Source organism: Tiliqua scincoides, chromosome 1, assembly GCF_035046505.1.
Source record: "Tiliqua scincoides isolate rTilSci1 chromosome 1, rTilSci1.hap2, whole genome shotgun sequence".
Taxonomy (NCBI): Eukaryota; Metazoa; Chordata; class Lepidosauria; order Squamata; family Scincidae; genus Tiliqua; species Tiliqua scincoides.
Genome location: NC_089821.1, coordinates 132,070,208 through 132,214,386, shown reverse-complemented (window position 1 = coordinate 132,214,386; position 144,179 = coordinate 132,070,208). Strand labels below are relative to the sequence as shown.

General features: G+C 43.6%; 1 protein-coding gene across 1 annotated transcript; it reads left to right on the top strand.

Annotated features, from left to right (window-relative positions):
- The first annotated feature begins 42,175 nt into the window (after positions 1-42,175).
- On the top strand, positions 42,176-138,693 carry IQCA1 (IQ motif containing with AAA domain 1). Its single transcript, XM_066622147.1, has 19 exons — positions 42,176-42,198; positions 43,221-43,548; positions 45,637-45,756; positions 47,773-47,958; positions 49,638-49,709; positions 62,551-62,756; positions 79,674-79,758; positions 85,789-85,941; positions 88,823-88,898; positions 95,826-95,932; positions 101,491-101,583; positions 115,395-115,465; positions 117,148-117,230; positions 119,958-120,065; positions 122,178-122,377; positions 129,657-129,743; positions 133,137-133,314; positions 136,052-136,290; positions 138,529-138,693. The coding sequence occupies exons 1-19, from the start codon at positions 42,176-42,178 to the stop codon at positions 138,691-138,693; spliced, it is 2,580 nt and encodes an 859-aa protein (XP_066478244.1).
- Positions 138,694-144,179: the final 5,486 nt, after the last annotated feature.

Here is a 144,179-nt window from a genome sequence, read left to right as displayed (position 1 = left end):
TGGGATCTTGATTGTCACAAAGGTTGAGAAGATCTAAATGCTAAGGAGCTGACTGGCCACAACACAGTTGAGGTGAAATATGAAGATTTGTGGCAATTTAACTGTAGATCAGCATGCATTTTTCCAATTCACTCCAATTCATATTGCAACACAATTTGGGACAGTACAATTATGCTTTCTTTAGCTAGCTTGGTAATATACATGTTTTGTTTTCTAAGTTCAAACCTGCTACTTGTATGGCTTTAATCCTATACACACTTACTAGGAGTAAATCCCATTGAATTCAATGGAACTTACTTCTGAGTAGATATACATAGGATTGCACTATAAATCCCATACATCAGAGCCAAGAACTCACCAATATAACAACTATCATCAAGTACCTTTGCCCAGTGTCCAAGTCTGTGTTGTGGTGTATTTTGACCTCCTCATCTACATTTTTCCTTGTACTAGCCCTTCCTTCCATTTCTTTTAAAGTTTAGGCAATCCATTTCAAACACTAGAATGTAAAAAACTGTTCTGTTTAAAGTGTCTATGAATCTTGTAAGCAGATTCTTGAATCTTGAATCATCAAGCAGTAAAATATAGACTGTCCAAATTAAGAAACAGGTGAAACTTAGCAGATGATTGGTAAAACGTCTCACTACATAATTTTTGTAATGAACCACTTATTCACACCCAATATTTCATGTATCTGCTTATCTTACAGAGATAAAAAATGAAACTGCCACCACATGTATCTCCATCAAAGCTACTGCCAGATGGCAATTCAATGTTTATTTTTTCTTTTCAGTATATATGCTCCAAAACAGGAATTCAGACTGAGCTGAAAATTCAAATAACAGAATTCCACAGCAGAAAATCAATTCAGTAAACTTTATGAACTTGTCTTCACATCATAGTAGTAGCTCAGCCAAAGGCAAAAGGGTGTGTGTGTGTGTGTGTGTAGAAATGTGGCTTATAAATATTATTCTAAATGAAACTCTACTGCAGCCTGTTAACACTTTTTTTTTAAGTACCATTCACTGTGTATATGCTATAGCCTGGGAATTAAATTCACTATCAATATCCATTTTATTTTATTTTATCTATTTACTTTATTTATATCCCGCCTTTCTCTTCGAGGGACCCAAGGCAGCTCACAACAATAATTAAAACACACATTAAAAACAGGTAAAACTAGGTAAAAACATATTAACAACAGACATCTTAAAAAACAGTAAGCAGATAAAAAGTTTAAAAGAGCAGTCAGCAGCAATTTATAAAAAGGACCCATGGCCTATAACCAGGCGTTAAAAGGTGTTTTAAAATGTTGTTTAAAAGGCCAGGAACGCAGAAGGCTTGTCTAAAAAGAAAGTCTTCAGGCCTCGCCTGAAGTTGAAACAGGAAAGTTTCAAGAGAGGGAGCAGTTTGTAAATCAAGGGGGAGGGAATTCCATAGCATTGGTGCCACTACTGAGAAGGCCCTATTTCTCGACGCCGCCCCACATACCTCCCTGGGGGGCAGCACTTGTAAAAAGGCCATCTCTGATAACCTGAGAGGACGAGCCAGATTGTATGGGAGTAGGTGATCTCTAAGACTATTTTGACTATTTTGATCAGCAGATATATATATATACACACACTAACAGCTCAATCCCAATCTGCGCTGGAATAGGCAGGCTGGTCAGCCTGAGCTGTATCCAGTGCAGGGCTGGAGCTGGCTGCAGCACAGCCCAGGACACCACCTAAAGAGGAGGCACAGATCCAAGCAGCCCGGCGCTTGGGAGGGGGTTAGAATCTGGAGTTGTTGCAGATGTGCCTTACAGCACATTTGTGACATTCTCGGGACAGCTTAAGGGGACCTACGCCAGCTCAGCACAATCTCTGGATTGTGCTCTAAGATTGTACTGTAGATATTCACCTATAAGGTAAGAAATTTCTTCCAATAAATCAAGCTTAGATCATCTCCTCACCTTATGTGCGAGCTCACGCCCACGATATCTTCCTGTGTGCTGCAAATGGGAATGGGGGGACAGCGAGGGCAGGGGGCTGAAGGTCAGAGGAATCACGGAGGGGATCAGTGTGGCCGGCAAAGAGAATCTAGGCCTTACCAGCCTCCTGGGTGCACATTCCTTTGCCCACCGCATGGCCAGCCAGATGCCCTTCCTCCCACCCTCTCCCTCCTGAAGACCCTCCTGCCTGTACTGCAATGCAAGCTCACTTGAAACCCGCTGTGCCTGGGGAGCAAGTTCTAAGGAGGACAACTCCTTGGTGTGCACAGAGGAGGGAATATACTCAGCGAGGGCTCTATACGGCATCTCCGGCTTCCCCGTGCATACCTGTATCCAGGGCCAGCGGTGGGGGGAGTGGTGGCTTGGCTCCCCATCTGCCCAGCTGCTGGGCACCCACTGGAAAGGAGATGGCAGCAAAACAGCGTGCTGGGAAATCTGCTTGGAAAATCCTCACACTTTAATGCACCCAGCTTTGGAGAGGATTGGAGTGTAAACACAACAGAGAATTTCCCCCTCACCATGCATTAACTATAAGTGGGGGGTGGGGGGGAGAGGGAGCAAGCAAGCAAGCAAGCAAGCAAGAGAGCTGGGTCAGCTTCCTTCATTCTCTCCTTTACTAGTTCTCACCTCTCTCCCCAGCAGTATCACACCCCCTCCTTACTTTCTCTCTCTCTGTGCATCACTTCCCTCCTCTTTTCCTCTCCTCACTTGCTTTTCCCTCCTCACTTTCCCCCTCTTATTTTGCTACCCAAAGGATGCTCTGGTTGGCACCAGTACTCAAAATAGGTGTACACACACCTTCCCTAAGGGCTGTGGCACATCCCCATCACATTTTCAATGCAAGTCTGGCAAGCAAGTCTAATCCTCCTGAGCCAGCTTGAGTCATTCCTTGTTGCTTTTTTCTGCACTGTGAATTGAATTGCGCGCTCCTAGTTATGTGCTGTATGTTATATGTGGAGTTTCTGGCTTAACACACCAGATACCTTAAAGAAAGATTTGATTAATGATTCTTCTGGTATGTTGCTTACAGTGCACTCAGGGTGACCAGATCCAATGGAGGACAGAGTGCCTATACTGTCTCTAACTTTTGTAGAGAAGAGGGAATTTTGGCAAGTGCAGCATTTCAAACTGTTCCATGTTGAGCTGCACCTGCCAAATTCCCTCTTCTCTCAATGGTTAAAGGTATAGGCACTCAGTCCTCCATTGGATCTGGTCACCCTGAATGCACTGACTCTGCTCATGTTTACAAAAAGGTTGTGAAGACCAGATTAAAAATGTTAAAGAATAAAAACGTATCTTATGATCTTTTACTATGTTTTTAATAAATTAGAGACTGTACAATTCTTAAGTAACAATTACTGGTAGATTATTTTTCAGGATCTGACCTCAGGTAAAATCAGAGAAAACTATAGTCAGACACCCCCTTAAATTTAAACCCACCTCCCCCTACTTATCTGAGGGTCATAGAGAATTCCATGATTTGGGGCTTAAAACCTGCCCTCAACTTCTCTGTGAGATCGACCTAAGGACTAGTGTCTGCAGTGAATGCCAGAACCACTTGCAATGGAGTAAACCAAGGTCTGTTTGATTTCATATGACTTATCTTCATCAAAGAGTACATCATCCTTTATCGATCATTTGGCCAAACCAGAAGTTCACAAACCTGGTCACAAACTTGGTCACAAACAAGCAGTCTAAGAAAGTAAAGGGAGGGACCTTTGCTTAGCACCATCCATGAAAGCAGTATAATTAGTAGACTGTGTCACTGATGATGCCCAGAAGATCAAAGTGGATAAGATTCCAAAGCACCTGTGATGATGATTATTAATAAATAAATATAAATTCATATATATATATATATATATATATATATATATATATATATATATATATATATATATATTTAGAATATATATTAATAATATAATTATTATTATATCAAATAATATATATTATATCAAATATATATTTATATCATATATTATATATATCATATTATCATATATTATATATATCATACTTGTTGGCATCCTTCAGTCTCGGAAGACTATGGTGTCACACTCTGAATGGTGGTTCTGGAACAGAGTGTCCTCTCCAGTGTGCGAAGCCTGGGTAAAGTAGGTATGGAGGATAGGCTGTGACCCATGCAACAAATCCCCCCTCTCCACGTCACTGAAATGGTCTCAGTCAAAAGGCAAATGCTAAAGAAACTCCATGGCAGATGCATGGCAACTCACAGGCAGCCAAGACCCTGGTGTAGCTAAACAAACATGACTTGAAAACTAATAAATGCTTGTTTTGTAGGGAGCCATCTTTGTCTCAAAGATAGTACTGATTTTTTATTGGCATCAGCATGTGTTTGACTTTCAATGACAGTCTTCCACTGATGAGTGCTGTTAAGGGTCAGCGAAACATCTGGAGCAAATGACTAGTCAGGTTCATTATACATGTGGGGCCTCTGCTGTGTCAAAAACTGCACCAGGGGGAATTGGGGCAGCAACCAGGATGTAGGCTGTTAACTGTACTTGAAAGTATTGTGCAGTCCGTTTACACAGAGGAGAAAGTACCACTTACCATGTTTATGCTGCATCTTGGGAATGAGATGTAATCTCAATAATGTATTCTGATTTACTGCAAGTTCAAGACAGGTCAATGTGCCATGAACAATAACCTCAGGATGGAGATTAATGCTCCACTGGAGTTAGAATTTACTTTATGCCATCTGCAATGTAACTTCTGCCAGTACTGCATAAACTAATATAAGCAGACTACAGTGTGCTGATGACAGAAAAACTTATAAGAGTTGTATTGTCAAAAGGCCACTAGGCTCTGCTAAATTAAAAAAAAAAAATTAATTGTGACTTTTGTGATGCAGCAATCATATTCTTCTCTAATAGCATTGCTGTAATATGCTCAGTGAAGGAAAGTCCCCTTCCTGTGCTAGACAGGGTCGTTTCAATCTCTACAACAGTGTTTTTCAACCTTTTTCATCTCAGGCACATTGACAAGGTTCTAACATTGTCAAGGCACACCATCAGTTTTTTGACAATTGACAAGGCATACCATGCTGTTGGTGGGGGGCTTACATCCCCCAATGGCTCTACTAATAAATGACCCATCTCCCCCAAACTCCCATGGCACACTTGCAGAGCATTCACAGCACACCAGTGGTTGAAAATGGCTGCTCTAGAACACCAACCCCCTTATATAGTAATAAAATACTTATGTTTGTGGCTGACAGCCAAACCCACCCTTGTAACATTGTATAACGCAGCTGGGGAAGGCCTCAAATGAATGGGAAAGAAACAAAGGTGTGCATTTCCCCTCCCCTTCTCCTGAACCCACTGCTCTGTCCCCTGAAAGCCTGAACATCACTACAAGTCTCCTATTCCCAGAGACGTCCCTAGAGGCAGTGGTTTTCAGGGGGTGGTGACATCATGATGTCGTGTGACATTGTGATGTCACTTTTAGATTCTCCTGGAGGAGGAGGTTTGCGATCTGGCTGCTGTCCCCATTACTTCTCCTTTAGAGGCTCTAATTGAGGAGGAGCTGACAGCGGAGGTGGCCTCTATATATCTGTATCCATAGCTGCTGCTGCTGCTTCTCATGCAGACAGACACCACATTAGCTGGGCCTCATGTGGCACGCACTTCCACCCTGCTACCTGGGGTGGACTCCCCTCCCCCACCTGCTGTGCCAGCATTGTCTCCTGCAGCTGTAGAGGGCAACCCTTTTACTGGTTTCTAATGCTGCTTTATCGCTTTTTAGTGCTAGCGCTGCCAAGAAAGAGTAAGGGGGGATGAGTTAGCCATTCTTAAAAAAAAAAAATCCAGATCACATCCTGTGGGTACTAATATTGGTTATGATGCACGCCTAGTCATTTACAAATGTTTTTGCAATGCCATTAAAAATACAAGTAGTAGTAAATTGTGAACTTTTTTAAGTGGTTCTACATTCCCATGATGCTCTTAGAAATTTTACAAGAACATTTCAGAGCTACTTTTAAAAAGCTCCAGGCCCTTAAAGAAAAACACTTTTATTTTCTTTGGCCCTAAAATGGGAACAAATGTAAATGTAATTCAGAGTTTTTAAACGTAATAATAGGTGTCTTGAGAACTGAGGCCTGTGAAATACACCTTTATCAACTTGAATGCATTCTTAACTCTGGTTGTACATAAATAGTTACAATTAGAAATGCATACACAGAGTAGCACACAAGCTTTAGTTATACAATGCTATCCTGCTTTCAACCACCAGCACCACTTATTGCCACTTTGAAACGAAACAAAACAAAAAAAGACTGCACAGCTAATAATTTTTGCAGTTTTCAGGGATTGTGAGGTACTGAAAAAAAACTAAATAGTGTTTCAAAGTTTCATGTACTCAAAAGCCATCTTTATTTCTTGATGCATAAGGGGGAATATGTCATAACATGTAATGGGATATTGTTGGGCTTCCAAGTATGTAAAAGATTAGCTAGGTTTGGATGTGCTCATGGGAGAACTGCGTAATCCAGGAATTCCTAAACTGAGGTGGACACAATGAGCAATGCTGCTGAAAATTTGGTTACATGTAGAATTTAAGACCCATTATGTATGCCTAGTGGCATCTTCTCTGTGTTGCTCTGAAGGCTTCAAATGGCTCTGATGGCAAGGGGGAGGGGTAGCTTACAGGGCACGTTGAAGTGCTTTGCAAAACTTAGCATTTTTCTCCCCCTTTGGGAACCCCACTGTGTACGCCTTCTCATTTTCTTTTCTTTTCCATTTTATCACACAGTACAGTACCTGGACTTGCATCACTACTAGCTAGAATGGATAACATAATATACCACATAACACTGGATAACATTCTCCAAAATCCAGTCTTTGCAACATTGATATCAAAGGGAGCTTTATAAGCTCCCAGATGTCAAACATAATGCCTTGTGAAAAATCTCTACCAGTTTTAGAAACATCCATGACTAAAGAATATCATAACAAAATACAGATGTGTAATACCTCACCTACTACCCCCCTAGCCTTCTGCTGATCAAACTAAATACAGGCGTATGTCTCTTAACAACGGGCCACATATGCAATGGTGGTCAAAGCACAACAAAGAGGCTCTTAATGTGGCACTCAGATCTCCCACAGCTTTCAGCAGAGTATCTATTAAACAACAGAGGCTCATAATGCAGAGAAGAGGCAGTCTATCTCCAGTAGCCTGTACCAGTTAGTGTCTGGTAGGGAGTGTTCGTGTACCCAACAAAGGCACTAGATTGGGCTGAATGTTCGCTTAACAACCCAATCACATAGCAATTGGGATCAGTGAATGTATCCCCATCATTAAGTGGCGCACACCTGTAATATCCTAATTTTTTAAGTCATAGAAAGATTGTACTTTATAAAGATAGAACACTAAACATTCACTTTGCCTTAACTACAGACCCTGCTACATGGCTCTGTAATAATACAGATATTGCCATTGTTTTATTTTTCTCAGTCCATTTTCTAGCTATGCTGAAGTACTTGGATTTACTTTAAAGTATGTTGACTTGATAATTAGTGTAACTACTAAGTGAGTATGTTTTGAATTAAATTTTAATCCAAAACCATTAGGATCATAGCCAAGTTCCTACGGCAGTCAAGGTAAGAACTAGTTAAATTTTAGAATTGTAATTTGTCTGTAACATGGAAACAATTGTCTAAGTACTGATTGCACTTTTCTTACATTCACAATGCAGGTTGATGGACAAAGACAAGATGCTTCACAAAGTTTGGATACTGTTTGTACAAAATACATGCTTTTCAGGAATGCACACAAGGCAGCTGTGTGAGTAAGTATAGGATGAGGATAACTCAATTACAGCAATTACACAAAACTATGCATGGTTTCAACTGTAGGTCAGGCAGAAAGAGGTGGAGCTCCAGAAGAATGCATTCTAAGGAGGGTCTGAATGCTTGGCTCTTTCATGCCCAAATTGAATGAAGGTGTCACCCTTTAAGACTTTAGACACAAGAATGCAACACTTGGTTCCAGCTGCTGCAATCACAGTAGAACATACATTAAGGCCTGAGCAAGACCTACTCTCAGAAGCCAGATGCTTTTGTTTAAATATTGGGGTCATCTTTTCCTTCACTAGTGTTTAAATCACATTGACTGGAAGATTAGCAGGAATATATACAAAACTGCTTTGCTATGTTCAGAGAATGTTGTTCACTCATTCCCCCTCCCCAGTAGCAGCCTCTTTGTCCAATCCCCAGTGTTTTTCCATAAGGGAAAAAAATATAGGCATCCCCCTGTATCTGCAGTTTCACTTACCCATGGTTCACAAAGTTCCCCCCATCATGCAAAAGACTTATCTTTGCAGCCTTCCTGTTACTGTCTCCTCCATCTCTGTGCTGCCTGCAAATGCAAACAGGAAGAACTACCGTAGACACTCGCCTATAAGTCGATCTCACAGATAAGAAGAGGGCAGGTTTTGGGCCCAAAATCATGGAATTTGCTATGACCCTCGGATAAGTCAGGGGTGTCTTAGGGAGGTGTCTGACTATAATTTTGTCTGATTTTACCCGAGGCCAGATCCTGAAAAATGTCCAGTAATTGTTATCTAAGAACTGTACCATCTAATTTATTAAAAATAAAGTAAAAGATCATAAAATACATTTGTATTCAGTAGCTTTTTAAATTCTGATTTCCACAACCTTTTTGTAAACACTGTCAGAGTATTAAGTGCACTGTAAACAACATACTGTGGTTCCCAACCTGGGGTTCATGTACCCCCAGGGGCACTCAACAGGACCTTTAGGGGTACTTGAAAGAGAATAAATAATGGCAGTGCTCCAGAATGCCTTGCAGGGCCAGCAGGGCAGGAAGGGAGGTAGCTAGTTAACTATGAAAGCCCCACCAATAGCTAATTTTTGGTGATCAATTCATGTTTGAACCAGTGATTGAAGACCAGCACAGGAAAAAAAAACTAAAACATAAAAAAGTGATCTATCACTCAGAATTTCTCAGGACATATCTGGTGCAAAACAGTGCAAAGGCAGAGCCTTCTGCTCTTAAGCCAGAAGCTCTACATATAACATACAACTTAGAACACAACTGGGAGTGTGCAATTCAATTCACAGCAGAGACAAGCAAATGGCTGTGACGAAGTCCAGCTGCACATAGCTGAAACCCTATTTACTCAGAAGCAAACCCATTGCTTTCCCTGGGTGTTATTCCTAAGTAATGGTACTCTGAATTGTAGTTTGTGAGACATTTGATGGGAGTGTTTCCACTTTCAGGGAAGGTGCATCCTGCAGCTGCAACAAGCCCACCCTCACCTGGTCTGAGGGCTGTTTCCTCCTCTTGATTTACAGCAGGATCAAGGCTGTCAGGGTGGTTTCACTCTTAAAGAAGTGGGGTGATTCTGCCCTTTTCCTCTCACCCCCACCCCCCACTGCTGGCTTAGCTTCACTGCCATCTTTTCCTGGGAGTAAGCCCCATTGACAATAATGGAACTTTCTTCTGAGTAGGCATGCACTAGCTTGGGCTCAAAGGCTGCCATCCTATGCGCACTTTCCTGGGAGTAAGCCCCATTGACAATGGAATTTACTTCTGAGTAGGCATGCACAACTACCGCGGCATCTCTCTCCTTAGCGCTGTAGGAAAGCTGTTTGCCCGAGTTGCACTAAAGAGGCTCCAGGTACTTGCAGAGAGTGTCTATCCAGAATCGCAGTGTGGATTCCGAGCCAACAGGTCCACCACTGATATGGTATTCTCCCTTAGACAACTGCAGGAGAAATGCAGGGAACAACGACAGCCACTCTTTATAGCCTTCATAGATCTCACAAAGGCTTTCGACCTGGTCAGCAGAGATGGCCTCTTCAAGATTCTCCCCAAGATCGGATGTCCACCAAGGCTCCTCAGCATCATCAGATCTTTCCACAAGGACATGAAGGGCACTGTTGTCTTTGATGGCTCCACATCAGACCCTTTTGACATCCGAAGCGGAGTGAAGCAGGGCTGTGTTCTTGTGCCAACCTTTTTTGGGATTTTCTTTGCTGTCCTGCTGAAGCAGGCCTTTGGAACTGCAACAGAAGGCATCTATCTCTGGACCAGATCAGACGGAAAGCTCTTCAACCTCTCCAGACTGAGAGCAAAATCCAAAGTCCAGCTGAAATGTCTGCGTGACTTCCTCTTTGCCGACGATGCAGCTGTCACTACCCACTCTGCCAAAGATCTCCAGCAGCTCATGGATCATTTTAGCAAGGCCTGCCAAGATTTTGGACTGACAATCAGCCTGAAGAAAACACAGGTCATGGTTCAGGATGTGGACTCAACTCCCTGCATTACAATCTCTGCGCATGAACTGGAGGTTGTCCATGACTTTGTGTACCTTGGCTCAACGATCTCCGACACTCTTTCTCTCGATACCGAGCTAAACAAGCGCATCGGTAAAGCAACTACCACGTTTTCCAGACTCACAAAGAGAGACTGGTCCAACAAGAAGCTGACGGAACATACCAAGATCCAGGTCTACAGAGCTTGCGTCCTGAGTACACTTCTGTACTGCAGTGAGTCATGGACTCTTCGCTCACAACAGGAGAGGAAACTGAGCGCTTTCCACTTGCGCTGCCTCCGACGCATCCTCGGCATGACCTGGCAGGACAAAGTTCCAAATAACACAGTCCTGGAACGTGCTGGAATCCCTAGCATGTATTCACTGCTGAAACAGAGACGCCTGCGTTGGCTCGGTCATGTTGTGAGAATGGATGATGGCCGGATCCCAAAGGATCTCCTCTATGGAGAACTCGTGCAAGGAAAGCGCCCTACAGGTAGACCACAGCTGCGATACAAGGACATCTGCAAGAGGGATCTGAAGGCCTTAGGGATGGACCTCAACAAGTGGGAAACCCTGGCCTCTGAGCGGCCCGCTTGGAGGCAGGCTGTGCAGCATGGCCTTTCCCAGTTTGAAGAGACACTTTGCCGACAGTCTGAGGCTAAGAGGCAAAGAAGGAAGGCCCATAGCCAGGGAGACAGACGAGGGACAGACTGCACTTGCTCCCGGTGTGGAAGGGATTGTCACTCCCGGATTGGCCTTTTCAGCCACACTAGACGCTGTGCCAGAACCACCTTTCAGAGCGCGATACCATAGTCTTTCGAGACTGAAGGTTGCCAATACAAAAGGCATGCACAGGCTTGGGCTCAAAGGCTGCCATCCTACACGCACTTTCCTGGGAGTAAGTCCCATTGACGACACGCATGGGATGTGCTCCAGGCTCCTGCTCCCCTTTCCTGTCCTTTTGAAGACTAGCAGGGGCGGAGGAGGAGGAATGCCTGATTGCCTGGGGATACTGCAGAAGCAAGCATGCTCTCCTAAAAGCTTACTACATAAGCAGCTGTTGCAAGTGCTTCCTAGCTCCTGCCAGCATGCAGCTAAGATCTCTGGCTAAAATACCTGTTGCTGCAGAATAATTCTACTTTAAATTCTACTCTCTGCTTTTCCTGTGTTTTGCATCTTTGCAAGGTCTCCAGGACTCTTCCAGTGAAAAGGACACACACAGGGAGATTGCTTCTCTCTCTCTCACAGATGCTCCCCCCCACATACACAAATGCAGGGACTTTTCCCCTCCAGTCCAACTTCATTGGTGAGGATAGGGGGAAATGAGGTTAGCAAGGAGGTTTGCAAAAAGTTTTGCAAAGGAGACACTGAAGTGTGACTATATACAGTAAGGGGAGAGGTGGAAAGGAAAGCAAGAGGAGGGAATAGACTGGGAGCCCAATCCTAGGCATGCCTAAGAAGCAAGTCCCTTAATAGTCAGTGGGGCTTACTCCCATAAAAGTGAGGCTAGGATTGTAAACTGTTTTAAGTGCTCTCTCTCACACACACTCACTCACACACACAAACTTTTCCTTTTATAAAAGTTAACTCTTCCTCTCCCCCCCCAGTACAACTTCATCAGTGGTGAATGATTATGGGGAGAGGGGCTAGCAAGCCTCAGCTTCTCAACAGAGTTTGGATTCAATAAGGGGGAGGGGGCAAAAACAAGAAGGAAAGAGGAGATGGACTTAACCCTTTCAATGGCTTGAGAAACAAAGGTACAGCCTTCTGCAGGCTGCCTCTCTCTCTCTCTCTTTAAAAAGATCACTCTCCCCCCTTCCCCACCCTGTCCAGCTTCATCTGTGGGGAGATGGGAAGGGGGTTAGCAAGTTGGGCTTTCCAATGGAGTGCTTGAAGTTTAAATACAGTAGGAAGGGGGGAAGGGGGAACAAGAAGGAAAGAGGAGATGGACTCAGCTGTTTCAAATGACTGCTTCTCCCTCGCTCAGATGCCCCCTCCCACAGCTCATAGCCTTGGGTGCTGCTCCAGAGATGCCTCCGTGGGTGCTGGTGCTGAGTGAGGGGGGCTGCTGATGGCTGCGGTGGCAATTGCCCTGCCCTTGGAGCTTCTGCAGCTGGGCAACAGCCTGAAGGAGCACATGGAGCACACCTGCACCACACCTGCAGGCAGCTGCAAATGCTCAGCAGCAGCCCCAGCCTGCACAGCCTCCTCTCAGCAGAAGATAACTTGCTCCCTTGCTCTCTCCCTCCCTCCCACAATAGTGATTGGCTGGCTCACTCACCTCCCCCCACCCCCGCTGCTTGCTGGAGATAAGGTGGGGCAATGATTCAGGCTGCTTTTCTGGGAAGAAATTTTTCGCCTACGGTAAGTGGAAGTGGGTTGGAGGGCTCAAGACAACAGGACTCTAAGTCTTCATATGGGCAAAGGTGGTCTTTAAGTTGCTTAGACAGTGGCTCTCAAACTTTTAGCACTGGGACCCACTTTTTAGAATGAGAATCTGTCAGGAATCACCAGAAGTGATGTCATGACCAGAAGTGACATCATCAAGTAGGAAAATTTTTATCAATCCTAGACTGCAATTCTACAAGGGTCGCCCAGAAAGTAATGCACCACATTTTTTTTCTCAGCCTACAGTAATGGTACGAATGCGAAACTTTAGATATACATTATTTGAATTTTCAGGAGTGCGCACACAAATTTTTGGTTTCTTCAGACACATAGCGTAGCTGCAGCAGTGTTTCAAAATGGCGTCTGTAAGTGATGTACGTTACAAGCAGCGTGTCGTCATTGAATTTCTCACTGCGGAGAAAGAAACTGTTGGGAACATTCACAAACGTTTGTGTACAGTTTATGGGGAATCTGCAGTCGACAGAAGTACGGTTAGTCGCTGGGCACAGAGGTTGAGGCCATTAGAAGGCGGTTTGGCAGAGCTCCAAGATTTGCAGCGTTCGGGGCGGCCATCCACGGCTGTCACACCTGACAAGACGCAGCTTGCTGATGTGCTCATTCGCGAGGACCAACGCATAACGTCTAGGCAGTTGGCGCTGAAGCTGTCAATCAGCAAAGGAAGTGTGGATGCAATCATCTGTGCTCTTGATTACTCAAAAGTGTGTGCACGATGGGTTCCGCGCTGTCTTACGGTGGACCACAAATCTCTCAGAAAAAACATTTCTTCTGAGTTGCTGAAACGTTTTAAAGATGAGGGGGAAGCGTTCTTGTCCAGGATTGTTGCAGGTGACGAAACCTGGGTTCACCATTTTGAGCCCGAAACAAAACGATAGTCGATGGAATGGCGTCATCCTCAATCTCCACAGAAGAAAAAATTCAAAGCAACTGCTTCCGCCAGTAAGGTCATGATCACTGTGTTTTGGGACTGTGAGGGCGTCATACTCATTGATGTGATGCCAAGAGGCAGCACCATTAATTCTGAAGCTTATGTGAAGACATTAACCAAACTCAAGAAGCGCTTCCAGCGACTTTGGCGCCATAACAACCCAGATGAATGTTTGATTCAACATGATAACACTCGGCCTCACACAAGTTTGAGGACTTCGGAACACATCACTAAACAGGGTTGGACTGTGTCACCCCATCCACCCTACAGGCCTGACCTAGCCCCCTCAGACTTCCACTTGTTTGGGCCATTAAAGGATGCCATTCGCGGAAGACATTGTGAGGATGACGAAGAGGTGATTTGCACAGTGCAGAAATGGCTTCGTGTCCAGAACAAGGAGTGGTACCGACAGGACATACATGCCCTTGTGTCTTGCTGGAGGAAGGCCATAGAACTGGACAGAGATTATGTGGAAAAATAGGGAATGTAGAAGAAACATCATTCTTTCTTGTGTGTAAGTTTCATTGTGTTCAATAAATAATTGTTGAAGAAAAAAAATGTGGTGCATTACTTTCTGGGCGACCCTTATATCCAAACTTACCCAGAAGTAAGTCCCCCATTGACTATCATTGTTAAAAGCATATACTTAAATGTTACAGATTTGTAACATTGCCCCAAATGCTGTCAAATACCATCATAGCATCAAGTCTAATATATTTTTAAAAAATATTGAAATGAATGGGGACCCACCTGAAATTGGCTCATGGCCCACCTAGTGGGCCCCGACCCACAATCTGAGAAACACTGGCTTAGACAATGCTGATTCTAGAGGCCTGGATGGTTCCCAAACATTTTAGTACCAGGACCCACTTTAAAAGAGACAGAGGAGACTGTGACAGGAAGGCTGCAATCAGACCAAGATAAGTCATTTGCTCAATGGGAGGATTTGTGATCAGCTTCTTGTAGGGTTTACTTTCCAGTATCCACAGTAACAGCAGAAACCTATCCCCCACAGATACGGGGGGGGGGGGGGAGATGCCTGTATTGTATTTACCAAATTTTTAACCATGAGGAAATAAGAATGGGCAATATTAATTACAGTGATAGCAGAAGATCACTGACTGATAACATTATCCCAGCAATGGGGACTCATGTGGCATCAGGGTTTGGTCAGATCAGGACCATGCCATCAGAGAGCCCACCTTGCTTGGCTGCAACCTTGACAGGACAAGAAAGGGAAGGAATGGGGGTGGGGAGGCAGAAGGAAGAGGTGGATCTGGCAGCGATGGCAGATCCTATCTCTTCTTTTTCAAGTCTCCCCACCCCTTTCTTCTCCTCCCACTTGCACCAACTATAGAGCTGCCATAGGTCCAGGAGACCCACTGCAGAGTGGGAGGCATATGGAGGCATAAATGATTTACTTTTCACCTTCAAAGCCTCCCCCATCACCCACTGGATGCAGCTTGCATCTTTTTGGCACTGCTGCACCAATGTGGGGAAATTGACAGGGCTGAATGTCTTTTAAAGTAGATTTAGCAGTAGATACGGTGCAGCCTGAGTGAACTCAAGCTTTACCTCCTCTCTCTCACAAACACACACCCTCCCACAAATAAGAAAATAAACTGACCTAAAAGGAAAGGGAGGAACCAGGAGGTAGCAAATTTATGAATGCCAGATGCAAGGAAGTGGCAACAAGATACAGGTATCATGTTGTGTGTGTTTCCTGAGGCATCTGATGGACCACTGTGAGATACAGGATGCTGGACTACATGGGACTTTGGTCTGATCCACCAAGGCTCTTCTTATGTTATGGGCATGTGTCATGAGTGTACATGTTCATTACCATGTGTGGCTGTTCAAGCTATTAACATATCATCCAAACCAACCCATTTAGTTATTTCAGTGATTTTCAACCATTTTCTTCTCACGGCACACTGACAAGGTCCTAAACTTGTCAAGGCATACCAACAGTATTTTTGACAATTGACAAGGCACACCATGCCTTGGTGGGGGCTCATATTTCCTGGTGGCTCTACTAATAAATGACCTTCCCCCAAACCTTCACACCTGTGGCACACTGTGGAGCATTCACAGCACACCAATATGGTGTGGCATACTGGTTAAAAATTGCTGGGTTATTTCCACAAGTACAGTACATATCACATTTTCCCCAAAACACCCACATTGCATTTGAAATTCTGACAGAAGTCAGAAACTGCTATGGCAAGAATCCTGAAAATAGGTGGCATGCCCTCATTTGAGTAAACACTAGTATGCGACTTGCTGATATACTGCAATTATTTTTGACACACAAGATATTTATGATGCTGTGTTTGTAAAATAAATAGTAATGTTGGAAGTTGCTGCATGAGGAAATAAGCTCAGCACCCATGTTGGTCTAAAATATGTGCTGATTGATGGAAGACAGAGGTCTGCTTCTGACATTACATCTGTGGCATAGGAGTGCTGAAAAACTAAAACAAGCTGTTGCTATGAGAAACTGCTTCTCACTTCATATGGCCAATTTCAGCCATGCCAGCATAACTGTGGAGGGGTGTTGGCAGAAATACAGATTCACAGCTTCTCATGTGGTGTGGCATCCACAGAATTCCTTTTTCAAGCGCTTACACAATATACAGTGGTTCTCAAACTGTGGTTCTCAAATTGCTCCAATTGGTCCAATTTCTGGTGAGTTGCGAGAAGCTGGTGGCAGCCATCTTGGAAGATGGCAAAAGACCTAGGTGGCACCGTTTTGGAAGTGGGCAAAGCCTGGGCGTTGCCATTTTAAGCTTCCTGGCATTGAGACGTAACTAAGAGTGGCTTGCATATGTGCAAAGAAAGCAGTGTGCCGCTTTGCCCCAGAAAGCATGCTGCTGCCTTCCAGCTGGACCTCCCTCTGCACTTGCAGGCTTCCCTCAGGGGGGGCCAGTCGCGGAGTGCGGGCTTGGATTACAGGCAAAGAAGGACGGGGAGCGATGTGGACAAGCCAGCCAGGCTTCTCCTTACCAACCTTTGTCAGCTTGGCTGCCTTGATGGGATGGGCTGCTTTGGGGTTGCAAGACAGAGCAGCTCCCTCCCCCCTGCAGCTGGACTGGGCTGGAGAGTGTAGGCGGAGACCTGAACACAGGGCTTGGGTGAGTAGAGGCAGACCCCCGCGATCTCCCCTCTTGTGAGCCTTCCTTGAAAGCAGCATCGCCACCGCCACCACCCCACTGCCGTTCTCGTCCTCTGCATCACAACCTCTCTCACTCTCTGAAATCACCTGGAAGCTATGATCCTTTCCTGCCCTGGCTAGCATGTCCTCTCTTTATATCTTTGCTGGGGTGAGGGGGGATCTGCCAAGAGAGCAGCCAGGAGGGGGGGAGGAGGGAGGGCAAACCTGGCATGTGGGGGGGGGAAGCACCCAGGGACAGTGTTGCTCCCCCAGCTGCTTCTCTGATGTGCACCCTTCCCCTCTTCTTACTTCTCTCTTAGGCTTCTCTCTCTCTTGTCTGTCTCTCTTACCTGGGAGTAAGCCCCATTGCCAATAATGGGAGTCAATTCTTAGATGTGCTTAGGATTGGGGGAGATAAGCGTCCCTGCTTATCTTTCTTCTGAATGGGATACTACTGTTTTTATTTCCTTTATTTACAAAAGCTCAAGCTACTTCTTGTATTGAGGTGCATGAGTAGGGTGCACTTGTTTCTGGCTAGTGCTGAGCACAGTATTAATAGCCACATCAATGTTTGTTAGTTTCAAGTGCAATACAAGAAGTAGCTTGAGAAGTAGCTTGAATAAAAACAGTAGTAAATAAATACACAAATATTTTGTTCCAGATGTTTTATTTTTTGCTTGATAGCAGTGGTAGCGAGGGCAGGGAGAATTGGAAGAAGCTTCTGTGCTGGAATACTGTCTCTTGTCATTTACAGTTTGAGTTTTTAAACAAGAACTTCCTGCTTGATGACATCACTTCTGGCTCTGACATCACAATGATGTCACTTCCTGTTTGATGATGTCATTTCTGGCTATGACATCACTTCCAGGTTGCTGACATCACTTTTGGTGGGTTCCAGACAGATTGTCATTCTCAGAAGTGGGTCCTGGGCTAAAAAGGGTGAGAACCACTGCAATATTATATTCCCTGAAAATGATGGGTATTTCTGTGCTGCTGTCTGCTGCCCACAGTGAATATGACATCAATTATTTTCATTTGCACGCTGAAGAAAATAGATTGTAAAATATAATGTAAATTTCAAATGAACATCACACCCAAAATAAAGGTCTTACTGAATTCTAGCAGAAATTGAGTTATTCAAAATTATGGTGAATCTAATACATTTTGAAAGATAGTGCCCCTGGTTAGTTGAAGGAGCACTGTTAACTGAATAGCAATTTTGGAAAAATTTTTTCCCCTAAATTGACCTCTCATGCTGATATCCCATTATAGCAAGCACAGAAGAATCATTCAGAGCCAGATAATCTTCAGAGCAGACTTTGGAGCATGAGCTGCAGCTACCTGATGATGATGATGTTCGTCCTTCGTTTTCGAAGAAGACCTTGACATCTAACGGGTTGTGGACTGTCCATGGTGTGTCCGCAGGTGACTAATAAGGCCGATACGAGCATGGAATGTTCTGCCACACATCAGGCAGACATGTGTAGGCACCACTGTTGCAGCATTTGCAGCTCTGGCAAATGCTCTGGAGTGCTCTGGAGTGCTCACTTCTCTTGTGCTATGGTTGTCCTTCTGGCTTCAGATGTCCGACAGCCTTGGTGGATCGGCGTGCGCCATGTCGATCAGTCTTGTGCCAGGATTTCCCAGGTGGTGGTGTCAATATCCAGGGACGAGAGATGCTTTCAGTGTGTCTTTATATCGCTTCTTTTGTCCCCCATGCAATCACTTTCCTTGAGACAGCTCACCATAGAAGAGCTGTTTAGGGATGCGGTGGTCTGGCATCCTTACAACATGACCTGCCCAGCGTGTCTGGGTTTTCATTAGCAGGGTGTGAACTGACAGCAGTCCTGCTCTGGAGAGGACTTCTGTATCTGGCACCCTGTCCTGCCACCGGATCCTCAGAAGTCTGCGGAGGCACGTCATGTGGAAGTGGTTCAGTTGACTAGCATGCCTCCTGTATACAGTCCAAGTCTCACTGGCATACAGCAGACTTTACACAACTGCTCGGTAGACTTTAAGCTTTGTAGCAAGGCTTATTCCATGGCAATTCCACACGTTGGTCTGCAGTCTACCAAATGCAGAACTTGCCTTGGTAATTCTGCAGTTGACCTCGATGTCAATTGTCACTGAGTGCTGGGTGGAGCGGGTGCTGCCAAGGTATGAAAATTGGTCCACTGCTTGCACCTTTGGTCCCTTCACTATGATGGTGGGCTCTTCGTGTTGGGCCTTCAGAGCTGGCTGGTGCATCACTTCGGTTTTCTTTGTGTTGATGTGTTGTGTTGAACCGAAGTTGTCACATGCTGCTTTGAATTTGTCCATGCTGGCTTGCATCTCCTGTTCTGATCCAGCATTCAGGGTACAGTCGTCAGCAAAAAGAAGGTCTCGTAGCACAGTCTCCTTTATCTTGGTGACAGCCTGGAGTCTACGCAGGTTAAACAGTTTCCCATCAGTCCTGTACCTCAGGCTGACTCCCAAGGAACTGTTCTGAAAGGCGTCTGACAGCATGGCTGAAAACATTATACTGAACAGGGTCAGTGCCAGCATGCTCCCTTGCTTGATGCCAGTTGTGATGGGAAAGGCTTCTGAAGCTTCTCCGTCATTCAAAACACGAGCCATCATGCTGTCGTGGAACCGACGCACCATCAGGATGAATTTGTCAGGGCACCCAAACTTCGACATGATGCACCACAGACCTTCGCGACTGACAGTGTCAAAAGCCTTGGTGAGATCCACGAAGGTGGTGTACAGTTCACGATTCTGCTCTTGACACTTCTCTTGGAGATGTTGGGCTACGAAGATCATGTCCACAGTGCCATGCCCTTTATGGAAGCCGCATTGTGTCTTGGGTAGTAGACCCTGTTCTATGTGCCAATAGTGAGTGGTGTCACCTTGCGTTTGGAAGTTTTGTTGTTCGACTGCATGCTGACCAGGGTTCTGTGAAGCGAACAGTGTTTAGGGCCTTTTCTAGCCCCTTCCTCTGCTACGGAGGTGAGCAGTGAGGTCCTAAAGAGGGTTGCTCAGTCACTCAGGTAGACGCCAAATCCAGCTGTTGCTTCGGTCAGCAAGAAGATGACCATTAGACCTGAGCTGCTTGTGTAGGTCCGCGGCAACAGCTCCCAGTGTATCCACACATACTGCTTTATCACTCGCCCATCGCCACTGTTACATGAAAATCCCCTTTTGCCTTTTTAGTTGTGATTTTATATCTGGTTATGTTATTATGGACTAAAATATCATGCAGGCCAAAAACCTCTCACACAGGCCAAATTTCCAAAAAACTCCGGTCAAGCCACAAGCTCATGGTTACAACATCCAACTCTCCAGGAACAAGTCTGGAAGAGTAAATCATTGTCTAAGTGTCTCCTATTGTTTTAAGAACTGTATACAAAAGTGTCTCCTAATCCAATCACTGTTTATGCAAACACATTTAAACTTCTCACACAGGCCAAATTCAGGTAAAGTCACAAGCTCATGGTGACAACATTCTCCTCCCTAGGGTCAAGGAGTCTGGCATAGCTAATCATTGTTTAAATGTCTCTGTTCTTTGTATTGTTTAACTCAATCACTGCTTAAGTACCATATGCAGATTTGAATGGCCTTCCTGGTTTACTGCATGTTGTAAGTTCCCCCCCAGGAAGCCAGCCATTGCTGATAACCAACTTCCTGATCATTCTTTGTTTTACATACTCCAAGTACCCCACTGTGTGTAGTAAGCAAGTACATCCAGGTAAGCTCCAGGTCAGTTCCAGGTCAGCAAAAACCCTTTTAAGAGAGAGGGCTGGCACATGCTCGCTCTCTCTGGCTCTCCCTCCAAGGCAGAGGGTCCTGCACACAGGACTCTCCCCCCCATCCAGCTGCTCCACAAGACAGGTAACTATATCGCATCTGGAACTCTTTCCCTTCTCTCCCCCCCTCTTTTCCTCCCCTTCTCTCTCCATCTTTAGTTAGCAACTGAGATTGGCAGACCAGGGACCCCTAAAATCCTTCCCTACAACCTATCCTTTTCTAATTTCCTTGGATGCACCAAATACTTTTCACATGCAACCACCACATAGCTAGGTACACTAGATGCAAGTACTAGGAACCAAGAAACATATACTTACCATTTTTCCATGTGCATTGTTTACCTGTGTGTTTTGTAATAAAAATATAATCTTTGATTAAAAGTTATCTTTCTCTCAGTCTCCTCCTTAAACTAAAAGGGAATTTCTCTGCATTATGCTGTCTTGTTATCCAGCCTATGGTCCTGAAGTTTCCAATAAGGGCAGTGTAATTATTCCCCTATACAAAACAGCCCTTTTTGGTAATACCACAGGACTTTAAAGTTTATAAAAGTTGGGGGGGGGTGTCAAGACTTGTGCGTGAATTGAATTACAGTAAGGGAGGTGTGCGCTTAGTCAGCCTCACTCTCTCTTCCCAGATTTCATCTTACTCCAAGGCAGGACAAAAGTCGAGACGGTTGGAGATGGGCTGGGCGCAGTGGTTGACCAGGGCGTCTTCGTATCTCACCGTGCTCTTAGCGTACCACGTCGCTTGCAGAAACTGCCCTCACGACTGTTGGTTGCAGCTACCTAGCTACATACACATGTGCACTCTATAAGGAGGTCTGGCTCAGTTGGTAGAGCTGCTGCCTTGTATGCCTGAAGATCTGAGGCTGCCGGTTCGAAACAACCGGAAGTACCCAAGAACTGACGACACGCTGATATACTGATGAGCTGACCCTAGGTGGCAGAGAGGAGTTGGCGTCAAGTGGAGCATGGGAGGCAAAGGGCCAGAGAGAGGCCAGACCCGGAAGGAATCCAGCTGGAATGAGGAGTTCTATGAAAGACTAGAACTATTCAGTTGTAAAAATCCCTTCGGGGGTTTAGAACAGCCTGCCTATGTAAACCGCCTTGGATTAAAGTCTGAGGAGAAATTTGATGACCAAAGAAAGGCAGTGTATAAATACCTGTATATTTATATAAATATAAATATAAATAAAAATATTCAAAAAGATCCACCGAAAATTAACAGTTTCTTTTAAAGACAGACATATGTCAGGATGCAGGAGATTTTACAGGAATCTATTGTATTCTCTTATGCCCTTATTTGTAATTTACCATATTTTCCATAATATGTTCACGTAAGTTTCTTCCCCTGTAGTATGATAGCTTATTCAGTTGCGTTACTTGAGACAATTTGTTCTGCCAGCATATTTCTGTGGTTTATATGTTCCTCTGCCTTTAGCATACTATGCTACAATTTTGCACATGGGCACAATTGACCACTGAACTCTAATAGCGGCTAGAAGACATGCCCTCCTCATTTGTTCAAGCCCTATGACACCAAAGTAACAGCTCATCAATGATTGTGTTTGCCAGTTTCAATCTTTAGCAAAACGTTGGGCTGTTTTCTTAAGAAGAAAGCGAAGAACTGACACACTTAGCTTTTAAGCAGATTCAAAACTATTCCACCCAAACCTGTGAATTTTACTTTCTCAAAAGGGAGGATTTCAAACAATCAATGCTACTTTTTTGCTTCCATTTTTTCCCCTCAGTTATAGAACATGCTGGTGGAATGGACCATATGGAGCCTTTGAGTCTAGTTCTTGCCCTAAAGCAGGAAACCCTATACTTATAGTGCCATGAAGACTTGTCTCTCCAGCAATTTTCTCAAAAGCCATTAAACAGAAGTAATTCCACACTGTCCCTAAACAGTGTTGAGCAACAAGGCACTGCTGTTATAACTTTAATATTGTCCCCATTGTGTAAGCACAATATCACTCTCTAACATTGAAAACTACTGCTTTGGTCAACTTCTCCGTTAACAGCAAGAAACAAAGACTTCTTCCTGAACTTTATGCTAACTTTCTCAACATTTGAAAATGGTGATCCTTTCTTTACCTGCTTTCTCCCAGGTAAGCATCATAGCTCTTTTGCTCTTTTCATATATTGAACTCTGTTATTCTTCTTAGTCATTCATTTCATACTTGTTCTCCACTTGTATCTGACTGCCCCCATTCATATAATCATAGAGAAGCAAGGGGCTTACAAGATAATCACGTTCAACCCCTAATGATATCTCCACAACTGCAACATCCCCTATCCAGCCTCTGCTTAAATCTGCAGCAACTGAGAGTTTACCACCTTGTGAGGCAGACTGTTACACTACTGAATAATTTGTACCAATAAGAAAGTCTTCCTAGCCTTCTTTGAACCTTACATTGAATTCTGTTTCCCACACATTCCTTTGCATGCCTTACGTTGACACTGTCTATTAGTAAATCACGCTTTTCAGTCTCCTGCAGTCCCAGCTCCTAGGAACCAAGTGCATACTGGAAGTGCACACCATCATAATCAGATACATGTAATCAACTTCAACATAAGACATCTTAGATCAAATCCTCCTAATGACTGTCAGCCCAATCCTATCCACACTTTCCTGGGAGCAAGCCCCATTGACTCTAATGGGACTTACTTCTGAGTAGACATGCATAGGATTGGGCTGTGTGTCATGTGTCTGTGTATCTAGAAGCCCTGAATAAGTGTTCCCAAAATAGTGAAGTCACTGTTCATAAGACAGTTTCTAGGTTTGTAGGCAGTGTGCCATCACTCCCAACTGAGTAATCCCTTGTCAGAACATTAGCCTTTTAACACTGAAACGTTACAAGAGCAAAAGGCGCTCCCTTTCATACTACTTTGTATTAATCACTCCCACTACTATAGTACAATCCTGGAATGAGTCAGGCAGCCAATCACCATAACCCAAATGTTTCCACTGAAGTCCCAGGACCTTGTTTTGCATCATTTATATAAATAATTGCATGCCCCAACAAGCATGTAGTCACATGGTTAGAAAGGAGCCTGTTTTAAATTCCCGTCTTCCAATAGAAGCTACTAAGACAGGAATCTATTGCACCAGGCTTTCTTGCACCTCTAGGGGAAGGTTAACCGCTTTGGAATTTGGCATCAAGGATGCTGTGAGGTTAAATACACAACAAGTAGAATTTCAGCACACTTCAGAAACTAACCCTTTTCTTTCGTTGCTTTCCATATTGAATTACTGCTGCTTGTTGAGACATGTGTATTGTATTTGTGAGTTAGGGTGTGTTACTATGTAGTTGGAAGGCAACTGAAATGCCTCCAGTTCAGGGCTTTAGTATTAAATTAGAAATCAAAGAGAGCCTCTCCAAATAAAATATAATATGGCCTGAGAGTATTCTGTTATGTGTGGTCTGTGATGGCCCTACTATTTCCCTATACAGGTCAAAGATTGGAAAATTCAACACAAACAAGGAAGAATTAGATATGGCAAGACACAACTTGAGGGCTGTTGATTCCTGAAAAAGCAGGGGGTATGGGCAATTTAAAGTGCAGCATGAGTGTGTAGGTAGAGTGAGCTGAATTCTGACAGCCAGGATGGTGTAGTGGTTTAGGGAACACCAAGGTTCAAATTCCCTTTCAGCCATGAAACTGCCTGGGTGACCTTGGCCCAGTCACTTCCACTCAGCCTCGCCTACCTCACAAGGTTGTTACGAAAAAAAATGAGGAGGATCTAAACCAGCCTGAGCTCTGTGGAGGAAGGGTGGTATAAACATGTGAAAAAATAAATAATGCTCCCCTGCCCATGCTTTTACATTCAAAATGTGCATGACTTTTTTGGGGACAATGACCATTTTTCTCCTAGTGGGCCCAGTCTTGGAACAGCACTGTGAGTAAAATGGCCACATCATAGATTAAATCATTCTCCTTTCTTGCAGGGTAAAGACAGGATCCTTTAAACGTCTGTTGATGTTGTATTCTTTATAAACACATGCATTTGAATTGGCTCTCTATTGTCATATTATTTCCACATTTAACTTCCCGAATGCCTGGCTTGAGAGTTTCCTTTTGGCGCTCTTGAAAGATTTAAGAACAGCAGTGCTTTAACTGAAAACAGAACATTTTTTCATTAGTCTTATATGGCACAGGAAGGCAGTAACACTTCAACACACAGCAGCAGGTCAAAAAAGCATGGAGCCAACCAGGGCAGCAATAGTTAGCAGGAAATGCTCTGGTGTGGTGGTTAAATGTGTGAACACATTATTGATTTATGTGCAATCCACTGTACTGTATACAGGGTGAACCAAAAGTAGATGGACAGTAGGTGGAATAGGGTTTGTGTTAGGGTTATACAGATGTGTTAGGGTTATAATGATGGTGTTCATTATAACTTTGTGTTAAATTAAATTAAATTAAATTGTATTAGTAAATATAACTGTATATGTAATCTCAAAATATAACTGTATATGTAATCTTAAAATAAATGTTATCATTTACTGTCCACCTACTTTTGGTTCACACTGTATATTAAGCATGAAAAAAAAATCTAGTCCCTCCCGAGTAGAGATTCTTAGGGCTCAATCCTAACCCACTTTCCAGCACTGACATAAGGACAATGCAGCTCCAAGGGAAGGAAACAAACATTCCCTTACTTTGAGGAGGCCTCCATGAGCACTACCCAACGGCAGGATGCTGCACATGCCCCATTGGCACAGCTATGCCAGTGCTGGAAAGTGGGTGAGGATCTGGGCCTTCAAAGTCTCTCATTGTGAGGGCCAGATTTCCAAGGACTCTGAACAAGTGATTCATTTCTAAAACAAGAGGCTCATACTTGCCTGGCATTCCTTTTAACCCAGAATCACTTGCCCCCAATTCCAGCTTAGTGAGGGAAGCAAACTCTGCATGTGTACAAAGATAATCTCTTCTTTGTTATTGCTCCACAGTACCAGAGCAATACTGCACTGGCCTCTGTTGTGAGCCCAGATTCAAAGTAACTCATTGCCAAACATTTCCCATCCAATTTAACTGCAGAGTGCCATTGGTGGCCATTCTGCATATGCTGACATGAGAGGTGGCAGCGCCACAGTTCCATCAACAGACTGCATATACATGACAATTCTTAACACAGTGTCAAATCTGGGAGGAAACTGACCTGCTACAGTAGCTTTTTGGTTTGTGGATCAGCTTACCATGAAGGAGTGTGTAGGAGCTCAGGGACACAGCTGCAGGACTATAGCTGCTGCAGAAGTAAGGTTTGGTACACACAGGCCAGTTTCCATTCTAGTGTGAGCCTAAATATGATGATGGTAATTTTCTGCAATGATTTTCTATATTTAAAAGGTTTTGAGTGACTTTGGAGTGTGTTTGATTTTCGATATTACTGTATTTGGTTGCCAATGCTGTGTGGGTGCGTAGACTTGGGCTCGAGGCGGCCCTGTCTGGTGGAAATAGTGCACAATGCATCCTATCCCCTACATTGAAGAGATCCCTGCCCTTTTCCCCCCCCATGGTCATATGCCTCCAAAAGTGGTAGCATATGTACAAGACTTTGTGGGGGCCCCAGGGCTTAATGGGAGCCAAGTAAAAATACTTTTACTTACCTCCTGTTTGCCCTTGGGTCACCCCCCTCCCCACCACTGGATGCTTGCGCCTTTTTGGCTTGACTGCACTGGCACAGATAGCAAGGGACAGGATTGGGCCCTAAAATGCTAAAATTAAGACCAATCTTAATAAACCATCACAAACTAATACAATTCTGAATTTGAATGGCAAGAAACAATTATGAATGCTTTGGAAGACTGCAGTCTTTGAACCAGTTACTCTAGTAATTCAATATAATCTCACTGATTTGAGGTCATCTGTTAACAAAAACAAAAACCAACACTATCTACCTTGCAAATGCACTGTTATTACAGAGCTGGAAAATGTACAGTTCTGTTTAATCTCTCTAATACTACAGTGCAAGCCTTTGCATGTCTCCTTGGAAGTAAGTCTCTTTGAGTTTAAAGGGATTTACTTCTAGGTAGGTGTGTATAGGACTGTAAATATACAGCACTGGGGCCACCAGAACTCTTATCGGGGGAAGAGCACGCCCCCCCCCCGAGGAAAGCCTCAGGCCCTGCAATGGGGCTTCTCAAGTCTGCACCAGCTCAAGTCTGCAAAGCCCAACAAGGAGGATAGGATAGGAGCCCTGCTCCACTGGTCCAATCCCTCTCTGGGTCATTCATTCCTCCCGCCCCACCCTCCCCCACCCAGAACACCTCGTCTTTGCCCCAAAACTCCTTACTGCTGCCCAGACCTCTTCCCTTGCTCTGGTGTTGGGCTGGCACAGTGCTCCCTACTTGGAAGGTGCCATAAACATGCACGTTTATTACACCCAGCACCAGTGCTCCAAGCCCTTAGGACTGCGCTCTTAGTGAGTTACAGTAAAACCCACATTCCAACTTTTAGACTGCAATCTTATGCATGCTTTCCTGGAAGTAAGCCCATTGAATGTAATGAAACTTACTTCTGGGTAATCATGCATAGGATTGTGCTGTTAATTTCATTTATAGAAAGAGCTGATTAAAAAAAATCAATATTGTTATTATTTTTCTCACAGTCAGTCACCATGGACACAAACAATTGTTCTGTATAATTATTATAAGGGAGGAAATCTCTTTCTTCCCTCCATAAAATATAATGAAACTGGACAGGTGCTAGTTCTCAATGGTTTTACCAAGTTATGTACAAGGGTTGGTCTGCAGGACAGATTTCTTAGCCAGCATCTTGTCAATGACTTGTGGAAATTGTGTCCATTTTAAAGGACAGCAGGTGTTAGAACAATGAATGGTCACCTCCTTTGCATCTGTGCTACAAAGGCTGTCTCACTGTTTACAAGAAACAGGATCATAAAAAAACATCCTGCTACGAGAACACACACAGTTGCTATTCCTTTTTTCTCACACTGAAAGGTTTATTTATAGTCTGTAAATAAGAGAAAATCTGTTTCAAGCCGGAAACCATATTCACTTCCATGTGGAAGTGATGCAGAAGCAACCTAAAGGGAAGCCCTTCTCATGTCAGATTAGTTTTCTATTGTCCAACTTAATTCAACTTAATTGTTATTAAGTTGACAGTTCGTGGGAATACTTAAGAGTAGCATCCAGCCCACATAAGGCCCTTTCAGAGCCAGTCCTGAGTATGTTTACTCAGAAGTACATTCCACTATGTTCAATGGGGCTTACTTGGTGGAAATAAGGGTCTATGGGAGTAGAAAAAGCTAAGTATGTCAGCAATAATGACATGGTTAATGGAACATTTAGCTTGACCCTTAAACATAAAAGCAAAGACCAGATTTAAGGTGCACGCATACAAGCACGTATGCATGCGTACAGTGTTCCAGATCTCACAAGAACTGACTAGATCTGTACCCCATATAGATACAGGAACCTAAGCTTGCATATACAATCTCAACCATGATCGACTACAATGTTACAGTAATGTGCTTGGAGCCTAAGATCCCAATCTGGAAGTTAGCAGGACCACCAGCATGCATGTTGCAAACATGCCATAGAGTACGTTTGCAAGAGTTAGCGCTGGCCGAGCACTGGAGCTGGCCCAGCGTGAGCATGGACTAGGAGAGGGTTGGTCAGAGGCCAGCGATCCACCACTGGATGTTAGGCCAGACCACCGGGCAGTGGAGAGGTGAGTTGGGGCGTGGGGGAGGTGGAGAGAAGGCATGACACGGGAGTGAGTGAGGAGGAAGGTGGTGAGCTCAGCTGGATCCAGAACCCTGCATTGAACCTGTCGGAACTCTGCTACCCTGCACCTGCTTGATAGCAGGCGCAGAGTCGAGTAGACCCATTGTGGGGCAAATTCCTTATGCGTGGGAAGGAGGTGAAAGTTCCCTTCCCCCAAGGAGCTGATAGAGGCTACCTGGTGTGCTCAGGATGCCATTTTGGCACCATGGCAGAGCTGCGCACCGGGCAGCTCAGGATTGGGCAGTAAGTTGGGGCTCCTTGAACCTGCAGATATGGTTATAGTGTCCTTATGCCCCTCCCCATGCTTTAGTATACAGTACTGCTAAGATGCCACTGCTGACTCACACTTATACACCTCAATGGAGACCAATCTTTTGCCAGTCAGGACATGTCACCTTTATTATCACTTTGTCACATGTAATTACTCATGATGAAAACTAATGAGTTCTAACTTGTGTTTTGAGAAACAGCAGTGAGTTATATGGGCAACCTTTTGAGTAAACAGCGATGGATTTGACATGTAACTTGTGATTAAGGCATTCTATGGCTGCTTTGACACTCTAGATCATGGGTCTCCAAAACCTGGCCTGGGGGCCAGATGCAGCCCACGGCAAGCCTCTATCCGGCCCGCAGCCAGCGTCTTGTCCCCTGAAAGCCTCTGGCCCACTTGTCCGAACATGACTGGAACTGTGCTCTGTTTGCATCTGGTGGGTGTTCGAAGGGCCAGAGTGTTTGAATGAATGTAAGTTCTTCATTAGGTACCCACATTCTAACATTTGGTATGTCTATTTTGCATATTATTTCTGAGTCCGAACTTTCCATTACATGTGGTATTAATAATCAAGTGAACATTGCACAAATTTCATTTCCAAACCCCCCATTCAATTTTTTCCCCAAAAGCAATAAAAAGTGTCATGTCTAATACTTTTAGAAAAGTTGCACTTCTAAGCCTAAGGGCAGTTTCACACAGGAGGCTTCAGTCAAAATTTCCTTTAATCATTTTCTGAGGGCCAAACTAGACATGGCATTGATACATGGATCTTTCCCCTAACTAGCCTTGGAACACTGAGTTTAAGTGAAGGAATGTGGAGACTGCTGCTTAACCCTTTCCCTTCTATCCACTTTTTTACTCAAAATCATCCCCACCCGAGCTTTCCCACTTTACTTTATCTTTACTGAAGAAAAGATAAACATCTGGGAGTGGTGCTGAAATTAAAAAAGAGAAATGGGCAATGCAGCCCCTCATTACTGCTTTTCCCTTTAGGCTTGCAGCTTCCTTTTTGCTTAAAAAAGGGGGTGGGGGGGAGAAAGTTACATACAGTTTTTACGTATGCAGAACCTAGTTTTGCTCCAATGTGAAACTCAAACCTTAATTGACTAGAACCCATGTTATCTGGATTTTATCCTGCTTCTAATATTGACACCTCAAAGATGATCCCTCTGTGAAAATGATCTGAGTGAAAGAAAGCTTGATGCTGCACACTATTTAAGTGACATAGAAAAGTAAAGCGGGGCACTACCTACACCAGATCAATCTGACTGACTCCATTCTCATCTATTTTGGGTATAGGAGAAGCAGACATAACAGGAGATCCTTGCAACTGCAGTTATATTTAAGTATAATTCCATTCCAGAACCTCCTATAAAACTCACACACACACACACACCTGAAAACTGAGAATGGCGATGACTTCAGGAATCAGCATCAATCTCCAGGTAATTGCAAAAGCAATTCCGGAGATTTTAACAAGGCCTCCCTGGCTTAATGACATTATGTGGGGGAAAATAAAATATCCAAGATTTTAGACTCTCTGTCAGATTTGGCAACCCTAAGGTGAGGACTTCCAGAACCACCATATTATTCAAATTCATACAGGAGCAGAAAGCCCTTTCCATACCCAGGTTCCAGACTGTTTGGGAACTTATGTCTTTGAAAAAAGAAAAAAAAAAGACTTATACCCAGAAACAACCAAGTAAGTAGTAATGATCTTAAAAAGCTGGTGAGATGTGATGACTCCTACCCACCTCAGTAAACAGCCTTCTGCATATACTGAATCAGCTGAAGTTTCTCAGGCAGCCCCACATGCAACACATTGTAGTAAACTGTGGTACAGCTTGCACTCAAGCCAAAGTTTGTAAAAGATACCTTGAGCATCCAGTCTTCCAGTCTGGATCTAGTAACACCCATGAACTGCAAAGTTTTTCATTTGGCAGAATGCAACCCCAGCAAAAAAGACTGAAACAAGTCTGTGGTCAATTGCACCACCTACTTGTTCGCAACCTTCAGTCTTGAAAGACTATGGTATCGCACTCTGAATGGTGGTTCTGGAACAGCGTCTAGTGTGGCTGAAAAGGCCAATTCGGGAGTGACAATCCCTTCCACACCGGGAGCAAGTGCAGTCTGTCCCTGGTCTGTCTCCCTGGCTATGGGCCTTCCTTCTTTGCCTCTTAGCCTCAGACTATTGGCCAAGTGTCTCTTCAAGCTGGGAAAGGCCATGCTGCACAGCCTGCCTCCAAGCGGGCTGCTCAGAGGCCAGGGTTTCCCACCTGTTGAGGTCCACTCCTAAGGCCTTCAGATCCCTCTTGCAGATGTCCTTGTATCGCAGCTGTGGTCTACCTGTAGGGCCCTTTCCTTGCACGAGTTCTCCATAGAGGAGATCCTTTGGGATCCGGCCATCATCCATTCTCACAACATGACCGAGCCAACGCAGGCGTCTCTGTTTCAGCAGTGCATACATGCTAGGGATTCCAGCTCGTTCCAGGATTGTGTTGTTTGGAACTTTGTCCTGCCAGGTGATGCCGAGGATGCGTTGGAGGCAGCGCATGTGGAAAGCGTTCAGTTTCCTCTCCTGTTGTGAGCGAAGAGTCCATGACTCGCTGCAGTACAGAAGTGTACTCAGGACGCAAGCTCTGTAGACCTGGATCTTGGTATGTTCCGTCAGCTTCTTGTTGGACCAGACTCTCTTTGTGAGTCTGGAAAACGTGGTAGCTGCTTTACCGATGCGCTTGTTTAGCTCGGTATCGAGAGAAAGAGTGTCGGAGATCATTGAGCCAAGGTACACAAAGTCATGGACAACCTCCAGTTCATGCGCAGAGATTGTAATGCAGGGAGGTGAGTCCACATCCTGAACCATGACCTGTGTTTTCTTCAGGCTGATTGTCAGTCCAAAATCTTGGCAGGCCTTGCTAAAATGATCCATGAGCTGCTGGAGATCTTTGGCAGAGTGGGTAATGACAGCTGCATCGTCGGCAAAGAGGAAGTCACGCAGACATTTCAGCTGGACTTTGGATTTTGCTCTCAGTCTGGAGAGGTTGAAGAGCTTTCCGTCTGATCTGGTCCGGAGATAGATGCCTTCTGTTGCAGTTCCAAAGGCCTGCTTCAGCACGACAGTGAAGAAAATCCCAAACAAGGTTGGCGCAAGAACACAGCCCTGCTTCACTCCGCTTCGGATGTCAAAGGGGTCTGATGTGGAGCCATCGAAGACAACAGTGCCCTTCATGTCCTTGTGGAAAGATCTGATGATGCTGAGGAGCCTTGGTGGACATCCGATCTTGGGGAGACAGAAGCCAGGTGTCATTGTCCTAACGTTCCAGGTGCCCAGCTTTAGGGCAGGAGTTTTCTGATTTCTGTTGCATGGTGCAGAGTTGTCGATCCGCTTGTCGGTTTTCACCCTAAACCCCACGCACCCCATGAGGTTAGTGGACCATGGTGAGCCAAAACCTTACTGGCTGGGGACTGCCCAATGAGATGCAATTATCTCTCCCACCGTCAGAAGCAGCCCCTGGCGTCATGCTCTACACCAATCGAGCAAAGACTTATAACCGGTAAACTGCTGATTCCCGTGTTGTGCCGACACCGTATGGCGAAGTTGGAGTGTCCTCTCCAGTGCACGAAGCCTGGGTAAAGAAGGTATGGAGGATAGGCTGTTACCCATGCAGCAAATCCCCCCTCTCCACGTCACTGGAATGGTCCAATGGAAAGGCAGAAGCCAATATGGTTGGTTCCAGCGGCATCGCAGGAGTTGCCAGAGTGTGACTGTGTACAGCCGCGAACTGCCTCAGGGACTCCGGCTCCTGATTTTGCCTCGAGGTTGTCTCCTGAAGCCTTTTTCACAACTGGATATAGCCACAAGGCAGTGGAGGTTTGACATCAGAGTTTCCTTCTCTTAGATGAGCTGCCTTCCTAGGCTGAGGAGTCCCATCTACCGGGTGCACCTCCCACACAGTGGTTATATCACTATCAGTGCTTTTGCAGCTCTGTACAACATATATTTCATTTAAAAAGTGATGGAAAGCAGAAGTGCTCAAATTTTTTTAATTTAAATGTTTATTTAAATTTAAATATTTAAATACCATTCTGTATCTAACTACAGAAATTGGTCTTCAATGGGCTCAGTGGCAACTATATGTTCAGTGCCCAGTGGCAACTATATGTCATGGTGCCTCAGATTTTCAAGCAGTTGTAGGAGGTACATTTTTAAATCATTGACAATAAATGGTCCTTTGTTTCCATTCTGAATATTGCCATATGCATCCATATTCAGCAGGAGAATACGGCGGAAAAACATTTTCAGTCACATTTTAACCTATTTTTCGCAACCAGGCAATTATATATCCATGCATGTTAAAAAGCATTCAAGCCTGACAGATTGCAAGTTGCAGAAAATATTTCACATTGCACATGTTCCAACTATCACTGTTTAGTTTCTAATTTCCTGATATTTACTTTTTACTTTACTACAGTAACGACCTCTAACCTCCTGATTAAACTTTGACACTGCTCTGATGTTGATTTATTGTGAATATATACACTGACCTTTGCAAAATGTTAAGCCAAATAGTTTTCTAAACCTTCTATTAATAAGTTACTTGGATAATAGTCAGAGGCTTGGGTTCAGTATTTCTTTTTTGTATCAGCATCTGGTGTATGTTGGTTGCAATTTGTGTTGACTGCAAGATTTATAACAGTATCTGTTTTTGGAATGGCATCCTATATGTTGATAGGAAATATCAGATATTGTTGATAGTTGATAGATATATATCCTATATAGTTGATAGGGAAAAAATTCTCATAGAGATATTTCCTAATACAGCATAAAATGCAATGCCTAGTTAGACCTGGGTTTGTTTGGTTCTTCCTTCAAACCAATCATCATTCCATTGATCCAACTTCACCAAAAACATACTTTAGGGGTTTAAAAAATCTTTTTAGCCGAACTTAGTGGTGTGTGGCATAGAATTTAATATCTCAATGACTTTTAAAAAGTACTCACCTTATGATTCATGACATTTTATGTCTGCCCCCATGGGAATACTTTTCCCACATTTAAAGGCAGAGTGGAATTCTTCAAATTAAATTTGAACTTTAGGTCTTTTAACTTTCCTCCAGCTCTTGTACTCCATGCACTGTTAACTGGCCTGATGAACACGCTGCTACTGCATTAAAGTCAAACAAACCAAACTACTGACAAACCTGCCTTGAAGTGCATCAGTGCAACTATAGGTCATTGTAGCCAGCAGCCACTCCCCCTTCTCATGGACATTGGTAACCTGCTGATTCATTACAAGACAAAATGAACTTGTCAGAACAGCTTATTAGGCAAGGTTATTGCCTTGGGGTAATGACTATAGAGAACCTGAAATCAAACTAGTGCTCATGCTGGAGAACAGACACACGCACCAATTGTGTAAATCCAGAGGGTTATCCGTGTTAGAGCCCAATCCTATCCAAGTTTCCAGCACCAGTGCAGCCACAATGCAGCCCTAAGGTAAAGGAACAAACATTTCCTTATCTTGAAGAAATCTCTGTGTCTGCCTCCCCACCACAGGATACAGTGCACTGTACAGTGTATTGGCATAACTGCACTGGCACTGGAAAATTGGATAGGATTGGGCCCTTAATCTGTCACTTCCAAAAACAACAGTCTCTTATGACCCCTTAAAGACTAGCAGATTCAGAGCCCAATCCTATCCTCAAAATATGCCAGCATATTTTGTGGCACACCAGTGCAACAACAGCTCAACCAGAAGTCCACCTGCTGTTGGATACACCACAGATATCAGCACAGAATGAGGATGAAATTGAAATATGACGTGGGAAGAGAAGGAGTCAACATATATCATATCCTAACATCCCTTCAGATGATGGACACATCAGAAAAATGCTACACCAGGGGTGCTCAATAGGTGGATCGTGATCTACCGGTAGATCGCGAGGCAAAATGAGTAGATCGCGGAGTGCCGACCCCCCCTTCAGGTGCCTCTGGGAGGAAACGCCAGGAGTAAGGCCCATTGTACTCAATGGGGCTTACTCCCAGGTAAGTGTGGCTAGGATTGCAGCCTCACAGCCTAATCCTAGGCATGTCTACTCAGGATTAAGTCCTTTTATACTCAGTGGGGCTCAAGGTACACCAACATACATTGTACACATAAATGTTATATGTTATGATGGCGCGAACATTGTAAAAAAAACTCTGGTAGATCTCCGGGCCTTGCTGGGTTTCAAAGTAGCTCTCGAGCCAAAAAAGTGTGAGCACCCCTGTGCTACACCAACAAGTAAACTGGGCACAGGTAGGAGTAGCTCCAATGGGGAACAACAGGGAATGAAAACACAGAATATTGCACCTCCTGTAACCCCCGTGCCCACTTTCCTACCACAGAGCATAGGATACAGACTACAATCACAGCATACCAACTCCAATGCAGAAGCCCTTTCCTGGGAGGCTACAGCTCAGGTGATAGTGCATAACTAACCAAGTTGCTGCCCGGCGAAAAGAAGATTCCGTAGCTCCCCCCTGCAATGACATCAAATTTAATCAATCAATCAATCAATCAATCAATCAATCAATCAATCAATCAATCAATTAATTAATTAATTAAAAGACCCAATTTAAATTAATTAATTAATCAATTAATCAATGAATGAATTTAAATTGGGTCTTTTTATTTGTTAAAGTGAGTGAGAAATGTTAGCTAATATTTTGAAACAGCAAGCACTTGTTGAAAGTACTAGTTGGCAAGTCCAGTCTAGTCAATGGGGTTTACTCCCAGGAAAGTGGGGATGGGATTGCAGCCTTGGAGGGGAGCCCAAGCCTCTGCCTGTCTACTTGCAAGCAAGCCATTATAGTCAGCGGGGCTACTCCCAGGAAAGTGGGATAGGATTGCAGCCTGATGCTCTGCCATTTAAGCCAAATAGGGCTTCAGGGGGCAGCGTGTTGAGAACATAAGAACAGCCCCACTGGATCAGGCCATAGGCCCATCTAGTCCAGCTTCCTGTATCTCACAGCGGCCCACCAAATGCCCCAAGGAGCACACCAGATAACAAGAGACCTGCATCCTGGTGCCCTCCCTTGCATCTGGCATTCTGACATAACCCATTTCTAAAATCAGGAGGTTGCGCATACACATCATGGCTTGTACCCTGTAATGGATTTTTCCTCCAGATGTCCAATCCCCTTTTAAAGGTGTCCAGGCCAGTCGCCATCACCACCTCCTGTGGCAAAGAGTTCCACAGACCAACCACACGCTGAGTAAAGAAATATTTTCTTTTGTCTGTTCTAACTCTCCCAACACTCAAATTTTAGTGGATGTCCCCTGGTTCTGGTGTTATGTGAGAGTGTAAAGAGCATCTCCCTATCCATCCCCTGCATAATTTTGTATGTCTCAATCATGTCCCCCCTCAGGCGTCTCTTTTCTAGGCTGAAGAGGCCCAAACGCCATAGCCTTTCCTCATATGGAAGGTGCCCCAGCCCCGTAATCATCTTAGTTGCTCTCTTTTGCACCTTTACCATTTCCACTATGTCTTTTTTGAGATGCAGCGACCAGAACTGGACACAATACTCCAGGTGTGGCCTTACCATCGATTTGTACAACGGTATTATAATATTAGCCGTTTTGTTCTCAATACCTTTTCTAATGATCCGAAGCATAGAATGGGCCTTCTTCACTGCCGCCGCACATTGGGTTGACACTTTCATCGACCTGTCCACCACCACCCCAAGATCTCTCTCCTGATCTGTCACAGACAGCTCAGAACCCATCAGCCTATATCGAAAGTTTTGATTTTTTGCCCCAATGTGCATGACTTTACACTTACTGACATTGAAGCGCATCTGCCATCTTGTTGCCCATTCTGCCAGTCTGGAGAGATCCTTCTGGAGCTCCTCACAATCACTTCTGGACTTCACCACTTGGAAAAGTTTGGTGTCGTCCGCAAACTTTGCAACCTCACTGCTCAACCCTGTCTCTAGGTCATTTATGAAGAGGTTGAAAAGCACCATTCCCAGGACAGATCCTTGGGGCACACCGCTTTTCACTTCTCTCCATTGTGAAAATTGCCCATTGACACCCACTCTCTGTTTCCTGGCCTTCAACCAGTTCTCAATCCATGAGAGGACCTGTCCTCTAATTCCCTGACTGTGGAGTTTTTCAGCAGGACAGGTGGAGGAAATCATGGAGGGAATGGCAGATGCATGAAAGGAAGAAAGGTGCAGGAGTGCTTGGATGAAGGAGCGGACTTGGAGGAGGTATGTGCAAGCCGACACCATCTCAACTGCGGGAAGGGGAGAGGAGAGAGCCAGCCAGCTCCTCCATGCAGTCACTAGACTATCCCCCCCCAACATAATCCTTTCAATCTTGGCTGCAGGGAGGGGCAATATACAGTTTAGCCCCTCTGGCGTGACTGCTGCTCCTCCTCCCTCCTGAGTGCCTGGCAGGGCTGCTATCAGCAGCCCTTTTGTTGTGCACAGTTGTTGCTTGCAAGTTGTTGCCCCAGCCACGTTACTACCCCCTGCAACCCCCTTAGCTACTGAGGGTATGTGGTTGGTGGTTATAACTCCCTGACCTCTCAAAGGCAAACTTTGATTATGGGAACCATGGGGAAAGTGCACTTGGTGCACAAAGGAGCATCTTAATCCAGAGCACATGTGTGGCTGAAGTCATTGTCAAGTTCCTGTTACCCCCTCTATGTTTCTTTTTGTTCCCTTAAGGCAGCTGGCCCACAGACAAAGAATCAATGCAGCCCCCAAAGGAAGCTGACCTGCCTGCAGTGGCTGGTGTGGACCCAGCTGTTGCTTGGCAAGATTCCTCATCTACTCTTTCTTATCTGCCCTCTGTGGCTTTGTAGACCCCATGGTAGGCAGTAACCAAGTGATATAGCCAAACCTCACTGACACCTGTTATTTGGCTGCTTGCTGGATTACATGTAATGGCACAACAGCTCTGTTGGTTGGAGATGGTTGGCAACCCCATTAGTGAGTTTCTCTTTCATATCCTGTTCTATCACTGACACCACTTAAAGCTTTGGCTGGATCACACTTGTTGCATCTTTGTTAGCACTTGAGGATCCCTTCTTCCCACCCTAGTTGTTTCTTACTTCAGGTGGACTCAGGGTGGGACTCTGCAGGATCTCTGCAGTCTCTCTCAGAGTTACCAACCATCTCCTCCCAACAGGATTGTTCTCAGGGCCTGCAGCAGTTGTGGAGTGTCTGCATTGGCAAGGGGTTGATGATCTTGTGGGTCCCTTTTAACTCAATGGCCCTTGTTGGTTCCTCTGTGAAGTGTTGTGTACATTGATAGCACTGTATGGCTATTGTATTAATAACACAGGCCAACACACATTTTGCTTCTTTAAACGTGACACCAATTCCTGGGTATATTTGGGGTGCTGATTCCAAAAATAGCACCCGTTTTGCCCTATCATGTCTAGTTTTGGAGACACGGCATAGCCTCTTTAGTGAATGATTCAAGCAGCTTCCTCATGAGGAATTCTATGCCATGGCTTCCTCATGAGGAAGCTGCTTGAACTAATAAGGCTATAGTACATCTCCAAAACTAGACATGATAGGGCAAAACGGGTGCTATTTTTGGAATCAGCACCCCAAATTCATATCAAACAACCATAAAGTTTGGGAAAAACTTTTCTGATCCTCGATTTTGTAGGCCTGTGTAATGTATGAAATGTGTGCCTGGCAGTATTATTATTAATAAGAATATTTATAAACTGCTTTTCAAGTAGTTCTCAAAGCAGTTTATATAGTGAAATAAATCAAATGGTTCCCTGTCCCCAAAGGGCTCACAATCTTTAAAAGAAAAAAATACAGAAGAGACACCAGCAGCAGCCACTGGGGTGAAGAGGGAGTGTAGCAGCTCTGCAAGCCTGATCATAGTTATTTTTCCAAGGAAATCAGCCCCATGGAATTCAGTGGGGCACTTTTATTCCCAAACTAGTGTTCAGGAGACTTGCAGCCTTAATCCCAGGCATGTCTACTCAGAAGTCCCATTAGAGTCAATGGCACCTACTCCCATGAAAGCGTGGACAGGATCGGGCTGCCAGAAGCCTCTGTATTGCAGTGTGCCAGCTAGCCTCCATTCAGAGCCCTTTGGCTGCAGCGGCAGCGCCTGATGAAGGCAACAGCCGGCGCGCTTCCATAGCAACGGCCCGGGGATGGGAGGGAGGGAGCCGCAGACTGGCAGCGCGTCCAGTTGCTAAGGAGCGTTGCGGGGGGGGGGGGAAGCAGCGCAAACGGCAGCCGCAGAAGGAGCGACGGGGCGGTCTGCAAGCTGATGGTGCACTGGAGGAGGGTGCAGCCGATGGAGCAGCGCGGGAGGTTGCGTGAAGGGTCTCTGATCTCTGGGTGCTGATCTCATACGAGGGCATTGCAGCAGAACTGGGGAGGGCTCGAGCACCGTGTGGTTGGACAGCTTGGCTTGGCTTTGCGAAGTTCACCCTTCCCTTAGCACCCCCCCCCCCCACCGCCCTTCAGGAGGCAGCACCTTGGAATGGAAGGCTGAACTAAAGACAAGGCAGGAGAAAGACACACACACAAAGTGAGCTTTAAAAAAATGTCCCACAAGTAAGTAAAAAGCCAAATACACCAGATGGGGTTGCTTGGGAGGGTTAATCAAGTGCAGAGATCCAGAGGAGGACAGGGTGCCTGTACCTTTAACCAATGTATGGAAGAAGGAATTGGGACAGGGGCAGCTTTTCAACCCTTCCGTGTTGAGCTGCCCGAGCCCCAGTTCCTTCTTTACAACAAGTCAAAGGTACAGGCACCCTGTCCTCCATTGGATCTGGTTACTCTGATCAGGTGGAAAACCAAATTGGGGGGGGGGGAGCAGCCTGGTTTTTCATTTGGTTATGATAGAGCTAGTCAGGATTGTATCTCAGAATGCCTCTCAGTTTGCTCAGGTGTTGTTCAGGTGTATCAGGTATATTTCTGATAGAGAAAGTTGCTCCTCAATACAGAGGTGCTACCACTGATGGACTGACTGCTCCTCATATAATTATATTATCATATAATCATATAAAAATTCATACATGCAGGAGGCCAGACATCAGGGAGGCAAGCTGTTCTGTGGTCTCTTCTGTGATGTGCTAGTTTTCTATGCTTTTGGACTCTGCCCTCCAAAAGAGGGCAGGTTAGGCAAGGAGGGCACAGAGGAGAGATAAAGAGGTAGTAGCAACTGCAGAAACCTCTACCTGCTCCAGGGAATGGTTATGTAGTGAGCCATTTAGGGCGCAGTCCCAACCCCTTATGTTTCCCCTAACTTTCCAGCACTGGCATAGCATGCTGCATCCTGTAGTTGGGTGTCACTCACGGAGGCCTCCTCAAAGTCAGGGAATGTTTGTTCCCTTACCTCAGAGCTGCATTGCCCTTATGTCAGTGCTGGAAAGGTTAGGATTACCTTGGTTAGCTGGTTAGCTTGGTTAGGATTGCGCCCTTAGTCACACACAGTAGCAAGTAGAGTAAGTAGTATCCGCAAATAAATGGAATGGAAAAGCTCTGGTCTAGGAATTTCAAATTCCAGAGAGGAGACCTATGGACATGTAATTACCACTGCTATCATGTTTTGGAAGCTTCTTCCAAATACTGTGTAGTCATTTCTGATGCAGATATTATTTGTATTAAATCAATCCTTAGCATTTCTAATGGTAAGCATTAATAGTAAAAATGCAGTACAACTTGATGTATGTGATACTAGAAAGCTACTTGGGCTTTATGGTATATATCTAATATATACCATATATATATAATATATATATACCTAATATATACCATAAAGCCCAAGTAGCTTTCTAGTATCACATACACCAGGTTGTACTGCATTTTTACTATTAATGCTTACCATTAGAAAGCATCCCCCAAATCATGATTTGTCAAATGTCAAATTACAAATGGCTGTATATCATGATATTAAGGCTGCAGTCCTAACACACTTTCCTGACAGTAAGTTCCTTTGAATATAGTGGAATTAACTTCTGAGTAAAAATGTTTAGGTTGCACTGTTAAATATCAATTTGTGTCTATTTTGAAATTTTCACACATTGCTCTTCACAGCACAATTCTGCTGTAAGGGAACGCAGCACAGCTGCGACCTAGAGCATTGCAAAGTGCAGGTAATGCCAGTGGGAAGGCCTGCACAGGCCTGCCAGTACTGAATCTGAGTCCCTGGCAGCTGGTGGAGTAAAGTGCCAAGTGGTGCAGGGGTCTGGTATAGGGCAGCAGGAGGATGTTCTGGAGGGGGTGTAACAGGGAGGGTGGAATGGGGGTGGAACAGACCCAGACAGGGTCAGGATCATCGAAGGAGGCGTCCAGTGTATCCTAAAACTCTTCCCAGGTCTGCCAGCGTTACACTGGGCTTCCTGAATTTGCACCAGTGATATTGCTGGTGCAGATCTGAAACCTGGTATAAGGGGACAAATGTTCACTTACCCTGAGTAGATCTCTAGTCTCCTAACCTGTGCTGCAAACACTGCAGGCTATGTGGCCCAGCTGTGTTAGCACAGGTTTGGATGGGCCTGCCTCATGCATTGTTACATACCATTGATAGTGTTTACCTATTGACTTGAATCTATGTGAGGGAAAAATATTTTTTCGGTATTAAAAATACATATTTTGGGAACAGGGATGTAGATGTAATTGCTGTAAAACAAAGTTTTAGTGCTACTTTGAGAACTTGAATTTATTATGCATAACTTAGGGCGCAATTCTAACAGGGACTTGGGCTGGCAAGAGTGTTGCAAAAGTGCCGTAAAGCACCCTAGGAAAGCCCAAGCACTGCCAGGTGTCCCAGGACTACCAGACTACCCTAACTTTCTACATACTGTTAAAGACACTTCCTGAAGGTTTCTATGCTAGTATGACCAGTCACAACAGTTCCCTAGAACTACAGAAATTCCAGCCACAATACCAACATGAGTAAAAGAGCCAGATGGCTAGTTATAGTAGAAATTTGCCAAGCCTGGGAGTGGGGTGGGGGTTGGAGATTGCCATTGTACCTTCTGGAGCTTACTATACACACCAAGATTATGGGTGCTATATTTCAAATTGTGAAACACTATACACTACTGTACTCTGTTTCTTTTTGTTACTATATGGGATGCGGAAACATATGCAAATCAAACAAGCTTATTGGGGTAAGATCTGGAAGACTTATGTTTCAAGTGGAAATACATTGAGGCAGGAAGCCTTGATAAACATAGTGGAACTTGTTTCTGAGTACATATTCAATTTGCACACTTACCTGTGGCTCTTATGTACTTTCTGACTTCCAGACCTCCAGAATGGAACCGGGATGTAACTTGGTGATTTAATCTATTGTGCTTTTAAAATATTTATATCCCACCTTTCTGACCCATTTAAGGGACCATGAAAATAAGGGACCAAATAAATATTATTGAGAGAGATGAATGTGTGTATGAATTCAATTTAACATTTCAGATGGCATTTACTCAGTGAAAGATGGACTGTTATACTGGAGTCCATAAATTTTATAAATGGTGGTAGGAGACGGTTGATGGATATTTTGAGAAAGTTGTCAGATGTAAAAGCATTCTCTGGAAGATGGAGATTGTGTGGATTAAAGAGTAAAAATGTAAAGTTAGACACTACAGAATGGGTGTAATTCTTTAAGCTAAATGTTTATGCTAAAAGACCAGAATAAGCTTAGTTTTAAAACTATCTGTGGATACCTGAAGATATCTGGGTAGAATTTACCAGATTATAGAATATGAAGGAAAGCCATTTGACCACTCATTGAATTACAATGCCTACAGTCATTTGAAAAGGAATGCGAAGGGGGAAAATCGGTCATTCACATACATTTACATAGGTTGCCCCTTTGGAATAGTACAAAACTGACATGCACAGACATGTCGGAAAAAGCCTTAGACCCCTTTAGGGCCAACTGCTAAGCAATTGCAGGGAAGTGATCATTGTACTAACGCATTATTGACTCATAGGAAGCCTGAACCGCAGGCCAATGAATTCAGTGGGAACTATCAAGTCTAATGAAATAGCAATCAAGATCTGGAAACTAAGTGTTAATGTCCTCTCAGCATGTCTTTAGCATCTTTCATTTTAAATGCTTGCATCCAAGGAGGAAAAAGAAGACATGTCTGGGCATGTAGAGTTCATTGTTTATAAAGAATAAATAGATGTTGAATAATGTAGAAGCTTCATTAGCTAATTTTTTTTGTCCCCAGTGGATAACATTTTCTAAATAATGTTATTGGATTATGTTTTGCAAACTGATATTTCAGTTTTATTTGGAAACTTTCGCCATGAATATTGGTTTTCAACTTTATAACATTTGCCATGTCCAACTCTCTTTATAATGTGCTATTTTTTTCTAATGATTTAGGAGTAAAGATGGGAGAAATGAGAAACTAAGCATCCAACTGTAGTTTAACATGCACCCTTCAAATAATAGTTTTTTTTTGTGGGGGGTGATCTTGATTTTGAAAATAATTTTAAAGTATTATTATAGAGCTTAATATCTTTGAGAAATGTAGCATTTAAGAACCATGGGCACACAACTAAATGATTATTGTATTTTATTTAGTACTCCTTTAAAAACTAAAATGTTTTTCTTTTTTGCTCCAAATAGTACTTACAATAAAATATGGGCAGAAGCCCAACGATCTCTCAATGGTCTGTTGGAGAAAGAGATTGAAGAGAAGTCTCAAAAGCCACTGAAAGATCGCCTGGTAGTATTTCAAATGCTGGCTACTTTCTACATCAAATATGTGCAGATATTTCGCAATTTGGAGGCTGCCTATGACCAGATTGTTCATCCACAAAAGCGTTTAATTATCCGGCAAATGCTGGATGGAGTGATGGGCCGCATCTTGGAGTTGAAGAATGAAATGGTGGAGCTGGAGTTCTCAGAGTTTCATTATTTTGATGACATTTTACAGGATCTTAAGCTAGCACCTGTACGTATTCTTAATACTATAGTGTCTGAAAAGCTGTTTATTTTTTTCAACAGCTATGAGTTAACTACTGCTGTTCTCAGTAGACCTATCCAATGTTTCATCCCTGTGACAGCCATAAGTATCATAATGGGCAGCCCAATCCTATGGTGCTGTGGCACCACAAGGTCCAACAGTGCCAAAATGGCCACCACTATGGCCACCAAAATGGCCACCAAGCATTCGGCGGAGTCTTCTCAGGGGAAAGGGAACATTTTTTCTCTTACCCAGGTTGAGCTCCGCTGGTGCCAATGGGTCTTCTTGGAGCTGTACTTGCTATTTAGTGGGTGCAGAACTGAGGAGGCCCAAGGATTCCCGCTCCCCCTTCCGGGCCCAACCTGCCCTCCAGCCTGCTGTCCCCCATCCAATTCCCCCCCTGCCCTCCCCCCATCTGGAAAAACCTCCCTGCTGCCCAGCAGGGATAACACCCAGTGCTTTTGGCTTGTATCCTTCCTTGCTTGTGTCCTGAGGCCTAGTGCCAACTGACACTGGCCTCTCTGCTGGGACAGCAGGCTTACTGCCCGCACTGGAGTGCCTAGCAGCACTTTTGCAATGCCCAGCACAAGTGGAGGGGCTGGAATACTGGCTGTAAGTCTGTAAGCCTGATAGGATCAGACTCCCACACCACTGTAGTACTTATTAGCACTTTTGGCCTATAACTGAATTGATTTTAACTTTCAGTTCAAATATGAATTGTATGAAGGGCTTCCAAAGTATGAACTGTATGAAGGGCTTTCATCATTAAAGATGTCATGCTCTGGAGAAAAATCCTTATTTAATAATGTTCTGTGTTGGTTTCTTTTAGGTATCAGTTGTAAAGATTTGATTTGGCAAACATGGGTTATTGCAAGATGTTAGCTTTGTTAAAGTCCTGCAATCTGGCATCTTAAAGAATGCTGTGGGTCCAGATAGTCTTCCTGTTTGAGGATAGAGCTGCTTGGGTTTGCTTTGAAATGGTTCAGCAGAACAACAAAATTCATTTTTCATGTCATTTTTGCAGAATTATAGGACCCAATCAGACATGATAGTTTGATTTATTTAGGATACTTTGGACTTTGTTAGAATGGTGAATGAATACTAGATTTAAGAGAGAAGAATGTGTTGCTCCTCACTGTTACTGAAGATCACCCAATTAAACATGCATGTCTTGGTGAAGGAAGATCGGTGAACAGAAGAAAGACCATTTAGGGTTTTAATGCCTCATCATAAAATAAGGAGCTGACATAAAATAGGAGACATTATTACTTTTAACATAAAGATATATTCCAAGGAGCAAGGATATATTCAAAGGCTAATTCTCATATTCTTTGATGATTCCCTTACTGGCTGTGGATGTCTTCTGCTGAGGTCATGTGAGTGCTGACAACACTCTTAAAACTCTTGAGGTAACATTCAGCTTATAGCAGGAAGTAAACACAGGTTAACTGTGACTGCCACATGTGGAGAAGATTGTGAGAATGGCCCCTGAGTAGAGATTTGTCACTTTCTCTTGTAATCAAGGCATACACAGAAAAAATGAACTTGGAGATGTCTGTGAAGAGCTGTTACTTCCCAACAGTAAGCCTCACACGTAGACACATGGATGTAACTTCTCTTTTTATATAGCACAACCTGTTGCCTACATTAGATAGTGCCCATATATTTTATGTTTCAAACAGAAAAGTTATGTTGTAAAATGTAAATTCAAAAGGGAGCATGTTCCCAATCATCATGCAGAGGCAGCTTTACAGAAAGTGACCCCCAAGAACCTCCAGATGGCTCCCTGAATTTCTATGGGTTAAGAAAAGCAAGCGATACATACAGAGGAAGTTCAGGGTGGTGGTGGGGAATATGCTTATTCACATCAGTGTTATTTCTTCTCTGAAAATCTGTTACTGGAGTTCAACTTTGATCAGTTGTAAAGTATTAGCTCAGAAACTGGCAGGAACATCAGCCATTCAACACTCCCAGAAATGTGTCTTGAGTATTTTTGACAGTCTGTAGAGAAGAGGGTTTACATGAATGAGAAGAATTTAAATGAATTGGCTTACAAAAGTATTTATCTTTCAACAGGAAAACATTGACATCCCTATCCCAGGATATTTTATTAAGGAGAGATTGAAGGTGTTGAAAGAGAGAGAGAGAATCCTTGCTCAAATATTGTTTGACGCTGGAATGTATGATGATGAACCTGTGAGTTTATATCTAATATCTATATTTACATCTGGTAATCAATCCAGGGATAGTCCTAAATACTGTGTACCCAATCAAGGACTAGAATTCCTATGTGCCTCTTGTGACACCATGTCTACTTCTAAATTTTGCACAACATCCTTATGGATGGTGCCAAACACTCCTGGCTCTTCCTTTGCAGTCTGTTATAGAATTCTAGAAGAGGAATGCAGCAAGCAGCCATCTAAAATGCTGGAGAAGGGAGATGGCCAGAACACTAACAGGAAGCAGAAAGATTTCTCCTTCCTGCTAGCATCCTCTTAGTCTCCCTCCTCCAGCATTCGTGTTGTCTGGATATTGGCTGGATATCGTGTTCCTCTTCTAGCATTCTGCAAAGGAAGAGACAAGGGATTTTGGCGCCAAAGGAAAGGGGTCCCTGTTATCTGTGGTTTTGGTGGGAGAGGGCTGGGAACATATCCCCAGCAGATACAGGGAAACACCTGTACTTGGTTATTTTGTTGGAGCTTGAAGTTTCCTTCTTGAGAGTATGGACCTTGATGACTTGTAATGTTTGCCTTCAATCTGAAATGAACTAATGTTCATTTAGGCCTGGATGTCCAAGCCAAAAGACAATTAAGCTAGTCAAGCCTTTCCTGGATTGTTGTATCTAGTTTTGGCCACCATGTTTTAAGGAGGGCATTGATTAACTGGAGCAGGTTCTGAAGAGGGCAACAAAGTTGGTGAACACTCTGGAAACCCAGTCTTATGAGGAATGATTAAAGAGTTTGGGATGCTTAGCTGGGGGAGGGGAAGACTAAAGGGAGATGTGATAGCCACCTTCAGGTATCTGGAGGGCTGTCATGCTGGAGAAGGGGAAAGTTTGTTCTCTGTGGCTCCTGAGCACAGGACTAAAACCAGTGGGTTGAAATCACAGAGATGTAAGATTTAGGTTAAATAAGAGTAAGAATTTCCTAACTGTATGAGCTGTCAGGCTCTGAAACAGTTTGCCTTGCACAGTTGTGGGCTCTCCGTCATTGGAGGTTTTCAAGCAGAGGCTGGGTGGCCACCTGTCAGGGAAGCTGCAGCAGTTACCTGTGCTGAGCAAAAGGTTGGACTAGATTATCTCAAAGGTACACTCCAGCACTATGATTCTATGAGAACTTTTCCTTCCCTGCATTCCCACTTATCTGTTTGGCAGTGACAGAGTGCCTTGGTGGAGGCCTCCCTTTTTGCTGCTTTAAAATGTACTATAATAGTATTGTAGTTCCCAGTATTCTAATGTAGTTTCCAGGATATCTGTCATTCATATAAAATCTCAGGAGCCCTAGTAAAGTAACATTTCCTAGGGTTTCTAGTGCTATGATGCTGCTATAGCTGCATGCTAGCAGAGAAAGTGGTAAGGAGTCATTCACTGAACTCTTCCTGTGATGCTGTTGTCACTTTAGTCACTAAAGGAATTGGCAGGGGAAGGCATGGTGGCTTGTAAGAAATGTTGCTGGGGGAAGTGTTTAACCCTCTTAAGTAATGTACGAGTCTAGTATTATTGTATGAAATTATATACAGTACTACATGTTATTTTCTTAGCAACTGGTAGATTTGAATTGCAGCTGAATGCTGAAAAGTGTCAGTTCGCATACTGATATTTGAACTGGCCATGATTAAGGCTTAGGTGCTGCCTCCAAATTCAAAGGCAGTATGCCTCTGCCCAGGAGCAATACTAGCTGCCAGGAGCAATGACTGGAGAGGGCTGTTAGGTTCATGCCCAGCTTGTAGGTTTCCCACAGTTATCTGTTGGCCACTGTAGAATGTAGGATATGTGGACTTGTGGTCTGATCCAGCACGGCTTTTCTTATGTTCCCTCAAACAGATATGAAAAGGCAGTCAGTGGACATTTGGAATACCTCCGGGAAGTCATCAGTATTTAAGGGAAATGCCTCAGTTGGCTCATAGACCTTATGTTATGATGACATCCTGGGATATGGTAACAGCATTGAACTAAATATGTTTTCTGTTCTACCCTTCAATTTTATGTTGCAGAAAGTATTTATAAAGCCCATGCCCTTGGAAGAAGCTGTTCGTGTCATTCAGATAGCTGAGCGGGCTCGACAAGGTCGGCTCAGGGCTACATTCATGAAGCAAATCTACCTTGAAGAAAAGAGGGAGAAGCTAGTTCAGGGTACACAAGGCCCAGATCTGGAAGCTGCTGCAGTGCACATTCAAAAGGTAAAACACCCGTTTCCATCAAAATATGTTGCTATGAATACTCAGGAAATTTAGGAGAGTTCTCCATCAGTCATTTACTGAAGGCCTTGCCTAAGTTTTCTAGCAGTAATGGAGGCTCCAGAGAATGCAGTAGGATTCAATGCAGTCAGGGAGCCTTGTTGTTTTTAGTTCTTCTTGACTCTCTGTGGATTTAAATGGGAGAAATTGAAAACTGGAGTTCCCAGGCTTCTCAGTGGCAATGATACTGCTACAGTATCTTAACTGCTACAGCTCTTATGAGCTCTTCCCACTTCTGCCCCTTACAAGAATACTTCTGAGAAAGCAGAGGTCTGGCAGGCACCAGTAACCCAAGCCTAGAGCTGAGTCAGGCCTACTACAAGTCAGACCTTAATTTTATAAGAGATGTAGACTCAGTTCCATTTTGTAGAGCAAGCAAACTCAAGAGTTTGCCTCTCATATCGGCCAATTATAAAACTCAGTGCTAATACTAATTTAAATGAGTTGTTTGTTACTCTGATTAATGGTAATACTGGAGCTATTCTAAATAAGGATGCAATTGTCTTAACTGTAATGTAGGAAAGAACTTAGAATTGCCAAAGAGAACTTGATCACCAATCTTAGGCTGTAGACCTGTACATAGCCTATCTGGGAATAAGTTCCATTAAACTCAGTGGGGCTTACTTCTGAGTAGACATGTCTAGAACTGGATGGTAAATAAATATACTATGTATCTGTAATATATGTGAACATATGTCATAGAATATATGAAAAATCAGGGTAGATGTTTTGAGCCATTAGGGATCACATTTTTACATCTTCTCTGTGGCTTATGAAATTGCCAGGAATATTGTAAATGAAAAATGAGTTGTATCTCTCTTTTTTTTAGTAATAAATTTAGTTGTGACAATACTGGAGGAGGTATTAATGCAGTAGGTTTATCAAGAGGTATTTGGTGTTGAAGTACAGAGGTGCTTATGCACGATGGTGAACATCTTCTATGCTATGAAACTCATCAAGCCCCTAAAGCTCTTGCTTCTCAAGAGATTTCCTAGTTCTCACTTAAAAAATTCTAACCTTCATAATTGCACATATGTAATAAGAATAATGGCCAGCAGTGTCCTCAGTGTCAATCAAGGAGCCATCTTCTCATGCTGAATTGGATTAGATTGCCAATACCATCCTTCCATGCAAATGTGTATGCATGTGAAAATATTTTTGGATTAAAAACTAAGAATCTTCAGACAATCTAGTTCCAACACTTATGAATATTTCTTTTGTATTTCTAACTTTGAGAAAACAGAAATGAGCTTCATTGAATCAAAACTCTATATAGCAACCATGTACATGCTTTACAAGCCATGCTTTACAAGATTATACTAAATAAGGAAAGATAGAAACAGAAGAATTAAAATGTGAGTGGAATAAAAGATAGTGGTGTACGAACTTGAACTGCTTTCACAGAATGAACACTCTTAAATTATTCTATACTGCAAAATGAGCAGAAAAGATTGAGGTTAGTGCCAGGAAAACCCAGATGGTAACCTGTTGATGTTCACTTGTTAGATTTGTACAGTCTCTTTTCCCCCCCCCCCTTCCTTTAGTTGTTTTTTCCCCTTGCTGCTGTAAAGGAAGTTGTAAAAAGGACAATTAATCTCATTAGGCTTGTATTTAAAATTCAGGTTTGGCGTGGTCATGCCCAGTGGAAGAAAGTGTTGAAACAAAGAGAAGAAGAAATGACATTTCTAGGGATGGTGAGTTTTCTCATACCTCTCCCCACAATAATGAAACCCCTTTTGTCTTTTTGTATAAAATGAAAGGTTTTCAAAATGCTAGTCCTGAAAATAAAAACTACAAGTAATCCCGACATTGAAATAGACACGTTAAAACTGGGAGCACTTAAGCTGTACACCTGATCCAGATGAGGAAAATAAACCAGAGGTATGAATAGTGGATATGTGGAATGGTGGGTGTTAAAGATGATGAACTGCTGCTTTCACTGTGTGGCAACTTTGGTGGGGAAACAAAGTGTTCTTAGCAGGGCTGTGGAGACGGTACAAAAATCACTGATTCCAACCCCACCCAAAATTGCTTCCAACTCCATTTCCACATCCCTGGTTCCAAGAACTGCAAACCCCTCCCTTTGGTCATTAGTTATTCAGAAGGTGGCTGTGAATATCTGGTTTCCACCACCTTTGGCTTTAAATATTTTAAATGAATATATGCAATAAACATACTTGTTCAAGAGAATGCTTGAACATTCTTTGAAATGTATGAAAACTATGAAGGGGCATTGCTCCTTACAACATGGTACGAGCATGTGTGTAAGTATTGTATGTTTGAGAGGAGAGAGACCAGGAAACAATCTAGCCTCTCTGTAAAGACCATACTTTACACATAGGATTCCCTCCCAGAGCATGGTATGTTGTAAGAAGAGGGGAGAGCCCCATAAATAGCCCAGTACATTGCCTGTGTACACACTTGTCGAGGGGAAGAGTGGAGACAGCGTGTAGAAATTTGTGCATAGTTGTTGTACCTATAGAGAAAACAAATGGTATCTGTGTGTATATATGTGTGTAACAAATGTGTGTGTAACAAATGGTATATATATAATGGATATATACTATGCCAGAGTTTCTCAAACTGTGCGTTGGAACCTGATTTCTGGTGGGTCCCTGTAATATCCATGGCTGGCGAGGGTCCTGCCCTCGGGGTTCAGTGGTTGTGGGGGGGGGCTTACCTGGGCTGCTGGTGTATGTATGGGTCTGGTGGATAGGACAAGGACTTGAGAGGGTTGCCTTGCAGAGTCAGTTTAATCTGGTCAGATGTTTTACATTAATGGGGTCCTGTTACTTCAGAGAGAACTCTCAGCAGGAACAATGGACGGCTTTGTTCCCTGGATGAACTCCTGGCTCTTTCCCACCACCCGCAGTTCATCAGTCGGTGCCCCCATCTAATGCTAGGCCGTAGCCATCTTGAGAGGTTGTGACAGGGGGAGACTTGCCTTGGTCTGCTGACAGATGGGGTTGCAGATGGTTGGGGTGACCCCCAGGGGACCTGGCCAGTTCAGGGTCCACCTGTGTTGTCTTTGGGGTGGTTGGGTGAGCCCTGGGGGGGGGGAGAACGGCTCCCCTGCCCTAACTGCCTATGTCCGAGTCTGGACATAGGGTTCCAGTCCTGGGTGCTCCCAGGCTTGGTTCCTGTTATGATATATGCCCAGCCTGGCTGGATAGGGCAAGGCTAGGCCTTGATGTCTTGGCCTGTATACATGTAGTATAGCCTAGGTGCATCATGGGATTGGCTGATGCAACAGGGCACAGCAGGGATGATGCAATACCCTGCAATACCATGTCACCGGACAGTGAGCCATGCAGTCACCAGATTGTAGCCCGCCTCTCATTGGCCAGTGCCAATATATATTGCAGCTTGTGCAAGCTGCTGTGTGGGAGATGTTATGTGGAGTGTCTGCGGGAAGCTACGTTGGTGGAGTTGGTGATCTGAGAATTGAGAAAATTGAGAATTGCTATCTTTGCTGTTTGCTTGCTGAGCTGCCTCTGCACTGTGCATATTGTATATATCTTCAGTTAAAGGACATTGGTGGTGGAGCACTGCCATGTCTGTGCCTTGTTATTTACCAGGAGTATCTGCCTGACCTTGAGTCTCTGGAGCCACGGTGTCGGCTGCATACTGCAACAGGTTATGGGCCCAGCAGCCTAAACGCCTGCGCCAGCTGTGTTGAGACTGTCTGAGAGCAACCCCGGTGAGTCTGCGGATCCTGACGTTTACCCTTCCAGGACAAGTGTTTCTGCAGAGTGAGGTCTGTGTGCAACCAGTGAGAATGGCAGCAGCAACAGCTTTTCCTCTCACCCGTCTGAATGAGGATAATTACCTGGGGTGGTCAGTTAAAATGAAGATGCAGCTTGTGAAAGACGGTCTCTGGGAATTCGTGGAGTCGCCTGTACTGGATCCTAGTCCAGAGGCACAGAGGTCACAGGATAGAGCTTTGGCATCAATAATATTGTGCTTGGAAGATAGCCAACTGATACATGTCCGAGGAATAGAGTCTGCTAATGAGTGCTGGGAAGCACTGAGACAGCTGTACGTGAGTGACTCTGAAAATGTCTTACACGCCGACTGTACCGGGCAAGATTAGAGCTTGGAATGAAGGTAGCTGACCATCTCCGAACCATGAGACACATGTTTATGGAGCTGGAGGAAAAGGGGGTGCACTTCACAGAGCTACACAAAGTGTTTATTGCGTTGTCGTCATTGGATGAGTCGTTTGACACCCTGGTGACGACGCTGGAATCTCTCCCAGAGCGTGTTGCTGACCCTCACCTACCTGACCGGACAGCTTTTGGAGGAGGAACAAAAGCGTGCTGATAACCAGCAAGCCCGAGGGAAGAGTGCCAATGTTTCCCCAGCGTCTGGGGCTGCAGCAGCAGATAAAGAGGCTGATGTTCCTGGGGTCCCCATCATGAAAGGATGCTTCAAATGTGGGTCGGAATCCCATTTGCAGTGTTCCTGTTCCTCCCAGAAAGGCAAAGCTGCATGGAGGAAGGAGATGAGGCGGAGGGGGGGCTACAGAAGCACTCACGTCTCGGTGGTCCAGGCAATGGAGGAGAGCTGCAAGCATCAGTGGCTGGTCGACAGTGGAGCTGCAAGAGCCTCTGTGAACTTGACAAATGGACTGAGTTCCGCAGTTGAGGGGGAGGGCACAGTTTGGTTATGGACTCACCAAACCGAGGCACACAAAGTGCTATATGTGCCTCAATTAAAGTAGAATTTGCTAAGTGTGGCAGCCCTGGATAGGGATGGGTTCAGTGAAGCATTTGCTAGTGGCCAATGCACAATAAGTAAGAATGGAAAAGAGTGTGCACGTGGCATTATGAAAATCGGGCTTTATGTATTGGGGGGCTCTACCTCAGTTAATACCACCCAACTCTTTAAAAACCATGGAACCCATGCTCAGTGCACCCATTTGTGGCACAGAAGGCTTGGTCATCCGTCTTTTCATGTTTTAGAGAAAACTGTGCAGAATGCATGTGGGGTGAAACTAGAGAAATGCCCACTTTTCTGGATTGTGCAACATGCAAGAAAGTAAAATCAAAAGCATGTCCTGTGTGCCAAAGAAGTGATAGGCAAACTTCTCACCCATTCCAGTTGGTCTTTACTGATTTGATTGGGCCCCTCAAAGGGGGGTGCCAAATATGTCCTGGTCCTAATTGAGCATTACTCCAGATTTAGCTTTTGCTATATAATAATAATAATAATAATAATAATAATAATAATAATAATAATAATAATAATAATAATAATAATACAGGTATTTCTATAAGTGAAACTGTGGAAACGAGCAAACGCTGCCCCCCCACCTCTGCCCCCTCCTCTGAAGCCCAGGATCCTTGGGCGTCTCAGGGACTTCCTAATGCCTCATAAGGTATTAAAAAGTCACTTCCGGTTGTTTGGAAAAACCGGAAGTCGTGTTTTCACTCTAAGGCTTTGTCTGAGCCCGTCAGAGGATGCAGACGGACATGGGTGGTCTCTGCTGGGCTCAGGTGACCCTCTAGCGGTGAGGGGATTGTCTCTGGAGGAGGTGCACGCATGGAGGCCTTGCAAACCCAGTTGACAGATAAGTGAATCTGTAGATACAGTTTCTGCAGATATGGGGGCCTCCTTGCAGTTGCCTCAAGCCTGAGGCTATTCACACATCAGATAGCTGCTAACTAACTGCCATGCAAAGAGGTGAGCTCCTGCAGTTGCAAGCTTTTGTAAATATAGGAAGATAAATGTTGTTTATTTTTTCTGGTGTGTTTTTCTTTCCCCACCCCAAGTCTGTCAATGACAGGTTGTGGGGGGCAGGTGAAAACTGAGTCACATAAGTAAGTCCCTCAAGCCTTGAGGTTATTCATTAGGGTTGCCTCATTATGAGAAATGAATTGAGATTTTTGCATACAAATAAAATATTATTTGTAAATAAACAAAAATATTTCTTTCTAGATCACCTTTATTTTTTTAAGTCTCGGAAAGCTAGGTGGGTCCCAACAGATACAGTATCATTTTAAAAAGTGGGTCCTGGTGTTAAAAAGTTTGAGAACCGCTGTACTATGCAGTATACATATATGTTATTTTAAAAATCCTGCTTAAGTTCCCTTTGTAAAACTTGTTTGTTTCATTGTAATAATATGCTTACTACTATCATCATGTGCACAGCATATATTACTGGCAACTTATATTAATGACGTTAACAGACTTAAAAAAATGGGATCATTGACACTTAAACTATGCTTGGATTTTTTTAATCATACCACCTGTGTCCAAAACTCAACAGAATGATCTTGATAAGTAAAATATTTTGCCAGTAACACTGCCCCACCATTGAAGGGAGCCCACCTGTTGTTTATACCTGAAAAACAAACACATGGGATAAAATTAGACAATAAATATCATTTGTAGTTTGGCCCTGAGTTTTAAAAGCCGCTCAGCAACTTTTATATGTTGAGTGCTGATAAGGAGATATGTGTATGCCATTAGGTGGCTCCTAATGTATGGAAGCCTTCAAGCTGGCTTCAAGCTTCAACGTTAAAGTAGTCAACCCAACCCCAGCTGTCTTTGGATCTCATGTTTTTTGAATGGTGGGACTGGTTGCTTGAGAACCATACTCACAACAGATTGATAACTTCAGTTTGCTTTGGATTTACTGTACAGCAAAATGTTGAGCAATTCAAATCAAATGATCATATCAACCACTTACAGTGCATTCCCCTGGGAGCTGGGGATAAGAATAGGCCCTCAGTTTGGCTGTACTTGTCGTAAGAGGCGACTAAACAGCCACCGGGTAGATGGGACTCGTCAGCCTGGGAAGGCAGCTCATCTGAGAGAAGGAAAACTCTGATCCCAAACCTCCACTGCCTTGTGGCTACATCCAGTTATGGAAAAGGCTTCAGGAGTCAACCTCACAGAGTCCTTGAGGCAGTTCATGGCTGAACACAGTCACGTTCTGGCAACTCCTGCGACGCCGCTGGAACCAACCGTATTGGCTTCTGCCTTTCCATTGGACCATTTCAGCGACGTGGAGAGGGGGGATTTGCTGCATGGGAAACTGTCTATCCTCCATATCTACTTTACCCAGGCTTCATGCACTGGAGAGGACACTCTGTTCCAGAACCACAGAGCGCGATACCATAGTCTTCTGAGACTGAAAGATGTCAACTCAAATCAAAACCCTTGTGTTTGTATGGCCTTTTCCTTTTCAGCAGAGATTAAACGTCCGTATATCACACAGTCCTATAGAACCTGATTTCTTGTTGGAGCAGGGAAGAAGGGTTAATACATGTAAATTACTTGTCTGTAGCTTACAACTGAAGATATAGTGGGCTGAATAGCATCCATGTGCCTGCTGATGGCTGGAAGTGACATCATTAAGTAATGATGGCCAGAAATAAGCACTCCATTCTCACATAGAAACTCATTATCTGCAAATGACAGAAGAGAAAATGTGCAAATCTTTTTCATAATTTCAAAATACGAGATAGTAATTATTATGGGGTCCAGAGAAATGGCTTCTGGGCCACATCTGGCCCTTGGGCGTTATGTTTGACACCCCTGAGCTACATCTTTTTGAGTGGATGGTAGTATGTTCCCTTTTCAAGATTCAGGTACAAACATGGTTGATGTTTTGAATGATTAGCTTGTTTTGAATGATTAGCCCATTTTAAAAAAAATACTTTTTGTAAAATAAGGGAAGGTCAGAAATGCTATGACTGCCAGATTAGAAGAAAGCAAAATTACAGTTCAGATTATAAAACAATAAGAGAATCAGTTTATTTTGCTCTGCATGTGTTCAGAAGTAGGCTGTCTCGTAGGCCCTCACCTACAGTATTTAAAATGTATGCATAAGCAACCAAATTAAAACAAAACCTCTTCAGTCACAAATTTCAAGTTGTGTTGAAATGACAGTCTCACTGACTCTAGCTCAGTCACGGCTTACAAACATTATGCTCACGTGGGGAGACTATTGTAGTTTCATATGTTTGGTAACATGTCCATGTGTAAACTTACTTTTTCATATAGTGAACTCATGTGAAAGGAGTTCCATTTGACATAAATAACTATTCTTCTTGACTTTCCTCTTCATTTTACTTTTTATCCAATATATGTTTAATTAAATGGACTGAATTATATATTTTATATATCTTGTGTTTCAGCTACTTAGGAAAGTTCATCTCCCAAAAGAATGGCTCTCTCTATAAATAATACATTTTAGCTAAAGAATAATTGGATTGCTTATTAACAAAACATCAAGCTCTATAAATAAGTAGAGCGTGAATATTTTTGAGCTACTACAAAAGGGAAACCAGCATAGCTAAGGGGTGTCAAAAGTCTGTTTCATTAACCATACATCTAAAAATGCCATTTTAACTTTACATTTAGTCTACTGATGTTATGTTCACAACCTTGTGTCATGGAAGGGCACCAAGAAAAAGACTGACTGAGGGGAGTAGTGCCAAATTGTTAGCATGTGCATGCCTCTCCTTGCTCCCCACTTTCTCTTTACTGGACCAGTAACTGAATGGAGGAGAACCTTGGTGGTTTTCAACCACAGCCAGCATCCCAGGTTACAGAGATACAGAGGGGAGCCTTTTGGCATAACCCCTCCCAGAACTGAATCCCAGAAACTCTTATTAAAAATCAAACCCACAGCAATTGCAGGATGATGAGAAGTGACAGTTCGCTAAATTATGTGTGAACATGGACTAGGTATGCAATGAGTAAAAATGAAACTCATTTGTTAAAAGTCCAAAAGAAAAGGAATTAAACAAAATGGGGGGGGGGGGGATAGGGAAAGTACTGATGAAAATGGCTGATAGAAAATGCCTGAACTGGTTGAAAAGCACAAGCAGAATGGATGCAGTAACTATTAATGCCCATCAGATGGAGTTGGGATGCAAACAAGAACAGATCCCAAAACCCCACCCCCAAACCATCCCCAGCATATTGTGTTGCTAAAATGGCAAAGTTTGCAGGCTGACTTGGAATAAAAAGAGCAAACGGAGCAAATTAAAATGAATTCCCTGATGCCTCTAGCTAGCAATATGGTCCTAGCTATTCACAATGTCTAAGGAATTCTCAGGTACCTGCACTTAATGGAGAGTAAATAAATGATTTTTTAGATTGTGAGCCCTTTTGGGACAGGGAGCCATTAGTTGTTTGTTCGATTTTCTCTGTAATTCGCTTTGTGAACTTTCCGTAGAAAAGCGGTATATAAATACTGTTAATAATAATAATAATAATAATAATAATAATAATAATAAATTAGTTTCTGCCCTGGTCTTCGAGTTCTTATCCAACCAACAAAAAAAGCACCCAGTGTTTACTTGTGCTTGGACCTAAATGTTGTAGGTTTGATGATGTCATCAAATTACCTGATTGAAGGAGTAGAACCCACCTCACCCACCTCTTTTACATAGACAAACAGGTTTGCTGCCAGTTGCAAGGCAGATGTAGGTAGATAGGCAGGAATTCTTCCAGTCCATAACTACATTTGCTTTATAGTAATGGAGTTTCTAACCAATTAAAGACAAACACTGCTTACAGAATGATGCCCCAGCAGCTTTGCCTGTTTGATCCCCAAATGGTTTATAAAATCCTGGAATTGGGGTTCTGGTTGGGTACATAACTGTAAAAGCCTCACCTCCGCATGCTTTATGGGGAGGAGGGATGGATCTGTCTCTTGGTCAAAGTGCTATATCACATATGTTACAGAAGCTCTGTAAATGTACTTTTGCGCTGCTTTACCAGTGATACATTGGTGGAAAGTGCTCTATTATCTGTTGGAGATTATGCATTTAAAAATTTGGAAGTACCAGTTATTTAGGGGCAAAACTACACATTCCACTAAACTGGCTTTAAAGAGGCAGGTTTTAAATTAGAAGAATCTCTTAATAAACAAAAAGCAGCCTTTTGAGCCCCAGTCCTGATTGAAACCAATATACCAGGGAAAGTAAACACTTTCTCCTTCTGTTTTCCTGCTGAAAATTAATCTTCCAAAGATTATTTGCCCCCACAGTGGGCAAATAATATGCTGTATTAACCACATTTGGTTGGGAAACTGTGTGGGGGAAAGCATTAACCTCCCTGCATGTTGCAGTTCTGTTCAGGATTAGGCTATTGTTTACTTAATAAGAGGTGCTTCTGCTTTTAAACACTCCTCTTTAAGACATGTTTCACTAAACCTGTACTTTGTTCTTAAATGATAGTAGTTTGTGTGCAGGCACAGATTTTTACATATAACTCAGTTAAACTACATGTACAAAAGGGTACTTCGAGGTATAATAAGACCCCATGCATTGAGAGTAGGAAATGCATGCATTAGTTCATTGAGTAGCCCTGAATGCTGCTATCTCTTACAAATCCCTTGAATGAATTATGTTTAGTGGAAGCTGTTTGACGTTATGCCCAGAACAAGAGCACCTAGAATTATTTCAAGATAATTTCATAAATGATAAACCAGGTGTTTTATGGTAGATAAAGCTACTCTCTCTTTTTACAATTGCAGTGATTAAATGTGTACTTTTTTTTACAGTATAGAGCACACCAGATGCAGGACTATAGCTTCAGGAAAATTGGTCAACCTGCAAATTCTAAGGGCAAGTTCTGAAGTGTCATTTTCTAGTATTTTTCAGGAGAGATCTTTGTTGAAAGAGTGACATCATGCTGTCAGTAACCACTCTTGCACGCAACTTAAATAATGCCCATTTTCTTAAAACTTATATGAAGGTCTATGAGAATGAGAGAACAAAACACAGAACAGCTCTGAATGCACTTGCAAGTGATGGACTGGAAGGATTTTTTTGCAGATCAATGTCCACTGTCCACATTTAATTTAAACAGCAATTTAAGACAAAGCCCATCAAACATTAGATAAGCATTTTAAGTTAATGGACTATATAGTGCTATTACTTGACAAACACAGGGAGCTCAAATCGTGACCTATTTTTACAAGAACATCAAGTATTAATAGGCATATTATTGCTGACAGAGGGCCTAGCTAAATATGTGAATTTTGTTATCCAGTTTTGGATCATTAACTATAGAAAGCTTGTAAACGTAATGGTTTCTATTCACATAGGAAACCTTCATTAAGATATATTATTCTACTGCTGATGTGACTATCACATACTACTAAGTATCTAGTCTACATCAAATATGTATAGATTTGTTTTTAAATGAGTAGCTGTTCCTGGGGTGAGTTAACAAATTTGAATTTTGCACAGCCAGGGAAATTCCTTTAACATGGCGACATGAGCCAGTTGTCAAGGAAAAGCTCCATCTTATATGCTCCAGTACAAAACCTCCCAGATCCATAATGATAGAATGTAAAAGGGTCAAATACTAGAAGGACTGAGGGTCCAATCTTATGCAGTGCATGCTGGCTTGCCACTGGCATGCACTGTCGCAAATGTGCCACGTTTGCAGTCCTTAGCACTGGTGGAGTGCTGGTAGAGCATGGGGGGATATGGGGAGGAGGCGTGCCGGGGGAGGGAGCAGGGCAGCAGGGAGGTGGGACCGGTGGAGCTTTGCTCCATTGGATCCTGAGCCTCTGTATTGGGCCACCCATCTGACATGGGGGCTCTTAATTCTATACCGACCCTTGGGTTGTCATTGCGGTGCTACTCACCTTACCCAGGGGAAGGGGACTAAAATTCCACTTTTTTTGCCATTTTAATGCCGCTGTTGCCCTGGGTGCCAGGCTGCTCAGGACTGGGCTGCCAGATCCTGGGCTGCTTATTATATACATAGGTGCTTTAAGTTATTCTGGAGCTTGGACTTACTGCAATTGTATGCAGTACAATCAGTTACTGCACAGTGATTCAAACAAGGCTAACAGCAACAAAAGATGCTACTTTCTTCAAGGGCTTTTCCAATTTGCTTTAATTTGAAGCTGTTTAGAAATGTGCTGTGATATTATATGGCAAATTGATGTTTTTCTCCCTCTTGATGCACAGATTTCTCTAAGTGGACTGTTTGTAATTTGCTGTAGGGAAACTGACAGTTTCTGGCATTAATAAAAAAAACACAACTACAGCTGCTTTAGCTCAGTGGCAGAGCACATGTTTTGCATGTGGAAACCCCAGGTTCATTCTCTGGCAGTTCCAGTTAAAAGAAAGCATTGCTGGGAAGGGCCTCTTGCCTGCACTGGTGTTCCTGGCAGGGAGGGGACAAAACACTAAGTTTTGTCAGGCGCTTGGCCACTGGTTTTAAGCAGTTCCTTTTCCTCACTTTCAGAGCTAATTGCGACTGCAAAAGCTTTTGCTTTTGCCAGAGCTTGCCTGAAACTGTCTGACTCTGTATAGGGCTGTTTTATGTGTTGTTGTTTTTTTTGTATATTTAAAGTTTTTGAAACCATCTACAATCACTGTAGTAGATTAGAAAGAATGTTCTTTCTTGAAATGCAGTAATAAAAGCAGCAAGAGAGTGAACATTTTATTCTAACTCCCTATGTTGGTTTACAAGTCCCTAAACTTATTCTTGGGTGAGCCTATTAAAATAATGAAAAACTTGAATAGTTTTTTTTTTAATTATTAAAGTCCATTATGCTCTTTTATGTTGTTGTTTTTCTCAAGGGAAATGGATTTCCTCACAGATTCTTGCAGCTGCAAGAAAATGCCAGGAAACAACTGGCTAAACAGTATAGATGAAATTAACAAATTAAAAACAATACTCTCTAATTAAAAAGAACCAATGGAAAGTGTGAACACTGTGGAAATTCAATTTAAAATCCTTTGGCACCCTTCTGATATTGATAAGAATGGTATTTGCTAAACAGCAGTCTTCTCACCTGCCTACATGATCCCACACTTAAAGCATTTTTTTCCTGTACTGCAATGTTGGTTAATTGACACTGAAGCATTAATAGTATCTGTTCTGGGCTCCCAGGTTTGCAAATTTTGTGTTGTTTTTAAAGGAGTAGGTCTTTTTCTTGATGTGTAGCAAATGAAGTTAAGAGTACAATCCAATGTGTGTCTCCTCAGAAGTAAGTCCTGTCGAACTGAAAGAAACTTACTCCCAAGTAAGAGTGTTTGGGACACTGTCTCTTTGGGACAGTAGTCCAAAACTGTGAATAAACCAGGCACCATTCACTATACTGTATATGCTTAACGTGCAAACAATTTTATTCTACCAGTGGTGAAACATGAAAAATATCATCAGAAATATCTTAATATTGGAAACATTTTAGTAATCCCCAGATGATCCTGTTGTAGTTCCATATATTGCAATGGAACTGTAAACTACTGTATTAGTTTATGAATAATTTGCAAATAGGGAGAAGATATGCCTTCTCAAGGGCAATAATTCATTAAAGTATCCTTTACTCATGAGAAGCATTATATCATACATGGCCTGATGCTACTAGACATAATTCGCAACATGACCATCTCCTTCCATATGATCTTTTTCTGTTCACTTGGGTTATCCATAGCAATCTGTGAATGCAAATGACTTCAGATACCACCCAATCCTGAGCTGCCCATTGTACCGGGACTGCCATGGTGCTGAAATTACTGCCACGGCATCCTATGCACAACAAGGCAGCTGCCAGCAGCTCCTCGGGGAAAGGGTACTTTTTTCTCCTTCCCCTGGGAAGGGCAAGTAGCCCCACCATGGGGCTACTTGATTCTGCGGCAACCCTTGGGCTACCATAGAATCAAGAGCCTCAATGAGCCTGACATGGAGGCTCTGGATGTGGAGGAGCAGTGCTCCTCCAATCCCACCTCCCTATTGTCCCACTCCCTCTCCCTGGCACACCTCCTCCCTGCCCTCTTCCCGACCTCCTCCCGCCTCCCCCTGCCCTTGAACCCCACCTCCCTCTCCAATGCCCAGTGGTTTGGGAAGCTGTGGAGCAGTGGTGGTCCACCAGTGCTAACCCAGTGCCAGCCAGCGCTGAGCTATCTCTGGTGCTGAGGGCTGCAGACCTGCCTTACACTCAGCACCGGCAGAGAGCCAGCAATAAGAGCTCAGGATTGGACTTGAAAAGTTTCCAAAAATTGTCATCTTAGGTCATCCCATATTTGCCTGAAGTATTATGGTACAATCTATTGTGGTAAGTATTGTGGTAAGTACAATCTATTGTGTGTAGTATAGTGCTAAACAAGGAAGTGTTGTGTGCCACTTTCCGCTCTCTCTCATTGAGCATAGGGGGCTGTTTTTGACTAAGTCAGACCATCTCAATTCTGACTAGCAGCAGCAGTTTCTCTCTCTTCGCCTTCAGCTTGAACCTCCAGAGTGAGGTTCATAGACCTCTTCCAAAGAGAAGTGGGGTGAATGAAAGAGAAATTTTGCAGTATCACTCAGCACATTGGGTGTTTTAGCCACATCACTGTAAGCATATCTGGTATGCTATCCAAGACCAGCAAAAAAGAGATCACAGATCATAGTACAAACTGAGAAGGATCACTTAAGATTGGTTATGTCTATTCAGACAAAGCTGAATATTTGTGGTTTCTAGCATAACAAAAGTGGAAAAAACCCAGAAATTTGGTATAGGCAAATATGCTAGTAGTCCTTATTTGAACTCCTATCCTCCTCCTCTAGATTCCACCCCCTCACTTCCAAAGACCTAGTGCTACATTGCTGCGGGCCCAGAAGGTGGCTAATCTAAGATGTGAAATTCAGGAAAAGCATGAGTCGGACTACCAGATAGCTCTAGTATCCATCAAAGAACGAGTGAAAGAAATTGAAGGTCCTGACATCAAAGAGAGTCTCCAGGATCAGATCCGCCAGTGGTTCATTGAGTGCCGGTAAGAAAGATCAGAACAAAAAGATGTAAAATTACCACAGTAATCTGTCTATAGCACTCAGTTTTACTAATCCAGTTGGAAACAATGTTTAATTAGCAGGGTAGCAGTTTTGGAAAAAAACATTTTATAATCCGAACTGCAGGTTAGAGGATGTTACATCTTTACATCATCATTCCTGCCATTCAGGCATGAGATTGCCATGAATTGCTCCTGTGGTCAGGGCTATGATTCAGAAATCAACAAGTACAGCAACAAATCGTTTACTGCTCTTGAGCACATAGCGTTTTCTCCTCTTTTCTCTGTAAAGAGCTTTGTAAACTGATATTGCCCATCAGTGAAGAGGATGTGCTTCACTGCATGTCAGCTGGTTCTATGCAGATCCTACCTAGTGAAAGCCAACTGTGAAAGCCTCCAAATAAAGGTGTCTTCTGAAGGATATGGTCTTAGCTGAGACATTTCAAATTAATACTACCTTTGAGGCGGGCTCTGTCAATCAATAGCAGTGCCTTTGCTGGAACTGGTTTCAGATCTGGGATTTTTCCCTTTTGGGAAACTTGGTAAGTGTGGTAGACTCAATAGCATTGCCAGCCCTGTGCTGTGCAACACACACACACACACACACACACACACACCCCGCATTCACAGGAAGCTACGTGCAGCACCCAGAAGTGGTTCAGCAATGACGTCTTCATAGCGTGCACTGCCAAATTGCTTCAGGGGAGGCCATTACTGGCTATTTGGATGTTGGGGGTGTGTGTGGGAGGTCCCATCTGCCACAAAAGGCACAGGCCTCTGCTTGGTGGAAGCTTGGGTGGTGAACTCGTCACCTGGGGCAGACCCCCCCCACTTGCTGCACTACTGACTTCATCTCACACAGCCATAGAGATCTTTGTGTGGAGGTAGAGCCTGTATATATACTCTCTCACTCTCAAGCAGCAGCCAGAGAAGACAAGAGATCCTCATAAGCTGCCCACTGTAAGGTTGCTGTGTTTGTATGGGCAATAAATAGCCTATAGCAGCATGACCTGAGGTTATCATTAAGGAGTACAGGCCTCTGCACATGTCACTATTAGTTACATGTAATTGTAGCACCATTTCAAGCAAAGTATACTCTTAAAAATGTACTGGAGTAAGGCTTTTCTAAGAACCTGAGATTTAACAATGACTAAAACAATGATTTTTGACCTTATTGTATTTATTCAGAAAAAGCCAGCAAACCTACACACACTTGAGTTGCTTAAAGCCACTGAGATAAATGGGACTTAAGATGAACTGTTAAATACTATATGTCACTGTTTAGTTTGGGGATCATATGAAAGTGAAAACAGGCACTGTACAGGAGCCCAATCTGGATCAAGACGATGGTGGGGGTGAAACTGCAGTAGCATCTTCAAGGGAGATTTTTGATAGGAAAATGGCACAGAAGTAAACCCTCCCTATCCTGTACTGCCAATCAGATTTGGAACGGTTCCTTGTGCAGCTCCTATTTTTCTTTAAAAGAAGCCACAAACTAGAAAATGAGGGATTTGTCACATCTAGTCTAACTCTAAATCTGCAAGTTTTAAGATGCATTGGATTGGACTGTCTGGTTAATTTTATGTTATTCTTGGGTTGTGATCCTAAACATACTTTCCTCGGAGTAAGTCCCACTGAATGCATTGGATTTACTTCTGAGTACACATACCTAGGAAGCACTGTTAGTCACTTAAAAGTGCAGATTAAGAAAAGAACTAAAATATCCAGGACTATGGCTACTTGGTTGTTTTCCAGTACTTAAAATAGAATGACAAAATCAAGAAGCTCTTTACAAATGTCTAAGTGACATAATTTAGCTCACAGCTTTTCAACCACTGCCACCAGAGACAGCAGTTGTGTATTGTGCTTGTCCCACAGTTCTCCTTGCAGCAAGGGAGAGACTTCTGCAGTCTCTGCTGCCCTCCGAACTCACTTTGACTCTGCACTCTTCCTCCCTAAACCATACCTCTTTGAAAGGGCCAGCCAGACCAACAGCCACATCTTGCCCACTAATATATCCTCAACCCAGCTACCCCACATTTTCACTGAGGTCAGCTCAGGAGGGCAGTGCCAAGGAGTCATCATAGCAGTGTCAAATTGGGAAGGACTACTAGTGGTACTAGATATTCTTGTTGAAAAGCACCAGTTTAGTATCTGAAACTTAGAAAACAGAGTTAGTGCAGTGGGTACCTAGAGATGTCCCTGGAGATGTTGGGAGTTCAGTTGGCTGCACTGTTCCAGGTACATGACACAAAGATTTTATCTTGTTCCATCGAGAATGGAAAATATATGAACTAAGGAGCTCTTGGCTGATCCTCCTCCCCTCACTGAAGCCATCAAGCTACCTCTATTAATGTCAACAGGCCCATAAATTTCAGTTTACACTGAAGTAGACAACTTTTGCCACTGCACAGAAGCTACCCCAGTGCCCCCAGCCTCCTGTAAATCCAGCAACACCCTATAAAACAGAGTAACTACACATGGCCCTAATTACACTTCATCCTTTTTTAGAAATAGAAATATTTACACATTAAAAATCATCACCATGAAGAGAGGTACAAGAAACTAAAAAGGAATAAACAACAATTAATTTTAATGTTTCAAATGAAATAAAAATAGTCTACACAAAATTCTAAGATGTTTACCTCTTGAACATTTTCACAATTTATAGTATCCTACTAACCCTCAAATAGATTTCTTTTGTTCAGTGGGTCAGCATGTCTAGCCCTTCTTTCTGACAGTTTGTCTCAGCAAGAAATAGCCAGACTTCTTTTTTTGCAATCCACTATTTGGGGGGGGGGAGGTGTTTACAGGCTTTCTGCACCAGTTGTCAAATTGATGCAATTTGAATTAATTGGGATAATTTAAACAAATAGTTGCACTAATTTTAATAAAATCAACATTAATTTTGACTAGTTCAAATCTTGATTTTGGAACAGATTGTGAAATCTGGAAAATTTCTTCCTTCCCACATACCTAGCATTAAAAAACATATTTAATAATATATAACTCTACAGGTTTTGGTTGCATGATATGGAGTCAAAGCTTGTCAATTTTGGAGGTTGGATTGTATCCTAATTAGTGCTTGTACAGTGCACAAGAACAGCTACCTTCCCCACCTCTCCTCACTAGGGCAGCTCCCAGAGTCCAGCTCCTCTAAACTGTGGGATGTAGTATCAAGTATTGCTGAAAACTGCACTGAGGCAACTTCCTCAAACTGCGGTTTGCTTGTGGAAGCTGCATCCACATGTAGGGTTAGAAATAACTGGCCTAACCTGCAGCAAAAGGGAACAGTAGAATCCTGAAATAGTAGAGTGGGATGTTACATTTCAGAATACAGGTGAGAGATCACTTTTTGGAGTGCAGCATCAAGTGAAAAACATTTTGCAAATATAAAATTGCCACCTCAGGTGGGGAAGTTCTAGCCCAGCACTTGTGCTGTTTTTTTTTTTTCTTGCAGGGAGTTTTTCACATTGGGAGCATTCAAAACTGTGAACTCCTGCCTCCTATCTAAGGTAATGCAGGGCACTTTATCACCTTAGAACTCTACAACTTCATTCTGCCACGTGTTAGAGGAAGTTTAGGCAAGTGAAAGTCCCTACCCCTTCCTTCCCATAGCAGCCCTTCAGAGTTTTGGGAGGCTGCTGTGAGCAAGAAGAAACAGGCAAGTGTAAAATTCCTGCCACATACTGTTGTTGGCTTCAGCCCATTAAAATTCTTGAAAGGGGGACTAATACAAGTAGTAGCCCCAAGTATAAAGGAGTAAGATCTTGGTAGTAAAGATCCAAAGCTATTGAATGAAGCTGTTCATCTGAACAATACTAATACCATCATAATTTTGCTTTTGAGACAGTATGTTATCCATCTATAAAAGTCAAGGGAATGTGAGTGAATAATATGGATAGGAGTGAATAATATGGATACTTAAGTTACACTGCATTTTATTTGCACTGTGTTGTTACTGTATTAGAGGCGAAAAACTAGAAAGAGTCAGGCACTTTGAAAATATAAACTTGAAATCTCTAGAAGACATACTAAGTGGATAAAATTATAGAACTGTTGATTTCTCTTTCACAAATTAGAAAAGCGAGGGCTAATGAGTTTGGCATCTGAAGTCAGTATAGTGTGCTACTTGAATGAAGAAGCTAACAGAATTTTTCAATTAGCAATATTGATAAATAGACTTTTGGTGTTAGGCTGAGGCTGGCTTCTAATTGAAGACATCTGGTTTATTTCTCTTCATCTTCTTTCACACTTCAGCAGTCACAGAAAAGCAAGAATAAACTCTGGCCAATATGTAATGCTTTGTATGAGGAAGCTTGGAAGATTTTTTGATCTTTACTGACCAGTGCTAAAACTTTTTTTTAACACAAACACACAGAGCCCATGAATAGTTCATAGTTTAGATTATCTTTTTTAGTATTCAAATATATTGGCTTATAATTTATTAAAACAGATTCCAGAAACTAAACAGAATGAAATTGGTGTAACTCTATATATAGCATTTGCATCATGAGATTGCAAATAATATTATTCTTGACATGAAGGAACCAGAATAGGTCTCTTGGTTAATAGGTGTATTAATAGGTTAATACACATTGTATTAACAATATTTTGACATTATTATATCAGCATATAGTAAAATATGTGCTAACACTTAAGGATAACAACAATACTGTTTATCTTTTTTTATAGTAAATTTCTTTCACTGATTTCTTGAGTAGAGAATGCACTTGTAAACCTTCTTAATGAAAGTGTTTTTTCAAGCGTAACAGTAATGTCATTAGCACAACACTGATGTTGAGGCTAAAAAATGACTTGTGCAGCTCAAAATGTTGACTATGAAAGCTTTAATTTCAGCATAACATATATTCACTTGTAAAAATAAGGAATTTAGAAGTATAAATGATTCTTCCAAAATGTCTGGCAACCATTTAGAACAGAACATTGCAGCATCCTTCAGAAGAATCAACAATATAGCAGCATAGCTGACTATTACAGACTTATGTAATTGGACTCTTGGTTCATGCATATTTTATACATGAAGTGTGGTTTGCAATGCTGAACGTTTTTAAAAAAGCAATTGTTCTCATAGTGTAGAATTTAAATTGAATTAACTTTTAATTAATTCAATTAACTAAACTTTAGTTTAAGAGTTTCCATAATCATTTCAGCCCCTTTCTGGAATATATTTCTGTACCAAAAAATTGTTGCTTCTTGGACCGCATTCATTAAGAACTCTATCTTCACTGGTAGCACAGTCGTAAGTCAATAGAACTTGCTTTCTAGTACTCAAATAAAGAACTGAACTTGGTAACTCAAAAATAATTCTAATACATCCAAGTAATCCAAGTACTGGCTATTAAGAGGCAAGCATATGCAATTCATAGAACAATTCCTGCTTTTATAACCCTTCTACCTCAGCAAATTCTGCCTCCTTTTTTAAAGGAAAAAAGGGATCTAAACACACCCAGTTCTTTCCTTTTTCCATATGGATAAGTAGCCAACCGAGCAAACCCGATGCCTCTCTTGAGCAGTTCACTGCTCCGCCTGTTGGAAGTACCTTGTGAACTTTTTTACGTTTATAAAAAAGTGCCTCCTGCCTGCTTCAACAGGGTTACCATCTACGGCTTCCCAGTTCAGGAAGTCAACCTCGAGGCAAAATCAGGACTGTCCCTGAGGCAGTTCGTGGCTGAACACAGTCACGCTCTGGCAACTCCTGCGACGCCGCTGGAACCAACCGTATTGGCTTCTGCCTTTCTATTGGACCATTCCAGCGACGTGGAGAAGGGGAATTTGGTGCATGGGTAACAGCCTATCCTCCATACCTTCTTTACCCAGGCTTCGCGCACTGGAGAGGACACTCCAAATTCGCCATACGGCGTCGGCACAACACGGGAAGCAGCAGTTTACCGGTTATAAGTCTTTGCTCGATTGGCGTAGAGCATGACGCCAGGGGCTGCTTCCAACGGTGGGAGAGATCATTGCATCTCACTGGGCAGCTACCGCCTGTCTTAAGCTGGGCAGTCCCCAGCCAGTAAGGTGTTGCCTCGCCATGGTCTGTTAACCTCATGGGGTGTCTGGGGTTTAGGGTGAAAACCGACAAGCGGATCGACAACTCTGCACCATGCAACAGAAAACAGAAAACTCCTGCCCTAAAGCTGGGCACCTGGAACGTTAGGACAATGACACCTGGCTTCTCTGATGACCTGCCAGAAATAGACAACGCATGTAAAACAGCTGTCATCGACATGGAGCTGAGCAGACTGCAGATGGACATCGTCACCCTTCAAGAGACGAGGCTGCCAGATTCTGGATCTGTCAAGAAATTTCTCATTTTTCTGGCAGGGAAAACCACCAAACGAGACCAGGGAACATGGCGTTGGCTTTGCGGTCAGAAATACCCTGCTGAAATCCATCATCATCCATACTGTGGGAAGTGAAAGAATTTTGTCCCTGCAGCTCCAGTCATCAGCAGGACCTGTCACTCTCATCAGTGCTTATGCACCGACTCCAGCAGAAGCCAAAGACAAATTCTATGATGACCTGGCCACCACTATCAAGAAGATCCCTGTAAAAGAGCCATTGTTCATCCTCGGCGATTTCAACGCTAGAGTTGGTGCTGATAACAGTTCATGGCCCACTTGCTTAGGTCGGTTCAGCACTGGGAGGATGAACGAAAATGGCCAACGCCTGCTAGAGTTTTGCTGTCATCACGGTCTCTGTGTCAGCAACACGTTGTTCAACACAAAGCCCCAACATAGAGTCTCTTGGTCTCTTGGACCCAAGATCAAAGCGCTGGCACCAGCTCGACCTGATCCTCACCAGACGCTCCAGCCTTCCCAGCATCAAGATCACACGCAGTTATCAGGGTGCTGCCTGCGACACTGACCACTCCCTGGTGTGCAGCAGAGTGAAACTGCAAACAAAGCGACTGTATCACACGAAAAAGGAAGGAAGACCTCGCATTGATACCAGTAAGACCCGGGATCAGAGAAAAGTGGAGGATTTTGCACGAGCGCTTGAGGAATCTCTTCCAGGCCTGGCCGACGCAAATGCATCCAACAGAAGGGAACATTTCAAGAATACCGTTTACAACACCGCCTTGTCCATATTCGGCAAGAAAACCAACAAGGTGGCAGACTGGTTTGAAGCCCACTCTGAGGAGTTGACACCAGTCATTGAGGAAAAGAGGAGAGCTCAAGCAGCAAACAAGGCCTGTCCCAGTGAGCGCAACCTGCAGGTCCTCCGAGCTGCTCGCAGCAAAGTCCAACAGACTGCCAGGAGATGTGCTAACGACTACTGGCTCCAGCTCTGTTCCGAGATACAGATAGCAGCTGGCACGGGCAACATCAAGGGGATTGTATCAAGCAGGCCCTAGGTCCAACACAGAAGAAAATTGCCCCTCTGAAGTCTGCCGCAGGCGAGGTCATCCAGGATCGGGCGCAGCAGATGGAACGCTGGATGCAGCACTACTCTGAGCTATATTCCAGATAAAATGTAGTCACCGAAGAAGCACTGAACAACATTGAGTGCCTGCCTGTGCTGGAGGAGCTTGACAGTGAACCAACCCTAGAAGAACTTCACATGGCCCTGGACTCCCTTGCCTTTGGCAAGGCACCTGGAAAAGACAGCATCCCTGCTGAAGTCCTAAAGTGCTGCAAAGAGATCATCATCACTGAGCTGCATGAAATCCTCTGTCTTTGCTGGAGAGAAGGTGGAGTACCTCAAGACATGAGGGATGCAAACATCATCACGCTGTACAAGAACAAAGGCGACAGGGGTGACTGCAACAACTACGGCAGCATCTCTCTCCTTAGTGTTGTAGGAAAGCTGTTTGCCTGAGTTGCACTAAAGAGGCTCCAGGTCTTGCAGAGAGCGTCTATCCAGAATCGCAGTGTGGATTCCGAGCCAACAGGTCCACCACTGATATGGTATTCTCCCTTAGACAACTGCAGGAGAAATGCAGGGAACAATGACAGCCACTCTTTATAGCCTTCATAGATCTCACAAAGGCTTTCGACCTGGTCAGCAGAGACGGCCTCTTCAAGATTCTCCCCAAGATCGGATGTCCACCCAGGCTCCTCAGCATCATCAGATCTTTCCACAAGGACATGAAAGGCACTGTTGTCTTCGATGGCTCCACATCAGACCCCTTTGACATCCGAAGCGGAGTGAAGCAGGGCTGTGTTCTTGCGCCAACCTTGTTTGGGATTTTCTTCGCAGTCCTGCTGAAACAGGCCTTTGGAACTGCAACAGAAGGCATCTATCTCTGGACCAGATCAGACGGAAAGCTCTTCAACCTCTCCAGACTGAGAGCAAAGTCCAGCTGAAATGTCTGCGTGACTTCCTCTTTGCCGACGATGCAGCTGTCACTACCCACTCTGCCAAAGATCTCCAGCAGCTCATGGATCGTTTTAGCAAGGCCTGCCAAGATTTTGGACTGACAATCAGCCTGAAGAAAACACAGGTCATGGTTCAGGATGTGGACTCACCTCCCTGCATTACAATCTCTGCGATGAACTGGAGGTTGTCCATGACTTTGTGTACCTTGGCTCAATGATCTCCGACACTCTTTCTCTCGATACCGAGCTAAACAAGCGCATCGGTAAAGCAGCTACAACGTTTTCCAGACTCACAAAGAGAGTTTGGTCCAACAAGAAGCTGACGGAACATACCAAGATCCAGGTCTACAGAGCTTGCGTCCTGAGTACACTTCTGTACTGCAGCGAGTCATGGACTCTTCGCTCACAACAGGAGAGGAAACTGAACGCTTTCCACATGCGCTGCCTCCGACGCATCCTCGGCACCACCTGGCAGGACAAAGTTCCAAACAACACAATCCTGGAACGAGCTGGAATCCCTAGCATGTATGCACTGCTGAAACAGAGACGCCTGCGTTGGCTCGGTCATGTTGTGAGAATGGATGATGGCCGGATCCCAAAGGATCTCCTCTATGGAGAACTCGTGCAAGGAAAGCGCCCTACAGGTAGACCACAGCTGCGATACAAGGACATCTGCAAGAGGGATCTGAAGGCCTTAGGAGTGGACCTCAACAGGTGGGAAACCCTGGCCTCTGAGCGGCCCGCTTGGAGGTAGGCTGTGCAGCATGGCCTTTCCCAGCTTGAAGAGACACTTGGCCAATAGTCTGAGGCAAAGAGGCAAAGAAGGACGGCCCATAGCCAGGGAGACAGACCAGGGACAGACTGCACTTGCTCCCGGTGTGGAAGGGATTGTTACTCCCGAATCGGCCTTTTCAGCCACACTAGACGCTGTTCCAGAACCACCATTCAGAGCGCGATACCATAGTCTTTCAAGACTGAAGGTTGCCAACGAAGTAGCCAATATCTTATCTTGGTTATCCTCCTTTGAACTTGTATTATCTCTTCTAAATTAAAAGTATGGAAGTTAACAAGAAAGTTTCATCCTTGCTTTAGTAACATTTCAATCAAAATCAAAATTAATATTACAATTCAGACCTTGCCACTCTTATGCAAGTACATGACCACCATAAGAACAAGCTCTTATATAGCAATTTAAAGTTCTCAGAGGAGTTCATGAACAATACTATGCTGTAGCTGTAGCATAAAGCCACAACAGCAAGGCTGTTGCTCTAATATTAACTCATCACCAGCCTGCAGAACCTCCACTATCCTCTGCTGCCACCAGTAAGTCAGCAGCAGGGCAGTTCAGAAAGGTATGGAGAGATTAGTAAAAGCTGCTTCTTTTACTGTACCTTCTACATCCCCCAAATTGCCTTATACCCTCCCAGCCCAGAAATTCCCTTGTTCTTCCCCCTTCCTGCCTACTGCACCCCCTCCCCAAGCCAACATACCAGTGCCAGGAATATGGGACAATCACTACCACTCGTCTGGAGCTGTGCGTCGTTTATGACGGTGGTTCCAAAATGGCTGTCAGCCGCACACACAGCACGCCACTATATAGGTATTTATGACAGTAAAACTGTTTCCTTGTCATAGGGCAAGCGAGTAGTTTGGACTGTTAATCTCCATTTTAGAGGCCTGAAAACTACTATAAAGAATCTCCAACCCAATCTGGAGTATTGAATTCCAGGCTTAACTGAGCAGTGCAGTGGGGTGTGTGTGTCTGTGTTGATTTCATGGCTCAGGTTCAGAAGTGTGACCTTCCAGGCCTTGTTATCAAAAATATGGCCATACTGTTCAGGGGATCTGAGACTACATGCCAACTCCTTTTAATGATCATGGTACTGGTCTGGACCTTTACACACCAGGCATGTGCTCAACGCAAAGTACTTTGTTTTAAATGCATGTTTCCTCCACACCTCACATCAAACAGAGCTAAACAGAAATAAAATACTGACCATGTGATACATGGGGATATTGGCCCCTCTCGCCCAGTGCTACTTACCTTTTGTTGGCATCCTTCAGTCTTGGAAGACTATGGCGCTCTTAATGGTGGTTCTGGAACAGAGTGTCCTCTCCAGTACGTGAAGGCTGGGTAAAGTAGATATGGAGGATAGACTGTTTCCCACGCAGCAAATCCCCCCTTCTCCACGTCACTGAATTGGTCCAATGGAAAGGCAGAGGCCAATACGGTTGGTTCCAGCAGCGTCACAGGAGTTGCCAGAACGTGACTGTGTTCAACCGTGAACTGCCTCAGGGACTCCGGCTCCGGATTTTGCCTCGAGGTTGACTCCTGAAGCCTTTTCTATAACTGGATGTAGCCACAAGGCAAGTGGAGGTTTGGGATCAGAGTTTTCCTTCTCTTAGATGAGCTGCCTTCCCAGGCTATCGAGTCCCTATCAAGGTGGCTGTTTAGTCGCCTCTTACGACAAGTACAGCCAAACTGAGGGCCTATTGTTATCCCCAGCCCCCAGGGGATGCTACTTACCTGAACTTGCAGAAATTCTCCATGGCTTTTTCTCAGCCCAGGCTTTGAAGCCAAGACCTTTTGTTTTGCCGAACAAAGCCACTGAGCTTAGCCACTGCTTCTGAGCTTAGCCACTGCTTAGCCACTGGTTCTGAGCTTAGCCACTGCTGTGGTCCTCCTCCCTGAAGCATCACTTCAGAAATATTTTGTTGCATAATGGTTTCCCAACATCTGCAACTCTGCTCCCCAAATTGTGTTTTTTTTTAAATTCAAGAAATTTATGTAACAAAACAAAAAATTACTTTGCCTCATAACTAATAATAAACAATGACTAATGGAAGGCATTCTAACACTAGGATGTCATTATGTTCCATAAAGATAGTTTTCTTCCTTTATTTGCTGAACATGTGACTGCGTTGCCTATGGAAAGTAGTATTTATGCCTTGTGTCATACAAATCTCACATTCTTCATAATACTGAAAGAGAATTCAGCTGTCTCTACCTTCAGAAGAACATTTTAAAAAATGTTCCTGTCAGGTCCTTTTATGCAATTTGAAAGAAGAGTTTTGGCAAGAGACAACAGAGCACCATTTATAAAGCTTTGAAGGAATAAAGAGGCTAGAATTACTGTTGAGTCTGTTACTAGGACAATGTTTAGGTTACTACCTCAGTCCCTCGCAACCAATGTATAGTTCTTTGAGTTACTATTTTGTTCTCCCAAAATAGCTTCTTGGTTGCACTTTTCAGTGCAGGGATCAGCGTAGGTAGTTAAGTGGCATCTTCCTTTTTGTCCCACATCTTTCATCATTGGACAGAAAGAGGGAGGGACCAGCAGAGAAAATGATTTTTGTTTTATAAATCTACTTACTAAGTCTGTACTACTGTGGTACAGAGCAGTGCAAATTACTGCAGGTCAGAGCAAGGCCAGCCTGTCCAAGAGGCTAGTTGAGGCAGTCTTCGATAGATTAGCAGGGTTCAACCTCCTTCAACCCAGGTACCTTCACTGCTCCTCCTCTGGTGCCACAAAAAGAAAAGGAATGGGGGAATGGAAAAGTATGAAGGAGGAGAGGGTGGTAAGCTGGTGCCTTTTCCAATCCAGGGAGTGGGAGGAGCAGAGGCTAGTACACCACCAGGCTGCATTTGGCATACTGCCTCAGGTACCAGGAGGTCTTGGGCCTGAACTATGAAAATTTTCTTAACACTCTGGAGCTGCACTGCCTTTTCAGATCATTTGGCCTGTCTGCCTCCAGTCCTGAGACTTTTATGGCACTGTGTATATATACAGAACTGTGACCTTTTTGCAAATGCTTATCTGGAGATCCACATGGATCATAAAATTTGCTGCCAACACAGCTTTCTCAGTTCACCTATAAATTAAATTTGCCAAACTTGAGCTATTTCATAATCTGCCTGAGCATAAGACCCTCCCCCCAATGCAAACATGCACACTCAAAGGCACACACACAACCTAATTTCATGTGGACTTTCATTGTGCCTGCAGTAAGGAAACATTCAGAACAACATTCAGAAACAACATTCAGAACATTATATTTCTTCAGAGTTCAGATAGCTGTCATTGGTGCAGATCTATATTTTGCTGGTTAGAGACAGAAGAGTATGATTACAGCTTGCAGTTCAGTGCTGTGTATTTTTGTCTCTGCTCAGGGAAAGTTCTTTGAAAGTGAAGCACTGTTTGCATCACAAATTCATAGTGATATTATTATTCATAATGAGAAACTGTTCCTTTGCTCCTGTCAAGTGTAATAGATAGATATGATTGACATGGTTATTTTTGATGCTGCTCACCCTTTGTTCACTTAGGTGCTGTTCAGAAAAACTTTGGTATGGTTAAATTTGAGATCTGCAGAACAATCACAGACATATTGACTTGGGGCTAAATACCAGTGAGTTCATGAGGTTACTGCCTTAGCTATGTAGTTGTTGTGACAGAACAAAATTGAGAAGGGCAAGAGGGAAAATTGAAGAGGGAAGACTCACAGCTCAGGGGGAAAGACTGTAGCTCCCTGTTAGGCCACATGCTTTCCATACTTAAAGTTCCAGTTTAATCCCGATATGTTCAAATTGGATTAGGAAAAATCCATATCTGAAACCCAGGGAGCTGCTTCTGGCCAGCTTCTGCTTCATGTTGCGGAGCTGGATGAACTGCTCTACTGGTCTAATTCAGTAGAAAGCAGCTTCTGTTGTTACTACTGTTTTACATTAATCTGCAACTTTCCTAACTTTCCTATGGTCTTCCATAGATATTTTGCAGCTTCGCTCTTCAGAGAAAAGCACATTATTTGCAAGGCCATTCCTCTAATGAGCCCTAGTGAGACCTTGGGTCTTCAGCAGCACATTAAAGGGGTCATTATCTGTCAGCAGCAGCATGTTGAAGGAGCAGCAGCCACCCTCCTCCTCCAGTTTTCCAACTTGTGCCTCCCTTTTTCCTATCTTTAAATAGAAAGAGGTGGCAGAGAAGGGTGGAAGGGACTGGCTCTGAATCACTAGTCTCACCTTCTCTCTCCTTCTCTCTTCCTTCCCTTCCCTGCTCTCTCTGACTTTTCAAATGGCAGGGAGTGGGAATGAGGAGGAGATGACAGCAGGAGGAGGAGGAGGAGGTAACCATTGGTCGGGACCATGGGAGAGTGGAGGAAGTGATGGAGAGTGAGAAAGAGACGATGGCAGTAAGCAAGGCCTGTGGATCACATTTGGGGGGGCATTTGGGGTAGAAGTGGAAGGAAATTGCAGGGCATGCAAACTGTACCCTGCAGCACCCAACCTTGGTCTTAACCACCAGGGAGCCTGATTCTTTGGTAAACCATATAAGCTGAAAATTGGAAGATTGTGCTTCTTTCATTTTCTGGGTAAAAAAACAAACAAAAGACCCAAAGCACGCAAAACCACTTACTGAAATTGAGCTTTTTTTACAACTTAATCCTTGGTTTTTCTTCATGGCCTTTTCAGTCACATGTTGTGAAGTTGTGTGTTTGATTGGAGCCAAGCTTGGAAGCTTCCAGAGTTGAACCCTATGTATAGTCAGGTGCCTTGAGCGCTGGTAGAACGCACACAGCTCCTCAGTTCTTTTTTGACCACCACTGAAAAAGGCATAATGAAGAACACTTTTGTTTATGTTGCATTTGGGAAAACTCCACTCTGCTGACAAACACAACATGTTTTCTCTGCCTAGGAGAGAGTCATGCTGTGGACTCCTGTGCCCACTGTAAAATATTCTCCAGTCAGACGATGAAGAACAGGGAGCTTTCCCTCAAGTTGTGCTGCAGGTGATTATCCTTACACCTGCAGCAGCCATGTCAAGAGTCTCTGGCAAACCCGCCTCCCTTCCTACCATCTTCAGTGGCTTCTCAGAAGCAGGCAGATCAGATGGCACATATCTCTACTCAACAGAGTTGTTGGGCCCAATGCAATTTCCACAAGGGGCATGGCAAGTGTCATAAGTCCCACCCTGGGCAGGCAACCGGTAACAGGGATTCCCCCTCCCCTAAAAAGAAGGCAAAGCATCTATAAGGAACAGGAGCCTCAGGGACTCTAACATTGACGAATTCCATCTCAGTAATACAGGCATTGACACTAACAAAGAGCACAGAGACACACATGCTGGTAAAAAGGTCATGGAATGACCTCAGTCCTAACCAAGGACTTGTCTTCTTGTAGGTGTGCCAGCAATGGTGGAGCAGGGTGTTGTGGATCACAGTCTTGGTTTTCAAAACAAGATGCACGAGCCAGGGAACATCTTCCACTGCACTGATGCAGATTTTGATTTCTACCTACCTCTTTTGAGCAATTTTGCCAGGTCAAGATGCAGCAGAGAACAGCATGTCAGGCTTTCCACTGCCACAGCTTCAGCATATGTTTAAAAATTGACTAATTACATAATGTTGAGGCACAGTGCAATAGAGCATGACACGAATGTGCAGAGCTTCAAACCTGTGCCTTATGCTGAACCATCTCTCCCCACTGAGAATATGACAGTTTAATAATGGGAACAGCTGAAACTGCTGAAGAATTGACTTGAGGGCAATCAAGGGCCGCAATGAGTCATTAGTTATTCTAGTTTTTAACAACATGTTTCTCTCTAATGTGGCCTAAATATGAAGCAAGCCAAAGCATCTGTGCTTCAGCTTTAGTGCCAAGAACAATTTTTCAAATGAGTGGATAAAAGACAATAAAAACATGAAAGAATAATATGGCAGAATATTGAAATATTTAGCAAAATAGAGGATTTGATCTATATGCCATATATCCATTTTTCTTTGTTAGCAGTAATTCGACATGCAAATACCATGTTTCCCCCATGTACCATTTCAAAAACAATGTAAGAGAGGAAAATGACAATATTTTTAAAAATGAAAGATGGTGCCATTTACTGCCCTATCCTGGAATTAATTTACAGTTGCAAAGGTTTAAAGAGAGATGTGTCCATCACTGGGGCTGCTTGTTTTCCAATTCTTAATATTTATGGACAGGGAGGACTTTGGGAGACGAGAAGGTAGCTTTAAAGGATTGAAACCACACAGGAAAAGCCTTTCAAAGAGAGACGCACAGGAGTTAGGCTTGTAAATCAGAAAATATTAGGGAGAGCAAAATCTGAGCACAATTTCAGAACAAGGAGTTATATAATAAATATTACTTAACTTCTCATTAATAAAATTTTCTTCAGGAATTTGGAATATTGGATAAAATAACTGGTGCTCAACAAAGTAGGATTTATTAATGCACATGGCACTTCAACATATAAAGTTTCAGTCTTTGTCAAGATCATTTTCACAACAGCTCTCTAAGGTCAAATCTTATCCTCCATCTGCACTGCCAGAATTTTGCAGTGCAATAACAGATAACAATAAGTGACAATGGTATCACCAAAATTCTATGACTCCTGCCCATCCTTGCCATGCCCCCTTGATCGACTTGGACTTACCCCAGCCAAAGAGTGGCACAGATCCAAGTAGACACCCATAGGGCACAATGGAGCTTACTTGGAGGCAAGGGAACAAAAGTTCCTTTACTTTCAGGAGGCTTCCTGATTGCCCCACCACCAATCATAGTATGCAGCACACCCTTCCATGGCACCACTTTATCAGTGCATGTGGCAGGGGGTAGGATTGGGGGCCTAAGCCAAAGAACATATCCACAAAATAACTGCACATTCTCCCTAAGTATATTCCAACCTTCATTTCCTTGTCTTTCCTCTTCTGTTTCCCTTGTGTTGATTTAGATTGTGAGTAACTTGAGGCATCGAACTGTCTGCTCATTCTTTGTAAAGCACCTTGTACATAGGGTTGTTGGCAACCTTCAGTCTTGGAAGACTATGGTATCGTGCTCTGGATGGTGGTTCTGGCATAGCGTCTAGTGTGGCTGAAAAGGCCAATTCGGGAGTGACAATCCCTTCCACACTGGGAGCAAGTATAGTGTGTCCCTGGTCTGTCTCCCTGGCTGTGGGCCTTCCTTCTTTGCCTCTTTGCCTCAGACTGTTGGCCAAGTGTCTCTTCAAACTGGGAAAGGCCATGCTGCACAGCCTGCCTCCAAGCGGGCCGCTCAGAGGCCAGGGTTTCCCACCTGTTGAGGTCCACTCCTAAGGCCTTCAGATCCCTCTTGCAGATGTCCTTGTATCGCAGCTGTGGTCTACCTGTAGGGTGCTTTCCTTGCACGATAAAAATAAAGACAATAGTTTGTTGCTATCTGTATTAAACAGATTTGGAACAGAATTTAAAAGAAATTCTTGTCTGGGGCTACCCTGCAGTTGTGACTGAGATCAGATTTTCATGTAGGACTTCCAGGTCTATAACCAACTATAGTCTTGGGTTCTCTTCAGGGAGAAAAGCAGAGTATAAAACAAATAATAATAATAATGTCTTCATCATTCCTTGATAGTTATTCAGCTCACCACATCAAACCCATTCTGCTTATTAACCACATTCATTGTTTAAATGTTTTTAATTCATGAATATTGTATGCTGAAATGTACACCTAATAAAAATACTCTGTATTTAGATGATTATATTTTTTTAAAATAAAATTCTTACTTTCATACAGGCATATTACAGGAAAATTTCCTGACTATCCTGATGAAGAAGAAGGAGGTTCAGCTGCTATTTTTTCAGAAAGAACTCCTGAGGAGGTAGATCTAGTTTAAATCTTGAAGAATAAATTCAACCTTTTTTTAAAAAACGTTAATCAGTTATGATTTAAGTGTAATCAGGGAAATATTTTGTCTTTCCAGTCATCTGATGTTAGAAATCAATTCAGTGTTATTTTTGTTCATGGCTTATAAACTAAGTTGGAAATCAGTTATGAATATAGTAACACTGCTGAAGAATAAGTATGCAGAATAAATGTAGAATATACATGCTGAAGAAATTTAGGAAAGATCAAAGCCTCCAGTGTTATACTAAAGGCCTAATCTTGTCTGGACAGATCCTGGTGCACCATTCATTTTATCTTAAGTCTGACCAGCAAAGGCAGGAGAGGAGGGCAGATAGTGGAGGCCGAGCTGCGTCTCACCAGTACAGCAAGCCCAGCAACAGTGCCAGTATCCTTAGCAGCCTTGATACCCCTTCCGCCATCACCAGGCAAGGTGTTAGCACCACAATGGCACAGCAACCAAACTGTGCATGTGTGGTCATTGCCCAATGAGCAGTGCTGCACAGATATTACTTCACCCAAGAAAGATGTACTGTCACCAAGGGTCATGGTCACCATGTCCACAGAAGAGCTCATATATATTACCACCTATCAGACACTGCTCACTGCTCACCTGTACAGCCTCACCCACAAAGCACCCTGTGCATCAACTGCATGCTGCAGGACTGCCCCCTGATGGCCCCAGGGCTGCCACACATTGCAGTGACATCCTGGGAGATGCCATGCCTGGACACATGCCGGCACACTGCCAAGCCATCCATAGCAAGCGTTGCCACCCCCTTGACATAGTGAGGTTGCACATAGAATTGGGAGGGAAGGGGCTGGAGTAACAGGTGGGAGGCAAGGGAAGATGCAGGGGCACGCTACTAACTGGCCCCTTAGCCATGTGCCACAGGTGCAGACACATGTCCATCAGCTGCTTGTCACAAGCCCTCTCAGTTCACTGATTGAAGCCCCTTGGGCTTCAGTTGTCTCAAAGAAGTTGTCTCCTTGGGCTTCAGTTGTCTCAAAGAAGACTGCACTACCTATCGTCACAAAGAGATTGATCCAGAACCTCTGCAAATGCCCTATACAGCAAGGCCAACATGGCCCACATCCAGTTGCATCTGCCAGAGGCCCAGTCTCTTTCCTTTTCAGAAGCAAGGATGGTGGGAATAGGAGCTGAAGCAGCAGCTGCCACTGGAGCAAAGGCGAGCCATTGCTCAACCCCTGAAGACCAGTCACCATGTGGGCACCAGTGTGCCCAACATGCAACCAACACCTGAAGGGCAGCTCTGTGTCACCTGACAACATCTTGGAGAGATGATGGAGGCAGCACAGTAGTAGGAGCAGCAGCCTGCACTGCCTGTGATGGGATCTGGACCATGGCATGGGACCTCAGGGGCCTGGTGGTGGGAGGGAGACTCCATCACACAGCATTGGGGAGATAAGGGACCAGGAGCATAACCAGGACATACCTTGGTCAAAGAGTTGATGGGCCAGGTGAGATGGCCATCCACATGGTGTTGATCTTCCCTTGCTACTGTGCTACAGATTCCTTCACATGCCACTCCTGTATGCCTATCTGGCAGAGTAGCAGGGATGGTACAGACAGCAGCACTCCATGCAAACCTGCTCTCCCATCTATGAGCTGCTGTTGAGTGACAATGCCTGCATCTGGCCTGCATCTGCCCGCCTACAGGATTCTGCCTGCATCTTGCACCAGGACAGGGTGGCTGTGTAGAAGCTCTGCCACCTACTGGGCTGCAGGCGCCATTCCTGTGCAATGGAGCATATCCTGGAGGAACATATCCATCGTTCAGACGGTTCTCATGGCCCTTCAGTATCTAGGGATGCGGAGCTTCTAACGGGCCATTGCTTGGGAATACATCACATTCCTGCCACCTGCCTGACTTCATCATCCCTAACTGCAAGGCACATTTGCACCACCTGTGTGAGAAGTTCTACGCAATCACAAGTTTCCCAGATGTCATATCTGTAATTTATGCAACACGTGTGTATAGCTGCTCCACATTAAACACCAGAATTATACTGGAATAGGCATTATCAGCATACCTGAATGTTCAGGCAACCTGTGATGTATGGAGACTGCCACTGTCACTGTCACTGCCAAGTTCCCCAGCAGTGCCCATGATGCCCAGGTGTTTGATGCCTCCACCTTCAAGTCTTCCCTGGCATCATGGCCAGAATGGGACAGCTGCCTCCTAGGTAGGATATGGACCAGGGGGGCAGAGGTTTGGTGGGCCTTTGCTCACACACAGGTAATAACTGGCTGCCTCTACCCTACAGGCTACCCTGTGGCCCTACCTCATGGTGCCCTATGTGGCCGACCTCCCAGGGTTCATAGCAAGATACATCGGTGACACATTGGTGGACATACATGATTGTGGAGCATGATTTTGGGACACCGAAGAGTGTTTGCACCTGTCTGGGTGGCGTCTGATGAGGACAATAAGAAGGTTACCAAGGTGTTAGTTGTGTGCACCATGCTCTGTTATATGGTCCTGCATAGGAAAATGCTGCTGCTGTCTGAGGAGATGGGGGGGCACAAGGGCCATATAGATGCCACCTGCTGATAAGGAGGCAGTCCAGAGGCCAGGGCAGGACCTCAGGTGCATCACTATCCAGAAGTGCATCATGATGCAATACTTCAACTACTGACTGTAAGTATGGGGGCATGATCCCAGGGTCTTCTGGGGTGCTGGACCAATTCTGCAGCAGGGACTGACTGTGTTTCCCCACCCTTCACTAGGGCCCTTAAAGCACCCTGTGAGGGGGGAGCCAGCCATCCTCAAGCACTGCCAGGACAGCAGCAGCTATGGCTCCTCTGAACATCATGACAGAAGATGAGCTCAACCATGAGTATAGTCATACCATCACCATAATGATTGGGGAGCTGGGCCAAGCACTCCATGCAGGAGGCTCCCCCTGTGCCCACCTGACCTGATCCCAACCCCCTTCCATTCCTGTACCCTTGTTCCTCTCCCTTCCACAGACTGTGTGATGTGTCTATGGACATGTGCCCTGCTGGTTCTCGTCCACAGCCAGGTCTAGTGGGATGCCACCCAGAGGTCAGCAGTAAAGGTATTCCTGGATGCCCAGGGGTATACACTCACAAGCCTGTGCCATGTCCTGGTGGACCTCCAGTGGGCACTCAGGGCCTGCACCCTTCCCCAAACCGAGTGACTCCTTGAGGCAACCATTCAGGTTCAATGTGGTAGTGCAGGCTGCCCAGGCAGGCAGTATATGCCACATCTGCCCTCTACTGGCTGCTCTGGTCAGCTGTCTACCATCCCATCCCAAACATCCCTTGTACCACCTACCATGCAGCTATAATCAAAAGCCCCATACAGTTAAACAAGGTTGCCACATACCACCTACAATTCCATGTCTGCAATTTTCTTCTTGGCACTCCCAGATGGGTTTTCTAATTGTGAGCCATTCAGCTTCCAACAGCTACCTTTCTCAATGGGGCGAATGGGACCAGAATGACCCCAAACTACTTATCTCTAAGTGCTCTAAGCAGCAACTGTAGGGCTCCATACAATTCGAGAGAACATTGTTCACAAGGCCTAATACTATTTTCATTTATTTTTAAAAATAAAAAACTTAAGGCCCAATCCCATCCTTGAGATATACTGGTGTGCCACCATGCATGCCACCAACCACAACAGCAAATCCAATGCAGAACCGTCTTCTGATGGTTGCACCACAGTTGCTAGTGTGACTGTGAGAAGGTGCTGCAACATCATAAATTGGATAGAGACTGGTTGCTGGTGCAACCCTGCTAGTGGAGAGACCAAAATGTGGGAGGGGAGTGGGGCAGATCATGAGCAGGACGAGGAAGGGACGAGGAAGCGTTGATGGGTATCGGATCCTGAACTGCCTTCAGGCCATGGACATGCCCTGACACCAAGAAAATGCTACACCCATGACAGACCAGGCATGTGCTAGAGCAGTGATTCTCAGCCTTTCTCCAGTGGGCTCTCCATGGTGGGTTCAGTCAGCCAAAGGTGGGGTAGCTCCTCATCCCAGGCAGGCAGGTCAAGTGAAAACTTCCTGTGTTGAGGAGCTCCCCCTGGCTTCCCAGACTGACCTCACCTGGCAGAAAGCAGGTCAAGTTTTTTGTTGCTCTGGGCAGCTTCCCTGCCCAGTGCCTCCTTTTGCCCTTCTGGGCATTTTTCTCTGGGTCCTTTGGCCCCCCTTTTTTGGGAGCATCTGCTCCCCACCTCTTCTGCTGGCCGCCCAGCCTCTCCGCATCTTCTTGGGCTCCTGGGGTCTGTGCCCTGCCAGAGCAGGTTGCGGCAGCAATTTTGGCTGCTTGGGGAGCATGTGTCAGCCTGGCTGCGCTCCTAACTGCCGCTTGCGGGGGCAGGAGAGGGGTTGCAGCCCCGGCTGGACAGCTTTAGGGCCCTCCTGCCTCCTACAGTCCTCCTGGGGGGGGGCTTGGCTGGTAGCCTTCTCGAGCACCGCCAGCAGCAGCAGCAAAGGCGCAAGAGGCTTTTTCAGCCATTCCCGCGCTTCAGCCACGTGGTGCGACTGAGGGTGGCTGAGCGCCGGGATCAGGCTGGGGGAAGTCACTCCATGCATTGCTCCATGCTCCATGCACTCCATAGCATTGCCTAAAGGGTCCTTACCACAAGCATAGTTGTGCACTCATCCCACCCCTTGGCCAAGAGAAGGGAGCAACCCCATGAGGGAATGCCTTGGACTCCATCCATTGTGCATCCTGGCCAAAACACTCAGCTGAACCCTTCTTGATTTGCCGTTCCACAGCATTGCCACTGGGAGTTGAGCAGTGATCCTCTTCAGAGGACCAGTGCAGACTCCCAGAAAGGAAATATAAGGATCCAAGCCCCCATGCTTCTGTCCCTCCCTCAGGGCACCACTGCATGCACACCTTGATGGCACCGCTCTTCCTCACAAACACCATTGTATCTCAATCCAGGGAACAGGCATCATAGCAAGTGATGCCATTGTCTGTTCCTCATTACTATCTCTGTGTTTCTCTGTTGCTCCCCACAAGCAACTGTCCAACAGGTGAAGACATTGTGCAGACCCCAAGAGACATCTCCAACCTGCCTGCAGCAACAGTCAGGCCTCTGACTTTGCAAACTCCGTGGTAGACAGTGAACCAGCTGGTGCAGCCAGACCTCGCTGTTGACCTATTTGGCAATCTGAAGCATAACTTGCAATGGCACAACAGCAGTGCAGGGAGAAGATGGTTGGCAACTGCACTTACATGCTTCTCTTTCAGATATTGCTCTATCACCAACTCAGTTCAATAGAAACTTTGGCTAGATCACCTTTGTTGTCTCCTTTGTTCATTCATTCATTCATTCAGATTTTTATGCCACCTTTTGTCCAAGGAGCTCAGAGCAGTGTATATAGTTGCTCCCCTCTTTTTGTCCTCACAACAACCCTGTGCGGTAGATGAGGCAGAGAGATTGTGACTGGCCCAAAGTCACCCAAGAAGCTTCATGACTGAAGCAGAGCACAAATATCATTTTCTCAGTGATTGTTGTTTTTCTGTTCCCCCAACAGCCTAGCAGTGATGGCTGCTAAAATATAGCATAAATTTGTAATTAGCAGTAAGTCTCCTCAGTCTTTATACAATTGGGTTCACTGAGTACATTTGAGGGGAAGTGAACATGTTGACCAGCTCCATTGCACTGCCATGCTCCATTACTATACTCCCAGAGTCTCCAGCTTCAGTGTTTGTCAGAGGAAAATTCAGCAGAATTCAATGCTACCTTCCTCACTTAAACACTGAACCCAAGGTGAGCAGTGGCATGGTCATGGAGGTGTGCCTAGCATTCCTGTTCCTTTCTTTCCAGTTACAGCATACCTGGTTGTATAATTACCAAAAAGGGCTCATGTAGTCTGCCCTCACAGCAATATGTAATTTTAAAAATATTTTACTGCTTTACATCAAGTGATGTTGCTTCTCTTAGGTCCCTTTTCAAGTATTCTAAACACCTAGATAGTTTTGATTATTTTCTACCAGGTTGCTGCTGAACTAGCTGCTAAAGAAGAAGAAGAAAAGGCACAGAAAAAAAAGGGGAAGAAAAAGGGGAAGAAAGAAAAAAAAGAAAAAGGAAACAAGAAAAAGAAAGGAAAAGAAAAAGAGGAGAAGAAACCAAAGAAGAAGAAGGATGAGGCAAGAGATTCTTAAATATGTCACTTTAAACAAATTTTTAATAGATTCAGTGTTGGATTGAATCTGTATAAGAATCAGGTATAGGCCTGTTTATTAGAGCCATTTTTTTCTATCAGTCTGCATGAATTTCATATGCTCTTTGCTGATCCATAAAATTCTCTCCATGAAAGATCCAGTGCTACATAAGGGTAGGAGCAGGCCTAGAGCTCTTCTATCTCCTCATCCCCTTTTTTCAGATGTACCTTTTTCCTGTACTAAGGAAGACATTTTTAGTGAAGTCACTTTCTGATGCTTTTTGGATTGATGTAAATGGTAACTTTTGTAAGATGGCATGCCTACTTCTAATAAAAAAGAAAAAATGTAATAACATTCTAAATAAATACAATGTCAGAGGCTGCAAGCAAAATTTATACTGTTTGTTAAGGTTAGGTATATTGAGCAGCTTCTTGTTATGAAATGCTGCAACTCAGTTTTGAAAAAAATGTAAAAATGAATATGGACATTATAAAATACTAAATACAGCTATATTTATATCTGCTTAGATGAGAGGGTCAGGGATATTATGAAGTGTTTCTTCAGTTTGAGGCCTTCAGAGTTATTTTGAAGCTATATGGACCATGTCAGATGCTAGAAACATGTTGAGGAGTGTGTTTTTGGGAAAGGTTGTTTTCATTTCAACTGTATTATTTATAAGTTTGCTTGCTTACTTATAACTCTTGTAACTCTTAAATGATTTGTACTTAGGCTCAAGCTACACTTGAGGTCTCATGATTCTGGGTACAAGTTGGCATGGGAAAAAGGAAAATGGGAAGAAGATGTTTTAACTCTTTCTTCTGTAGTACTTTCTCAGCTTAGAATCACCCTTTCAAAACTGCTGCTCTGTGTGTGTGTGTGTGTGTGTGTGTGTGTGTGTGTGTGAGAGAGAGAGAGAGAGAGAGAGAGAGAGAGAGAGAGAGAAGATACAGGAACCTCAGATCTTCTCCCCTAACTCTGGGGGAATGGATTCTGGTTAGGCTGCAGCATAAAGGGCCGGTAATACTTTCCCCTACGCTGACATCCTGTCTTGAATTCCCCCCCACCTGCCACCCCCCCCCCCACACACACTACTGAAAAAGAACAATTTGCCAATGGGAGCTTTTCTCCTAAATAGAAGTTGCATGGGTGAAAGTGATCTGAATCAGGACCATGGAGGCCAAGGAGCTGCCTGTTTCTCTGCATTGTCCCAGTTTGGATCATCTACATGTCTTGCATGCAGTTTATGTTAGAAAAACGAAGCATACAAACCATATGACACAATAGGCATATCCTCTATTTTAGTCCTTAACTCTGTGTAAGACCCACTAAATACTTATTTCCAAGTAAGTAGGATGATGCTGTACAAGGTAGTCTTGACATCATATGTGCCAATGCTGAGCACCTCCAGTTCTCATAGACTCTGCATGAGCCAGGCAGGATTAGTTTATAAGCTTTCTATATCTAGCAGTGGACAACTACATCCTCTCTTAAAAGACCAAAGAACCTTAGGATGAGAGAGGTGCTCTCTGATGTAACCAGGACCTAGCAGAATATGACTTAACAGATGACAACCAGCAGTGTGAAGTACACATTTATTATAATCCCCAAACATCAGTACCTTTCATTTGTTAACCCTGCCACCTTCACCACAGCCTCTAGACACTGGAATAGAACAGTCACACTCTTCCCTCATTATCTGTACCTAATTTGTTCCTGAAAACAGCCCTTCACCCAGAAATATCTGGATGAGTATATTAATTTAAATGGGAAAAATTCTAATTCATTCCAAAGCCATTCCACATTCACCCAAAAATTATCGTGACTGCCTAACACCATAAGGAAAAAGTTGTGTAGCATGATAAAATAGAATAAACAACAATTAATAGCAACTTTATACAGAATTAATACAGTGTTAAAGTTGACAGTGAAACTTTCAGAAATTCTAGCATTACATCTTGAGGTTTAGCACCACAAGTTTTAGTTGATAACTACAGGTGGTGCCTCGGTATCTGTGGGGGTTCCATTCCTGCACCCCCATGGATACCAAAATCTGCAGATACCAAAATCTGCAGATTTGGCATCTTAAACCCTCTGAACACAACCAGAGAAAAACTCTGGTTGCATCTGGAGAGCATTCTGAGGGCCGCGGTGGCCATGTATGACCTCTGCAGACAGCCAAATGACTTCTAAGGCCTCGGGGACTTCTGGTTTTCGTCAAAAATTGGAAGCAGTAGCAGACCTCCCATTGAATGAATGGGGCAAATGCCCTGGGCATGGAGCCTCATGTGCCTCTAGGACCGCGCAGAAAGCCTTTTGAGGCTCCTGGCACGGTCGGAAACTCTGCTTCCAGGGGCGCAGCAGCATCCTGCTGGGGACGCCATTGTGGACCTTTGCCCCAGGGCGCAGGGCAGGGGGGGGTCCACTACCAGCTCTCTTCCAAGCCTCCTGCACATGGCAGAAGACTTGAGGGAAGAAAAGCAATTGGCTGCAACCAGATGTAATGATGGTTACACCATCAAGTCAAGCAAATACCTGTGGATCTCTGATCATGTTGGTTCAAGCAAGACTCCAGTTGCTCCCTTCGGTGCCTTTCCTCATAAGGAAGGTGCCCCAGCCCCGTAATCATCTTAGTTGCTCTCTTTTGCACCTTTTCCATTTCCATTCATACCAAGATACAAGGTTCAGGAATAGTGGCAGGGGTGGGGTGGGTGAATGGAAGCATCTTGTGCAGGTAAGGTCTACCTCCCATTTTACCCAGTGGATGGACCTTCCCTCTGCTCTGAGCTCTGGTGACATAGAAGGAGACAAACTGTGTTCTTCCAGTTAGTTATATCAAGGTTTCATTTTATATGTTTTATATGTTAAGGAAGAAGATGAAGGTTGGAAAATGAGCCCCAGTAACTTTCTCCCAGTAATGGAAGATGGAAATACCAAATACAAAGGCAAGTAGAGAGAGAAGTGAAGCAGAACTTCACTGGCTTGTTGAAGGTAGCCATGCTTCATGAAGGTATAAAACATGCTCCATAAATAGTAATGCCACACTTTATCATACGAATGTTTATGATTATAATGTTGCTCTCAGCTTTTATTAGTATGCCCCAGCTATTTGTAAAAAGAAAGAGTATTTAAACATTAAGATTTGCCAAATGATACACATTTCTGTGTGTCCCTTACCATAGGACCTGTTTATGTAAACAAGACTCTAGAAATGCAAAAGGTAAAAATGGTAAATGAACGTGCTGTCAGGGGCAGGGTGCATGCTTCATTAGATATTTTTAAACAGCATTTGAAAGATTTATGTTTAAAATGTGTGGCTGGGGATTTCTGAGCTGTTTCACAGGATATGGTATCGTAGACTTCTTCATCAAACGACTCCATTTATCATGAAGACTTCCCACTACTTTTGTGAGAAGAGGAGGAAGTTAATTTCTTGAGATTTAACTGAAAGCAGATGTGTACTTGTTTCTTGAAGTTGCCAGTTCAGTGATGGCTTTTCTTAAATCCTTAAAGGGCGTACTTGGAGAGATTCCCAAGCCACAGTTATAAAGACGATAGATGTGCTGGAGGAGGCTGTGTCCTACCAGGCCGGACGCAGCCCACCAGCTATGCTTAGTGGTTCACCAAAGGCTTGATAATCTTTCTGCATTTGCTCTCTGCTGGGGACTGCAAAAACATGGTGGGCTCCCAAGCACCTTGCAGGTCACAATACATGGCTGGTGGTCTGTGTTTGGCTTAATGATGAACCACAAGTTGTGCAAGCTAGAACAAGGCTTTTCAGACCCTGGCCCTGGGGCCAGATCTAGGGTTTGGACAAACCCGTCCATTCAGTGAGTGGACTTTACCATTCCACTGGGTCACGTGTGTATTTCTACTGGATTGGGGAACAGGGACACTCTGGGCAGTTGCTATCATGTAGCCATCTGGGATGCCAGTCAACAATCGCGACTGCCCAGAGCATCTCTGTCCCCCGTTCTTGTAGTAATACATATGGAGACATGGCAGAATGGTAAGATGTGTTATGAACAGGGACTGCATTTCCATTACACCATGGTTGCGAGTTTGGCAACCACTGTGCTAGAAGATGGGAAATTATTTGGAGAAAAATAGAAAGGCTCCCCCTCTCTTTAGACAATATTGGTGGAATCTAATAATGGCCTCCAAGCTATTATTTTAGCTATATAATGCAGAGTGTTTTTGATAAGGAAAATATCAATAATTAATGAATAATTTAAAAGTAAACATACATTCATATATTATTACTTCAGAAGGATGCAGTGGTGTTGATCATTTGTTCCCTTGCCTCAGGTAAGCCCCAACAATGCAATAGCTTGCACTAGTAAAATACGTGACACAAATCCAAGCAGACCCATGTTGGGAAATCAGGCCCAGGAAGGGGGATAGGATATGGCAGAGACTTCTACCACCATTCCTGCCCGTCTCTGATCCGCCCCTCCTCCTGCCCCATTACACCCTGTCCTTGCCTCCATTCTGCCCTCCTCCTGCCCTGTGGGCACAGGCCCCCATCTGGTGTCAGCAGGCCAGCGTAGGCTTTTGTGATGGTGCCACATGCCTCTGAGCTGCCACAACGTTCAAAAAGGAGTTTAGAGAGAAAATCAAATAACTAAATGGCTCCCTTTTGCAAATGGGCTCACAAAACATTAAAAAAAGAAAACACAGCAGGATTATCTAAAAAGATAAACATTTAGAGAGTATGGAGGAAGGAAATGGTGGAGCCAAAGTATATTCTGTGTGTTCCATGTTTTTGTTATAACCTGCTGTCTAAAATTCATATCATTAAAAGAAGTAATTTGGGAGATTTGGGCTAGTTATCGTCATGTGTAAGTGTATTTTAAAGGGATTTGACTACAGAGCAAAGCCTACCCAGTTATCATAAAGGTAAGCCTATATTCACCTTGCTGGTCACTGTAAACATAACATCCTTTGTCTTTGGACCTTTTCTTTAAAGCAGAGAGGGCACTTGTTCTTTCATAGTTCAGGGAAATGTTGTTAGCATGCTGATTCAAGCTGCCTGCCTTTTAAAATTATAAGTTGCCAACCAAGTGACTGTTGAAAACTGCTCAGTGGGACACTTGCCAGGCGAAGTCATGCCTCCGGCTGATTTGTCCTTAGAGAAATGTCTTCACTGTTACTCTGGTTACATAACAGCGATAAATAATTTTAAAAACGGTACAGCATCTACTGATACTAAGTACCTAAATCCTAGTGCCCCTGAGAAAACATAATACTTGAAACCTGCTGACCCATCCAGGAAAGTGTTTGAAACCACAATAATTTATGTAATGGCCTTATTCCCCTCAGGTTGAAATTCCAAACTCTGGTAACCCTGATGGAGTTGCCTTTCTAACGAGTGTAAGTCAGCTTTCCCTGTTGAAATATTTCTGGGCATCCATCAAGTTATTTGAAAGGCTAAAAGTATTTGAAGAAATTAATACCTTCCAACATTCCTCACCTTTTGTTGCAAATGGGAACTTCTCAGTGAACTTTTGAAGTGAAATCACATAGAGGATCAGAGTGTATTCCCAGAAGTCAAATATTATTCCAGCTAAACTGAAGCTTGAGAGATCTCCTTTGTATAGACATTAAGTAATTCCATCTACATAGTTTATTGCATTTAGAGGTGGTTCTCCTTATTACTCGAATGTGTGATGAAGTCTACCTCTTTTTCAGCATCTTGCCTGCCTCTCTTCAACAGGGAGAGAGTATAGCTTCCAGCTTGTGCAGGATGTAAGAAGGGGCAGTTTGCAGTGCTGTTCCACAAGGGAAGTGGGCATCTGCTCTCAGCCTTAGGTGCACTATCATAACTGTAGTATTTAAGGCAGCAGTGACATTTTCTGCATCAATATTACAATTGATATATATTAATATTGGTATCTTGCAAAATCCCCCTAAAATAAAACGCTAGATTGGGAAAAATGATTATTGCAGTAGTTTTTAATAACCTCATTCAATTGCTAGCAGAGATCCATTTCTTTCCACCTACTATCCTGCCCAGTTTAGTAGGCCATTGGCCACCTGATCTGTTACTGCTGTATATTGGAGTATAATGTTTTCTTAAACTGCCCAACAAAAGATTACTGCTTTTACTGCTACACTGATCCAGGTCACAGCTACATGCTGCTACGTTGATCCAGGTCAGAGGTGAGCAAATCCCAGCCTGCAGGTCATTTGCAGCCCTCAGGGACCCCCAGTTTGACCTGCAGGGAGCCCCAGGTCTCCAATGAGCCTCTAGCCCATCGGAGACTGTTGGAACCCAGGCCAGGTGCAAGCTGCAGGGCGTGTTAGAGCAAGGCATGTTTTTCCTAGCCTCTGATACAGTTATGTCTCAACCTTTGCTTTATGCTGGAGGCGTGTGGTCAGGAGTTGTGTTCTCAGGCTGGAGTTGTGTGCTCAGGAGTTATTTATACCTCCACTTTTCTGGCTTGGTTTGCATGTCGGGCGAAAGCACATCCATAATTGTCCCAAGTGCATAAATTCATGTCTCTGTGTGTTTTCTGCTTTTCCCTGTGCATTAACCACAGGAACATAAACTGTGGCAAAAGAAATGTAAGAAGGTGATATGGGAGGCCAAGCGAGACTATGAGGAACGCATGGCCAGGAACATTAAGGGGAATAATAAAAGCTTCTTCAAATATGTTAGAAGCAGGAAAGCCGCCAGAGAAGCGGTTGGCCCTCTGGACGGTGAAGGAGGGAAAGGAGAAAGACATCTAAAAGAAGACTTAGAGATGGCAGAAAAATTAAATGAGTTTTTTGCATCTGTCTTCACGGCAGACAACCTCGGGCAAATACCGCTGCCCGAATGGCCCCTCCTGACCAAGGAATTAAGTCAGATAGAGGTTGAAAGAGAAGATGTTTCAGACCTCATTGATAAATTAAAGATCAATAAGTCACTGGGCCCGGATGGCATCCACCCAAGAGTTATTAAGGAATTGAAGAATGAAGTTTCTGATCTCTTGACTAAAATATGCAACTTGTCCCTCAAAACGGCCACGGTGTCAGAGGATTGGAGGATAGCAAATGTCATACCAATCTTTAAAAAGGGAAAGAGGGGGGACCCGGGAAACTATAGGCCGGTCAGCCTAACATCTATATCGGGTAAGATGGTGGAATGCCTCATCAAAGATAGAATCTCAAAACACATAGACGAACAGGCCTTGCTGAAGGAGAATCAGCATGGCTTCTGTAAGGGTATGTCTTGCCTCACAAACCTTTTAGAATTCTTTGAAAAGGTCAACAGGCATGTGGATGCGGGAGAACCCATGGACATTATATATCTGGACTTTCAGAAGGTGTTCGACACGGTCCCTCACCAAAGGCTACTGAAAAAACTCCACAGTCAGGGAATTAGAGGACAGGTCCTCTCATGGATTGAGACCTGGTTGAAGACCAGGAAACAGAGAGTGGGTGTCAATGGGCAATTTTCACAATGGAGAGAAGTGAAAAGCGGTTTGCCCCAAGGATCTGTCCTGGGACCGGTGCTTTTCAACCTCTTCATAAATGACCTGGAGACAGGGGTGAGCAGTGAGGTGGCAAAGTTTGCAGACGACACCAAACTTTTCTGAGTGGTGAAGACCAGAAGTAATTGTGAGGAGCTCCAGAAGGATCTCTCCAGACTGGCAGAATGGGCAGCAAAATGGCAGATGCGTTTCAATGTAAGTGTAAAGTGTAAAGTCATGCGCATTGGGGCAAAAAATCAAAACTTCACATAAAGGCTAATGGGTTCTGAGCTGTCTGTGACAGATCAGGAGAGAGATCTTGGGTGGACAGGTCGATGAAAGTGTCGGCCCAATGCACGGCGGCAGTGAAGAAGGCCAATTCTATGCTTGGGATCATTAGAAAAGGTATTGAGAACAAAACGGCTATTATTATAATGCCGTTGTACAAATTGATGGTAAGGCCACACCTGGAGTATTGTGTCCAGTTCTGGTCGCCACATCTCAAAAAGGACATAGTGGAAATGGAAAAGGTGCAAAAGAGAGTGACTAAGATGATTACTGGGCTGGGGCACCTTCCTTATGAGGAAAGGCTATGGTGTTTGGGCCTCTTCAGCCTAGAAAAGAGACACCTGAGGGGGGACATGATTGAGACATACAAAATTATGCATGGGAAGGATAAAGTGGATAGGGAGATGCTCTTTACACTATCACATAACACCAGGGAACATCCACTAAATTTGAGTGTTGGGAGGGTTAGGACAGTCAAAAGAAAATATTTATTTACTCAGTGTGTGGTCGGTCTGTGGAACTCCTTGCCACAGGATGTGGTGACGGCATCTGGCCTGGATGCCTTTAAAAGGGGATTGGACAAGTTTCTGGAGAAAAAATCCATTATGGGTTACAAGCCATGATGTGTGTATGTGCAACCTCCTGATTTTAGAAATGTGCTATGTCACAATGCCAATGCAAGGGAGGGCACCAGGATGCAGGTCTCTTGTTATCTGGTGTACTCCCTGGAGCATTTGGTGGGCTGCTGTGAGATACAGGAAGCTGGACTAGATGGGCCTAGGGGGCCCATCCATATCCATATCCAGTGGGGCTGTTCTTATGTTCTAACCCCCCCCCTCCATTGTCTCTGAACAACTTATGTCTCCATGTGTTTCTGGCCTGGTCTGGTTTGTTCTGTATGTTTTCACTGTGCAAGAGGTGTGTGGCAAACAGTTCATAATTCTCAAGTGGCTCTACATGCCTGTATTATAGTTCTAATGTGTATTAGAATTAAGCTCAGTAAAATTAATTCATTTATATAAGTTCCATCCCTAATGTATTCATTTACATAAATTTATGCAAATGTATTTAAATTTGAAATGTAAATTAATAAGAATTAATTTACATTCCCCCCCCCGCCCCTGACACAGTGTCAGAGTGATGATGTGGCCCTCCTGCCAAAATGTTTGCCCACTTCTCATCCAGTTTATTAGAAATTATACTAAATTATAATTATACTAAAACTGAAACAAATTTTGTGCATACAAAGGGGAAGGAGATGCTATAGTGTCTTAGGTGCTCTTTGTGCAACACTAGCATGTGGCTTATAGTGCTGCTGAGAACAGAAAGCAGCAGCAGCATATGTGGCAGTCAGGAAGAAGTGCTGTGTGCATGCTTAGGAGTGCTACATTTCTTCCCAGTAGTCTGTGTAAAGTTTGATCAGGGGTAGTAGTGGGAAACATTGCCTGATTTGGTACTATTGGAGATGTTGCTCTAGCAATACAAGCTTGTTCAGAGTAGTACATTTATCCTTGGTAGGCACACAGGCAGCACAGTCTTTTCTCTTGCTGTTCTTAAAACCCACCTGGCAAGGAGACATCATTATAATTCCTGTCATATAACTGGGGAAATAATAATATACAGCATTCTAGCATTGTCAAGCACTGCACATTCATTATCAACGCTGGTTGCATGGTGCTCTTTATCACAGGAAGGATTTTTTTTTTTTTTCTGAGTGCAGCCTTTTCTGCTGCAGGCAAATGCTACACTCATGGTTGGCACAGAGTCAGGGCTTGCTGGTGTGCTCTCACTCCACCCCCCCCCCATTCATGTACACTCTTAAGGTGATGTCTGAAGAGGGCTTTCCTACCCATCTGTGTAACCGTATCATGGCCAGTTCAGCCTAATCAGTTGCAACTGGAAGTTAGGGCTTTGCTTATTGCTTATTATATATTTCCATTTCAGAGAATCAGGTGATACTATCAAATGCAAATCTTGAGTAATGTTGGTGAAGCCAGTTGTGCTGCCTGTAGTGTAGTCACCAGAGACTAGCAATATAGGCATCCGTTATAAAACTATTTTCTTTTAAATCAACAAAAGAAGGTATCTTCTTCTCTATTCCTGGTCTTTTCTTTTCTTGGATAACAGATATTTGGCAGAACAGAGACGAGGGATGGAACTTTCAACAGGAGTATGACCCAGAACTGATCAAAGAGGAAAAGAGGAAAGAAGTGGAAGAAGAGATCAGAGTGCAGGTGAACTTACTTTAGCAGGCCATTATAAGAAACAGTAGCTGTTGTCAAAGAGGATTCCTAAACAAAAGTAAGAGCTTCTCAAGCATACTTGTAGATTAGCACCTGTCTGCCTTTAGCCATTCACTCACTGCAGTAGAGCAGCTGGAACATTGTTATCTGAGATTGCCTCTGTGTGGACAGGTGAAGCAAACTGGGGCAGGAGGTTGTGGTTTTCTTCACAACCCTTTCTCCAAGGAGCTCAGGGCTCTTCCCCTGCCTTTTATCTTCCCAGCTACCCTTTGAGATAGGTCAGACATAGTCAGCCAGTATGACTATGGTGACTAAATGACTAAATGGGGATTTGAAACTTTGGTAGACAGTGGCATTGTTTCTAGTTTTGGAAAATTTTCAAATAATGGTAACTGGCAGAACACATGGTTATAACTGACAGGTTTTGGGTGTAGGTGAATGGAAAATTAACTCAGATTCTGGATTAGGTCTGGGCTCCTGGGCAATCTCAGTTATTGCTCGAAGTCTTCTCAGGTTCTGGTGTGAGATAATAACATCATAGGGCACAATCCTAACCAGGTCTACTCAGAAGCAGTGGCGTAGCTAGTGGGGAGCGGGGGGCAGTCTGCCCCAGGTACCACCCTTGGGGGGGGTGTAACACCACAAATGCCCCAACATCGCTAACATCACAAAGGTTAGGAGTAACCCCATCATGCTATATACTGATGGATACAGAATTTCCAGCGGAATGCAATGCAAAAAACTAGAGTGAAATATCTCATTTCCATCAAACGTTATGGCAAAAAAACCGGAAACCAAAAGATGCATTGAACCCTATGGAAAATGAAACTGAGCCATATTGCATGTTTACTCATGAGTAGGCGAACTTACCATAGTTCATCGGAAAGGGCAGGCTGAGATTCCAGTGACACCAGAATGGTTCCTATCCAATGAAAGCAGCCCCCAAAAAACACCCAAGAAGGAAGTACCTCCCTCCAAGCAGACGAATGTATTGAGCCCTATGGAAAGTGAAAGTAAACCACACTGTCTCATGAGTTTACTCGCGAGTAAGCAAATGTGCCTTGGCTCCTGGTCAAGTCATGCAAAGGGGAATGCAAAGCTAGCTGCATGGTCCCCATCTAATGAAAGTGGAGCTCAACAAATGCTCCAGAAGGCAGCCCCCCCCCCAAGAATAAACCTTACCAGCTTGAGCTGGTAAGGTGAGCACTGGGGAGGACTGAAATCTTACTGATTTATTTGTGGGGGGGGGGGGGTATCAGCAGCAGGCAGTAACCGCCCCAAAGAATAAACCAGAGGCTTGAGCTGGTAAGGTGGGCACTGGGGAGGACTGAAATCTCATTTATTTATTTGTGTGGGGGTGGGGGTGTTATTGCAGGCAGCAACCCCTCAAAGAATAAACCAGAGATTTGAGCTGGTAAGGTGGGCACTGGGGAGGACTGAAATCTCACTGATTTATTTGTGGGAGGGGGGTGTTATTGCAGTCAGCAGTCCCCCCAAAAGAATAAAACAGAGGCTTGAGCTGGTAAGGTGGGCACTGGGGAGGGCTGAAAATCTCACTGATTTTTTGTGGGGGGTGTTATTACAGGCAGGCTACAGAGAAAATTCACTTGGTGAAACAGGGCTGGCTTCCCCGTAGTTATCTGTTTTTCTTTAATTTAATTATTTATAATTATTTTATTTTGCTTTATGATGTCACTTCCAGCCATGACATGACTTCCGGAGGGTCCTGGACAGATTGTCATTCTAAAAAGTGGGTCCCAGTGTTAAAAGTTTGAGAACCACTGCCTTAACTCAAAACAGGTCAATTAGGCATTCTTGGGGGGGGGGGTGACACCCTAGTGACTAAAATTCTGGAAATCGTGGCTTTTGGGAATAATACCATCAAGTTATATACCATGAATTTCATCCATTGCTTGTGGGGAAATATTCACTGCGTTTATTTTCTGGGCATTATTGTTATTCATTCCATGTCATGACTATTACTATCTCTGTCTCACCTACCTCACAGGGTTGTTGTGAGGACAAAATAAGGGGAGGAACCATGTACACCACCTTGAGCTGATTAGCTGATTAGGGTGGTATAAAAAGTGAATTAATTAATTAAACAATATAATTAATAATTAAATAAGTCATATGGGGTGACAAAAATTTATGGGCCCCTGGTGTCAAATGACCTAGCTACGCCTCTGCTGAGAAATAAGTCCTATTTTGTCCAATGGGGCTTACACTCAGGAAAGTATGGTTAGGATTGCAGCCATAGTTATATAATACCAGCTGTGTAGCAAATGTGGCTTTCCTTTGCTCCAAAAATGGGAGCTCCATTTTTGTCTTACTATGTGAAAACATTGAACAGGCTTCATTTACGGCTTCAGTGGGGCCCTGAATAAATATCTCCCATAAAGGGAGATAATAAAAATCACTTTATATTTTTATAATATGGGAAATAATATCTCCCATAAAGGGAGATAATAAAAATCACTTTATTTTTTAAATTTGTAAGCTTCCAAAAGTGTACAGTCAAAATTAAAATACGTTAAACATAACAAAATAATACTTGTATATTATCCAAATCAACAGAAACAGCAGAAATATAAGGCAATGGAGCCAAATAAAAACCATCTATCAGAAGAGGCATCATAATGCATTAGCATTGATATACAGATGGGACCTAGGTATCCACTGATTTAACTCGCTGCTGATTACCAAGGTCTACCTTTAAATGCCTTGTAACAAGGGAAAAAAGCACCAAAATCCAGTTTCCTACCTATGCACTGTTAAATAACTATAATTTCTTTCCATAAGATTCCATTATTCACCCTATCTAGAGGCTGAATGCAGTATAGCATCTATACCAGGGGTGTCCAAAGTTTTTGACAGGAGGGCCACATCATCTCTCTGACATTGTGTCGGGGGCCGAGGGGAAAAAATGATTAATTTACATTTAAAATTTGAATAAATTTACATAAGTTCACATAAATGAATATATTAAAGATGATCTTATATGAATGAATGAAGGTCTTGCAATAGCTCAAGGCCTATAAAAGGCCTTGCACAAAGCAAGGCTGGCCTTTCCTTTGCTCCCACTGCTGCATCACAGATGTGAAACAGCAAGTAGCGGAGGGAGCCCTCATCCCACAGCTCAGGTAAAAGGTCGAACAGTCATCCTCACACTCAGAGCAGTTCTGTTGGACCAGTGTGGGCTCCAGCAAGTCTCTGGAGGGCCAGGGGCTCATTGGAGACTGGGGGCTCCCTGCGGGCCTGATTGGGAGACCCAGAGGGCCGCAAGTGGCCCCCGGTCCGGGGTTTGGGCACCCCTGATCTATACCAATGCGTTCTCAGGTGACAATAGAGGAGCAGGAAGCCTGGAAGTGGATCTTTAAAGCTATTTTTCCACTGAAATCAACTGATTTTTTTTATTTTTTTTTAAACCACTACTAGGGTAGTGGTTTTCAAACTTAGGGAGAGTTTTACTCCCGAAGTAAGTCTTTGCGGGGGAGGGGATAGGGCAGTGATGCAATCCCCAGCTTCGCGTTGCTAACGGGGATGAAAGGGGGCTATTTTTACTTACTGAGGGCTGCTGGCAGCTGCAGGAGTTGTGGGGAGCCCTACGCAGCCATCTGCAGGGCTCCCCAGTGCTTACAATGTTGACTTAGAATGTTGAGAAAAACAGGTCACTAAGCACTTCCTGTTTGCTCAGCGACCAGTTTTTCTCAACATTCTAACATTCTGTATCAATATTCTAAGCATCACGGAGCCCTGCAGAGGGCTGCTCAGGGCTCCCCGCAATTTCTGCAACTGCCAGCAGCCCTCATTAAGTAAAAATAGCCCACTTTCACCCCCCATTAGCAACGCAATCCTGATGATTGTGTCACTACTTCCCCCTTCCGCTGCCCCTTAAAGGGACAGGGGAAGCTTTACACAAGCTGGTGGGTCATGACCCACTAGTTTAAGAACCACTGCACTAGGGGTTCCAGAACAGAACCCCAGTGGATAATGAGGCACGACCTGCAGTGCTTTTCCTAACTGACCAAAGCCCTTCTCATGCTTTATCTGAGGAGGCCAGCCTAATCCTGAGCTTCCTGGTGCCCACTGGAGCAGTGGCACAAAGCAGCTACCGCTGTATACAGCAAGTGCCAGAAAGTAGCCAGAGGTTTCCTCAGGGGAAGGGAACTTTTGTTCCCTAAGCCCTGCTTCTCAAGTCTGTGCTGGCTGTTTTGCCGGTGCAGACTTGGAAGTCTCTTTGTTGGGCCAGAAAGTCCAACACGAAGTTCAGGATACAGCAGACCAGAGCTCCACCAATCCCACCCCCAGTGACTTCCCAGTTCACACTCTTAGCCACTATACTATATCTCTAACATCTTCCAGGGCTCTGGACCTTCTGTCTATATCCACAGGGGATGGAGGACAGCACTTTATTTATGACATGAAGGCTGTGGCAGACCCTGAAGGCCTTAGGTCTTGGTCCTCAGTTATGTCATAACCTCACACTAGAATCTCTGGGAGGCATCAGCACTGCCTGGGATCAAAATCCTGATTAATTTCAAACTGGATATGGAATCTGGATCCAGTGGTGTGCAGGGAATAGCAAGTGCACTGGGCTACACTGCCCACCTACCCACCTGCCCGGCTGCTGTTTGGGAGGGAGCCGGGCAGGCCAGCCGTTTGAGGAAGCGGAGGAACCTCCGAGGTCTGTGCAGGTGACTTTCTCCTCCTTAACTGTCTCTGTGGGAGTCTCCCCCCCCCCCCCACGGAACTATGAGCTGCCACTACTGATCTCCTCCTCCTCTTCTTCTTCACAGCCTCATAAGACACTTCCTGCTTCTGGGTGTTGTTTCTTGAGTACTTTGCCCAGACCGGGGGTGGGGGTGGGGAAGCACCTGGAGGTCCTGATCTCAAAGTTTCCATGGGAGGGAAGATCTGATCAGCAGCGAAGGCGGCTCCATGAGAGAGGAGGCTAGAATGACTTCCACCAAGGGGTTTGCCTCTTAGACTGTAACACTTTCTGTAACAGACTGTAACACTCTTAGACTGTATAACACTTTCAAGGGAGTAAGCCCGATTGAGCACAATGAGACTTACTTCTGAGCAGACATGCTCAGAATCTGTTAGGCTTCTGCTGTTAATCGGAAGTGGTATCATAGAAAAGATACCAATTTAATTAACTAAATTTGATGTTGTGGGGGGGGGGGCTACCAAATCTTCTTTGCACTGGGAAGCAAATGGGCTAGCTACACCACTGTCTGGATCATCTGAAGTCTAACACAAAAGGAGACCACAGGGAACTGGTTCTTCCAATTCTAGTCAATAATCTGAACAATTCCAAAGTTTGCAAGCCTCCAGCTCCCATCCTGGCTTTAAATACTTCATGACCCCGAAATATTTGCAAGCCCTTGTTTTTCATTCCCACTACAGATCATAAAAATACTCTGAGTAGTAATAAAGTTCATATATTGGACTTTATTATCAGTATAAGGTTTCTGTTTCTGTTGCAGAATATTTTTTTACCACAGCAGTTCAAGTTCTCTGTATAAATATATCTGCCCGACTAGGTTGATGAGCTGATGCGTCAGGAACTGAAGAATCTAAAGTTAGCTGTAGACAGAGAGGCAGAAAAAAAAACAATAAAAGGCAAAAAAGGAAAGGTAAGCATTTTGTTTAGAATTTATACTGTTTTAAAAAAACACAATGAAGTCAACATAGTAAAAAGAATGAGTGCATGGTTTTCTGTCTCTGTCTAACCCTTGGCTAAATATAAGAGATCCGCTACTTTAAAAGTTGCCTTTTGCAGGTAAAAGTATAACTTGGTACCTATATTAGGAGTAGAGTTACTAGTTGACTGGGAACCAGTGCAGACATACCAGTGCACACATACAGTGCAGGCATCTTACCCACACAAATAACTACTTATGCAAGATGTGTTTTTTTTTCCTAATACAACATTAGGCTTAATCTTTTAAGAGTTCCTGGCTTCCATGTTACTCGACTCATGCAAGCAGACCACTTACTTGAACAGTCAGTAACATGGTAATTTGACTGAAGTAACTTCTGTACATGCTTTAAGTTGGAACTGGAAAAATCCATTGTTGAAAAATGATAGCTTGTGATAGCTATCAGTGATAGCTTGTTTCTGTCTAATGTCTCATTCAAATTATGTTGTAGTGGTTTAAGTAGGTTCTTGGTAAAGCTGTTCAAGCTAATGAAAAAATGAGGCTGCTTTATACTGACTCAGATAATCCACCTTGACTAGTACTGTCTGCTCTGTCTGGTGGTGGCTCTCTGAACCTTGAGTTATTGGGGATTGAGCCTGGGACCTTCTGATGCAGAGTGAGTGCTTTATCATGAAACCAGCTACTCCCCACTAGACGTACTAAGTAATAACACACTGTCTCTTATGAATAATAAGGACAAAATGTTTCAACTTGAGAGAAAATCCAAACTCTCTTATATCTCCATCTCACTAGTCTGGTCTCACTAGAACACAATCCTAATAGAAGCCTGAAATTAGCCATGGCATACCACTTTCAATGTTCCCAAACTCTTTAAGATACTAAAAACATTGACAACTGTGTTGTGTCATGGAAACCTGAAGGCACTGATGTTGGATGGAACTTCTGAGCATGGAGGAACAGCTACCTCAGTCCAGCCTGATTGGAGTAGATGAACATAAAAACAAAGTAGTAACTGTGATTCTAGTTGTTTTTACATAGCACTTGCAATTCCACTGGATGTGTAGAACTGCAGAATGTGTGTGTGTGGGGGGGGGGAACTTCTTTGAAAGTTGGGACAGGGAAACATGGCCTGTGCTTTGAACTCTCACCATTTTTGGCAGGCATGTTTTCCTGGTATTTCTACAAACACAGGAAGTCTGCTAGAAGATGATTGGCAGTGCAAGAGGAGGGACTAGCCCAGCTTTTGCCACAAAGGAAAGGAACAAGAGAAAATTAGAAAGTATGCAACGGGCAGCCCATTCCTACCCAAATCCCTCCTCACTGATGCAGTTGCGTCAAAGGAGGGGGGTGATTGGAAAGGTCTCCTTGGGGTAAGTGAACGTTGGTTCACTTACCCCAAGGAATGCCTCCATCGCTGCCATGGGACTGCTTGGATCTACACCTGTTGTTTAGCAGGCATAAATTCAAGGTGTGCAACAGTAGCAGTAAGGGATACAGAAGTATCAGCACACTTGATCAGCACACATATCAGCACATGTGAGTGCTGCCGTATCTTCCCCAGCCCACCTCCATTTCTGCCCCCATTCCACACCCCCTTCCACCCCTTCCTGCATCATTCTGCCCCTGCCGCCATCACATCTACCTTTTTAGGTCCAGCAACACGCTTCCACCGCACCTAAAATAGCTGGCTCCGGCACACTGCACAAACCATCAAAACCATTTTACAACAGCAGAACCAGTGCTAACTACCTTACAGCAGTTATAAAATGCACTCCAGCCAGACCGCCAGCAGTCAGAGCCTTCCTGCACCCACTGGAGGATTGCTCCGTATCGACCAAGTCAACTCTTGGCGCCTGGGCAGGGGGAGGAAAGTGGTAGGTGGAATGGGAAGGAATGCATTGGAAACCAGGGACAGGAAGGAGGGCAGATTATGGCCAGGAAGGGGGTGGTATCAGCAGCAGTGGTATTGGAATGCCACTGATAACACCCTTTCCTGCCTCAGTCTACCAACCTGGGTCAGCTCGGACTTGTGCCAGCTAAATTGCTGGTGCAAGTCTGAACAGACACAGTGGTGCAGTGAGGGTTTATCCTGGCACAAAAAACCCAAATGTTTCCTGATCTGGAAGAGACCTCCAGGACTGCCCTCTCCCCACTGTAGGATGCAGAATATACTCTTTCATGGTGCCCTGCCATGGTGGCACTTCAGTAGTGTCCTGCAGGATGCATTGGTGGGGGGCAGGTTAGGTAGATTTGGGCTGCAACAGAGAATATGATGACCCAAAAATAGTTATAGCTTAAGGCACTGCAGTTGCAAAATCAGGTTTCATGTAGTTCAGAGAAGGCTACTTCACAGTGCTTTCCACTGTCCTGGTCTAGGAAAAAACAGTATGCAAATAGGTACCACCCGGAAAAGCCCATGTTTATTTTGACACAATTTATTGTGTTTGAAAGTTGCAGCTACTTCAGAAGCTGCCCCCACAGTTCAAACCAAGATTAAAACCCAGTTGCCAAAGCATTGAAGCCATTATCAGGCTGTCTACCATTGTAGTGGTGGGCAGTCTTTTGTAGGAACTTTGCTTTTGTAGGAACTGAAAGAAATTGACCTGACAACAGTTGCCAGCCAGGTGGGTGGGAGGAACATGCCAAGAGCAGGAGATCAGGAAAAGACATTGGCTATTACTGTACTTTTTGAGAATCTGAACCCATGATACACAGTGTCTTAGAAATATTATTTAGGAAGCTTGTTTGACTACCAGTTCAAAGAACTCAGAAACCCTTGTGTGAAAGAGTAAGCAAATGCTTGACCTTATGGAGCCATCTTTTCACTACAAGATTTCAAAATAGCTGAAAGTTCAAAAATAATATTTGGCTGATCCTGTTGGAGCAAAAATATTATTGGGGATATCAGTGTTCTTCAAACTATACCACCACTTGTTATGTCTTTGTAGCCTAAAACAAAAACTAAGCAGTGGTTATAGTATCTCTTAGGGCCCAATTCTATCCAACTTTTCAGTGCCAATATAGCCTCAGTGCAGCCCTGAGGTAAGTGAACAAATGTTCCCTTGAACATTTCTCCCTTGAGGAGACTTCCATGACTGCCCCCTCACTGCCGAGTGCAGCACATACCCCAATAGCATAACTACTTCAGTGCTGAAAAGCTGGATAGGATTTGGCACCCAAAGTGTAAACACTGGAAGAAAAAAAATCATCTTTAAAAGTCATTTTAGATTCTTTTTTAAAAAAGATTTTTTTTTAAAAAACCAATTCCCTAAGCCAGGGGTCTCTAAACTTTTTGGCTGAAGGGCCTCATTGAATATCTGGCATGGTGTCGAGGGCCAGAATAAAAAAATAAATATACAATTTAAATAAATACATTAGAGATGGAACTTAGATGAATGACTGAAATGAATGAATGAATGGGCTCAAATGTCCAGGATTTCTCCAAGCACCAACACAGCCCAAGAAATAAAGCACACACACTTAAATGGACCCCAATTTCCCCACCCCACAAGCACAACTCTGGTTGTGTTTGGTCAACTGGGCCAGAGGCTCTCAGGGGATCAGAGGCCGATAGAGATGCTCTGCGGATAGAGGTGCTCTGCGGGCCGCATCTGGCCCCTGGGCTGGGGTTTGGAGACCCCTGCCCTAAGCTTTGGAATGCTGCCCCCCCAATAATGGTCAATATTATAATGGAATTCATCTGAAAATTACTGAACAACCACCCAATTCCTTTGGGAGTCCTTTGTATTTAACTGCTAGAGGTTGACAGTTAACAGCAGATGGCTAAAGAACATGGAAGTAAACTGTGCGGTTAAAACTTCTGAAATATCTCAGGGCGCAATCCAACCTGTGCCTTGGACCAGCGCGAGTTCCTTGCACTGGCCCAGGCGGGTCGCAAATGTGCTGTAAGGCATGTTTGTGCCTCCCCGAGAGTCAGCTGGGCTGGTGCAGGGACATGTGCCAGCACATGGATACTTAATTCAGCCTCTGCACTGACTTGAAAGGGGAGGCTTACATAAGAACATAAGAACAGCCCCACTGGATCAGGCCATAGGCCCATCTAGTCCAGCTTCCTGTATCTCACAGCGGCCCACCAAATGCCCCAGGGAGCACACCAGATAACAAGAGACCTCATCCTGGTGCCCTCCCTTGCATCTGGCAGTCTGACATAACCCATTTCTAAAATCAGGAGGTTGCGCATACACATCATGGCTTGTACCCCGTAATGGATTTTTCCTCCAGAAACTTGTCCAATCCCCTTTTAAAGGCGTCTTGGCTAGACGCCAGCACCACATCCTGTGGCAAGGAGTTCCACAGACCGACCACACGCTGAGTAAAGAAATATTTTCTTTTGTCTGTCCTAACCCGCCCAACACTCAATTTTAGTGGATGTCCCCTGGTTCTGGTATTATGTGAGAGTGTAAAGAGCATCTCCCTATCCACTCTGTCCATCCCCTGCATAATTACATCAGCCAAGCTCCGCTGACACAAGGGCCTGGGGAGGGCAGGGAAGAAGCGGGAGGGAGGCATTCCAGAGTGAGGGGAGAGCAGGCGGAGGGTGGTCCCAGGGGCAGGCGGGCTGGGCAGGGAGCAGGAGACAGGACTGGGACCTGGCACATATGCCAGATCCTAGCCCCTGTTCTCAAGCAGCATTCTCCTTGGACTTATGCCACTTCCTGAGGTGGTGCAAGTCTGAGAAGACCCATTGAGAAGGGGCTGCAGTGGTTTACCCTGGGGTAAGGGGAAGAAGAGTTTCCTCTTACCTCCAACTGAGCCACTTTGAGCCCCTATCTTGCGCTGGATACAGTACAGACCTCCTGGCCTGCCAGCACCAGAATTGAATTGCGCTGTCAGTCTATCTATTAGAGTGAAAATACTGAGCATATGGTATTGGAAACCAGGCTAGATGGTCAGGAAACTACCCAAAAATCAATTTATTTAATTTTAAGAATAGTTTTCAAGAATATTGAATTCTTCCAAAAGCTTGATTGGTTACCAGTTCAAAGAAGTCAGAAACCCTTCTGTGAAAGAATAAACTAGTGCTGACATGTCTCAACCATCATCTTGTCACTCCAGGATTTTAGGACATATATCAGACAAAATTGCTGTGTTTTCCAGACAGGAGTGTTTAGGTGATCCAGTCTGTGCATCATAGGTCGAAAATAGTTCTATTATATTTGTAAAACAGTTACATTTTCCAAACATTAATGTTTGGACAACCCGTTATGTCTATGGTTATATTCTGTGTTGTGACAATTTGGTCTGTAAATAATGAATAAAATTTCTTCCATTTCCTTAGCAGCTGCTACTCATAGCACGTCTTCATAAACAGTATCATGCCTTTTTGAATTTAAGAACTAACACTCAAGATGGAAGTTTTCCTCTAAATAAATTTTTAAAAGACATTTTCTGGTCTTAAAAAGTAGTCCAGTCTGTTATGCCACTAGGAGAAAAATCTGAATATGCTTTATTATGTGATTCAAAAATCACACAATGCTTTAGATTATATAAACCCCTGCAAAATTAGATTTAGAAGGAAAGATGAGAACCAGGTTTCTTTCCCCATTTTTTTACTTCTGGAGATGCTTCTACCTGTTGAAGCTATAGTTACAGTCAGAGTCTCAAAACATGAGTAGAAATATTTAAATGTATGTGTTTCATATGAAGTCAGATGCTGTTTTTTATCCCTTGAAGTTCATGTCAGTTACATTTCAAGCACAACCTTTCTTCTAATTATAGGGCATTTACACTAGCCTAATTTTTGTAAATAATGTGGTTTACGTTGCCTAGATCATGCAGCCCAATGGCCCAGCAAAATCAGAATTAACAATTTCTAAACCATATTCACAGATGTTCATGCTTCGTCTTCTTAAAAACACCCCAAGAAAAAAAACATTCTGGCCTTCTAAGGTACACTGTGCAAACTTCTTGCTGTTTCATCTACAACAGATAATATTCCTTTTTTAGCAGTTTCAGAAGTTTTACATAAAAGTGTTACTAATTTCTTTCAGAACTGAAAGATCCTTGACCCCAATTATCAATCCATTGTTAATCATTGCTTGGCTTCATGTCTGAATTGAGCCTAATAGCCCAATGCTAACTAAATTCACGTGTTGTGATGCAGTAGTGCCTGCGTGGGCTCCACTGCATCCTGCAGGGGAATTTCAGCTGCCGGAAGTCTTCTGGGGTAAGGGGACATTTGTCAGTGGTACTAGTAGTGCAAAGCACAACACGGGACAACACGGCACAACACGGCAACACACGGGACAACATGACACACGGCACAACACAGCACAACACGACACAACACGACAACATGGCACAACACGGGAAGCAGCAGTTTACCGGTTATAAGTCTTCACTCGATTGGCGTAGAGCGTGACGCCAGGGGCTGCTTCCGACGGTGGGAGAGATCATTGCATCTCATTGGGCAGCTACCGCCCGCCTTAAGCTGGGCAGTCCCCAGCCAGTAAGGTGTTGCCTCGCCACGGTCCGTTAACCTCATGGGGTGCATGGGATTTAGGGTGAAAACCGACAAGCGATCGACAACTCTGCACTATGCAACAGAAAACAGAAAACTCCTGCCCTAAAACTGGGCACCTGGAACAATGGCACCTGGCACCTGGACAATGACACCCGGCTTCTCTGATGACCTGCAAGAAACGCAAAACAGCTGTCATCGACATGGAGCTGAGCAGACTGCAGATGGACATCGTCGCCCTTCAAGAGACAAGGCTGCCAGATTCCGGATCTGTCAAGGAGAGAAATTTCTCATTTTTCTGGCAGGGAAAACCACCAAACGAAACCAGGGAACATGGCGTTGGCTTTGCGATCAGAAATACCCTGCTGGAATCCATCATCCCACCTACTGTGGGAAGTGAAAGAATTTTGTCCCTGCAGCTCCAGTCATCAGCAGGACTTGTCACACTCATCAGTGCTTATGCACCGACTCTGTCGTCTCCAGCAGAAGCCAAAGACAAATTCTACGATGACCTGGCCACTACTATCAAGAAGATCCCTGTAAAAGAGCTATTGTTCATCCTCAGCGATTTCAATGCTAGAGTTGGTGCTGATCACAGTTCGTGGCCCACTTGCTTAGGTCAGTTCGGCACTGGGAAGATGAATGAAAATGGCCAACGCCTGCTAGAGTTTTGCTGTCATCATGGTCTCTGTGTCAGCAACACGTTCTTCAACACGAAGCCCCAACATAGAGTCTCTTGGAGACACCCAAGATCAAAGCACTGGCACCAGCTCGACCTGATTCTCTCCAGACACTCCAGTCTTTCCAGCATCAAGATCACACACAGTTATCACGGTGCTGCCTGCGACACTGACCACTCCCTGGTGTGCAGCAGAGTGAAACTGCAAACAAAGCTACTGTATCACATGAAAAAGGAAGGAAGACCTCACATTGATACCAGCAAGACCCAGGATCAGAGAAAAGTGGAGGAATTTGCACGAGCGCTTGAGGATCTCTTCCAGGCCTGGCCAACGCAAATGCATCCAACAGATGGGAACATTTCAAGAATACCGTTTACAACACCACCTTGTCCATATTCGGCAAGAAAACCAACAAGGCGGCAGACTGGTTTGAAGCCCACTCTGAGGAGTTGACACCAGTCATTGAGGAAAAGAGGAGAGCTCAAGCAGCAAACAAGGCCTGTCCCAGTGAGCGTAACCTGCAGGTCCTCCGAGCTGCTCGCAGCAAAGTCCAGCAGGCTGCCAGGAGATGTGCTAATGACTACTGGCTCCAGCTCTGTTCCGAGATACAGATAGCAGCTGACACGGGCAACATCAAGGGGATGCATGATGGTATCAAGCAGGCCCTAGGACCAACACAGAAGAAAATTGCCCCTCTGAAGTCTGCAGCAGACGAGGTCATCCAGGATCAGGCGCAGCAGATGGAACGCTGGGTGCAGCACTACTCTGAGCTATATTCCAGAGAAAATGTAGTCACCGAAGAAGCGCTGAACAACATTGAGTGCCTGCCTGTGTTGGAGGAGCTTGACAGTGAACCAACCCTAGAAGAACTTCACATGGCCCTGGACTCCCTTGCCTTTGGCAAGGCACCAGGAAAAGACAGCATCCCTGCTGAAGTCCTAAAGTGCTGCAAAGAGATCATCGTCACTGAACTGCATTAAATCCTCTGTCTTTGCTGGAGAGAAGGTGGAGTACCTCAAGACATGAGGGGTGCAAACATCATCACACTGTACAAGAACAAAGGCGACAGGGGTGACTGCAACAACTACCGCAGCATCTCTCTCCTTAGCGTAGTAGGAAAGCTGTTTGCCCGAGTTGCACTAAAGAGGCTTCAGGTACTTGCAGAGAGCGTCTATCCAGAATCGCAGTGCGGATTCCGAGCCAACAGGTCCACCACTGATATGGTATTCTCCCTTAGACAACTGCAGGAGAAATGCAGGGAACAACGACAGCCACTCTTTATAGCCTTCATAGATCTCACGAAGGCTTTCGACCTGGTCAGCAGAGACGGCCTCTTCAAGATTCTCCCCAAGATCGGATGTCCACCCAGGCTCCTCAGCATCATCAGATCTTTCCACAAGGACATGAAAGGCACTGTTGTCTTCGATGGCTCCATATCAGACCCCTTTGACATCCGAAGCAGAGTGAAGCAGGGCTGTGTTCTTGCGCCAACCTTGTTTGGGATTTTCTTCGCTGTCCTGCTGAATCATGCCTTTGGAACTGCAACAGAAGGCATCTATCTCCGGACCAGATCAGACGGAAAGCTCTTCAACCTTTCCCGACTGAGAGCAAAGTCCAAAGTTCAGCTGAAATGTCTGCGTGACTTCCTCTTTGCTGACGATGCAGCTGCCACTACCCACTCTGCCAAAGATCTTCAGCAGCTCATGGATCATTTTAGCAAGGCCTGCCAAGATTTTGGACTGACAATCAGTCTGAAGAAAACACAGGTCATGGTTCAGGATGTGGACTCACCTCCCTGCATTACAATCTCTGCGCATGAACTGGAGGTTGTCCATGACTTTGTGTACCTTGGCTCAACGATCTCCGACACTCTTTCTCTCGATACCGAGCTAAACAAACGCGTCGGTAAAGCAGCTACCACGTTTTCCAGACTCACAAAGAGAGTCTGGTCCAACAAGAAGCTGACGGAACATACCAAGATCCAGGTCTACAGAGCTTGCATCCTGAGTACACTTCTGTACTGCAGCGAGTCATGGACTCTTCGCTCACAACAGGAGAGGAAACTGAACGCATTCCACATGCGCTGCCTCCGATGCATCCTCGGCATCACCTGGCAGGACAAAGTTCCAAACAACACAATCCTGGAACGAGCTGGAATCCCTAGCATGTATGCACTGCTGAAACAGAGACGCCTGCGTTGGCTCGGTCATGTTGTGAGAATGGATGATGGCTGGATCCCAAAGGATCTCCTCTATGGAGAACCCGTGCAAGGAAAGCGCCCTACAGGTAGACCACAGCTGCGATACAAGGACATCTGCAAGAGGGATCTGAAGGCCTTAGGAGTGAACCTCAACAGGTGGGAAACCCTGGCCTCTGAGCAGCCCGCTTGGAGGCAGGCTGTGCAGCATGGCCTTTCCCAGTTTGAAGAGACACTTGGCCAACAGTCTGAGGCAAAGAGGCAAAGAAGGAAGGCCCATAGCCAGGGAGACAGACCAGGGACACACTACACTTGCTCCCAGTGTGGAAGGGATTGTCACTCCCGAATCGGCCTTTTCAGCCACACTAGACGCTATGCCAGAACCACCATCCAGAGCGCGATACCATAGTCTTCCTAGACTGAAGGTTGCCAACACAATGTGACGGCATGACCCTACAGAGCACGTGCTCTGCCGGCACCCTGGCTCAATAGGATTGGACCGTTACTTTTTCAGTAGCTGCTTGAGGAAACAAAACCTGGGTGTATCTGCAGGCTAACATATGCAACAATTAAAATTCTCCCACAAGTTCTACAATCTGCATGGCCTTGATTACACTGCTAAAGATTGAATTTGGTCTCTCAGATGCATTCAGTAGCTTGCCCCTAGAAAACCAATGCAATACCAGCTTCCTGTTTTAAAAAACAGAATACATTTGCAGCCAATATTCCTGTATAGGAATTGAGTAACAATCATGGAATTTGAGATTTTAATGATTTAGAACAGGGGTCTCCAAACCCTGGCCCAGGGGCCAGATGCAGCCTGCAGCAAGCCTCTTTCCAGCCCGTGGCCAACCTCTTGTCCCCTGAAAGCCTCTGGCCCACTCAGCCGAACATGACTAGAACTGTGCTCTGATTGTGTCTGGAGGGTGTTCTGAGGGCCAGAGAGGTTGAATGAATGAATCCCATTCATTCATTTATACACTCATCTAAGTTCCATCTCTAATTTATTTATTTAAATTTTATATTTAAATTTTTTTTCCAGGCCTCCACATCACGCCAGATATTTGATGCGGCCCTCTGGCCAAAAAGTTTGGAGAACCCTGATTTAGAACATGGAGAATTCATGTCCACCAGGAAGTCATGAACTCAGGATTCTCAAATCCCTTTCATTTTATACTAAAAGACACAAAGGAAGATAGAAGTACAAGTAAATGTGCTAATGTGCAAGAGAACTGCTTCTAATTAACTGTTTTTGATAGAATTGCCATGTCTTAATGGTTTTCATTATTTTTCATTAAATGTGTAATTTATATTCATGAGGGGTCTTAAAGAGTTTCTAGCAAAAAGCATGTTTTTCCATGACGTTTTAGAAAAGCTACAAACCAAAATATTTTCTTAGGCACTGCTCCGCACTTGCCAGTTTTTCTGCAAATCTCAATGTTAATTAAAAAGGCTTTCCTGCATATTATACTGTATATAAAACTTTTGAATTACTTTACTGGAGAAATTGCCTTAAGGACACTAACAGTTGGCCCATATACTGAACATTTGCTCATAGTCTATGTAAGGAGAAATGATCTAATATCCATAATGTGATTATTTTTAAAATGGGAAAAAGATAACCAGCCATTTCTAGAGACCCTCTAGAAAAATCAAGAAGAGGAAAAATAGGAGATGTGCACCACTGATTTGTGTCTTCAATGGCTCTACTACAGGACACTCCAGATCGTGGCCCGTGGGCCAGATCCAGGCCCTTTGATAGCCTTCACCCACTTACCCAGTGCATACCGTTCTGCAGGGGAGCCTTGGCAAAGCACCTCCATTTGCCCCCAAGCATTGTCGTGACCAGTTGCTTCTGCCCGGAAATTCAGACACATAGCCTGTTGAGGCATCAGAGACCAGAAGCGACTGGTTGTTACACCAGCAAATGGAGGCGCTTTGTCAAGGCTCCCCTGCAGGCTCCTCCCTCCACTTTAGTGACCGCTGCTCTAATAAATGAAGATGTACGTAACATGTTATATATGCCATAAGTTATATACTATATATTCAGTATGCTTTTTTTTTTTTTACTTTGTTAAACTGTTAATTAAAGAGAAAGTTCCCTCTCTCTCTTTGGTTTTAGTACAATATACTTTCTGACCTTGTCAGAAGTCTTCAATCTTCTTTAAAAGTGGAACCCAACTTCTTATCATAAGAGTTTTTACATGTTAACTGATGTCTTCTACTTAAGGAATATTATATGGCATAATTCTCTGCATTATAAGTCAAGTTGTGACTACATTGGCACATTACTAGACATGATAGAAAGGAGTCCAATTACCATTATTTTGGTAGTGCCATATGTGTTGTTTGTATATATGCATAACTCTGCCAGCTGAAGGCTACACAGCTCCTCTCCCACCACAGTCCACAGCCTAATGCTATGTCTCTGCAAGTTCAGTGGTGGGACTGAAGGAATAATTAAGCAGGGTTGATACGATCTCCTACAATGTTTCCAGCAACAACCAGCAATACTGATACAGAAAACCAGGCAGTTGCCACACTGACATTAAGGATTCCTCAGTCGATGAAAGAACAACCAAGATTCTTGTAACACCTTGCAAACCAACAAATTTATTGTAGCATCTGATCATAGAGCCCAGTTCTATGGACACCTTCCACTAATGGAAGTGTTCAATCAGTTGGTGGCCATGCCTACGCCATAGGAACACCCAGCCACAGCCAAAGGAAGTACATTGGTTGGGGGAGTGTACAGTGGGTAGAGAGGGGGAATAGTGGGGTATTTCAAGGGAGGAACAAGGGGCATGTCAGGGGAGTGGACCCAGCAGCAGCCACACACACCAGATTTTATCCCCCATTTTTTGGCCTGCCTTGCCCTCTGGCTCTCCCTGGACTTATATAGCATGCAGTGCACAATCCTTTCACAGCCCAGTACATTCTGGGCTGCTGGGGGATAGAATTGGGCTGTTATGCTTCAATCCAATACACACGTTCCTGGGAGAAGGTCCTATTGAACACAAGAAGCACTGGCGTACTTCTCCAGGTACTCCAGGGGGCAAATGGGGCAAATGCCCCAGGCGCCGACCCTCCAGGGGCACCCCCTCAAGCCTCCCCCCACCACCCACCCACCCGCTTTTTTCTTTAAAGGGAGAGAAGCTGGCAGCTCTGCTGGCTTCTGTTCCTTTAAGAAAAGCCTCCTCCCGACAGAGAAGGGGCACCAGGCAGAAGCGCAGAAGCTGCCTCTCCTGCAGCGACTCAGTGCCAGACTGGGCTGCTTTCCTGACCTCCTCCTTTATAGCGCTAGAGCATCAGTGCAACTCCTGTCGTGCTGATGCTCTGATCCGGCCACCCCTGCTCTCTAGCTACCTCCGGAGAGGTACCTCCTCAGCGTTGACGCTCTAGCCCAGGCGCCCCTGCCCTCTTGCTTCTTCAGAGAGTGCTCCAGAGGCGAGAGGGCAGCCTAGAGCGTCAACACTGACACTCTTGCCCAGGCTTCCCTGCCCTCTTGCTTCCTCAGAGAGGCCTCCTGAAGCAAGAGGTGGCCTCTAGGCTTCCCGGGCCCTGACGGAGTCTTCCGCAGCACTTGTAAGCTTGTAAGCGGTGCAGAGGTCTCCTTTGGAGCAGTCTGGGGCTGTTGGAAGCTGCGCCCCAGACATGTGGGCTTCCAGCAGCCCCAAACCACTCCAATGGAGAACTTTTCACCGCTTATAAGTGGCGTGGGAAGGCTCCATTGGGGCCTTGGCTGCCTCCTTCATTCCCCCTTTTTTCCAAAGAGGGAATGGAGTAGGTAGCTGCATGGAAGTCATTGTGGTGACGATGACGTCACCGCAATTACTTTTGGATCACGGGAAGGGGGTGGAAAAGGGGTGGGGGGCAAAGGGTGTGGGGGGAGGCAGAAAACAGAGTTACTCCGGGCGCCGGGACCCCCAGGACTGACAAGAAGAGGTACTTCTGAGTAAACACACATTGGATTGTGGTATAATTCACTAGTACTCCAGCTATAGGCTAGGCGACACTAGAACCTGCAAGAGGGGCTGGTCTGCCTTGAAGAATTAAGCCATCATGCAGTCTGAGGAGGCCTGTGCAGTTTTGATCTTTCCTTTTCCTGCTTTTTTCTGGATTAAAACTGGAAGTACATGTAACCTTACATTTATATATATTTATATACATTTTTATATACATTTATATATATAAATGTAAGGTTACGTGTACTTCCAGTTTTAATCCAGAAAAAAATGTGCCCCAACTATCAGAAATTGGGAAACCTGAACTAATATGACCAGAGTACAAATAATTCTTATTGTCTATGTGGGGAAGAAGAGAGTATTAAATCACTAGAGGCCACTAAAGCTATTCTCAATTTTGTATAAACTTCCCAAATGTAGAAGTATTGCCTTTTCTAACTACCTTCATTTATGGTCTTCAGAAAAAGAAAAAAGGAAAAAAGGGTGGAAGGAAGAAAAAGTCTAAGAAAGAGAAAGATCTGACTCCTGACAGGTAAAAATGCACCTGCACCTCTGAGATTCACATTGAAACATATTTTTCTTTTTTTGGCTTTGTTTGAACACAAAAGAGAGTCAAAGTTGGTAGGCATCAGCCTGAACCTGGTAGCTCCAATTCCTTGGCAATTATGGAGAATAACGTCAAATTCTTTTTAATGTCTATAAAATATATAGAAATTTAGAAAAGGAAAGGTCAACCACCAATTTGCAGAAAGTTCATTTTAGGTTATATGTACTGTGGACTTTAGTTCTGTGTATTTTCATCATATGTCTAATACTTCTTTGAAGAATTGTCATTAAATTTTATTCCTTGTAGCAGGTGTAGAAACACCTGGTAGTTTCAGATATCTATCAGATTTTTCCATCTGTTTTTAACATCCCTGAAATAGGACATGAGCCAGCCCTTCTCTAATAATTGAACAATGCAGCATTTCAATCCTATATAAAATAAATAATAAAATGTTAAGACCAGTACAAGACTTGGTGTCATGTTGTAGATTGCTGAGTATAGAACTGACTATTAATAATAAGAATAAGATTCATATATCTTTTCAACAAAAGGTTCACAAAGCAGTTCACAGAGAACACCAAATAACTAAATTGCTTCCCCCCTCCCCATTGTAAAAGCTCACACTCCCAAAAAATGCAGAAAAAAGCCAGCAAACAGCCACTACCAAAGACACCGTGCTGGGGTGAGGAAGGAGAGTTACTCTGCCCCTGCTAAATATCAGAGAAGCACTGCTTGAAAAAGTGCCTTTTTGCCCAACTACCAGAGACTATAGAAAGCTTCAGGTAGGTAGTGGAAACTCACTGAATCCATGCTAGTGGGGTATACGAGAAAATTTAAAAACTAAATATATATGAGGGCTATTCAGAAAGTAACCTCTGGTAGGCTAATTAAAAAAAAACAAGAATGAAGGAAAATAATTCTATTATGCACAAAAGTTACATACTATACAACACTACTTCTCGACATAATCACCATCCAAATTGAGGCACACGTAGTGTAGCACAATCTTTTGTATGCCCTTGTCAAGGAACGTCAATGCGGACCCCCTTCACTGCTTTTTGTGAATGTCCATGAGGTTTTTGGGCACCAGCCTTGCACAAAACTTGTTTCTTAGTCACAGTTTCATACAGAACCATTGTGTATGCTCCCTACACTATCTCTGAAATTTCCATCTAATTCCCTCAAATATCATGGACGATGGAAAGTTCAGGAATCATAAACTGACAGGGTTGTCTGTCACCAGTTGCAGGGGAGTACCAAGTATGTTGTAGGGAGCATACACAATGGTTCTGTATGAAACTGACTAACAAACTAGGCTGTCACAAGTTTTGTGCAAGATGGGTGAAACCAGTAAGTGGTTTTGATTGTTTGTTTACTTAAATCTTCATTCTGAGTAGCAATACTACTGCTGAATAAAGAAGTGTATCGTGACAGTTCCAACTTTCCTACCACTGATTGCTATATATTATATTGCTGTATAGTATTTGGTATTAACAATATGCATGTGCTTTCACTACAAATGAAAAGATTATTATTGCACATGAGGATTTTTCATTTTAGTCATGTGTAGATATTATAAACACTTGTACTTGAAGGGTTTTTAAAAGAATATTTATGCCTTGGGCTACAAATCTTGTTCTGTACTTAAAATATGTATCTGTGTATAGGACCATTGATTCTCTCTTCAAGGAGCTGGTTGAAGAAGGGATATTAATAAGAGCAAAGAAAGTGAAACTCAGCGATTATGTGGGTAAAGTATAAACTTTGTCAATACAGAAGTACGTACTGGTTTGTCTTTGGAATTATGTATGCTACTTATAACAATATTATGCACCCTGCTTTAATCACCTGAGAGAGTGCAAGATAGCAATAAACAAACAGCTGCATTCATAACTCTTGAGCATTTAAGCTGTGATTTACAATCTTGATATTTTCTAGTTCTGGATTTTGCCAGTCCTGCATCTGGTAGGCATCAAACCCAAAATGAAGAGTTGCTTTTAGCTTTAAATTTCCTACCCATGTTGAAGACTGAAGGAAATCATCAGAATGTTAATTTATGGAAAGGCTTCCAGCCCCCAGAAAGGGGTGGGGGCTGTTCCAACATCTGACAATTCTCAAGAAGCATTCAAGAAAGAAAGCAGCATGCCCAGAGGAAGGGCCCTGCTAGAGCAAACCAAAAAGGCTTGTCTCCTGCCTGTTTCCAAGAGTGGCCAACTAGGTGCTTCTGGGAAGCTCACATGCAGGAAGGCTCCCCTCCCCACCCACAATTGGTGTTTAAGGTCAGCCAGCCTCTGAATATGAAAGGCCTTTTCAGCCTTGATGGCTGATAGGTTGGCAGCTGGGTGAATCCTAAGCAAGGACTTCAAACAAGGACTTTGAAGGGAGTAAAATTAGGGTTGGAAAATCTCTTAACACAGATCCCCAAACATAATTCTACCATACAGGCTGTTGGAGGCTCAGGCAGGCAAATTCCCTTCCTAGCTTTCCCCCTTTTTTCTTTAACACATTCCATGGCTTCTAGATGCTGCAATATTGTCCAGGTGCTTTCTTCTTCTTCAAAGAGGGTTTTTTTCTATTAGAGTGAAGGGTCCCCATTGTCACTGGCAGTGCTTTTTAAAACATAAGCAACACACACAAATGGAAGAAAATAATTACATGCAGGGACCCAGTGAATTGGCCAATGGCATGTCTGTGCAATTTGACAGTGTAAGGATGATGGAAGCAAAAGTAAAGGTGGACCAAAAATTACTGAAAGTGCTCAAGAAGCAAAAAAGGAGGTGTTGCATCCCAGCCCGAGCTGCCCCAAAGGGGCAGAAGTGGGTCAAATGGGTTCCCATGGGACATACTAATGAAAGCAGATGCAGCCACTCCCCACAAATGAGTCAGGAGATGAGGTTGGTCCAAGAGAAAGGCTTTATTCCAGAGAAGCTTGAGTAACCCGAGTCCTGTCCTCACGGAGTTTCACAAGTCCACCCTAGCCAGGGCACCAGTGCTAGGGGTTTAAAGTCCTTGAAGTCTGTGGAAGAGGCAGGGAAGTGATGCCTTCCCCCAGTCCATCCTTCCCACTCCCTGGTGACCTTTAAATACATTTCCTGCCCCTTGTTAGTGGTTATCCTTCCTTGACCAGCTCCTCCCCTACGGGCTTTGTCTCATCCCTTAAAGGGCCCTCATTCCTTGGCTCCCCAGTGCGGAGTCCCACCCATACAGTCCCATTGCCACAGGGGCTGGGACTCACTATATTGACACTCTCACTCAAACTACATAGGAAGAATTCTGTCACTAACATGCACAGAGGGGAGGAAAGAGAAATTCCTTAGAATAGTGTTTCTCAGACTGTGATTGGGAGCCAATTTCAGGTGGGTTCTCATCAGTTCAAGATGTGTTTTATTTTAAATATATTTTACTTGATGCTACCATGGTATGTGACTGCATTTGGCGACATGTTGCAGATCTGTACTTTTAACAGACTACTGTGTGTATGCCTTTAACTATGATAGTCAATAGTGCTTACTCCTGGTAAAATTTGGGGTGCAGGGAAAGAAGAAACTGAGGAGAAAGGGGATCAGTAGAAGGTAAAGAAGTGGGATACAGGTGGTTCAGTATTCTGTGGCTTCTGGAGGCCATTATGCTTCTGGAGGCCAGTTCTCACTGGGATGATTTGAAAGGAGCTCTTTTAGTGTTCTACACATTGGTATCAACCACAGAGATGAATGGAATGGTGTGAGGGGAAATGGCCTAGGTTATTTTCAACAACTGCAAGGGGGGAAGTTGAGGCATTTAACAAATGCAGGGTCCAATTTTAGCTGTTATGCTGCTTTTCTATAAGTCAGTGAATTATACATTTTCAAACAATGTAAGAAACAAGTGGAAAGTGATTTAAAACTGTTTCTGTACACTGGTGAGAATTCACAAGTAGGTTATGTATTACAGCCTTGAGGTCATGTTACTCCCTTATCCTCTCTCTGATTACACAAGAGAGAAGCCAGTGTTTAGGTAAGGGATCAAGCACAATGCCTCTCTCTGGCTGGACAAGCAATGCTTGCAATATTCTGGTTCTGGGTGACTTGTGTAAAATTCCAGCTGTGTAATGTGTTTTATAGGTCATCTTAATCCTCACAACTATCCTGTGGGATAGGTTAATTCTCTTCCAGTTTAATAGGTGAGGAATGACGACAATAGTGGGTGGTCTTGGCAAATCTCTGAATCTTGTGGTTGAGCTAAGATTTGAAGCAAGTTCCAGAACTCAGTCTCCGGGACTGCAATGTTAGCTAGGCATGGAAGAGTGGATTCTATTTTATTTTTTTTAATTTTTCATGCAACTTGGGGATGCTTTCTAAATCAATATTACCTACCAAGAAATCCTGTTAGGGCTTAACAGGATGTTTTATTTGTATTCCCTGGTTGCTTCTGATTTTGGAAGTTCTGCATTTTGTAACAATACAGTATCACATATTAAGCCTGTGTCTCTTCCCTGCAGGCGAGTACAGCTATCTGGGGACTACACTTCGACAGGTAGATATAGAACCAATGCCCTCTCTGACAGATGTCAGGCAGCTCATCGCACTGTATGGAATATTGCCGTTAGGTGAGTTCACAGCAGAAATTGCCAGAGGGAAGAATACCATAGTAGGCTTCCTGTCAGCATCATATATTTTTACTAGCTATGACAATGCTTGATTGATTTTGGTTGAAAGCCTTCTGCAGAATTCTTTTTCAATTAAGTATTCTGAGCTTAGCCATATGATTTTAATAGCATACTTAAAAGGAGAGTGTGTCTGCTATTGTGTTTGAAATACAATTTCTTTGCCATTTTTTTTGTTTGCATGTTAACAGTTTAGTGCCTGCAGCACATAAAGGAAGCCACTTGGGAAAGGTAATAGCTAACACAAGCTCCAGTAATTAAATTTAATCAAATTAGGGGATGGGCTAAGGTTGCAATTTACCTTTTACAAGCTAGCTAATGCTGCTTGCTATTAAACAGTGGAAGCATTTATGGAATTGGTCAGAGCTCATTTCATATATCAGTGAGAGTAGTTTTAGAGCCCCATCCTATTGCTCCTCCCTGCCACCTATTCAGTAGCACCAAAATGGCTACTGCTGCATCCTGCAGTGGAAGGGGCAGGAGGACAATTCATATGGAGGACTACTTGGACCTGCGCTAGCTAAATAATTGGCACAGATCCACATGGACCTGTGCCACAGGATCAGGTCTGTGAAGAGGGTTAGGACTCTGGCTGCTGCTGCCACCAAATCTGCCCCCCCTTGCCAGACCCAATCTACCCATCCCCCATTGTTGCCCCATTCTATCCTCCTCCACCCCATTCCTCACATTTTTATACAATAGAAAACAAAATATACTAAAAGCGTAAATATAACTAACAGTCTACTATTACTATACATGCACAACTATACCTGTCTACTTTGAAGTACATCCAGTTCAACTCAATAGGACATCCATGTAAGTTTGTATAGGAGTGGCCTATACAACCTCCTACCTGGAGGAAGAGAAGCCTTCAGAAGCAACAGGAAAAGTTGTGTGGAAGGCAGCGCAGCAGCACAAGCTGGTGGAAGGGCTGCAAGAGGCTAAGCTGTCCCTGGAGAGGCTGGGCGCTCCCCCCCCCAAAAAAAAAGAGGTAAAAGGTGCGCTGGCCTGCTAGGCAAGCCAGCAAGCGAGGAAGCCTGACCTGCTTCTCCAGAGGCAAAGGTCCGTCTGGGGAGCAAGGTGGAGCCCCTTAACTCAGGAAGCTTTTACATGACCCGCTTATCCTGAGAGGAGGAGCTACCCACCTTAGGAAGACATGGAGACATGGAGTCAACCAAGAAGGGAATTCACAGGTAAGCTTAGATCTCCCCTTTCAACTCAATAGGACATCCATGTAAGTTTGTATAGGAGTGGCAGCCTAAGACACTTTTGCCAAAGTAAAATCTTGTTACAAAGACAATGATTTTGAATCAAAATACATGAGCTGTATAACAGAAGTGGCTGAGAGACTGATCTGTGGGGGTGAACATTCCTGGTTACCTCTTACCTCTGCCATGAACATACCAGGTGGCCTTAGGTTGCCTCTTATTTCACCAGTTGCAGCGTGGGGGTAATAATAATTACCTTGTAGGGATATTGTCCTGTAAAGCACTGTATAAGAATAATGTGTTACTATATATGAGTTATCAAAATTGCAAATAATTTCTTCTTTAAGAAGTGCTCCAATGTTTACTTCTCTAAAGCACAATACTAGGGGACCTAGGCCCAAATCCTAACCCACTTTCCAGCACTGGCATAGCTGTGCCAAAGGGACATGTGCTGCATCCTGCAGTGGGGGGGGGGCACTCATGGAGGCCTCCTCAAAGTAAGGGAATGTTTGTTTCCTTAACTAGGAGCTGCATTGCCCTTATGTCGGTGCTGGAAAGTGGGTTAGGATTGTGCCCTTTAGTTGCATAATTTTTCTATGACAAAGCAGCTCAATTTATTTCGAAGAGAGAAATTTGCTTTAAAAACCTTTTTAAAAGTTCTTGACCTGGAAGTGAAAGCATAGTCTTTTTTTTTTTTAACCCCTTTCCATCAGTTTGACAGTGTCCTCTCATACTGTCAGCATCTGATAAGCACCGTCAATCCCATTTCTTTAGCTCTGCTTGTGAATCTCTTTCATACAAATATTTGTGAGAGTGTAAAATAATTGTCCTTATTTTACTTCCCTAGGTTCTCAGTCTGTACATGAGAAGGCTCCCCTGGTGAAAGCCTTGCTGTTGGCTGGACCAGTAGGAGTAGGAAAGAAGATGCTTATTCATGCTCTCTGCACAGAAACAGGAGCAAACCTCTTCAATTTATCTGCTGCCAATATTGCTGGCAAATACCCTGGCAAGAGTGGTCTGCAAATGATGCTTCACATGGTGTTTAAGGTCAGACACGGCGATTATTTTCCTTGTAAATTTATTTTTCTGCAAATTTACATTAAAACTCTGTTTTAGCTATATATTAATGATTTTATCTCACGTTCTAAATGGGGGCCCAATCCTATTCAATTTTCCAGTGCTGGTGCAGCCATGCACAGGATGCACTGTATCCTGTGGTGGGGAGGCAATCACAGAGACCTCCTTACAGAATGGGGACATTTGTTCCCTTACCTCAGGACTGCATTGCAGCTGCACCAGTGCTTGAAAATTAGATAGATTGGGCCCTCGGTCATTTATCACAAGTTTTAACAGTTAACATATTAATTTTTTAATTATCACTGAGAAAGTGGTATATCAATATACTATCCGTATTAATACAATATGCAAGTAATATTATTACTCAGTTGAGCAGTTTAGGGAGAACAGTGTTAGAATATAATCCAGCTTTATAATCATGTAGTATTAGAAATGATGATTCCAAAAAATTTAAGTTTTAGAAAAATCACTAAAGAATTGTGATCTTTCCCTTACTCTTACAAAATAGCATTGCTCTAGTATCTTCCTTTCTTTACATGGATTCCCAGCCCCGTGTTTGTTGAATAACGGGCATCCATGGAATGAATACATTTTCGGGGGAAAGCAGGAGGCAGAAGAAGATTCTTCCTCACAAGCTCTTTCCCAAACTATCTTTCTCCAGCCAGGTTATTTTCAGTTTTGAAGCCTGACTGGGAATAGAACTGGGGCAAAACAACCAGAGGATGCATTGGTAGGACAAAGCAATGTAAATGATTGAGAACTCTCTCCCAAGCCACAGCTCCTCGCTTGAAAATGCCCTGCCCATGCATTCACCTTGTTCAACAAACTTCATATTTGTTGAAGCAATGTGTGGTTCCCTTTTTAACTAGGATTGGGGCCTTAGAGCCCAATCCTGAGCTCTTCAGCACTGGCGGTACAAGTGTACTGGGTATTGCAAACATGCCATAACATGCGCACCTGCAGCACCCTGTGTCAAGTCAGCACCAGTACTGGCCCAGCACTGGCTGGACGCTGTGTGGAGCTAGATAAGAATTCTGGGTGGTGGTGAGGGGGGCGGGGGAAGGGTGGGATGAGGAAAGGAACCGGGGCAGGATCCTGAACTCTGTCGGGCCAGAAGGCCTGATATGGAGTCTCTCAATGTCTGCGCTAGCAAAATAGCAGGCAAAATAGCAGGCGCAGACTTGAAAAGCCCCATTTTGATGCTTGGGGCTTTCCCCTGGGAAAGAGGATGAAAGTTCCCTTCCCCCAAGGAGACCTCTGGTGGCTCCTGTGGGGCCGCAGGAGGCAGCAGTAGCCACTTTTGGCACCGCTGCACCCAGCAGTGGTGCTGCCTTTAGGATTGGGCTGATGCCATGTTGACAGAAGAGATATTTGTTCTTTAAATATAGTTAGCTAATTAAAGTTTAGGTTTGAGGCATGCCAAGTAGCACTTAAAAAGACACTAATGCAAACAGTTTTTCATAATTTTTGATTCAGGTAACTCCTGCTAAGCTAGGAGAATGACCAAGTATGATTTTGTAACTCACAGTGAGAATGAGATAACTGAGATGTTCTAATTACCAATTGCTTTTACAAATGAAAAGATTTCACTTAATTAGTCCCTAGGGTGCAAAGACTGACCATTAGGCAGCTTTCTGTCCATAAATGAGCCATTGCCTGATGATAATTATTTCATGAGAGATGCCCCGAGTGAGTGAGCAGTCATGGAAAATATGAGGCTAATATATTTCAGATGTAAAATACCTGAATAATTTTTTCTGTCTTTAAAAAAAAAAAAATACTGTTAAAAGTTCTGACAAAGAGTAAGGGTAAAGATAGTATTCTGTGTGCAAATGTAAACATTTTTCATAACACAAAAAAGAATAAGGTGCACTGTCTCCTACCTTTCAGAAAAATGCTTCTGTAATTAATATTAGCAAAAGTTATTTACTTTTAAGTCAATCAACAGTATTTATTAAGTATTTATTAAGTCCAATTAAGTCCAAAGGGAAAGAGTTAGTCACTTGTATTATTCTTCCAATTTAAGAGGATTTGCAGTGCAGTTCGGAGAAGGCTTACTCAGAAGTAAGTCCCACTGTGATCAATGGGGCTTACTCCCAGGTTAGTGTGGGTAGGATTGCGTAATTGTGTAACACTGGCTGTATTGTGCTGATGAAAACTGATTAAAGAGCTGCAGCAGACAAAAGCAAGAGAGGGCCAGTCGGAAAGCCACAGTCTTAATGTTGCAGATACTATACAAAAAAGAGCCACCTGCAGGCTTCCCCAGATCCCAACATTAGTGAGGAAACATGGCTAACTTTGCAGCTAAGGATAGCTTTAAAAAATGTGGGAGATAAGTACTCAAATATCTTTAAGGATAAGTGCATTGTCTCTGGCTCAAAAAAACAGGTTTTCTTTTTCACAGGGATAGATATTTTCAACTTGGCAATATCTTTTGCATATTTCAGACCACTTTCCAAAAAGTATCTGAAGGGCTAAGTACTGTTCCAGTTGTAGAGCCAAAATTACTTTAACTGCAGGACCCAACTTGAGTGCTACTGAGATGCCACCATACCAAAAGTGCTGGCAATGTTGTCTTGCTGATTCAGTCATAACCTTGCTGTCCTCCATTGCAGCCATGTACAGATTGCTCAATTGCAGCACTGTACAGATTGCTCACCCAAGAAACTCTCTGTTTATTGTCCACTGTATTTATCCACTGTATTTATTCAGCTTTAATTCAGAAATAGAATACAATTTCACAACCTGAGAGGATATACCTTTGATAACAAGCATAAAAGAACAAAAAGATCTTGCATTACAGAACAAAACAGAAAGCTAAACTGTTCAGAACAATGGGGCCTCAGCTCTCATGAAATGCTGTTACAGTCTGAACTGAAGGCAGTATTAGAAAGGTTAAGGAGCCATCTGCTGGTGACTTTAACAAAATGAAGAACATAGCTCTGCCAATAAAATTTCAATTATAAATTAATTGCATAGTCCATTTAATTATCCATGGACTCAAACTACCCATGGATAATTCAAATGAAGTACTTTCGTTGGAACATACAGTCTGCTACGTATCTGTCAACAATTTCAATTAGATACCAGTGGATTATGGGTTCTCAGTCAAAAAAGAAATTAGCAAAATAGCATTATATTGATTAGAATCAAGAAAACTTACTGCTTAGAACAGCAGTGTTCTGTATTTAGGCAAATCTGCCCTTTCACTGTTCATTTATGAACTAGAAAGCAGAGGTCATTCATATAAATAAATGTTTAAAATGTTTATCCTGCCTTACTATGCAATACTATTAAAAATTAAAACAATATAGCAACATTAAAAGTTGGTAATATTATTTGGACTAGGGTAGTAAAAATCAAGATGTTGTATTTTGAACAGCCAGAAAAAGTATGTTGAAAAGGTTTATGCTACTGGCAATGGGGGGGGGGGGGATGCTCTGTTTTTCAGGCACTTGAACCTCCATGTGAAGTGACCTTCAGAGCTATTTGAGGATGCAAAAGCAAAGCACTTTGCTTTCACAGCTGTGAATCACTCTGAAGGCAAGGGGGAGGAGGTGCTTTACATGGTATTCAGGTGTCTGAAAAACTTAGCGTTTTGCTGCCCTTACAGTAATGCCAGTGTTATATGCACTCGTTGATGAAAGGGGAGCACTGATAATAATAATAATAATAATAATAATAGGTTAGAAATTCTTCAGCAGAACATTCCACATTCCACTGTCTTGGTGTCACCACAGAAAAAGCCCTGTCCCTCCTGCCCATAAGCTATATTTGAGATAGTGGAGAACATGGAGCAGGGCCTCAGAAGTTTAACTCAGGGATCAGGCAAATTCTTCCTGTTGGAAGTGATTCTTAAGATATTTTGCAGTACCAGTCCTGGGGGAGGGGCAAAACTCAGGGGCCACACCTATGGGCCATGTGAGGGCAGCACTGTCACCACTGCCACCTCCCCCTGCTCTCCAGAGTCGTTTTGGGAACAGGCGAAGACTTATGCTGCATCCATGGGTGCTCCAAAAGCCTTCTGAGGCCTCCAGAGCGCCCTTAAACAGTATTTCCGGTTTTACAGGGGGGCCCCATATCCACAAATTCCATATCTGCGGATTCACTCATCCATGTTTCAGCTCAGTGCCCTTTTCCATGAATCCAATCCACTTATCAGTGGATCAGCTCTGCTCCCCTTGCCTCTAGAGCAGCCATTTTCAACCACTGTGCCGTGGCACACTGGTGTGCTGCAAATGGTCCCCAGGTGTGCTACGGGAATTTGGGAGAGAGTCATTTATCAATAGGACCATTAGGGGATGTGAGCCCCATTGACAGCACAGTGTGCCTTATCAATTGTCAAAAAGCTGATGGTGTGCCTTGACCATTTTAGTGCCTTGCCAGTGTGCCATGAGATGAAAAAAGGTTAAAAATCACTGCTCTAGACATTCCTCTGAGACCAGCAGAGGCTGCGGGTGTCTGTCTGCGACCTCTCCTGGGCTCAGACTGAGCCTGAGAAGTTTTTTTTTTTAAAAAGCAACTTAGGTTTTTTCATAAAACCTGCAGTGACATTTTTAATGCCTTATAAGGCATTTAAAACGTCACTTCCAGTTTTATGAATAAAACAGAAGTCACTTTTTTACTTCTCAGGCTCAGACTGAGTCTTTAGAGTCCTGCACCTTCTCTTTAGTTGTTGCAATTCCGAGGAGTTAAAGAGGGTGTGTCAGCTGCCTCCAGAGGGGTTGCATGTGCTGGATGCCATCCCCTCCTCCCTTCAACATGCCCACCCTGGCCCTTTCCACATTATGCCCTGTTATGTCGACCCCCAATCCCTTTACACCCACCTTGCTGACTTACTGGCCTTGGCAGCCCTTCTTCCTCACCACCATGTGCAGATGGGCCTCTGCAACATCTCTGATAGTGATGTAGAAGCATGCAACTCCAAGCTCTCCCAGAAAATGTTTTACTATGCCATAATACGTCTTCCATTGCCACTAGTTCTGGTGGTGGATCACAGGTATAGAACTGGGCCGTTGAACACATTGTCTGCATCAAGACGTCATTTACAACAATAGCATCTCACTGAACAGCTGATATGAAGTGAAATGACTCTCTCTTTTGTTTTTGGCTATGTGCAGCTTCCCAGTAGCTAATTTAAGGGGAAAGAAAAACAGGCATGATCACACTGAAGAAAAAACATAGAAGGTTCACCCTGAAGTGGGACTTTTATTCAAGGTTCAGCACCTAATGTACTGCAGAAGTTATTCTGCACAGAACAGTATATATACTTCAAGAACAACCCAGAAGAAATTTACTAAAGATGAAAACAGTTATGAGAAGAAAAGGAAATTTTCTTTTCTGACTCTCAAAGGGCATATATTTTTAAAATACATAATTGCAATGGATTAAGGCTGCAAATATTAATCAAATAAATTGGTAGATTAATTGGCTATAATCATTATGCACAGACCAAAACTGTGAATTTATCTTAGCTTCTTCTGTGTTCAGTAGTGATACCATTATTGTGCTTGCGGTCTTGACTCCGTGTGATTATTTTTCAGACAATTTATGATTTGCTGCAGAAAAGAGAAACAATATATTGAGCGAAAATAGACACTCCCAGTAGGCTTTCTCCCATAATCTTTGCATATCATTCCCAACATGGACAGGGATAACTATGTAAAAAAAAAATTCTAACAAAGGTTTTAAAACAGGTTTTCATCCACTTGATTGCCGCCATCTGTAGGTCTGCTGATGTAAGTCACGTTAGAATTGCAATGCTTTCAAACTAACATTTATTTCTTTTAGATTTCTTTAGACAGGTCAGATATGCCTGTTAATCACACAGAATCAATAGTTATTTTGCATGGAAGCAATATGCATTGCTCTTTCTGGGAGCAGCTGCTAAAAACTGAAGCAGGCAGAAAAGTGACAACAGAAATTTGTATCCTTACAATGAGAGCTTCTTTTGCTCAGTAGCAAACAAACCCAGCTATAAGACCAGGAATTCTTACACGATTGGTACATATGATAGACATTTTCAGAGAACTTTACTATTTCAGGGTAGTTTCAGACAGCCAATTTTATTCTCTCTTGAGGAGACTTTGTTTACACACATCACATGGTGGGATTGATGATTTATTAGAAGGACCTTTTCTGCTGACTCTCCTGTAGATGCTACTGTGCAATGATTGTAAGAGGTCACTACATGGTGGAAAAATTAATTATCTGAGTATGTTCAGAGCCATCATTTGCATTCTTTTAAACTGAAGTGTTTCCTGTTATGCTGCAAACTAAAACTGCAGTGCATTCAAAGCTGCAGCTAGAACAATGTATTATTTACAGCTTGCTATTTTGTAGGTATATTTCAGATCCATTAAAATTTATAGATTTGTCTTTCATTACTCAGGAAAGCACACTGTACCCTGAGGACTTGTTCACACATGACATTTGTGATGAAGGTTAATTATTATGATTATCACTAAACCTTCTTCATAATTACCATGTATGAACCAGTCTTCAGGTTGTAGTGTGCTTCCCTGTGAAGCCGATGACATTCATTCATTTCAAAGGATTTGGGATATGCCCCAGGCATACTAAGCTTTAATGGATTTTATTATTATTATTATTATTATTATTATTATTATTATTATTATTGATCAATCATTTACATAGAGCTTTCAAAGTGCTTCACATACTTAAAACAACTCTGAGAATGGTTAATATTTTTATTTTCACATGGCAGACAGCAGGAGGGGATGAAGAAGGAGTGGTTTGCCTAAGATCATCCAGGATAGAGGCAAGATTCAAACCAGGAACGGAACTTCTGAATAAATTTCTAAACCAGCCCAATTACAGTCCAATCCTAACAAAATTCCCCTGTGCCAATGCAGTGGTGCCAGTGTGGCTTGCACTGCATCAGTTGGGAGAATTTTGTGGGCTGGGGGACTTCTCAAGTTAAGGGGACATTTGTCAGGGAAACCCAGGGAAAACCTCAGCCATGGCAACTGATGAACCTGCACCTGCTAAATCACTGCCCAGTTTTTCCATTGCAGCAGATCTCACCCAGGAAGGGAAACAGGATACTAGTCCCACTCCCCTCCCCAGCCTGATCTTTTCCTCATCAAAGAAACTGACACTTCTAGAATACATTTCAGGATCAAGTTGAAGGACTCCAATAGTTAAGCTCCTTTTAATTGCTTAATTGGTTGTCTGTTGTTTAAAAATGTTGCCTCCTGATAACTACTTGTCATTTTTCACCTCTCAGGTAGCCAAACAACTGCAGCCTTCAGTCATATGGATTGGAGACACAGAAAAAACTTTCTACAAAAAAGTGCCTAAGGCTGAAAAGGAGGTAAATTTGCTCGTAGCAGCAGAATGGCAAGCCCATGGAAACATGGCAAACTAATGGGAATGCAGGGGTCTGCAGGGATCTGCATTATTAAATGCATTATTAAATGCATAAATATTATCTGTTTATTATCTATTAAATGCATAAATATTATCTGTTACAAAACTTTTTATTTTTTGAGACCAACATGGTAACAGTGTGTACCACAGTCCTGGCTTTTCAATGGTAAATCAATACAACAAGTCAAGGAATTTCAGTATCTTGGTCTCCGGTTTCACTACCGGCTTTTCTGGTCTTCCCATCGTCTTACAGTAATCAACTCATCCAAACTAGCTGTTCAGGCTATTACTCGTTTTTTCTTCTCTTGGGGTAACTCATTCATTCCACCTGCTCTCCAGGCTTTTAATGCCAAAGTTACACCTCAAATTTTGTATGGCATTCCTGTTTAAATTAAATGACTTGATTGAAAAGATCCATTCTAATTTTCTATACAAGATCTTAGGTGTACCGCATTGCGTTCCCTTCGCGGCACTTTGCCTGGAGACAGGCCAATATAGGCTGGAGTTTCTAGCTTGGTCCAGTTTCTTAAAATACTGGGCCAAAGTGTGCTTCAGGGCTGACCAAAACCCATTGTTAAAGGGGTTATTGACTGACTCGCTGTTGTCTCCTTGCTTAGCTCTATTCAATAAGAAAATTAGACAAATGGGTCTCGAGGAAGATCTACAAGGAGCTGCTACACTTGAGGTTTCTATCAGGCTCTTGACAACAAGACTAACTGACATAGAAAGGCAAGAGATTTTGGCTGCAGCACAAAAAAAATGTTCGCCCCTAAATTTCCATCTTAACAATACTTTTGGTAAACAACCAAAGTACCTGACCTTCTTAGAGTGCCCCTTTGCAAGGAGGGCTTTTACATTAGCCCGATGCAACGTGTTGCCTTCTAATGACCTACTTGGTAGGTTTAGAAATGCCCCGAAAGAAGAATGAGTTTGCAATTGTGGCCTCAGAGAGGTAGACTCTCTTCCACACATTGTTCTGCGCTGTGCTTTTAATCAAGTGCTCAGAGACCAGCATCTCCCCTCATTGTCAGGAAACAAAAAAAGTCTCTCTGAGATCACCTCTTTACAACTTTTGCTAGCAGGTGAATTCGAATTCGTGACCCTTCCAGTTGCTAAATTTTTACATTTGAGCAAAATGAAACGGGCTAAGCTGCTGGTTCTAAGCAACTAGGAGTAACTGTGTAAGCAAATTGTTGTGTTTTAACCCTTATTTCTTATCTCTCTTTTAACATATACCTTCATACATGACTGTTTGGAGATATTAGTTGTAAAACTATATGCCTAATAAAGGTTTGTTGTATGTTGTATGTTGTATGTTGGTAACAGTGTGAATGTACGTATTTCTGTTGATGGGTACCAGCACATTTTTTTTAAAAAGGAAAAACTCAAGACTGTGTAAACACCAAAGTTTCTTCTCACATATGATACTGTAAATGAGACATCAGTATTTGGCTGGTATTGCCTTACAGCCCAATCCTGAACTGCCCAGGGCGCATGGCTGCAGCGGCGCTGAGAACGGCTGCCACTGCATCCTGCGTGCCTCAGTCTGCCACAGCCGGCACCTCAGGAGAAGTGAACTTTCGTCCCCTTCTCCCGGGTAAGGGAAGCAGCCCTGCAATGGGGCTACTGCCGACCATAAGGTCCTCCATAAGGACCATAAGGCCTCCTGCCTCCCTGCTCCCTCCCCGGACACGCCTCCCACCTGCCCTCTCTCCGCCCTCCCCACGCCTCCCCTGTCCCCAGATTGCCTTCTCCCTGCCCCATCCTTTCCCCTTCCCCACCCCTGCTTACCATGCCGCGGCTTGGCGGTCTATGAGACCGCCAAGCAGCAGAGGACAGACACCCGCCCAGTGCTAGCCCAGCACCGGCCAGTGCTGGGCTAGCACAGGCGTTAAGACCTCGCAGACATGCCTTAAGGGGCTGAGCTCATGATTCCTTTTTAATGTCTTTAAACCCACTGATATAGCAGTACATTAACTGTGGAGTAGTCTCTGGGACAATGGAAATGAAAATAATTCTCAGCTGTTTGTAGAGCCATATCACTGTAAATGGAAAGTAAGAAGGCATAGGCCAAATAAAGTTCATATTTCAGAATGATCTATTAATAACATTGTGCAAAGAGCTAAAACCAAATTCTCAGTTTTGTGTTTATATGTAGAAATCAGCATATCAAATGTTCAAATCATTCAAATGTAAAACGCTCTATGCCTTAAAAAAAGTTTCAATCAAGCACGTTTTTGAATGTGTATCAGATTCCAAAGAACAGATTTTGCAACTTACCTTCCAAATGTGATATTTTAATCACAGCATTCCATTCATTAGTTTTCAGAATGAAATTATGACAGCAAGTTCAGCAAGCATCAACCAAACAGTAAAATCTTAATAGAAAAGAAATTATAATTTCAAATGTGTTATCTTTTCTTCTTTGTTTTTTTCTATGATTTCTTCTTTTCTTCTATAATTAGGAAGTGATTTTTTTAAAATTTGGTTGACCTAGGTGTAGTATCTGCAGAGATATGTAGAGTGGACCTTTAAAAAAACAAAAAACCTGCAGATGTATGCTGCATCCAGCTATGAGGTGACTAATGCCCTCTGCTGGCTGAAGTTAGCATAAACAGTTTGCCACACTGATCCCAGAAAGTAGATACAGTCATGTGTGCTACAGTGACAACCTGGTTTCAGAATGCTTGCATGATCTTACAGCTCATATATTGATAGCATTTTAAAATAACTATGCTTTTGACCTTTGTGTGTTAACATCTGAAGGTTCCTGAAAGTTTTTTTTAATCCAGTCAGAAGTAAGCATGTGTAAATCCCATTGATTTCAAAAGGAGAATTAACCATATAATTAAAATTTCACTATTAAGTGCTTGTCATTGTCTGCATATCATAAGTGCTTATCATTGCCTGAATTGTGCCCTGAGGCACCCTAATGCTTTTCCCCGCCATCACATGCAGCCACACCAAAACAGGCTGTGTTGCATGCTGGGGGGGGGGGGGAAGAGGCAATCAGGAGGCTTTGGAGGGGAGAGGGAAAATAATTTCTCTTATCTCTCTCTAATATCTTCAACCACAAATGGGTCTCCTTAGACCTGCACCAGCTCCTTAGCTGGCACAAGTCCGATGAGACAAAGGTGATGTATCTGTTGCCTCTGGAGGAGAGTTGGACCATTAGTCCACCAGGTGGGTTTTGGAAGTCTCAACCATGTGTAACTTATGTGTAAGTTACACATGGTTATGTATAAGTCTCAACTTATGTGTAAACTCAAAACATTTTACATTGCCTGCTTAATTCTATCTATACTAATTCTTCACTCTTTTTCTTTGAACCTGAAAGATGGAACCTAAACGTCTGAAAAAGCAACTTCCCAAAATACTGAAAACACTGAAAATTGAAGACAGAGTTCTGATAGTAGGAACTACTGCACGACCCTTTGATGCAGACCTCAAATCCTTTTGCAAAGTTTACAAGAAAATCATCTTGGTTCCAAGGCCAGACTATGCTTCAAGATTTGGCAAGTATAATGAAATATGTGATGGGACATGGGAGTCCTGCTTACACAAAGCTAAGTTAATCAAATATGCTCAAAAAAATTTCTGAAAAACACAGTATGTGGACATCAGAAAATGATGCAGTCTCAAAAGCATATACTGTGTTGGGCTTCATTAACTGAACCATGTATCTATTTGTAGCATGTATCTCTACCACAGAAGAGAAATTGTTTTGTGAAAAGAATGTAGTATTTGGATTTATAGTATTGAATGCTAAACTACAAGAAAATGTATTTAATTATTACAGGGTAGTATATTTTCAGACTAGCAAAATCTTTGTCCAGAAGCCCAAAGGCCAGCCCCTTGTGCCCCTAAGAAGTCATTCTAGAGATTTAGAGGAAGCCCCAGAATGGGGTGCAATGAGGCAAAGGGGGATGCAACCAGGGGGAAATCAACAAGCCTTCCCCCCATCCCCAATCTGCATCCAAAAGTGCTTTCTAGTCACTGATACTAACTTTGCTATCATTTGGCTCTTTTCTGGAAGGCTGTTATGCATTTAAAGAGAAAAAAATGATACACTGTTATATAAGGGTTCTTATAATCATGAAAAACATGGTTGTTACCTACAGCCTTATTGCTTATTGTAGCTCACTACAATCTCTGACTTGTTTGCACCTTTGAGTTGTTAATCAAAGTTTGAATAAAAGGAAGAATGCAGAAGAGAGCCTTCAGATTATTAATGACTCTTGTCATACTGCTTTTTCATTTCTGGATAATCAACTGTTATTCAGTTCTCAATTAGGCTAAATTCACAAATCATTGCAAGCAAACAGTGACTTCTGAATTTCTTAAGAGAGAAAAGGAATAATATACCTGGGCTGTCCTGACCATGCAAACAAGGATGATCAACTCAGGATAAATCTGAATTAACAATTTCCCAGTAAAAACGAAAAAAAAACCAATGAGTACAGCCCAAATCTCATTGAATTAAATACTTTACAGAAGTAAAGTTGTAACATTGCTAGCCTGAAGGGTATTCATGTCCTTTTGGCAGATTTTGTCATGAAAAAATTTAGTGCATGTGGCTGCACTGATGGAAAGAAGCCACAACTGCTGAGATTTCTGTGACAAGCTGCTATTAAAAGCCCAACAGCAGCCATAAAATGTCCGACATCTGGGGGCATAAATTGCAGCCCAATCAAAAGGAGGAAGCTATGGAATATTAGCAGATATTTCTTGCTGATTTGTTATGCAGTGGCAACCAAGAGGCACATAATGAGCCCAATCCATTAAATGTTGGCTATATCTAAAACTGAATGGAATAAATGCAATGCCTGTTTCATACTCTAGAACAGTGGTTCCCAGCATTCTTTTCACTTGTACCCCTTGGCAGCCCATTTCCATAAACTGTACCCCTCATTTTAGCAAAATGTTTGTAATTAATATAGTTGCTGTTATTTCAAATGTATGTTTTGAACTACTGATCCATATCTGATAATACACAAATTTATGACCAGAAACAAGCAGTTGGTGAGGCTTTCACAGCACCTCGCTGCCTTCCTTTCTGCCTTGCCTTGCCAGCCTTGCAAGGTATTCTAATAGAGACCTGCCTTTTTCTACCATTATTCAGTTCTTTTTCAAGTACCCCTTTCAAGTTCTTTTTCAAGTACCTTTTTAAAGGTCCTGGCAAGTACCCCTGGGGGTACATGTACCCCAGGTTGGGAACCACTGCTCTAGAAGATCTCAAGATTTTTTTTAATGTTACTTTGTAAATATGACAACAGTATTCATGAAAATATAGGAAATTGTAACAGATGTAAACCCAAGAACATAATGGTGAATAGGAAAGGAGAAAAGCCTGTACTTAATTTCTGAATGACTTACTGCCCAATCCAAACAAAAAACCTCTCCACCAATGCAGCCATGCCAATCAGGAGCGTGCTTCATCCTGTGAGAAGGGGGTAGTCATGGAGGTCTCCTGCAGATAAGAGAACATTTGTTCCCTTACCTGGGGGTATGCTTCTGTTACCACAGTGGCTCACCTCAGATCTGCATCACCTGTGTTGCTAGTGTAGGTCTAAGATGAGTAAGGAACAGGATGAGGGAACCTGCACAAGTCGCTGCTGCCTGTATCCGTCCCGTTCTGCCCCCCATTCCACACCCTCTTCTCCCAGACTCTTCTCTGTTCTTCCCTGCCCTTTCTGCCCACTCTGCACCCCCGCCACTGGCTTACCTGCCCTGCCAGCTGTGGGCCTCTGTTTTGCTGACATACTCTGTAGCACAGACAAAGGCCCAAATCCTAACCAACTTTCCAGCACTGGCATAGCTGTTCCAATGGGATATTTGCTGCATCCTGCAGTTGGGTGGCATTAACGGAAGCCTCCTCAAAATAAGGGAATGTTTGTTCCCTTACCTCAGAGCTGCATTGCCCTTATGTCCATGCTGAAAAGTGGGTTAGGACTGCGCCCAAAGACAGTCAGGGCGCAGTATATACTCTATAGCAGTATGAATTGTGATGATGAAATCAGTGTAAAGAGAGTTTTGCAAGTTTGTTTTGTGGATGTTCCTACAAATTCATATGAAGATTATGACTCACTGTATCCTAAAAGAATTTCAAAATGTAGATTGACTCAGGATGTGATCCATTAACTGGATCATTACCAAACATGTTAGTTACTTAAGAAAATAATCAGACATATGATATATTATTAACATTAACATAAATATCACATTTTCATTTTTATTGTTGGTAATGGACAGTTTTATGGAAACACGTCATTCAGCTAAAGGGAGGGATTCTCTCCAAAGGGCTGAACATCAGTTGCCTGGCACAAGTTTCTGATGGTTACACACAGGTACACATAATGAAAGCAGTTGAAGCAGTCTTAACTGAACGGCGCCTGGTGCAACTGAGCAGGAAACCATTGACAGCTGTTGAATTCCTGAATTCTCTAGCCAAGCAAAATCCAGTATACAAAGAGGAAGAAGAAGCATTTAAGGTGAAGTTGGTCTTGTAGGAATGTGCCTTTCCTTTTAAATTTTTTTTCTTTTTAACTGATTATAGTTTGGAACGCTTGTTCATTTTGCGCAGTACAGTCAAAGACAGGCTTGTCCCAGGACCTGTAACTGCATTTGGAAATATATGTTAACTGTGTTAATGATAACCTATTCCCTGCCACTTCTTTTGCCTCAGCTCCCACTCACTGGCATATCTGCATACAATTACAACACTACCACCCCAACTAACAGCTCAGTCCAATGTAAATCCCCTTGTTGTGATGCAGCGGCACCAATGTGGGCTGCGCTGCATCCCTTGGGTGATTTTTGGCTGTTGGAGGTCTCCTTGGGGCAAGGAGACATTGCTCCCAGGAACAGTCACAATGGGTCAACTTGGACCTTGGACAATGTTTGCATTGATCCGTGCAGATGGATCATGCCCAAGGAGGTGATTGACTACAGTGCGCACCAATGCCACTGATCCCACTGTGAGCCCCAGGTTGTGGGGGACCCTCTGAGTTGTGAGAGGCAGTGGTGGGGCACTGGAGGTTCCATCTCCAGTAGCAATGACCCGGCCACTGGGGCCTCAGAAAGTAGAGTGGGAGAACTCACTTGTTCTCCTTCCTTGGTTCAGTCCCCAATGCAGGTACAGTGTATTTGGATTTTAATGCACGAATCTGATGACTGTGATATTTAATCCACCCCACCCTAATTTTAGGGATAGATATTGCTGTCTTTCCAGCTTACCTGTGTTGCAGCAAACACGTACACTGTATGTAGATATCATGTCAATCTTTGGGGGATGTTGGAGGACAGCTGCAAGGGAGTTTGAGACTGCTGCTCCACTGTGTGTTCTGTGTACATACATTCCCAAGCGTGTGAATAAGCCCTTAGAAGAAATACAAGAATGCAGGCTCTTAGGGCACAATCCTACCCTGGAACAGGCGATCTGATTCCGTAAACTTTATTGGCATTAAAACAATAAATTACAACAACAATAATAAAGCCAGCACAATGGCAGTGTTGCCCACAGGAAAAGTCGTAGCATGTGGCTAATAAGGAAAAAAGGAGGGGAAACAAGGGAAGGTATAAGATCAGGGTGGGGGTTTTAATTTGGAAACTGCGGAGAGAAATTCTGCTACTACATTGGTAGTGGCCACAGAGTAGTCACTCAGGAGGGCAAGTAAGGGATCCGTAAAGTTACCAGAAAGAGAAGAGAGCAAGAGGCTTGTGCTGTATCCAGCACAGGATAGGGGCCAAAAGCAGCTCAGCCAAAGGCAAGTGGAAACTTTTCCCCTTACCCCTGGCAAAGGTGCCTTTTCCCCTATGATTCTCCTCGGACTTGCGGTGGCATCTTGAGTTGGCACAAGTCTGAGGAGAGCAGAGCGACTTGAAGCTGCTCCATTCTCAGCAGGAACAGGGGTTGGGATCCAGCTGTCTTTCCAGCATACCTGTGTTGCAGCCAATACATGTACACTGTATGTAGATATCGCTGGATCTCAGCCCTGCCTCCTCCACGCCTCCGCCCTGCCCACCCCAGCCAGGCCGACACAAGCCTCAGTGAGGAAGCCGGTGCAGAGACTTATGTCACGTTTGTGACCCTCCTGGGCGCCTCTGGATTGCACCCTTATTCTCTAATACACAATATGAGAAAAACAAGGTGATAGCAATTGCCAGTTTTCTCAAATTTTGTTAGATTTTTGTCACTTGGCATTTCCTTAATAAATTCAGAATTACATGTCTTATTTGAAAATATTGAAATAGTTGGGGTTTAAAAACCCCTAGTCTTAATAAGCTTCATACTCTGTTAAAGTTCTTAATTGATACTCTTCATTTAGTCTTGTAAAATGGAATGCCAGAAAACCGTGCAACCATTATTGATTTTTTTCTCACTGAAATCAGAGAATCAGACTCACTTCCGCATCTTGCTACTTTGCTAAATTTCAAAATACCAAATTTTCAGCTTTCTTGGGAAATAGGGTTGATCACAGAGATGCCAATGCTATCATAACTATAGCAACTTAAGTGCCACAGCTATGTATTCATGTTAATGAGCCACTTCAAGCAGATGATTGCTACTGTTCTTGTTACAAAAGCATTCTCATGGGATCGAGAGATTGTGATGCTGCTTCGCTATGAGCCTCCCACAATTAGGATTCGTATAAAGAAAGAACTACTGGAAGAGAAAAATGTTACATGCATATTTTCAAGCTCTTGTATGTTTCCTTCAAATTTTACAGGTTTGGTATGCAAAGACTCCACTGGGAAAGGCACGAATCAAGTCCCTAACGGGTGGTGAAGACACTGGAAAAGGAAAGGGAAAAGGAAAAGGAAAAGACAAGGGAAAGGGAAAGGATAAAGAGAAAAAGAAGGAAGGAAAGAAAGGAAAAAAGAAAAAGAAGTAGTGATGATTTCTTTGAAAAGCCACCTTAATATTCACCACAGTTACAGAGCCCTTAATCGGTTGTTGCAGAGAGCAACTATTAGGAAGAAAATACTTTCTGGAAATCCTCTGATTGACTCCCAAAATAGCCTAAATCTAAAAATGTTCTGTGAAAAACATCAGTGTGACATTTAGTTCCTTAAAGGTAACAAACTAATGACCACTGACCTAATAATCATTTAGTTAAGCCACTTATTTAAACAGTTTCTTAGATTCAGATAGGGAATATCAGTTTTTAAGAAGATATGATTAAATTGTTGGAAAGTTTCCCCAAAATTGTAACTGCTGTTTAGATTCTTATTTTGAAGAATACACATGAGTGTGATGCATCCCTCAGTGAAGTCACAGGACAAAGGGATTCCCACAAGGCTTAACAGAGCCATGTTTGTCCCCTTCTCTCTTGGCGTGTACTCAAGCACTTCACCAGTCCAGAGAGTGGGAGACATCATGTCCATATGTTCTGAGTAGGGTATGCAAAAACAAAAAAACAAAAAAAAAGTTGTTTCCTTATTGAAATAAATTACAAAATAAACAAGATTTTAGTACTGTACTATTTCTTTGTTCTTTGTTTCATTCGTTTTCATTTTTGCCCTTTTGTTTCCTTTTTCTTGCTTTTACAGTGGTTGCTACCATGGTGGGTAAAGGAGATCCAAGCACAACCACATGCTGGCAGCCACCATTTTATTTTCCCATAATGCCCTGGATACAGCTTCAGTCTGGGGCATTGCAGGGAAAATAATTACAACGGCCTCTGTTTTGTGACAGCCATTTAATTTTCCTGCTGTGCTTAGACCAACACTGTGCCCAGGGTTTTGGGAGAAAAATAAAATGGTGCATTAACATGACTTTCACTGACAGCTTCCATTTTTTCTCCTGCAGTACCTTGAACTGATGATGCATCTACAGCAACGTGGGAAAATGAAATGGTAACTGCCAGGGGGCAGCAGGTCATTGCATACCAAACAAGGTGATCATTCCTCATCCCTGAATGCCAAATGAGAATGCCAAAAAGGAACCCCATATATACCCATGTTGCACATCATGTTCATTTGAGTGGCAGTGAGTGGGAGGGGCCACTTACACTGTGCATTGTGGTGCCTGGAGTACTTACTGTTTCCAGCCCTCAGCTATGCTTTGAACTAAAAAGCCACTCAAGAGCAAGGGCCTCGAATTTCCCCTCAGATTACATCACCCACATGTTTCATACAACTCAGGGGTTCCAACGAAAAGCAGAATTTGGGATATCAGTCTTTTGTAGACAGGCCTGAAAAGTGGGGGCAGGGGGAAAATCTGGGGCCTGGGCCATGCCAAAACAAACTATACAGTGCAAAACAAAATTTAAGAAGTGGGGCATCTTGCCTCAAGCCCAATGTCAGCTCTCAACAGCCGTGTTTGTAGGCACCATATTTGTGGCCTCTAAATGATACTAAGTAGACCTGGCCCATAAGTACTAAAGAGAAGATAGGGAGAAGTAAAACAGATGTGCAGGGAATGTCCTAAACAGATGCTGTGGGATCCTTCTGAGATCATTAATCTGTTTCATTAATCTGTTGTGATTCAGTGAGTGCACACAACACCCTGCAGAAAGATCATTCCAAGTAACACCAGGACACCTGTCAGGATGGACATCCCTGAAAAAGGATGGCCAACCTTCTAATCTCCTTCAGTGTGGAGATGGACTGATTTTCCATCAAGGTTCAATGCTCTGACACCGTTTTATGAAAGAATAACAGGGCAGTAACTCCTCTGCAGTTGGGCAGCTCAGCAGGGTGCACTGGCTACCGCTTCATCCAGTGGCATCACTGAGCCCACCGGAGGTCTTCTTGGGGGAAGTCCCAAGCTCCGCATTGGGACTTCTTAAGTCTGCGCCAGCTATTTTGTCTTCCAGACTGACACAGAGCTCAGGATCCGGTGGAGCAGAGCTCAACTGGTTCCACCCCTCTCTCTTCCTCCTGCCCCGGAATGCCTCCCCCCACCCCTGAGGCCCTCACCACTGCCTGGAGCTTTTACCTAGATCCAGGCAGCGTCCAGCTGGTGCTGGGTCGGTGCCAGCACTGACTCTTCACAGGATATCTCGGACATGCCTTATAACAACAGTATGGCAATGTTTGTGACACCCTGTGCCAGCGCTGGAGCTCAGTGTCTATAACATTGTCCTCAAGCACATGATGCTTTTTAATCTTCCATAAAAAAATCTCTTCCTCTTGCAAACTTGTTACAGAATAAATGCGCATTTGTACAAGTGCCATGAAATTCATTGAAGAGTGTTTCAAAGGGGAAATGCATTTTCCTTGTCTTTTACTGATTGCTGCTAAAGAAATTCCAGAGCCATTGCTCAAGTAAATTTGGCTGAAGGGAGCCTTTCATCTGGTGGCAGCTCCAACAGGCTAGAGCAAGGTGTCTAAAAAAAGGAAGATGTCATGTTCTCATTTGTATATGAAATGGATCTACCAAATTGTAGTTAAATTATTTATATGCCCTATTATTATCAAATTACTGGCCATTCATTGAAAGAACAATCATAATGTAAGTAATTATGATAGTGATGATGTGAATGTCAGACTTTCATCGCAATTATTCTGAGCTTCATCATAATTTACCAATAAATTAATTGGGTTAATTACTTTCTTCAAATCTAGGGGAATTTACATGGTATTATGAGTTTGACTGTCTTGATTACTGTGAATTGGTTTAGCACTATGATTTTGCCTGAAGTGTTTTGCCTGATTTGGAAAAAGAAAGTTAAAGTCCTTGGAGAGTGTTTAATCTCTCTCTCTCTCTCTCTCTCTCTCTCTCTCTCTCGCCTACAGAAGGTGGTAGTCTCCTGATCGTTTAGAGGTGGGGTAGAAAAACAGGTTGGGGTAAGATTGAGTTTGGAGCAGGGAAAGTCACCTAGAGAGCTGGGAGTTTTTGAGCTTGCGATCACTGATCTAAAAGCAGGCAGTAGTGGGTCTCCTGGGGTCCACACTTACTTTGTGGGATCTGATGCAGTTTCAGAATAACAAACTCTCCTGGCAGCCATGTTGATCAGCTTGTACCCAAAACAGGGAGATATAGAAAGAAGATGAAAGTGTCCTTACTGGATTCTTGTGGTTGGCAGAAGTTCATGCCTTTGAAAGCAAAGCCCTGGGGTCAAATTTTCTCCTCCCCACAGTGGTTGAAGATGTCTGCACTTGTGTAAACCACAGGAGATTGGAGAGGAAGACAGTGTGCATGGCCCAGCAGGAGTGTGGCCTGTTTCTCAATCCAGTGACAGATGCAGCAAGTATGCTGGTGCCTAGAACGTGCATTGGATTTGGGGAGGAGGGGCAGAGAGAGCCTGGAAACGAAGCCTGAACATGCATTGGATTGGGGGGGGGGGAGCAGTGAGAGAACAGTGTGCAACCTCCACTATAATGGCAGTGAAAACTCTTGAATGAGTGGAGAAATTGGCAATTGGTGGAGAACAAAACCAAATGAGAGAAGGGAAGCAGGCCAGCAGTTAAAAAGGTGTGTGGATTAAAAAAACAACAAAAAACAGGGAAAACATGCACACACAAACAGACACAGACACACATGAGCGTCAGAGAGGAAGGCACAACTGGAGACACAGCAAGAAATTACAAAAAGAAGAGGGAGAAAATAAGATAGACCAGTGTTTCTCAAACTGTGGGTTGGGACCCACTAGGTGGGTTGCGAGACAATTTCAGATGGGTCCCCATTCATTTCAATATTTCATTTTTAATATATTAGACTTGATGGCACATGGCACATGGCATGTGACTGCATTTGGGGAAATGTTATAGACCTGTACTATTAACAAACTACTATGTACATTCTTTTAACAATGATAGTAAAGGCAGCTTACTCCTGGGTAAGTGTGGGTAGGATTGCAGTCTAGGATAGTTAAAAATTTTCCTGCTTGATGATGTCACTTCTGGTCATGACATCATTTCTGGTGGGTCCTGACAGATTCTCATGCTGTCCTGTTGGGTCCCGGTGCTAAATGTGTGAGAACCACCGAGATAGACAAATACAGATTGAGGTGAAAGCAGTCCTCATACCTATCCCACAACAACAACAACCCCCCAGCCTTCCCTAGAAATCCATGGCCATCTGTTTTATTGGCAGTGCTTTTTAAAACACTTGTAACATGTACGCATGGGGAAAAACAACTGCATGCAGAAACCCAGTGTAATGACTGTATAAATTTGGCAGTGAAAGGAAAATGGAGATGAAGGTGAAGGTGCACATAAGTTTACTGAAGTGCTCAAAAGCCAAGGGGGGGGGGGGTAACTGGGCCTAACTGAAGAAGCTCACTAGACAGGAGAAATTTGATAGCTGTCAGACCCACTAGAGCCCTGGGGAAAACAGCAGAAGTGAAGTGGAGAAGTGGAGAGCCAGGATGATGTAGTGGTTCTGGTGTTGGACTTAGACCTGGAAGGTTCAAATCCCCTTTCAGCTATGAAGTTTACTGGGTGATCTTGGGCCAGTCACTATCTTTTAGTGTCTATCTTTCACTATCTACCTCACAGGGTTGTTATGAGGACAAAATGAGAGAATGAACAGGATGAAAAAGTAAGGTTATTACAGTGAGGAAGTTATTAGCAAGATTTCAGGTAGCCCAGTAAAGAAGTGTATTAACATGTGTGCCCAGGTGTATTTGTCCACAGATATTTTTATTTAAAACAGGATCTCCGACTTCCCATGCACTTACAAAGGCAATCATAGCAAAGCCAATTCAATTTGCATACCAAACACTTCCTTCACATTCTACCATTGCCTATCTTTAACATCCCGGGTTACCCAGCTTGGTTCTTTTTGTACAGAATTCTATTACAGTACTCTAATGGTGATTTTGAGATAACGAGAGAAATCAGGGAGAGATCCACAATGGCAAATGTGATAGAATGGATGACTTCAGCTCCCCGCAGATTGATGGGGTAAATATTAATTCAGTTTATGACAAAGATACAAGCAATGCTTCTACCATGGAATATTAAACCAAGTAACCAAAAACAGATTAGAAGCAACTCTTGATTTAATATTAGGTGTTGTCCTGGTTCGAATGCAAGCTGTGAACACGGTTGAACAGTGGAAAACAGTCATGTGAGGCTCAACATATACGTGAAAGGAAAATTGTCCAGAAAAGATAGTGTTAGAAGGGTCAGCTCTTTTCAGGAAGCTTGCAGGTTATTTAAAACTACTGTAAGAGAGGCTCAAATGCTATGTAGACTACAGATCAGCAAAGGCACAGACAGGGAAGTTTGAAAAGATCCCAGAGGGGTTAAATGGCAGGCTATCAAAGGCCCCGTGGTTCTTCATTTTTCTTCGTATTTCTTCATATTCTCTTCGTTTTCTCAATAAAAAATGAGCTCAAATTCTAGCTAAGAAAATGTCATTTGAGAACAAGGTAAGCTAAAGACAATGCGAGGAGCAAATCCACAAAGGCATAGGAACTAATAATAA

What these genes read in the sequence shown, in the direction of transcription:
- IQCA1 (XM_066622147.1), top strand. Translation starts at nt 42,176, where the DNA reads ATGGAGATTGTGTGGATTAAAGA. An exon ending in AAAGATCTGACTCCTGACAG is followed by an intron (nt 115,466 to 117,147) that starts GTAAAAATGCAC and finishes ATCTGTGTATAG; the next exon opens with GACCATTGATTCTCTCTTCA. An exon ending in TGCTTCACATGGTGTTTAAG is followed by an intron (nt 122,378 to 129,656) that starts GTCAGACACGGC and finishes TTCACCTCTCAG; the next exon opens with GTAGCCAAACAACTGCAGCC.